Below are 144,179 nucleotides of genomic sequence, written 5' to 3' on the forward strand. Positions count from 1 at the left end.
ATCTTTGCTATTGTACACAGGGCTGCAATGAACATATGTGTGCATGTGTCTTTATAATAGAACGATTTATAATCCTTTGGCTATATACCCAGCAGTGGGATTGCTGGATCAAATAGAATTTCTATTTCTAGATCCTTGAGGAATCCCCACACTGTCTTCCACAATGGTTGAACTAATTTACACTCCCACCAACAGTGTAAAAGTGTTCCTATTTCTCCATACCCTCTCCAGCATCTGTTGTCTCCAGATTTTTTAATGAAGGCCATTCTAACTGGCGTGAGATGGTATCTCAATGTGGTTTTGATTTGCATTTCTCTAATGACTAGTGACAATGAGCATTTTTTCATATGTTTGTTGGCCTCATGTAAGTCTTCTTTTGTAAAGTATCTGTTCATATCCTTTGCCCATTTTTGAATGAGTTTGTTTATTTTTTTTCTTGTAAATCTGTTTTAGTTCTTCATAGACTCTGGATATTAGCCCTTTGTCAGATGTGTAGATTGCAAAAATTGTTTCCCATTATTTTGGTTGCTGGTTCCATCTAATGATTGTTTCTTTTTCTGTGCAGAAGATCTTAAGTTTAATTAGATCCCATTTGTCTATTCTGGCTTTTGTTGCCATTGCTTTTCGTGTTCTAGTCATGAAGTCCTTGCCTATGCCTATGTCCTGAATAGTTTTGCCTAAGTTTTCTTCCGGAGTTTTTATGGTGTTAGATCTTATGTTTAAATCTTTAATCCATCTGGAGTTAATTTTATTGTAAGGTGTCAGGAAAGGGTCCAGTTTCTGCATTCTGCACATGGCTAGCCAGTTTTCCCAACACCATTTATTAAACAGGGAATCCTTTCCCCATTGCTTGTTTTTGTCAAGTTTGTCAAAGATCAGATGGTTGTGGATGTGTGGTGTTGCCTCCGAGGTCTCTGTTCTGTTCCATTGGTCTATATCTCTATTTTGGTACCAGTACAATGCTGTTTTGATTATTGTAGCCTTTGGTATAGTTTGAAGTCAGGCAGTATGATGCCTCCAGCTTTGTTCTTTTTGCTTAGGATTGTCTTGGCTATACAGGCTCTCTTTTGGTTCCATATGAAGTTTAAAGTGGTTTCTTCCAGTTCTGTGAAGAAGGTCAGTGAGAGCTTGATGGGGATAGTGTTGAATGTATAAATTACTTTGGGCAGTATGGCCCTTTTTACAATAGCAATTCTTCCTAACCATGAGCATGGTAAATAATAGATTTCTCTTACATTGAGGGAATAAAACTTAAAAGACATTACCAGACAGCTAGCTTTGAAGTAAGATTCATCTAATTCAAACTCTGTATTATCTCTGACCTGTGAGACCTTAGTTAAGTAATGTAAACTTTGTATGGCTTTTTCTTCTCAACTGAAAATTAAGGATGCTATTAACATCTTTCAGAACTCTTGTGTGGACTTATGTGCTGAATGCAAAGTTCTTATTACAAAAGCAGCCACATAGAAACAAATTCATTAATTTGTTTAACTGTTATTTAATTATTAATTATTAATTTATTAATTCTTTAACTATTACTTTTAATATTTATATAACTGAACTTTATATTCTTAATCAGAGCTTGAGAAATGATGATGAAAGTCAATAAGGGTTAGCTAAGTCAGAATATTTCCCCTTTTATTAAAAGAAACTCTTAACTATAAGAGAAATTATGGCATTTAATTTAAGCCATCAAAACTGCTTCCTTTATTTAGATTTCCCTTAAAATGAGTAATTATTGTCTGTCAAAATTTGCAGATTCCTGGATTTTACAGGGCTTCAAAGTCATCACTCTCATGTTACAACAAGAAAAAAATCTAAACACATTGAAAAGGAACAATTATTCTTAGATTCATCAGAGAATTGGAGTGTCAGTGCAAACTGGTAACCTGAAAAATTGAAAAGAAGCAGAAATAGAGAATCACAGCTTATACCAGGAGCAGAAGCCCCATGGCAGAACCAATACAAGCATGAATACTTAAACCCCAATTGATGAGTTGCTTGAGGCTCACTATGAACTAACTTGGCAGTTAAAAACTACAGAGGGTACAGTTTTAGGTAATTCTCATAGTATATGAGTTTTATTCTCAGAAGCCCCATCAGGTTCTCACTGTAAGTTTCTGAGAAAAATCCGATCATACTTTTTGTAACAAGTTGGGAAAAAGCAACCATTGTAACGTATGCAAAGAAGAAAATTCATCGTTTTTAAATACATCCAAAACATCTGTTCTTTGTATGGTTTTTCTTTCTTTTTTTTTTTTTTAATAAAGGCAACTCTCAAAGAAATGTTTTTTAGAATGCCATATTTAACCTGGAAAATATCAATTAGTGAACTTTTATCTCTCCTGTTTTACACAGGAAAGAAAAATACAAAAAACTAAGAAATTATTTTGAAAGTCACAGCACAAGAACTGTGACTCACCAGCAGTGAATAAATAAACAGCAGAGATCATGGAATGTTTTCCTTGCCTGGTACCTTAACACCAAATCAACAGAGCTTCATATACCACCTAACAGTTAATTACAACTTAGACAGCTGCAAGACACACACTCCATTTAAGAAGAATTTTCTAGGGAAGCCCAGAGTCAATAGCAGAGGCAAGCAAGGACGCTAGAAGAAATGGAGGCCCTTGACACCTACCGCTGAAACACACATTGAACAAGGTCTAAATTCCATTAAAATGCATTTTTAAATAATCCTCACAGTAAAGACCTATGGACTTCAGTTTCCTCTTACCCAAAATGTCATGTCCAGCTTTCAAAAAAGTCATGCTCAAGGCAAGAAAGAAAACACAATCTGAATAAACAAAGTAAGTATAAATAAGACTTGCATATGGCAAAAATATTTGAGTAATCAGATAGAAATTTCAAATAACTATGATTGACTGTACATGGTGGCTCAAGCCTGTAATCCCAGCACTTTGGGAAGCTAAGGTGGGCAGATCATTTTAGGTCAGGAGTTCAAGACCAGCCTGACTGACATGATGAAACCCCTTCTCTACTAAAAGCACACACACACACACACACACACACACACACACACACACAAACTGGCCTGGCATGGTGTCACATGCCTGTAATCCCAGCTATTCAGGAGGCTGAGGCACGAGAATCTCTTGGACCCAGGAAAAGGAGTTTGCAGTGAGCCAAGATCACACTACTGCATTCCAGCCTGGAAGACAGAGTAAGACTCCTTCTCAAAAAAAATTAAAAAATAAAATAAAATAAAATTACTATGATTAATATGCTTAGGTCTGTCATGGAAAAGGTGGACACCAGGCAAGAACACATGGGTAATCAAATGAGTGGAAGAAAAACACTAATAAAGAATCAAAACAAGTTGAAAAAATAGAAATAGTGTATTAAAAACAAAGAATGTTTTTGATCAGCTTACCAGTAGACTGTACATGGATAAGGAAAGAACATTCACAACCTAATAACTGCTTGGTGCATAAGGCCCAACTTTTGGTCTGTCTTGGCTTTCGACATGCCTTCTTCACTAAGCTTAATCATTACTAGTTTTTACTTAAATTGAAAAATATTCAACTGTCTTTCACTTGAACACTTGGAGGCCATTATAGAATTATGAATTGCCTTAATGTCAGTATATTTGTGTCTCAGGGAATATGGAAGCCCAAGGAGGAAGAGAGAGAGACCAGTTAGTGGAGCAATGAGAACACATACAACATTTATCAATTAAATTTATTGTTTTATGTGAATGTGTTTGGTGGTGTTTCAAAACATTTAAAATAGTAACATCAGAGGTCATAGATCACTATAACAGATATAATAATAAAGAAAAAGTCTGAAATATTCTGAGAATTACCATAATGTGACACAGAAATATGATGTGAGTTCATGTCGTTGGATAGATGGTGCTGAAAGACTTGCTGGATACAGGATTGCCACAATACTTCAATTTGTATATAAAACATGGTATCAGCAGAGCACAATAAAGCAAAGCACAAAAAACAGGATATGTCTGTATATACATGAATAAGATATATATGTGCATTTTATTTATTATGTAGATTTTTTCAAATAACTTAAATATTTATGTACTAACACCAGGTAAACTTGGGCACTGAACAAGTTCTCAAATAGTGTAATCAGATTGGACATTCCTACTCTCATTTTCTGTTCCACAGAGATTTTGCATAGTATCTACTTTTATCACAACAACCACTGAAAACCAAGGTTTGCAAAGAAATGACATCATTGAAGGAACCTAGCAACCTAATATTGAAGCTATATTCTTCATCAAGCTCATAGTTTGCACACTGACAGTTGTCCAAAATTGCATAATATCTGTGTCTGCCTAAAAATTGTATAATAACCCACAGGACCCATGTAAATTTTCTGTGACACCGCAGTGTCCTTCAACACACTGTTTGGGAATAGCAGGAGTAAACTTGTCATATATTAAATACTATGAAATATTTCATGGAAATGATGTGTAACAAAAATTGCATACTGTGCTATTGTTCAGTTCAAAGGATAAAAGTGAAATGAATTCCTGTGTGCTCACTACACAGCACAGTAATAGGAAATTACTTGTACTTTGAAGCCCTCTCTATGCTTCTTTCTGAATATATTCTCCTTTCTCTTTCTCACAGAAGAAACTTGTCAAGTATGCTGCAGGAACAAACACCACAATCACAGGCAGTGAATGTTTAAATTAGACACGCAGACGACTAGGATGCATAAGAGTCTTCAGAATTTCACAATCCCAGGGAAATGTAACTGAATGCATAGGTTTTGTTGGCAGAAAGGATTTTTATTCTAGATGTGGAACCCTCTTTGGGCAGGTATATGTGTGGCAATACGATCAGCTTGTTGCTAGATATTTGCATCTGTTTCCATAGTTAGTCAACACATATGGTCATTTCTTAAACAATGCATATCTAGGCAGTCCAGGAGACTGTACACCCATCTGGTCTTTTAACAATAAATCCAGCATTTATATAAATGTAGCTACAGCATCTTCTGTGGCTGTGCTGTGCTTCAACCTATTTTGATGAGCGGTCAATACAGCAGGTTGTCAGTAATTGTCAGTCAGTATGATGATGGCAGTAGTACCTCACTGGGTTTATCTATCTTAAAGTCGGACAATTCCATGCCTTCTTTTCAAGGCCATTAAAACAGGAGATTCATTATATAGGACCTGCAGAAGCTTTATATCTCACATATAAGAATGATTATTTTTATCATGTCTTTTTTTGAGATGAAGTCTCGCTCTGTGGCCAGACTGGAGTGCAGTAGCACAATCCCGGCTCATGGCAACTTCCGTTTTTCAGTTTCAAGCAATTCTCCTGCCTTGGCTTCCCAAGTAGCTGGGACTATAGGCATGCACCACCATGCCTGACTAATTTTTTGTATTTTTAGTAGAGATGGGGTTTCATCATATTGGCCAGGATGGTCTCGATCTCTTGACCTCATGATCCAGCCACCTTGGCTGGATTACAGGGGATTACAGGTGTAAGCCAAAGTACTGGGATTACAGGCATGAGCCACCGCTCCTGGACTTATGTTTACCATTTTAGTGTGTGGTTAACACTTTAACTGCAGGCTGTTGGGCTGCTGGCAGGCTTTAGGAATTTAGGTAGCTTGCAGCAATGTACTTGAACCCACCAGTGTGGAGAACATTTCCAGGGATGAGAGTGAATTAGGTCAACCAACCATACGCATTTTGATGTTTGAGAAAAATAAACCAAAATATTTGGACTAATTAGGAGTCTGAATAATTACTAGCAATTACAGTCTAGCCTTAGAAGTCAAAACCTGAGTGCATTGGCCATCAGTGACCATGCTCTATTAGAACCCAAGTTACAGTCCACTAGGGAGATACCCTCAAGATAAATGGAGGTTTGTGTTCACTTACCTCTCCCGCGAACTGACTTCCAAGCCTTTCCTGATAACTCAGTTATACACATAAAACAAAATTCCATATTTTTATGTTATCTGTAAAAGGGCTGTTTCTCCAGACAATGAGGATGTTACCTTTCTGACAAAGAACTCTTCAAATGAATACTTTCTTTCTAAAATCATGTTCAAATGAATGAATGACCTATATATGCTACATATTGAATGGAAATATTTTGTATCACAGACATATAAAAAATGTGAGAAATTTTAAAAACTTGCTGAAAAAAGCCAATGAATACTAGTAATCACATTTATTTCTCTTTTATTTTAATAACAAAAGAAAGCAATGCCTTTAATGATGATACTTTATCTTACTAATGCAACATTGTATTTGTTTAAATGTTGCTACTAATTAGTACATATCCTAATCTATCTGCCTATATACTAGTAGAAAATGGTTATTGTATTAGTCAGGGTTCTCTTAGAGGGACAGAACTAATAGAAGGATATATATGGGAAGTTTATTAAGTATTAACTTACGTGATCACAAGGTCCCACAGTAGGCTGTCTGTAAGCTGAGGAGCATGGAGAGTCAGTCCGAGTCCCAAAATTGCAGAACTTGGAGTCCAGTGTTTGAAAGCAAGAAGCATCCAGCACGGGAGAAAGATGAAGGCTGGGAGGCTAGGCCTACCTCTCTCCTTTTCAGGTTTTTCTGCCTGCTTTATATTTGTTGAAAGCTGATTAGATTGTGCCAACCAGATTATGAGTGGATCTACCTTTCTCAACCTACTGACTCATCTCTTTTGGCAGCACCCACACAAACACCCAGGATTAATACTTCCTGTCCCTCAATCCAATCAATTTGACACTCAGTATTAAAAATCATGGTTATATATTAAACTATTTTTTTACTTTCTCTTATTAAGCATAACATTTTTTGGTTTTTTTTTTAGCTAGAATATTTATAAAGTAGTTGTATAAGGTATACACAATTATTTATTGTATATACATCTATAAATTATTTTTGACTCATGTCTTTTTGAATACAGTATATTATAATATTAAATTTAGTCCTTTTGCTGTACATTGCATCTCCAGATAGATTCATCCTACATAATTGCAATTTGTACCTCTTGACCTACGACCTTCTCATTTTCTCCTCCTCTCACTGATAACTAGTTTTCTACTCTCTCCACTTCTATGTATTTGTCATTTATTTTTTAGATACCACATATAAATGAAGTCATGCAGTATTTTTTTTCTGTGTTTGGCTTATTTCATTTTGCTTAATGTTCTCCAGGTTCATATATATTGTCATAAATGAAACTATCATCTAATTTTTTAAGTCTAAATAATATTCCTTTGCATCACAATTTCTTTTCTTCTACTTCTTTTTGTTGCTGTTGTTGTTGTTGTTGTTGTTGTTGTTGTTGTTGTTTTGAGATGGAGTTTTGCTCTGTTGCCCAGGCTGGAATGCAATGGCTTGATCTTGGCTCACTACAACCTCCGCCTTCCAGGTTCAAGTGATTCTCCTGTATCAGCCTCCCGAGTAGCTGGGATTGCAGGCACCCACCACCACACCCTGCTAATTTTTGTATTTTTAATAGAGACGAGGTTTCACCATGTTGGCCAGGCTGGCATTGAACTCCTGACCTCAGGTGATCCATCCGCCTTGGCCTCCAAAAGTGCTGGGATTACAGGTGTGAGTCACCCTGCCCAGCCCGCAATTTCTTTTTCATTGTATATATCTAGTATGTATGTGACTACACACACACACACACACACACACACGTATATATGTGTGTATATATATACATATATATATATAATAGAAGTTTTAGGAACCTCAAACTTCTCTGGAAGAGTTGAAGGAATCATTATTCTCTAGTGTTTGATGCTCACCAGTTATTAACTCCATGTATACCCAAGTCACGTGAGTCTGTGTTAAACTCTGTTTAGGTGTTGTAATTGGAGAATAGTGATTTTTTTTTTTTTTTTTGGCCAAAATAATTGCAATTGTACTTTGGAGCATAGGATGTGATTACATACACTATTCTTAAAATCATCACTGGAAAACTTGTTTTCAATCAATTGTGAATCATTTCTTTTTTAATATTTTATTTTGCAAATTCAAATTTTTCATCTTATATTTCCAGTGTTTTTACAAGGGGATAGGAGAGGAAGGAAAAAAAGGAGAAGATTTATCAAGGATATTCTTTAAAACTTGAACAGTTCATTTGAATTGCAACACTGTGCCAACTATGCCCTTAAAATTACATTTCTTTACTCAAGAGTCAGCTTCAATTGTGAAAATAAATCATATTATTTTCCCTTTTGAGGTCAGCTTGTTACAGATGGAACAGCCCGTTGCTATGTTTATGCTGAAATGGGTTTTTGAACTCTGCAGGTGCCTAGGTGGTAATACATTGCATGATTACATTTAATTTATATTTCAATTGTAACTCTCCTGAGTCCTGACTCTACTTTCTCATTTTCTTCTTTTGTGACAGTGGTGCATAGGAAGATGAATATAGATTTTCATTGTAACTCCTGAATCCCTACTCAGGTTGGTGTGCTAAAGCAACCTTTTTTTCTACAATGTTTTTCTTTTGGTTTTGTTTTACACATTTTGGTGATCATTTCTTTCCTTGCTCATCTTACTTTGTTCCAGAAACATAGAATTATCTAAAATTTGGGTTTCCACTACACAAGCTTAACAACTAAAATGATTTAATTCACATAAATTAGATTACGTAAAATCTTATTAACATCCATATCTTCCAGTAAATTACTGTGAAATTCCATTTTATTTTCTCAAAATGGATGAAAAATACTTCTGCATTTGTCACAGTTTTAGAAGAGAAAAAAGCTGAAATCTGAACTGTGTAAAGGCTATCATCATTAACAAACCTAAATATTTAGAAGATTTATTAGACTTACCCTTACATGTCCACCTACCAAGGTTTTCTGTCTTCTTGCATTTTAAACAACATGTGCATTTTTCAAACTACTTCTTCTAAATGTTTAATTATCTTCTCAGATATATATTCTTCTTCAAATGAAATAACTGCATTTTCCCTAAAAATGCATGTGTGCTTACTTATAATTAGGCAATACAACTATAAAGATTGTGGGATTAAAGACATTATTACAGATGATGTAAATAAAATGAAGAGCAACTTGAAAAACTTCATGTGTTGTAATGCAATGGATATCTATAAATGCCAAAATTTACAAAGCACCTTCTAAGCCATAGGGTTCTTTGTTTATGCCATATCAATAGATGTTTGCTGAGTTATGGCTTTATTCCTGAAACTATTCTAGCTGTTCTAATGCATATGGCTTCTCCTTGCCCTTTTCCTTCTACAGGTTAATGTCTCTTCAACCAGCTTTCTTCTGTCTGTTTCTCCTACTACTATCTTGTTCATATCTCCATCCATCATCTCTCACTTTTATACCTGCAGGCCTTCAGGATAATCCACTTGTACATACCTCATTGTGTCTGTCTTTAGTGCAGACCTGCTCATGTCATTCTTCTGTATGAAGTCCCCAGTGTCACTCTATTGTCTTCAGTTTAGCATCCACATTTCTCATGATGATGTGGTATGCATGTCTTGAGTCTGCTGTTCTTTGTCCTTTGCAGCTCCTTTTGCCTACATAGTGCACTTATGCATATTTGTTTGGGAAGAAATTACCTCTCTCATTTCACAGTGTTCTGTTAAGACTGTCACCAACAGTGTTGCTCTAGAGTAGGCATCCCCAAACTACGGCCCGTGGGCCGCATGTAGCCCCCTGAGGCCATTTATCCGGCCCCTCCGCCGCACTTCAGGAAGGGGCACCTCTTTCATTGGTGGTCAGTGAGAGGAGCACAGTATGTAGCGGCCCTCCAACGGTCTGAGGGACAGTGAACTGGCCCCCTGTGTAAAAAGTTTGGGGACGCCTGCTCTAGAGAGTGAGGCCATGAAGCAAACTAGACCAATCGATCTTTTCCAAGAACTGAATACGTAGTAGAGTGCCAAAAAAGACCAAAAGTGGTCAGAACTGAGTCAATGTAATGCAATGGCTGTGCCCTAATAAGATGCCATGAATCTCTGCTGCTCAGATCTCTGGGAACCTCTTTGTTCCCACATTTCTTGTGAACTGACTTCACAGCTTATATTTCAATTATGTGGTTTATCCTGTGTATTAGTCTGTTCCCATGTTGCTAATAAAGATATGCCTGAAATTGGGTAGTTTATAAAGAAAGGAGGTTTAATTGACTCACAGTTCCACATGGCTTGGGAGGCCACACAATCATGGTAGAGGTTGAAGGGGAAGCAAGAAAAGTCTTACACGTCGGCGGGCAATAGAACATGTGCGGGGGAACTTCCCTTTATAAAACCATCAGATCTCATGAGACTTATTCACTATTGCAAGAACAGCATGGGAAAGACCCGCTCTATGACTGAATTACCTCCCACTGGGTCCCTCCCACAACACATGGGAATTATGGGAGTTACAATTCAAGATGAGATTTGGATGGGGACGCTGACAAACTATATCAATCCAAACCTGGCCCCTTTCAAATTTCATGTCCTCACATTTGAAAACCAATTATGCCTTCCCAACAGTCCTTCAAAGTCTTAACTCATTTCAGCATTAACTCAAGAGTCCACAGTCCAAAGTCTCATCTGAGACAAGGCAAGTCCCTTCTGCCTATGTGCCAGTAAAACCAAAGGCAAGTTAGTTACTTTCTAGACACAATTGATGTACTGGCAGTGGGTAAATATACTCATTCCAAATGGAAGAAATTGGCCAAAACAGAGAAGCTACAGGCCCCATGAAAGTCCAAAATCCAGCAGGGCAATCAAATCTTAAAGCTCCAAAATGATCTCATTTAACTCCATGTCTCACATCCAGGTCACACTGATGCAAGATGTGGGTTCCCATGGTCTTCAGCAGCTCTGTCCATGTGGTTTTACAGGGTACAGCCTCTCTCGTGGCTCCTTTCACAGGCTGGTGTTGAGTATCTGTGGCTTTTCCAGGTGCACGGTGCAAGCTGTCAGTGAATCAATACCATTCTAGGGTCTAGAGGATGGTGGCCCTCATCTCACGGCTCCGCTAGGGGGTGCCCCATTAGGGACTTTGTGTGGGGACTCCAACTCCCCATTTCCCTTCTGCACTGCCCTAACAGAGGTTCGCCATGAGGCCCTGCCCCTGCAGCAAACTTCTGCCTAGACATGCAGGCATTTCCATACCTCCTCTGAAATCCAGGTGGAGGTTCCCAAACTTCAGTTCTTGACTTCTGTGCATCTGTAGGCACAACACCATGTGGAAGATGTCATGGATTGGGGCTTGCACCCTCTGGAGCCATGGCCTGTGCCGTACCACTGCTAGAGCAGTTGGAATGCAGGGCACAAGTCCCTAGACTGCACACAACAACGGGGCCCTGGGCCCAGCCCAATGCCAAACCATATCAGCCAGTTTAAATTATTTTTTGTTTTTAAAAGGTTACCCATAGTTGAATTTGCTTGTTTCCAAGAACATTTATTAATAGATCCCCTTATTGTCCTTCAACTTTATCTCTCACCATTTTTCACCTTGCACCTGATAATTACTGAATTCTCCCTCCCTCACTAATTTATCATCTTTCACTTGGCTCTAGACATTTGTTTCTCATGTCCTCTTATCATGGAAACCCCATTGCTTTGATCTGTATTTCTCTAATTCCTACTCATCCCCTAGAACTCAACTTTATTTTTTCCAGGAAGACTTCCTTCACGCCTTAGATACTCCTACTCTGTGGTCCTATGACCCATTAATCACATTTTACAGTTTTTGCCTTTCTGCTGTGAAAAAGGGACTTCAATTGTAGAGTCCATGTCTATCACTTTAAAATTTATTTATACTGCCTAGATGACTGCTTCATCTATAAAAACACATTAGCTTGTATTTCTTGAATAAGGAATGAATAAATGTAAGACAGACTAATTTAATTCTATAAGACATTATATAATCATGCTCCAAACTGAATATAATCAAGGCCCAGGAAGCCAGTTCTCTGTCTACTAAACAAAATGAGAGGCATTAGTATTGGGTTAGATTACTGAAAAGGCTGTAGGAAGGAGGACATGGTGTTTGATTTTGTCCATGACAGGTAGAATTGAAGGCATTGTTAAAAAAAAAAAAAAAAAAAAAAAAAAAAAAAAAAAAAAAAAAGAGGATATTTTGGTCCCAGCACAGCAAACTTTGTATTCAAAATGGTTCTTATGAAATCTAGAGCTTTTTTGTAAAGCTAGCATTTTATCATTCTGCAGATGTCTTGACAAATAAGTTTTACCTCATCTGTCATATCTGATTTCAGTGCCATAATGAGGCCTCATCCAGTCTTGGCATGAATGAGTGTGGTGATTGATTTGCAATGTCTGCCTGGGAAAAGGAGTAAGGAAGTGCGAATAAGAATGATAGGAATTTTTCATTCTATGATGGGATAATGCATTAACTTCTAGTGGCTTGTTGAATTAAATTGTTTCAGAAATTTCCCAGGAATATATTAAAAAGGCCAGCTTGACTGATAAATCTATAGAAAGCTAATATAAAATTATAGAAACATAAAATTTTTAGGATGTCTCAAACATATGTATTCACTTTACAGATTCAGAAGTCAAGAGCTGTAGAGGGTAAAAGAGCTTGCCCAGGATTGCCACCAATCCATCAACATTAAAATTTACATTTTTTTTCTATTTTCTAGGCTAGAGTTTTCAGCTTACATAATACAATTAAGCTTTCCTTGTAAATCGAAGACTGAATCAATAAATGACTTATTATTTATGATGACTTGCTAATTTGCTTTATTCCTTCTCTTTTTAAATTTGTAAAGTATGTAGGTAAATGGATGCCATAGTAACTATACACCTGAAACATAGTGAGAAACTAATAAGTGTTATCTCATATTTCCATTGTGACATCTTAGTTTAAGCATAACGTTTAAGCAACTCAACTTTCAAATCACTTGAAAGAATCTTGTGTCAGTTTTGAGGCCTTGGTAAAATCAGTTATGTTGATGGGAGTAGGGCTGCATGTTATAAAGGGCTACGCCTTGCGTTATGGCTTCTCTAACAAAGCCTTTTTATGAATAAAATCATCAGTGGTAAGTGGGGCTGGCAAATACAGAATCTGTGTTCTAGGCGAGGCTGAAATTGGCCTAGAACACAGATTCTAGGCCAATTGTTTTGTTAAGATTACCTTCTTTAATCACTATTGTAAATCCGTGAGAAAAAATGTCTCCATTTTATGGATAAGGAAGTTGGGGTTTGCACCAGTTAACTTACTTGAAGCTATGAAGGTAACAGCCGTATTTACAAATGCAAAGCCTCCCTGTCTCCAAAGCTAATGCCTTTAATCATTATAACAGTCTGTATGAAGTCACTCACCTTCCTTCATTTTTTCTTGTGGTTTTCAAGCAGAAGGTAAAAACCTTCACCGTCACCACATGAATCAGTCTTGAATAAACGTCAGATCCTTGGGAAACTCTCCAGCCCCTGTACTGGCGAGTGTGCTCTAGGTGCACGATTTGGCTAAGTCACTTTGAACTGTTTGTGAGGCCTTGTACTCTCCCTTCTGCTTGAAAGATCCATTCTGTTTTGTCAACTCTTACTTCCTTGTTATGGAAAACTGATCTGACCTTCTAGTCCTGAATCAGGTATTGCTCCTCAGCATGGCAACTCTTTGGCCTCAGGTGTTACTCACCCCACTGCATCAGGGTGAGGCCTTTTGTTTTTACCTTCACCATATTACATATGATGTGGTATTAAAAACTGTTGTTTGGCCGGGCGCGGTGGCTCAAGCCTGTAATCCCAGCACTTTGGGAGGCCGAGGCGGGTGGATCACGAGGTTAAGAGATCGAGACCATCCTGGTCAACATGGTGAAACCCCGTCTCTACTAAAAACACAAAAAAGTAGCTGGGCATGGTGGCACATGCCTGTAATCCAAGATACTCAGGAGGCTGAGGCAGGAGAATTGCCTGAACCCAGGAGGTGGAGGTTGCGGTGAGCCGAGATTGTGCCATTGCACTCCAGCCTGGGTAACAAGAGCGAAACTCCATCTCAAAAAAAAAAAAAAAAAAAAAAAAAAAACTGTTGGTTAACTTCTCTCTTTCTTCACAGACGATGAGATGAGTCCAGGAACTCAGTGTTATTCATCCTTCTAGTTCTTGTGTCAAGCACAGCAAATATAACCAAATAGATAATTCAAAAATATCAAATGACCAAATAATTAATGGTATAATTATTGAATAATTCTGTGTGCAAGACATTTTATTTATTTTTCCATGCATTGCCTATTCAATTTTCTCTAGAAACTAAACAATAATAGTCCTACTTTAAAAAGTAGGAAAATAAGAGAGGATAGAGGATTTAAACTTTTTCACACAGAGAGCTAATGCCAGTGGACATTTTAAATGTGGTCTCTTTAAAGCAGAATTCATACTCCTAAGTATTGCTGTTTAGTAGATCTTTCTGTGAATGGGAATAATACATACATTAAGGTGTGATTTTAGAACACACTCTTAGCTTCCACAACTGCTCTTCTGTTAGAAGCAAAATGGCTTGAAAAACCATTTCCTCATTATTCTCACAATGAGCTCCAGCAGATTCTAAACTGACACCTTTGTCTTTTTGTTCTTCATCCCAGGATACTCACTACTTCTAGTATGCTTAATTAAACTTTACCTGTCCATTTAGGTTAGACGGAGGAGTACTTCTCCTTGATTTTCAAGCTCATGAGGGTGAATTCACCTCTGAATTCACCAGTGTATTCTCTCTCTTCTATTTATTTCTTTTATTGTGGTTTTAGTAAAATTTTTTGCTATTATGAGTACAGTTCCTGGAGTCGATCAGAGCTAGGTTTATAAGTGACTCAACATCACATTAACTTTGCCTCTAACACGATGTTAATTTTATGTTTGATACATGTCTCTCTGGTGAACCACTTGACCAGTGAGAGTCTTGAGAGTCAGTGACAGATGTAGGGAGGGGCAGGCAGGACTTGAAACTGTGGGTACCATGCAAGGCAAGTGAAGGCCTGGTTGCCATGAAGAGAATAATGGGAACAAGGAAAGATAAATCTTCAATTTAATGGAGGCACTAAGAATTAGAAATCAACCTAAAATGGGAATTCTAGAGTTTGCAGAAGACATTGGGGTGAATGAAGTTTACCCCTAAGGCAGACATTTAGAGGGAGGCCAGTTTTAGTCCAGGGACTTGACCTAGTCCTTGCGGGAGACAATCATCTGAAGTACAATAAGAGGTTAAAATCAGGCCAGGTGTAGTAGCTCATGCCTGTAATCCCAGCGCTTTAGGAAGCCGAGGCGGGCGAATCACAAGGTTAGAAGATCGAGACCATTCTGGCCAACAAGGTGAAACCATGTCTCTACTGAAAAAGTTAAAAATTAGCTGGGCATGGTGGCACGTTCCTGTAGTCCCAGCTACTCAGGAGGCTGAGGCAGGAGAATGGCTTGAACCGAGGAGGTGGAGGTAGAGGCTGCAGTGAGCCGAGACTGTGCCACTGCACTCCAGCCTGGGCGACAGAGCAAGACTCTGTCTCAAATAAATAAAAATAAAAATAGAAATAAAAAAATAAAAAAAGGTTGAAATCATATATTCTCTTTGAAATGCCTTTAGAAATCTTTGTCCTTGTGGCTGTTTCTGCTCTTTTCTGTGTCTGATAAACAGGGTCGTTTTGTGTTGTTGTTTTGTTTTGCTTTTTCTTAGATATGTAATTATTTTATATTCTTATAGATCAACGGAGGATATTTGACCTCTCCTTAAAATCAGGTCCACTTTGCCCCCAAGGACATTTGTATTGAGTGAAGAAGAGCCAAATGGAACAGTTGGGAAGGGAATATTCACTTATTTTTTCTGCATTATTCTAAGGTGCCCGAACTCCAAGCCACCTGGATCATTTAGCAGTCCTGATTAAAGAGCACAGGGCCTAGCAGTCTGTGGAAGTTTGCTCCCTGGTGTTGCCTGGACTGCCTTGGGCTGCTAGCAGCTTTCTGGTCTCCAGACAATCTGTCATTTCTGCTGTGTCCCAATAACCTTTGGCAACAACAAAAGCAAACAGGTACCCAAAGGCTGAGGGATTCCAAGATAGAGAAATTGTCCTTTATTTTAAAGAATTGGAAATGTCATTGATACAGTAAGAAGTTATTGAGAAGTTCATTTAGAATCAAGATTACCTATGGCTTGTTATTTTTACAAACCAAAAAATATGTGGTTGCTGTCTTTGTTATGTTTTTTCTCTGTCTTCATCAGGTTCTGAGAGTAGAAGTGAATATTTAAATATTTAAGGAGATAACTACATAAGTTCATGTGAGTATATGTGTCACTTTCTCACTCTCTCCAGCTGTATATATTGAAAGGAAAAGGCAGAGAGAAATACACATACATGTATATATACATACATATATGTATATACATACATGTGTAGTTATTTCCTCAAGAATAAGAAAGATAGAGTCAAATATCCAGGTATATGAAGAAGGCACTACATAAGAATTCCTAATTGTTTAGTTTCCACTGAGATCTGCTCAATGTCATAGACTCAGGGCCTCCAAATGCCTGCAAGATTCAGAAAGATTATATCAGTGAATGAAGCCAGACCTGGGTGCTGGGTGTTGTGGCCATTGAGGGGTATTGGGGCCCATGAGGGGTGTTGGGAAAAAACCATGAAGAAAAGAGAAATTCATGCCCAATCTGGAAGGGGAAGTAGCCATGATTTTCTTGTAGATTGTAGGTCTAATGTTGCCAGCTTATCTTTTGATTCCAAAGAAGCCCACAAATCAGAGTGTATACAAGTTCTCCTGAGTTAGAAATAGTGATTCTATTTTGTTTTTAACAAAAACACACCAGAAGGCTATGGCTTCATGGCCAAATTATTCAAATGACTCTAACTCTTTTCCATGTCTCTTCTACAGTAAGTATCTCTAAAATTTTAAAACAGTAGTTATTTTTAATATGCCTTCAGTTATTACTTTAGTATAGAGATAGATTAAAACAAGCGTAACATTAAAAGATATGGGTGTTTATATATTTTTGCTCAATTTGAGTCAATACATTTAGAAAATATGTTTTAGAGTGACAATTACTCTCTGTTGAAATAATAATATTTTTATTCAGTTCTGTTTGAAGTGTATATAATAGTGTTCACATATTCATCAACTATGAATCTGGGTTTTCTCTCTTATAATTCCAAAACCTATTTATTGATGTTTAACTATCTTCTTCATCTGTTATAAACAAACTTTCCCTTGTTTTGGGGTTCAGCTAAAGCTCCTTGGTAGAAAAAAATTGGTATGCGAACTCTCTGAAATTCCCTCTACAAAGCTCATTTCATCTTTTAACCAATCTCTGTTTTAGGACACTGGAATTTATAGTTTTCAGCCTATCTTGGGGAGTGAGAGAATCCTGATACTATTTATTTAAACTTAAAAAAAAAGGTTGTCTAATTTTCCCAGCCCAACATCAGCTTTATCTTCCTGATACTATTTATTTAAACTTAAAAAAAACGTTGTCTAATTTTCCCAGCCCAACATCAGCTTTATCTATTTCTCATTCAATTGGCCCTTTCTAATTTTCTGGTTGTAGTTTTTCTTTATATACTGTTTCAAGTTTACAACAAATTGCAAATTTTTATTTGCAATTTTCCAAATTTCCATTTCTCCCCAGTATTAGTCAATCAATAGGAAATGAATAAAACTCACATGTGACTACATACCTAAATAGAAGATACACTGTTTTGTTTCCTGGAAATGAGAGTTTACTTGTTTGAGTCACTAAGCTCATTGTTGGGTTTTCCAACTTCTCCTACCATTTCAGGAAATAGGTTTTATTTTTCTTCTCAAAACTTTCTTGGATGTACAAATATTTTTTCCACAAAGCAATTCTTATCTACTTTAAAATAAATTCTATTTCAGGAAATAGGTTTTATTTTTCTTCTCAAAACTTTCTTGGATGTACAAATATTTTTTTTCCTACAAAGCAATTCTTATCTACTTTTAAATAAATTCTGTTTTTTTTCTGGCTTTCTTTTGAAACATTTATGATGTTACAGTTATTGGCAGAGTTGAAAGAACATGAATTTTTAATTCATATTTTTAAAAAAGCAGAAGGGCAGCCTGGTCACTAGCATTTTATTAACTCTAAGAGCTTCTATTAAAACTTAGCATTAAATCCAGTCTTTCAACTATGGTCTAAAACACCCTCCAGGATAGAGCACCTACATACCTAGCCAGCATCTCCTGCAATTCTCTATCTCAGCCACAACACTTCAGCCATGTTTACTTTATTTCTCTTGTAGAATTTTAACAAATGTATCCCAGCCACAGGTCCTTTGCTTTCACTTTTCACTCTGGCTCACATAGGTTATCAGTTGCTGGCTTCATCTTATCTTATCTCAGAACTTGTGTTGATTTCCCACAGATATCATCCTTGACCATCACAGATGCTATTTATATATAGGTGTATATTCTTCTTTGTACTTATCTTAATGTTTTAACTACATTTCTATCATTTGTTTCAACAACTGGAATGTAAAGTCTATGAGATCAGAAACCTGTATTGCCTTGTTCACTTTGACATTTCCAGTGCTCACGACAGTGTCTGGCACTTAGAAAAAAATATTCTCTCTCTCTCTCTCTCTCCCTCTCTCTCTCTCTCTCTCTCTCATTTAAGATACATGAAGATTGACAAAATAATTCTACCTTGAGTTTCTTTTTCAAAAAATTCCTAACAAGCATAAAATAATACTAAATTCATGAAGTTTTAAGAGTTAGTGAAGTCATGCATGTGAAGTACTTACCAGAGTGTCTGGCAGTGCATTAGGTAAATAAGTCATAGGTGCTGTTGTTATTTTCAAAATCCTGGCAAAGACATGAATAAAAGATCTCCAGAAAATTTCTCATCAATGTCCTTAAAAGCTATAGGAACATATAGCAAATTCTAAGGTAAAAAAAAAACAGTTTCTCTTTCTCAGATTTTGGAGATAGTATTCAGCATTTTTATTTTTCATCTTTTTTTTAGTCCTTTTAGAATTTTGTTTTAGATTCAATGTGGTACATGTGTTTGTTTGTTACATGGGCATTACATGCATAATTGTCGGTGTTGGGCTTCTAGTGTATCCATCACTCAAATGCTAAATGTTATACCTAGTGGGTAATTTTTCACCTCTCACCCCCTTTGCACCCTTTCCCTACAGGGGTCCCTATAGTCTATTTTTGCATTGGGAATAGCTCTAATGTAACATATAATCAAAGTAACTGGTGTCTGTTACCTTATACCACTAGTTCCCAAATATTTTAGTTTCATGACCCTTTTGTACTATAATGAATTATCGAGGACCCCAAAGACCTTTGTATATATTTTTTGTGCCTATCAGTATTTACTGTTTGAAAAATTAAAAGATAAATTTGGAAGTCCAAGGTGGGCAGATCATCTGAGGTCAGGAGTTGGGGAAATCAGCCTGACCAACATAATGAAACCCCATTTCTGCTAAAAATACAAAAATTCGCCAGGTCTGATGGCTCATGCCTTTAATCCCAGCTACTCAGCAAACTGAGGCAGGAGAATCACTTGAACTTGGGCAGCAGAGGTTGCAGTGAGCTGAGATCACACTACTACACTTCGTCCAGCCACAGCAACAGAGTGAGACTCAGTCACAAAAAATAAATAAATTTAAAAATAAAAACAAATTAAAAGATAAGCAATCGTTTTATTTAGACATAAAGTAATTAAACTCTTTAAATATAAAAATAAATAACATTTTCATGAAAATTAATTATACTTACAAAAAATAGTAAGAAGACTGACATTGATTTATATTTTTGCAAATTTTCTTAATGTCTAGCTCAATAGAAGACAGATGGATTTTTACATCTAATTCTCATTCATTCTGCTGCAGTACACTGTTTTGGTTTGAATATATTAAGAAAAGTGTTTTATCAATACTTTCCAATTCATCACACAGAATATCAAGGAGTTGTAGACTTAGTGGTTGAGATTTAATAAAATCAATAGTTTTACTTCTTTATCGAGGATACTGTAAAGTGAAGCTGGCTTTGGTTTTGTTTGTTTGTTTTTTCCTCTGACGGCTGGCTGGTAAACAACAAAATGACTACTATAATTTTGGGTTTGACTGTCTTGATTTATTCTAAAGTTCAGGAAGTCTTACCCACAATGCTATTGTCCCATCAACGCAAATGTCAATTGAGTAAAACAAAGCAAAAGGTCTTAGTATCATTAGGAAAAAATAGTCTTGACCATAGTGATCCCCTAAAAAGATCACAAGGATACAAAAGCTCTACATAGTACATTATATTATTGCCAAACATTTGAACGCATATCCAGACAGACAGCTTAATCCTCAGTTCATTTTTACTCATTCAAACAAAGCTCGATTTTCTGTTGGAACAGATAAAACTACAATATAAAAGAAAAAAGAATAATCATATATGAATTCAGCTTACCTTTCTAATAAAATGTCACTTTGTTAATTCAGTTGGGCCACATTGAAAAAAGTGAACCAAGGAGTTCTTAAACACTATCTACCATATTAACTACATAAAATTTTGAGGTAATAAAGTGTCTTGATTCTAGAATGCTGGATATGAATGTTTAATATTTTATGGGCAAACCTACACTTACGGCTGTACTAAGAGGTATTCATGCCACCCATCTCTGCAAAAGGGAACATTATCTTCTCCATAATTCACATGAAAAACGATGTTTTTGAAACAATTTTTAATAATGTTATAAAACTTCATAATGGTTTCTTGTCTCTATTTCTCATCTTACAATCAAACTAGTGACACAAGACCCTTCAGATAAAGGTAAATGTGAGTCAAGATGGAGTCACTGAATTCGCGTAAGTTACAAAAGAAATCTAGGTCACTTGCTCATTGCAGAAATGTGTGTAAGTTACAAATATAAGTTCTATTGTATGTCAAAATAAATATTCACATATATAAAAAATCATTTAAAAATGATTGAGGTATATATTAATTGGAAAAAGCAGTTTGACACGAAAAAGCAGAGTGCTTGATTTTGAGAATCTAAACTACTTAGACAATAAACTGTCTCCTGAATATTACTATGCAAGTAGCAACACTGGGTACCATTCTCTCAATTGTCTGATTGGATAGGAAGAACCTGCTTCTGTATGAATTTTTTTTTTTTTTTTTTTTTTGCGGGAGTCATTTACACTTAATATATTTTATCTCTGTATTTTCAGCTGTAAACACACCCTGCCCCGATCAAACAAAAGCAAATAATCTTCAATGAATGACTCTAAATTAATGTAAAATCATGAGGGAGACTTGAAGTCTAGAGAATGAGAGACACCTGGAATAGGTTAGGCATAAGAAAAGGGAGTTAAAAGCATTCATCTATGTTAGGCAACATTGCCTTTCTGCCTGATTGCCCCAATAATCTGCTTCTAGACATCTTTTAGAATGCTTTTGGCTTAACACAAAACTTCTATATCAAAATGGCTTAAATAATAAGGGCATATGTTATCTCACACAACAAGAAACCCAGAAGTAGCAGAGCTATGAAGTTTAATTCAGCAGATCATCTATGTTATTAAGTTCTTAGGGTTGTTTCCATCACCCCTTTTTCCATCTGCATTGTCAGTTTTCTCCTGAGTTTAGCTTCCTATCAGGATCCAAAGATAGCTGCTGAAATTTAAGAAAACGCAGTCTTACACAATCATATCCAGAGAGAAAAGAGTCTGCCTTTTTCTCTGTGCCTCTTCAAAGGAATAAGAAATCTTTTTCCATAGTCCAATAGCAAATTTCACCTTCACTTCATGTTCAAAATTATGTCACAAGCTCATGTCTAATGACTCACTGGCAAAGATAATGGGAGAAGAAAATAAGGTAGGTATTAATTACATGAGACTTAACTGTTTGCACAGTCTGTTTCAAATTATTACCAGAAATCATCCTTTTACCCAAACGAATAAAAAAGAAATTTATTCTGCTTTAGTTTTATTAAAGTACAATTGGTATACAAAAACTGTACGTATTTGGCAGGGCACAGTGGCTCAGGCCTGTAATCCCAGCACTTTTGGAGGCCAAAGCAGGCAGATCACTTGAGGTCAGGAGTTCGAGACTAGCCTGGTAAACATGGTGAAACCCTATCTCTACTAAAAATACAAAAGTACATGGTGCATGCCTATAACCCCAGCTAAACGGGAGGCTGAGGCAGGAGAATTGCTTGAACAGGAAGGCAAAGGTTGCAGTGAGCCAAGATTGAGTCATTGCACTCCAACCTGGGAAACAAGATCAAAACTCCATCCCCCAACCGCCTCCCCGCCAAAATTGTACACATTTAACATACACATCTTGATGAATTTGGTCATTTGCATATAATAGTGATACCATCACTACAACCAAGATACTAAATATATTTATCACCTCCAATGTAACAATACTTAACATGAGATCTATCCTTTTCAGATACATTACAATATTGCATACAATATTGTGTTGTTATCTAAAGGTACTATGCTGTACAGTAGGTCTTTAAAATGAATGCATCTTGCAAAACAGGCTTTATATCCATTGAAGAGCAACCCTCCATTTTCATCTACCCTCATCCCAAGACTTGGGCAACCACCATTCTATTCTCGGCTTCTATTGGTTTGACTGTTTTCAATACCACACATAAGTGGAATAAGAAACATCAATTTATTTCTCTTAATTTAGTCTGTCTATCCTAACATCTGCTCTAGTAAATTGACCTTCCATGAGGAAAATAGCCAAATTGTGTCTATGGATGAATTTAATATTTATATTCTAACAAGTGTAGTTTAAGTGTATTTTGGTTAAATGTTAAGGTTATTGTTAGAATTGCAACTTTCACTTTTGTCAGAGTGCATAAAAGAGTTATAAACCTTTGTTTGACTTGAAAAGGCTGTTTGGTTTAAGTAAATAATCTCATAATAGCCTGGCAGGCACTAGAGGACTAGGCTTTTGAATAGAAATCCTTCTAAAAGCTTTCAGTGGGTAGAGGTAGAAATTTAGTAATATCTGAATGACACCTGTTAAAACATATTACTTATTGGAACATCATATTTTTTAAGCCAACAAAATAACCGTTCGTGATCACTAAATCTATGTTGGGTTGATTCTGGATATTAGCCCTTTGTCAGATGGGTAGACTGCAAAAATGTTTTCCCATTCTGTTGGTTGCCGATTCACTCTAATGATGGTTTCTTTTGCTGTACAGAAGCTCTGAATTTTAATTAGATCCCATTTGCCTATCTTGGCTTTTATTGCCATTGCTTTTGGTGTTTTAGTCATGAAGTCCTTGCCTATGCCTATGTCCTGGATGGTTTTGCCTAGGCTTTCTTCTAGTGTTTTTATGGTGTTAGGTTTTATGTTTAAATCTTTGAACCCAAATGCCCATCAATGATAGACTGGTCAAAGAAAATGTGGTACATATACACCATGGAATACTATGTAGCCATAAAAAATGATGAGTTTGTGTCCTTTGTAGGGACTTGGATGAATCTGGAAACCATCATTCTCAGCAAACTGACTCAAGAACAGAAAGCCAAGCACCGTGTGTTCTCACTCATAGGTGTGTGTTGAACAACGAGAGCACATGGACTCAGGGAGAGGAGCATCACACACAGGGGACAGTTGGGAGGTGTAGGGGAGAGACAATGGGGGGTGGGGAAGGAGAGGAGGGTGGGGAGGGATAACATGGGGAGAAATGCCAGATGTAGTATGCACCTAAAGTAAAATAAGTAAATTTAAAAAAAATCTAAGTTGGGTTACTCTTTGTGTGGGAAGTATAATTATATGAAATTTATTGATATTCATGCAATAGAATGACCATCTCTAGCTTCTTCTAATCTAACACCTACAAAAATCCCTTCACTTGTCTTGGTAACATTGATAGCAGTGTACTATTTAGATATAAACATGTGAATAAGGAATCTTGGAAATAGCATTGGCTAGAGAATTGAGATCACATTTCAGATACTACTTTGCCATAAACTGTGCACACTGGGTATTTCACTTCCCTGTGATGTAGTGATCTCATCTATAAAATGAGGTTACTTCCCTGCATGTACTTTTCAAGTTCCATAACCTGAATTTTCAAAACCTAAAATGCAATAAAAAAAAAAAGAAAGAAAATAAATGATTCTGATTCCCAGTATTTAAATATTTACAAATGATCCATTTGAGTTCGTTTACAATCCTTCAGTTTTTTTTTCTTTCAATTAAACAATACTTTTGTATTTTGGTATTCTTATTCAACATCATTCATGACCTAGGATTTTAATAAATTTAGGCTTTTTGGATGATGATTGAATTATGAAGTTGAGGAGAATGATGACAGTGCTAGTTTGTTCTGAAGATTATATTTTACCTCAGTGAGACAAAGTTTTATAAAGAAAATAGTGCTTTTATTTCTGTTGCATCCTTGTTAAATGTTTAAATTTGTGATAAAAAATACTTGCTTATGTTTTCAAACTTATGAGAATTAATTATTTTGCTCCAAATATGGAAGAGGTGTTGAATATCATTAAATAAATTATTAAACCATTATGTATTACAGTGGCAAAGTCTTACAATGCTATGTTTTATAGTCACAGACTAGTACTCCAAGACTAGAGCTTCTTATTTAATAAATAATTAATAAATTTCTTAAATTCAAAGTTGTTTTATTTATTTTATTTTACTTTATTTATTTATTTAAGATGGAGTCTCACTCTGTTGCTCAGGCTGGAGTGCAGTGGCGTGATCTCAGCTCACTGCAATCTCTACCTCCCAGGTTCAAGCAATTCTCATGCCTCTGCCTCCCAAGTAGCTGGGATTACAGGTGCCTGCCACAACACCTGGCTAATTTTTATATTTTAGTAGAGATGGGGTTTCACCCTATTGGCCAGGCTGGTCTCTAACACCTGACCTCAAGTGATTCACTTTCCTTGGCCTCCCAAAGGGTTGGGATTACAGGTGTGAGCCACCATGTCCAACCCAAAGTTTTAACTTAATTGATTATTATAGGAAACTTCCTTGATACAGACATTTAACATAAATATCTGTTGCTATTTCGAATACTGCCACATTAGAGGAAGCTTAATGGCAGATCTTTCTTTAAAATTGTTGCTTAGAACACCTCTTCTTCCAGTGCTAAGAAAATCCATATATGTTCCTATATTTGTTTCTTAGGATGATTGTAACAAATTGTCACAACTCCCTGGCTTAAAACAATAGTAATTTATTTTCTCAAATTTCCAGGGGCCAGTGGTCAAAAGTTAAGGTGTTGTCAGGGCAGCCTACCTCTGAAGGCTCCAGCGGGAGGACCCTTTCTTGTCTCTTCCATTTTTAGTAGCATCAGGAGTCTCCTGTGGCTGCATCACTCCACTCTTCGGGGCCTTCTCCTCCGTGTGTGCTGTCTCCTGTCTGTGTTATATCACTATTCCTTCTTATAATAACTTTTAATTGGCATTTAATTAAGGGCCCGATAATCCAGGATGATTTCATCTCAAAATCCTTAATTACATCTGTAAACATCCTTATTCCAAATAAGGTCACATTCACAGGTTATGGGGTTAGAACATGGACATGTATTTTGAGGGTCTACCATTCAACCCACTGTGGTTCTGTTCATATGTATCCCAAAGAATCTTCTTTAGCCTATTATGCTACCTGTGTTTTCTTAAAGAGAAAGATATTCTGAGAGACAGAGGCCAAATTATAATCATACTTGTATTCCTAGTGTCTAGAACATTTCCTGTCACATAAGCAATTCATAACACGTATGTACTCAATGAATTAATTTCTTACAGTACCCATAGCCTGAAAGTTACAGCTTGCCTGGGTTAAACCTTCTTTTGGTATCACTTCGGTTTAACATCTCTCCCTCTCTCTCTCTGTAAAGTGTAATAGTTAAGAGTTAAGACATCACAGCAAAAATTTAATATAAAAGAATCAGTTCATATTTTTTTTCTTGTTAGAATTTGAGAAATGTGTATTATAATCCTGAATCTACCTTTAGCTGGGGGCTTATCCATTGTGGCTCCTTTTACTTTTTATTTGTAAAATAAAGGAATTAATCTAGATAACCTTTTCAATCCATTTAAGCTCATAAAAAAGTGAGCTAGTTTCAATTCTGTTTCTAAGCCTGGCTTGGCACTTCATATCTACATTACAATGGGCAATTTTTATGACTTTTTAAGCCTCAGTTTTCTCATCCATAAAATGAAGGTTGTCATCCCTGCTTCATAAGGATGTTAGAATTAACTAATATATATAAAATATATAACGTACTTCCCGACACTAAGAAAGCAACACATTATTGTGAGCTTTTAATAGTGATTGTTATCACTGTTATACAATAGTTTATTTTGTGATAGAAAGTTATATTTAGGATCCATGGAGTTCAGAGATATGATTATACATCAATATTTAACTTCTTTCTGGTCATTAGCTAAAATTTGATAAGCAGATAAAGTCCCCTTTTTGGGCCACGTATCAAAGCTTTATTTAAATTAATTTTGAAACATTTAATTGACAAAATAAATATTGTATAGATTTAAGGTGTGCAGTGTGATGATTTAACATACTCTGAGTAATTATGCATATCAAATTAATTACCACATCACTGTCAGTGCTGTTCATTAGATCCCCTGAACTTGTTCATCTTATGCTTAAAGATTGTACCCTTTGACCAGTACCTGCCCATTTTCCTCAACCCACATCTTACCCTTTGATTAGTGCTTCTTCAAGAAAGTAGATTTTGAATCAGCGCATGTTTATGATTCTTTAATGAGTATTTAAGGTTTGGTAAAAGAAAAATTTCAGCTGAATTACATTTAAAGGGGTTTAAATGAGGAATGAATGATCTGTGAATCAAGCAGCCCCCAGAATCATAACGAGATTCACAGAGACTCCAGGTCAGCCATGTGATGGAAGAAGATTTATAGACAAAGAAAAATGAACACAGAAATCAGCAGGGAGGTACAGAAACAGTGGGATTGGTTACAGATTGGGGTTTACCTTATTTAAACACAGTTTGAACACCTAAGAGTCTATGAATGGTTGAAGTATGACCCCTGGATTGCCCACAGCTCAGCTATTGTTACAGGTACCTATTCCTGTATTAAAATAGATTGTTTCAAATAGTCCCAAATAAATCATACTCTTATATTCTTTTCCCTCACTGATTCTGGGCTGGTCTTATGACTGTGTGGGCCAATAGAATACTGCCTTGGCCAGAAGTAACATTGTATAAATTTAACATTGTATAAATGACAAGCTTAAATTCTTTATTTTGTGTGTGTGTGTGTATATATATATATATATATATATATATATATATATATATACTTTTTTTAAAAATTTTACTTTAGGTTCTGGGGTACATGTGCAGATCATGCAGGATTGTTGCATAGGTACATACATGGCAATGTGGTTTGCTGCCTCCATCCCCCCATTACCTATATCTGGCATTTCTCCTCATGAATATCCCACCCCAACCTATAATCAGGTTTTCAATCTTGTCTATTAAGCTAGGTTTCAGTACATCCATTAGGACTCAAATATAGAAGAACAGAATCCTTCTTAAACCATATTTACCTTGTTTTAACAGTTTGAATTGGAAAACAGTTCTGGTATATTATGTTTCATTATTTCTATTTTTGCAGGGCCATAAAGGGAATAGACTGAATTGTTGAGGACAACTGGCCTCCAAATATGTTCAATCAGTTTCCATATGTCAATTTATCAACTTTCACTGGTAGTCTGTGAAGAGATACGGCTACTGAAAAACAGATAATCACCGGTATTAATAAAAGCAATTTTAAGTGTTTACCTTTTAGTACTTGAATAGCTTTATTAAAGAGATGTACTCAAGAATACTACGGAGAGATTCTTATTGTACTCCTTACCTGGAGATAATTATGGCGCAAGAAATTCAAATTTATATTCAACAACATCGTTTTCAACCTTCAATATTACAAACATCTAGGCAGTGTTTATTGTATGCACATTTGCCATTCTCTAAAATAAGACCGTTCTAAGCATAAATTATATTCCATCATTCAAGATTATAAACATTTATAATAATCATAATATTCACGATCATTTCCCTGCTCTCAAATCAGTTAAGAACTAGAGCTAACAGGCAAAGTAGATACAGCTACAAACAGCGGGAGCAAATGTTTCTGGCTGACCTACAAATAGCTGTGCTATAACTTAGAGAGGAAAATACAGTCTCACTTATAGTGTCTGAAATTGAGTTTCCTCTTTAAAGGACAAAATAATTTTCAAAAATATCTGAGTATTATTCTGTGTAAAAAAGGTCTCTGTTTCAACTGGCTGGTTGAACTGTATTTTTTTATTGTGCTTGTATTTACTTTTCCATTTGTGGGTGGAATTTATTATATTTACCAGTTTTATACTGAATGAGACAAAAAAATCTCAGATTTATTTTAATAAAATAAATTTAACAAAACTTTAAATTCCTTGTCATTAATAATAAAATGTATATGCTTTCTCTAATAAATCCATACTTCATTATTTAAATCCTGTTTTCCTTCTTTCCTCAACCACATGGATTGTAAATTTAAATTCTGAAATGAAGCCAGTTAATCCATAAACATGGACTGTGGGTAACGTTGATATTATGTGTAAATTTCTCAGTGTGTGTTTCATGGACCCAGCAGCATCAGTATTAGCTAGGGACTTGCAAGGTGGTGTGCGCCTGTAGTCCCAGCTGCTTGGGAGGCTTCAACAGGAGAATCACTTGAACATGTGATGTGGAAGTAGTGAGCCAAGATGGTGCCACTGCACTCCAGCTTGGGCAACAGAGTGAGAAGCCATCTAAAAAAAATGCAAATTTATAGAAACTATCCCAGACCTATTGAAACAAAAAGTCTGTAGGTACAGGTTAGCAATTTGTCTTTCAACAAGCCCTTCAGGGCAACTCTAAGGGATACCAAGTTTGAGAGCCTGGTCTGTTGCATGCCAGGATACTCAGGTGCTGTATTATCTTATTCCATACAGGGAATATATTTGTTCAAGTGTGGAAGTATGCCCAAAGTGTTTAAGGAGGTGGGTTGAATCTTTCTGCAAATGTTTTAAATAAGTTACCTACCTCATATATGTGAACTAGATTATTTAGATACATGGGTCCATAATGACCCTTAATCCTATCTCCGATTTACAGATGAGAAATCCCTACCCTATTTTATTATGTGTTGTGTTTGGCCCATTGGTAATTTTTTTCTCTCCTTAGACTCAATTTTAACTGTTGCAATCTAAACATAGTGACCTTTTCTTAATAGATAATCTAATTTTGCAAGAGATACTATAGGACAGGAAGTATGCCTGATTCTTTTACAACAATTTGTTATAAGTGATGCCTCAAAACAGTTCTTCGCATAAACTATCATTATGCTTGTAGCTGTAATGCATTATAACTTACAAAGTATAAAAGCCACCTACTTAAAATGTACAACTCAAAACTTTTCAGTAAATTAATAAAGTTGTGAAGCCATGACCACAGTGCAATTTTAACACATTTCCATTGTGCCAAAAAGATCCCTCATGCTCATTTCCAACCAGTTCCCACTCCCACCCCCAGTATCAGACACCACAATCTGCTGTCTCTACATTTCAGGACATTTAGTGTAAACACAATTATATAATATGTGGTCTTTGTGCCTGGGTCCTTTCACTTACTATGTTTTTGAAGTTTATCTATGTAGCTTATATCAAGCTTTTGTTCCTTCTTTTGTGTTAAATAACATTTTGTTTATCCATTAATCAATGTATGGACATTTGGGATATTTCCAATTTTAGGTTCTTATGAATAATGTTTCTATGGATATTTACATACAATTCTGTAAGGATACATAATGTTTCATTTTTTGAATAGTAGAACTGTGGAAATACATGGTAAGATTATGTTTAACTTTATAAGAAACTGCCAAACCATTTTCCAAGTTGACTGTACATTCTCACCAGCAATGTATATATGTTTCAATTTCTTCACACTGTCTTCAACACTTTTTATAGTCTATCATTTGATTACAGCCTTTCTATGGGCATAAAATTATCATGGTGTTTTTAATTTGCATTTTCCTAGTGACTAATGGTAAGAAACTTTTCATAGGCTCATTGGTCATTAGTGTATACCTACTTAAATATATCTCCCATTTTTAGAATGGGTTGTTATCATATTGTATAGTTCTACAAGTTATTTATATGTTCTGGATAAATGTTCATTACCAGATATAATTTTTACAAATATTTTACTCGATTGTGTTATTTTTAATTTTTCATTGTGGTTTATAGAAGTCACAAAAGTTTTTTTAATTTTGATAAAGTCTAATTTACCATGACCATTCCTTTACAGATTTTGATTTTTTTTTTTTTTTATTGCATTTTAGGTTTTGGGGTACATGTGATGAACATGCAAGATTGTTGCATAGGTACACACATGGCAGTGTGCTTTGCTGCCTTCCGTTCCCTCACCTGTATCTGTCATTTCTCCCCATGCTATCTCTTCCCACCTCCCCACCCCCCCGCCCCTCCCCCATTTCCCCCCAACGGACCCCAGTGTGTAGTGCTCCCCTCCCTGTGTCCATGTGTTCTCATTGTTCAACACCCGCCTATGAGCGAGAATATACGGTGTTTGATTTTCTGCTCTTGTGTCAGTTTGCTGAGAATGATGGTTTCCAGGTTCATCCATGTCCCTACAAAGGACGTGAACTCATCGTTTTTGATGGCTGCATAATATTCCATGGTGTATATGTACCACATTTTTCCTATCCAGTCTATCATCGTTGGGCATTTGGGTTGGTTCCAGGTCTTTGCTATTGTAAACAGTGCTGCAATGAACATTCGTGTGCACGTGTCCTTGTAGTAGAATGATTTATAATCCTTTGGATATATACCCAGTAATGGGATTGCTGGGTCAAATGGGATTTCTATTTTTAGGTCCTTGAGGAATCGCCACACTGTCTTCCACAATGGTTGAATTAATTTACATTCCCACCAACAGTGTAAAAGTGTTCCTATTTCTCCACATCCTCTCCAGCATCTGTTGTTTCCCGATTTTTTAATGATCGCCATTCTAACTGGTGTGAGATGGTATCTCAATGTGGTTTTGATTTGCATGTGTCCAAAAACTGTTGACTAACCCCAAATCATGAAGATTTCTCCTCATGTTTTCTTCTGGAAAGTTTATAGTTTGGGTGCTTACATTTGGACTTATTATTTAATTTGACTTATTTTTGTATATGCTGTGAGGTGACAGCCTATTTGCTTTCTGTGTGTCTAATTTTTTTGTATTCTTCTCGTCTTGTTTTATTATTTCTTTTGGGTTAAGTAGAATTTTTCTAGTGTACTACTTTAATTCCTTTGATGTTTTCTTTGTTTCATTTTGTGTTTAATATTTTAAGTTATATTCTTTCAAAAATTATTTTAACAAAAATTTTGCATACTTATCATGTACAGTATGTCATTTTTTGAAATACATATTTATTGTGAATATGTATACAATGGCTAAATTGAGCTAATTAACATATGTGTTACCTCACATGTCACTTTTGTGGTAAGAACATTTAAAACTCCTCTCAGCAGTTTTTCAAGAATACAATATATTGTTAACTGTTGTCACCACATTGTATAATAAATCTCTTGAACTTATTTTTCTATCTAATTGAGACTTTATATTAACTTGGCAACATCCCCCCAACCACACCCACTCCCCTACTCCTGGTAACCATTATTCACCTAGTACTTCAATGAGTTCAAACTTGGTATGTTCCAAATATAAGTGAGATCATGTGTTGTTTGTCTTTCTACACCTGGCTTATTTTATGTAACACAGTGTTCTCCAGGATCATTGATGTTTTCATAAAGGAAAAAATTGCCTTTAAAAAAAAGTAAAACACTATTCTATTTTTGTATTTATGTCACGTTTTCTTTATCAATTAATCCTTTGGTGTACACCTAGGTTGATTAACATTATTTTTGAATAAAAGATCTATCCCTTATTACCAGCTGCCATCTCCATCACCAAAGTGTATGATAAATGTGTAATCATTTTTCAAAACCTAGCTTGAAGCATGGTAAGGCAGACTTTATTCAGCACTATCACAACAGCTGTAGGGATCATTGCCATGGGGTCTTGCAGTGAAGGAGAGAGGCTGAATTCAACTCTAAACATAGCATGAGTCAACTGGGGTTAAGGAGCTGGATGGGTCAGAGGATGGAATCACTAAGAAGAAGTATCAGGGGAAAGTGAAAGTCTGCTAAAACATCAGGACTGGATTCTTGCTTAAGACAGGTCAGGGTGATCAAAATTGGGAGATGGTGGAGGATGAGAAACCTGATCAGATATGTCAAGGGTTGAGGTTCTTTAGACTGACTTAGCAGTGCTCTTCGTTAAACCTAGTTCTTACAAGGTGGTGCACTAATGGGCCTAAGAGAAGGCTCATGAACCTTACGACAATTTAGCCAATCAGAGAATCATTGTCAGCCCTCATACTTGTTCAAGGAAAGAAAATACATTCTTGTTTACTTTGAAAAACATACGTCTGTGTTCTGTTTTTTTGTTTTGTTTTGTTTTGTTTTTAAATAAAGAACCAGTTGTGTTATCTGTTGGAACTTGGTAGTAGAGGATACTTTGATGGAAAAAAATAAAATTTAAATTAAAAAAATTGAAAACTTTATGCCAAAGAAAACAGTACATGTCAGTGACAAATATTCTAAAGTATTACTGAAAATAAGACTGATTTTGGGAAAATTAAGTGAGGTGTTTCAGTTTTTAAAATCTGGATCTGAAATCTATGTTGAAAATGCTGTTTCTGGGTCTAGTTTGAGGCACTATGAAGGATGACATCAATTGTGCTAAAACTGAAGCAAGAACAAACATCAAATTTACGGTGAAGCTTGTGTGGAAGGATGGTGAAACTGCTGACACTTTATAAAAATTTTACCATGTCCAAAAAAATAAGTAGCACTTTACAAATGGATAACTATTTTTAAGAATGGCCAAGGTAATGCCAAAGATGAAGACCACAACAGCAGATCATCTACATCAATATGCAAATATAGAATTATTAATCTTGTTCATGCTCTAACTGAAGATGACTAACAACAGCAGAAAAAACAGCCAACACCATAGACATTTCAACTGGTTCAGCTTACAAAACTTTACCAAAAATTGAAGTTGAGCAAATTTCACTTAATAGGTGTCAAAACTGCTATGCCCAGATCAGTTGCAGACAAGAGCAAACCTTCCAGCAGAAATTTAAATAAATGTAACGAAGATGCTGAAGCATTTCTTCTAAGAATTGTAATGGGAGATGGAATGTGGCTCTACCAGTACAATACTGAAGATATGACTACCAAGGTATCGAAGTGGTCCAGTTAAAGAAAAAGTGGACTGGTCAAGAGCAAAGGTCACAGCAGTTTCTTGGGATACTCAAAGCACTTTGCTTGTTGACCTGGAAGGCCGAAGAATGATAACATCTGCTTATACGGGAGTGTTTGGAAAAAGCCAAAGGTTTAGCAGAACAATGCCCAAGAAAGCTTCACCAGAGAGTCTTTCTTCACCCCAACAATGCTGCTCATGTCTCTCATCAAACTACGGAAATTTTGCAAGAGTTTTGATTAGAGATCATTAGGCATCCATCTTACAGTCTTGATTTAGCTGTTTCTGACATTTGTTGTTTCCTGATCTTAACAATTTTTAAAGAACACTCATTATTTTCTTCACTTTAGGTAAAAAATACTGCATTTACATGGTTATATTCCCAGGACCCTCAGTTCTATAGGGATGTACTGAATGGCTGGTATCATTGCTTACAGAAGTGTCTTGAATTGATGGAATTTGTATTGAGAAATAAAGCTTATATTTCTAAAACAAAACAAAACAGAACCTAGCTTGGCTAATGCTTTCATTTAAAGACTTCCCTCATACCACTCCCCAGGTAAGTCTCCTATTCCTGCACATTTTTTCAGTAATTATAATTACTATAGGAAGTATTCTATTCTAGATTCATTCTGAATCTCTATGAACTTATGAGCTTTCCAAGATTATATTGTCATCTTCATCTCTGCAATCTCAGTATCTACCCCAGGAGCTAAAGGGTTCTTAGAGGTTAGAAATGTTTAGTTTGTAGTTTAATGGCTAACAACTCACAAAACTGGCATTAGATCTGAAGTCCCCTCATTCATAGGCTGGGTCTAGGATAGTTTCAATTTCTCATATACTTCAAGTTTCAACTTGAACATCATGAGTTTCTACAAATCCAATTTTCTAACCTTATGAAGAGTACAAGGCCCTTCTTTTAAGCACTGGTTAACATCCTTTACTTTATCATAATACTTATTTTATTATATTTGTCTGGTTGTTTTCCTTCCCCAGCATAATCATTATTTTTGTAAGAAAAATGGCCATATTTACCTCTATATCACAATCATCAAGTACAGTGTTTAGTACAGGGAAAAGACTCAGCAAATGTTAGTAGAATTTAGTTTAATTAGATCGAATCAACATTTGAAGTTAAACTATTTTGCTGAATTGTGGGTATAATATACTCAACTTAGATGTTTATTATTGTTGGTCATAAGAGCTGGATAGATTTCGGAAAACTCCAACAGAAGGTTATAACTAACTGGTACAATGAATTTCAAACAGATGGTCAGCAACGATGCCAAGCCCTTTCTTATTGTGATTTCTTTGATAATTATGTGTTGAGCCTTGACATGAATTTGGTTTGATAGCCAAAATAGTCATCATTCACTGCATTCTTTTTTATGAGAACCCAGAAATCAACAAATGTGATGGTTCAGCTAGTTTATATTGGCAGTTTTATTTGAATAAATCATTTTATCAAAGAATTTTTAATTGTGAGTTTTTATCAGTTGTCAGTCATTATTAGGGAATATGTAGGTTTTATTTGTTAAGATACAATTTACTTTGTTCTGGCAAGACCATCATCTAAAACAGAAATTTTGTCTCATGTGGTCTGGTGTGTAGAAAACAATTATGGTTTTATGCCTATCATTGAAATGATTTTTCTATTGTTTTTCATGTGATTATAATTTTTTTACCTTGATCTGTTTGGTTATAGAAATCTTAAGGAATTTAAGTTAAAGTGAAAAGTACCAATAATGTAACAACTTTGGCTACATAATGAAAGTCACCAGGATAGCTTATAAAACTACAGTCCTCAGATGCCACCTCAAAACAATTAAATCAGAATCTCATGATAGAAGAGAAAATGAATTTCCTATACTGTCAATAAATATGAACAAATTCCACTACCATTATTTCAGCATGTTCATTCTGTTATGTTTATATTTCATAAATTTCAAAGTACTACTAGTAATACCAGAAACCAGGTTTTAATACATTCTTATAGTATAAATAATTTTTAAATCATAGTTTAGGATCATACTATTGACATTTTAAAATATCTCTCTAATGGCCTAGATTCCTGCTAGCACTTGGTACTTCTTGGTGCTTCTAATGTAAAAATGCATTAAAACAGGGCAATGAAAAGTCCTTTTGAAACCATGAAAAGAGAGTCAAGTATTCCATTTTATTATTGAATAATGTTAGCTTTATTATTGTAGTAGAATACAGTATGACATAAAATTAAGAGCTTTTGCTAAACTCTGTAAAGCAACACATGCACCTGCCATAAACAATCTTGATTCATGTTAGGTTTTATTGCCACTTCACTGCACTAAAGTGCAATAAACATTCAGCGTCATCTTTTTAAAAAAATTCCTGGGAATAAACAGGAACTGTCCCCTATAAGAGTGTATCTTTATTTTCAAGGAAGACTTAACTAGTATTACATGGTTTAGCAAAGCACTGTAGAAAAGCTACATAGAATAATTTGTTTTTGATAAACTTTGCAATCATTTATACAGTAAAGTACTATCCACATATACTAACAAACTAAGAAATGATAGAAATGCAGTCATTGCATAGCAGAAAGCAGACTAATAAGAAATATTCACATCTAATGAGCAAAATACAGACCAAAAGTTAGCCATGAGAAGTCTGGAAGGTAAAATGCTCTCAATAACACATTAGGATAACGCTGAAAAATAACAAGATAAACAGCAACACAGAAGTTAGAGCCATAATTTATTTTATTTTCTATACATAATATCTACACATGATATCGGTGGATGAAATGTCCTTGATTCAGCCTTCATTGGCCTAGCTTGTGAAATTTAGGCAGGACCAAATCAAACAATGAAGCACATTTAAAAAGAAAAGTGTGTTTAGGAAAACACAATGTATTTTCCTACATCATTGGATAGCAGCTTTTTGAGAAAAACATTGCTCAAAACTTGGGTTTGGATCCCAACTGTCTTATTTGGCAATTATGCTAACAAGTTTATGCTGTAGTATTCTAAGTGTGTTTAGACCATGACTTGTGGATTCTGAACACTAAATTTAAATATCTGTTAAACTCTATCAGACAAAAGGAGACTTCAAAAATACCTTCTGCATAAATATCTCTAAAACATCTGGGCAGTAATGAAACAGACTAGAATTTTTATAAGGAATTATTAATGGACCTCTTTTATTTAAAGCCCTTACATAGTATGCCTACAAATATATTGCTACAGTATAAATGAAATGTAATAATATTACTCAATAAAAGCTATTTTCTGTACATTCTTTCATGTATTTTATATTTAATGCTACATATGGTACAACACTTATTGAAATAGTTGGTATTAGCAAATATAGCAATAATATATAGTTCATTTTCTAGCTCCAACTAATGCTTTCCATTTTCTTTCTATAATACAATAGCCTAAAATAGGGAAATGTGTGGCATGACTTGAACAGATAGCAACTGATCACTGTATACTAGACAACAGTTTGGAAATTATAAGTTTTGTCTACATAAGTGGACATCATACCCATATGTTTTAAGTTCCATGTGGTTCCTACTTGCTGTTCTGTTCTTAAATGCGGGGTCTAAATGTATGTCCATAGCATTTAACAACATTCTAACAGCTAAGAGCAGTGATTCTTACACAATATTTTAAGAACACAATTTTAAAAAAGTAAAAAATGTACAATCTCATGCTGGTATATTTACATATATCGTTTATATATTCTATTTTTGTTTGCTAGTCATAAATCTCAATCTAAAGCTTTTAATGTAGTTATATAAAAGAATACATTCAACAATTCCAGAGCTTGCAAAATATTTTTGCCCTTCTGAAAACATCTTCATTATGAGAATTAAGTGAGTATTGGGCTCATGTGCTATCTGAAAATGGGTGAAAAGGGAATATTTTAAAATTATTTTAGTTTAGTTTCTACTGAGTATACCTGTTGGTTAAAATTATTCTTCCTTGAGTCTAGTGGTAAAAGCTCAGATGAAAGTGAAGTAGCCTATTTAAAGCGTTTGTCTTCATTGGACTAAATGTGCCCTGCAATGAGCACCTGCACCTTTGCCTATGAAAGTTCCATGAATTTTAAAATCGCATTTTATGACAAAATAATGCATTGGGCATTTTTTTTTCAAAGAGAAAGAACAGGGATCTTCAGCTTTGGAAACAAAATGTTAAAGCTATACATCAGTTTAAAAAGCAAAACAAAAACATAAGCACACCATAGTTTGTGTAATAAAGACACAGATTATTAAATTTTTCTTCATGAAACATTTATAATTTATCCTTTTAAACACCTTCACAGAAAAATATTTTTGACATATACAGTATCTTTTTAGAATATTTGGAAATATGTATCTACAAATGACTTAGGGGTTATAGTTAAGTGTTAATTTTTTTCTACTTTTCCTGGTATCTTTGAACAATCTTCCCCCCTTTTCTCTCTCATTCTGTCTCCTTCTGACATGACTTTGCTGTTTCACTTGCTCTCTCAGAATCCTGTCTCCAAGCTGCATAGTCTGCTTTGCTCCAGACTGCCAGACAGGGGTCTCTTGTTCTTAAATGAATTATGAAAATAAGGAAACTTTCAAATTCTTTAAGACAGAGGCAATAAAGCAGATGGGAATTACTGCGTTGAGAACATAAAGAAATTCCCAGTGCAGAGGACTGAACAACAGAATGTGAGTAAAAGATCTATTGATGTGGTGTAGGGGCTTTTAGCTGAGGCTCTCTGTTTAAATACGTAGCCCAGTAGACTAAGTTAAAGATTCCAAATAGCAGCGGGAAGGCTATTCTTGACAGTCGGTCAATTTTGCTGACACTGTTAAAGGTTTTCTTGGGTTCTGGTGGTTTTGTTTCGGGCTTGACCTCTTTGGGTTCTATGGTTGCACTTTTAGCAATGGTGGCTAAGCCTGGGTCACCCCTGGCCAAATTAGGGGTGTAGCTGGTTGCTGTTGGAGCATAAGTGTTGTTTTTCTTAATAAGAGGATCCTTTACTTTCTTTGGCTGTAGAAAGAAAGAGTAAAGCATTTTGTTTAGTAAACGGTCAGAAGCAAAATTATAAGTTGCTGAGCAAGGTAGTCCTTATTTTGGAACCTAAATCTGTGCTTTATTTAAAATTTGAAAAACATAATTTATGCCTGTTTTATTACAATACATTTTAAATGCAGACAGTATTTCATAGCCTTTTGCCATCAATAAGTGGAGCACCTTAGATTTTATTAAATATGGTAGATGTTGCCACTACAGAGGATTTTTTAATCTAACGCACTTGTGTTAATTACGGGATAAATACAGTTAAACCAATTTCTTTACTATAGAACTTCTAAGCTTCTTTACTATACTGTGACCAGGAAATACAGTATGCAGCAATATTCAAGTGGGCTTTACCACAGAACTAAATTTTCAGGGAGTATCTTAAAACACTAATATTCTGTAGAATAAAGTTTCAGAAAAGCTGCTGTCAAGTGAGTCCTTCTAGATTAGTTCTAAACATCTTAAAATCTGTCTCTGTCTCTGCTCTTCATCACAGCATTCCAAAGTTCACTTGCATTTTGACATGCATTTTCTTCAAACCCCGTAAATAGAGCGTTCCTCCCAAGCTGTAACATAAAACCCACACTCTGTAATCGTTTCTAATTGAGAGAAGCAGTTATTAACGTAACTTGAACATTTTCTACCATGAGGCATTTCTTGGTAATTTCTGTGTGTTATGATCCCTAAAGCATGTGGTTATTTTGGAAAGAAAAAAATGTGCTTGCTCTTGACTTCACCAAAAACTGGGGATGGTTCATGTTGCAAACTCAATTCAATTGAGGCATTATGGCTATACATTTATGACCAAATACTTAGGCTCAGAAAACAACCAAAAGAATAAGATTTTCAAGTTACAAAATTAAAATGCACTTGGTAAATAAAGAATTTGAGCAATTTTATTTGCTCCTAATATCAGCTTTGTTAAAACTGTTCTCAAATCAATAGAAACCAAAGGAAAGTATATTTGACCAGAAGTGTTCATCTTCCTGTCTCTCCTTATCTCCTCCACTTTGTACATCTATTCACCTAAATGACCTCTCCCTTTAATGATAACAAAATTATCGTGGCACTTAATTGTTTATGACATAAAAAAAAGAATCCTTATTATTCTGCATACTCTATCCAATACCACAGGTCCAAACATCTCATTTTGTAGGTTTAAAGAGACTTAATAGTGATGTACTGCATTTACCTTTTCTGGAACCACACTTTTGCCATCCCATGCATAACCCCTCTTGGTGAAATAGTTTACTGTGGCAAACTCAATCAGAGCTGAGAACACAAAGGCATAGCACACTGCAATAAACCAATCCATAGCTGTTGCATAAGCCACCTTAGGGAGGGAGTTTCTAGCACTGATACTCAACGTTGTCATGGTGAGCACAGTTGTTACTCCTGTAAAGAAAAAAAAATAAGTGATATCAGTTTATACTATGAAATTTCAGCAAGAGAGGACAGCCTACTTGAACAAAAGGAAGTCAACAGTATCGTGACAGGATGTGGTTTCTAAATCATCCTATTTTGGTTTGGAATTGATGAGTCTTAATTTATCTGCAGGGCAGTCTGTGATTCGTGGAATGGCAGTATTGAGGAGGATATCTTGTAGGAATAAATTGCTCTGCTCTTGAGGAGCTGTTAAGAAGACAGTAGCCTCCTTTAAATGGGCAGTTTGAATGCTGACCTGGGTAAGACAGTAAATACATTCCTTACTGTACCTAGTTCTTGATATAGACATCACAGATCTTCACTACCTGTAATCTAAAAGAAACTTCTAGATGCTCAGCTCTGTTTAATATTCTATGCACCCCAAATATATAAACCAGGAAACCAATGACGTTTTGGTAATTGATAGATAATTGAACAATCTGGGGGATAATTGCCACATTATTGGCTCATGCGTTTACACTACTTTTCCTGATTCAAAAATAGCTACTTTTTAAAAAATTCCTAAAACTGACAGAGACATGTATGTGTGTGTGTATATATATATACACACACACACACAGACACAAACACACACACATATATATATATAAATCTACATTTTATTTTACTTGCTAGAGATCACACAGCTAAAAAGTAGCAGTACTAAAACATTTGAACACCAGTTTTTCCCGATTCAAATGTTACATCTTCTTTTTCTTTCTGATAAGCCTGCTTCATCTTTTTTACTCGGCAAATTCATCCTTAGTGATTAAAATGCCCTCTATTCAAAGAAGTTTTCAAGTTGGCCCATTTTAGCTTACTTGTATGATTATATAAGTTAGTATGGGAGAGATGATATCCTCTAATGTTCGTTTACCAAACACTGTCGACCTACTATACATAATGCACTGTACTCAGTACAATAGTATAATACTGTCAGGTTCCCTTTAAACTATTTGAAAATGTTTAAAAAAGAGTTCACAGTAACCCATTCAGGGTGGATCAGGCTACATATTGTAGAAACAATTTTGACCTCTTCTAATGACTAGTCTCAGCCCTACCACTTATTAGCTCTATGACCTCTGCTAAGTAATTTAACTTGTAGGGACCTCTGTCCCCATATCTGTAAAAGGGATGACTTGTCTTTCATTCTCTCCGCTGTCTATACTATTGTTGAAATTCTATGAGAAGGACATTTTTGCCCAGCCACTCACAAAACGACATGAGGATTAAATGCCCAGTCACTCACAAGACTATCATGAGGACATATTTGGCAGCAAAATTCAGTCTCCTGAATTTACATGTCAATATTAACTTGAGCAAATATTAGGGTAATTAAAAGTCCAGGGCAACCTAGTTTCAAATTCCTCTTCTATAACTACTGGATGACCTTGAGAAAATTGCCTTAAAATCCTGAGCTTCTGGGGTTTATAAATTTTTTTTCTTGTAAGTTGATTTAATAAGTTTAACTTAGAGGGTTATTATAAATCTTAAATAAAATAATGCAATGAATTGTTTAGCACTTAGCCTGATAATAAGGGCAAAAACTAATTACAATCGACAACTTCAGTCCTTTTTAATAAATCCCTAATACAATACATTCCAATTTTTTTCAAATTTTGGTTTATGTAGGCAGCCGTCAGAAGTAATTTGGGAATGAGTATTATCAAACCAAATGTGTCCATAAATTAAGAGCAGTTAAGAAGAATAACATAAAGATACAATTTGTGCCATAGGAAAACACAATTCCTGTTACAGGAAAAGAGAAAAGAGCACAGATTTGTTGAACAACTTTGAAGTTCCAAGTACCGAACCTAACGATGTATGTATTTTATTTTATTTGTCTCACTTTTTAAAAAACAGCATTACTTTCCTTTCCCTGTACTCTTATTTTATAGACAACTGAAGCTCCACAAGAGGAAGTAAATTTGCTGATGCCATACAGCTGGTAGGTGGTAAGACTGAATCTCAAACTTGGGTGTATTTGGCAGCAAATTTAAGTGACCACATTGCCTCCAAATGAGAGACAACATGGAAAACCAAGAATATGATCTTTCAAGGCATAACATAAACTTTGACTTTGCTTCATTCTGGATGTCTTTTAATAAATGGTTATGAAGCACAGCTTTTGTTTATTTGTTTTGTTCTTGTTTTTTTTTTAAAAATTTCCACAATCCTCTTAGACATCTCACAGAGCTCAGAAAAATGTGCTGAGTACAAACTAAAAGGCATAGAAACATGTGTACAGCACAAATGTTAAAAGGTTAAAAGTTCAGAAAATTATATTTGTGATTCTAGTGAACTTAAAATATTGGCAACATATAATAACTTGAAACACAAAAATACTTGTCACAGCTAAGTTTATTGAGTTTACAGACATATAGTTCTGTTCACCAACGGCCATGAGTCAGTTGAGATATAAGATTGCTGAAAATGTTAATAGCAATGTTTTTTGATTTATGTATCATTTAAAATGCTGTAAAGAATTTTCAAATCAAAACGGTAGAATTTGTTGGAGTGGGAGGGGGAAAATTACCTTTGAAAGACCCTTTTTCAATATAGTGTACTCATACTAAAAAAATAAAATAAAACGAAACATAAATATGTCCTGTGTTTAATTTTCTTTTAATTTCCTAGTGAGAAAAGGCATACTCTTACAGAGATAAGCATCTTAACAAGAGTTAGCCTTTAGTGACTGCATTGCTAGTTAATATTGACACGTGGCAATGGGAAAGAATGAGTATGTAGTGAACTGCTCTTTTGGTCTGTAGCTGCAATTATTTTGAATATTAATTTAGCTATATGTTTAGGTTATTATCAGAGCAAAGACTAGGTGTTTGCCAATCTAGAAGCATATTGCCAAGCTGGGAAGAAAATACATGTATCTGGTACTCGTTGCAGAGTCTTCCTTTTTTTCTGAGATAACTGAATTTTCATACCCTACATATTATTGAAAGATGATATCATAGGAATATCCTAACATGAATAATCCTCAGTTTAGACTATAAGCTTCTTAAGGCTTTTATCCTTTAGCACAGCCTCTTAAAAACAGCAGGTACCTAGTTGATATTTGTGGAATGAACCTTGATAATTGTACCTTTCACCAATAAATATGTATTTGTGATTTACAAATGATGTTGACCACAATACTCCCATTTCATGTGTTGTCATTGCAGCAGGATAGCTCAGAGATGATGATATGGCATTGTTATTAGGCGAACAAACTCCAGAGCTAAATGCTAGGGTCTTAGTCCTGACTCCATCTAATAGCTTCTAACTATGGGCAGATTACTTAATCTCTTGTTCCTTAGCTTTCACTTTTATAAAATGGAAATAATAACAGCAGATAGAATTTGTTTTATGGTTAAATAATATAGGCTAATTGTATAGAATAGTGCCTAGTATAAAAGAATTTGATGAGTATTATCTATGATTTTATGATTACTCAATTTTAAGCTTCAGAATGCAATTTTCATAAGGAGAGTGGTGGTCTATGCTTAGTTCACTACTGTATTTTGTGTCTAGAAGGTATTGTAGTGGAATCTTTTATTTTTATCATCCTTAAAAATACAGTTGAGATAATATGCTAGGACATAGGCAGAAAATATCTTTTTATATGCACACTCTAAAATAATATATTTGGAAAGAAGTTTTCCTATTAGTAAAAGGTTGTTTACCCTTTGAACAATACTCCATTAGATTTCTTAATTTGAAGCATGTAGATCATTACAAATATTGTAACAGAAAAAAATGAGTGCATGTAACTCTACAGAAGTGCACACATCAGGTAAAGTGAAGTATTCCTATACTGATATGATCATCATTAATTAGGTGTCCCTACTTAAAGAAACCCTGCTTTTTATGAATGTAAATAAGAAGTTCTGCTGATATTTTCTAAGCTTCTCAAGCAATGTTATGTATTCTAAATATATTATTTAAGTATTCAGTTTTTATTCATGTGTTTTTAATATGATGCATTTTGTGCCCGTGTCCCTGATTTTTATCTCAGAATATCAAATCAAATGATCATTAATATCATCTATTAATATATACTAAAACAGCATGCTATTTAAATAAAGTTTTTTTTTTTAAAAAAATACCATAACAAGAGTGGCAATTCCTTGAACTTTTCTGTTGTATGAACTTCATATTTGAGTGTATAATGATTTTTAAATTTCTCTTTGCAATGCAACAGATATGATATCACTTGTCCTCTATAGCCTTCCTTGTATATGTATCTTGACTGGCACTTACCAAAGACAGTTCTTGCTGGTACAGACTCTCTGTTCAGCCAGAATGAGACTTGTGAGAGAATCACTGTCATTATGCATGGCAGATATGTTTGAATAACAAAGTAGCCAATCTTTCTCTTCAAGTGAAAATGAGTGGTCATAACGACATATTCTCCTGAGAAGTAAAATAGACAAGAAAGTTGAGCAATTTGAAATTGGAAAAAAGTTATCTCTGAGATTTACTATGAGTACCAAAGACCTGGGAGTTAGACACATCCTTTCTCCATGTGACATCCAAATCTTGGAGAAAAAAGTTTTTATATAGAAAATAAAATAAACATTCTTAACACACAGTAAGATGACTCTGAGGATGAGACTGAGGTGCCAGTCTTTACACGTATTCTCATCTCTTAATTCAAATACATCACATATTGAAGGAGCTAATCTGAGCTTATATTTAAGGATTAGCTTTTCAGTCCTTAAATTGACCGAGAAGGTATTATGCTAAACCCTGTGACATACACCAATGGGTCAGAAACAGATCAGATCTCCAGTGTGTTCATTACAGAGTAGATCCACAATATCTACTGAAGAAGCTTTAGTGTGTATGTCAGGACAGTTTAATTTTAGCTACAGCACTGCATTAAGTATCTCTTTGACCTCAGATGAGTAATTTAGTGTGGCCTGATCTACAAAACACGGAGAGTGGGCTAGAATCTATTGTTTCTCAAAATTTATTTTCCAGGATCCCCTGGGAAACTTTTGAAGAATACTTTTCTTCAAATCCCACCTAGATTCGCAAACCTTTCTTTGAATTGCCAGGAAAATCTGTGTTTATAACCAGTTTTTGAGTTTGTCCCAATTCCTAGATTGGTCTGGGAAACAGTGGGCTACTTAGGTGTTCTCCATGGTCCTCAAATACTCCAAATTCTGACTTCAGTTAGAGGTATGAAGCAGTAAACACACAATCCAAATTGCAGGGGGGTCTTATTTTTTCTTTTTTCTTTATACTTTCTCAGTTAAAAAATTTAGAATTGTTTAGCCTTATTCACTCTGAATATAGGGTTAACTATCTGTGGGTGGATAGAAGAGCAACAGATGTGTTATGGCTAAGAAAGCATCATTCACTTTAGAACACACCTTTCTCCTTCTTTTCTTCTCCAAATTTCTCTCTACTTGACCTAACATTTTTATCTCAGTCTATGTACCTCAGACCTCAGACCCTATAATGTGACTACCACTGTTCAGAACCTCTTAATCTGGATAACCAAAGCCCTTTTCTCAGTCTTGGAGCTGGAGCTGACTACACACCTTCTTCACAGTTTTAAGTAATGCCTGTCCCTACCTTATTTATAGCAAACTCTTGATTTCTATTTTTATTTTTATCTCATTTTTAATTTATTTTGCTCACTTATTGATTATTTCAATAACTTATTAAATTATTTATATTTTTCACACCACTCTTCATTTTTCTTCAAAGTAAAGGTAGGATTCCTAAAGAAAATAAGGTGTAATTTTGCCCTCAGCTCTCTTTCTTACTTTCTCTTGTCTCTAACAAGGAGTTCTTGTTAGAGAACTATCTCACCCCTGCTTGTAATGTCATCTTTACCTAGATGTCCAGATGGCTGAAAAAGTTACATCTGTAAGTGACCACATCTTCAAAATAACTGTTATGGTGTATTTCCAAATCTATACTAGACAACATCGCATCCCACAGGTACTGATTTTTCACTGATATCACCAATTACATTTGTTCAAAACTCTCATAGCTAACTTTTTCCACAAAGAATGACCAGCACACAGCAATGCTGCTTCTTCACTGGGATCCTTTCTTAATAAATGGCACTATCATCTGTCTGTTCACTTAAGCTAAAAACACAGAATTAATCCTTATTTGTTAGATAGTGCTGCAGAAAGAGAGAGGAAGGAGTCAGTTGATCACCACAATTTCAATTTCACTTGGGCATCATTGCTGCTTCTATCTCTTCTTATCTCATGGTCACTGTATGCATTTCCTTTGTAGATTGTGTCTTGTTTGCCTCCAGTCCTTTGTGCCTTATTTGTTTCTTGTTTGGCTCTACTCACATCCTAACTCCAATTTTTCCTAAATTTTGATGCAGCGTGATTTTTCACCTTTTTTTAAAAATAAGGTGTGATTCTGCCACCTTTTTTTTTTTAACTTAAAACACGTCAAAGGAGTCCAATTAATAACATTAGGCTTTATCAGCCTCAATACTATTGACATTTTTGACCAGATAATCATTTATTGAAGGTGGCCGTCCTACACATTGTAGAATGTTTAGCAGCATTCCTGCAGTCTACTCACTAGATGCCAGTAGCAAACAGTTGCCCCTCCTTTGTGTGACAGTGTAAACTGACTCCAGTTCTACAAAGTAACAAGCAAACTTTCTAATCTGTGTTTAAGACTACATATAGCATAGCTCTAATAGGCACTGAATTCTCTTGTCTCTCCAAACACTTCAACATCTTAGTATCTTGGCCCATGAAACTCTACTTAACATCTTCTGTAGCTGAATATTTTCCTCATCTATAGGTTGTTTCCAGCCCAAATATCAAGTCCTTAGTGGAACAGAAATAATTGTCCTATAGAATAATGTATTAGCTTAGAAAGAAAATGAATTTGATTTCAAAACCCAGATCTCCTATTTTCTTGCTGTGTAGACTTTGGCAACTCACTTGAACTCTCTTATCCTTAGTTTTCTTGTCTACAAAAGAGTCAGAAGTACAATATAGAAACAATAAAGAATTATGGCTCTAATTTAGATGATGCTACTTAATCACGTTAAAATGTTAAATTTTAGTTTGTTTCTCCACTTCTTCATACTTCTTCTCAATAAGAATTCATAGAAATGTTAGTAGAATCACACATCCTGCTTTCTTTAGCAAAAAATTATCTATGCACTTATGCCTGCTTTCATTATTAATTGCTATTGATAATAGTACCTGCCCCTTACTGCACACTTTTGTGTTCAACTTTATAGCTCTTGCTTATATTTATGATAAAATCTCATACCCTGCATTTTAGTTATTTAACTACACATATCCCTCCCACCAAACTGAAAACTAACTAAAGAGAAGAATAGTTATTTGGTTATGCAGCATGACTGGCCATATCCTCAGTATTTAATACCTTCCTATAATGAAAATGGATGCATGAGGCTTATGGTCACTCAATGAAAACAAAGTTAACAAGCATCTTTCTTTTAAAGGACAAATGAAATGCTAACAGATTAATTTCTTATTATTTTCTGTGTATTCCTCTAGTGATATATATTTAAGGTCATTGGAAAAGAAATAAGTGATACAAATTTGAGAAAAAATGTAGAAAAACAATATTCCCAAAACTCTGCTAAAATATAGTCTTGTATGGACATACCCATACTACACTTCGCCATCTCTGGGACATGGATTATTATTTCTAACAATTCATTCCATTGCAGGCTGCAAAATGTCACCAGTTCAAAGAAAAACAATCCAGCTTTATATAATGTCAGAAAAATCAGTATCTGTATACATTCCATTATCTTTTGTTGTTCTCAACATGACATTGTTGCAAAGATCCTGAAAAGAATATAACTTTGGGCAATCTGAAGAGCTATTATTTGACATTATATTTGTTTTACAAACAACTTTTTCCCTAATAGAATATGGAAGAAGTAGAAGAAATTCCAATGTTTTGAAATATTTCCTAAATGAAATACAATTTTAAGAGTGTTGGCACAAAATTTTTAAATAAAGAAGAAAAGGGCAACAATGTCAAAATCATGTTGTAATCGCTTTAAAATGAAAGAAAAACACAACAAAAACAAAAAACCCAGTCACCTAAATTGGATTGAAATAATATGTCTAGACATCAAGTGCTTATGCACAAAGCATGTCAAATTATTTTCCTCTAATTCAACAGTCTAGGAGAACTGTAATTCAAATATTCTTGCACTTTAACCCTGAAGAAAGCTTGTAAATTAGATGTGATAATACTTCTGATATATTGCAATACTAAAGTAAGGAGAGTGGAAGAAAAGAAACTAATACAATTTTCCAAAACAGTGCTAAAGATTTGTTTAGATCTGGATTTCAACCTTTGCTTTCTCAAATATTAGTTACTTGAAGGTAAATACCTTGCTTGGGTTCATTTGGCTTCAGTTTCATGATTTGTCCAATTAATATAACAGTATTTAACTTAACTGTCTCCTAGGATGATGTGAGAATAAAATTAATATGCATGAAAGCACTTTTTAAAAAATTCAAGTTCTATGGAGATTTACAGTGTAAAGATTAAAATCACAGACACGTATTCTCTCTCTAGCTCATAGAATCAATTACTTGGTCATTCAACAAAATTGTATTGAACACTGGTTGCTTGTGAAACTGTCGTTTTCCTTCCAAGTATTCTAAACTTGGTGTTTTCTACAGATACTAATATTGCAAAAGGAATTTTCTATCAAAAATGTTATTGAGGAAGTGGTAGTTATTTGTTTGTTTGTTTGTTTGTTTGTTTGTTTTTGAGAAGGAGTTTCACTCTTGTTACCCAGGCTGGAGTGCAATGACAAGATCTCGGCTCACCGCAACCTCCGCCTCCTGGGTTCAGGCAATTCTCCTGCCTCAGCCTCCTGAGTAGCTGGGATTACAGGCACACGCCACCATGCCCAGCTAATTTTTTGTATTTTTAGTAGAGACGGGGTTTCACCATGTTGACCAGGATGGTCTCGATCTCTTGACCTTGTGATCCACCCACCTCGGCCTCCCAAAGTGCTAGGATTGATTACAGGCTTGAGCCACCGCGCCTGGCCAGGACAGCACTTTCTAAACTTCCAAGGGGATTTGAATAATTATCTCCCCAGGGAGAATTTTAAAATAGAAGAAGCTGCCCTTTATCTCATCCTTCTCAATGTGTGTGTTCTCTTTCACTAGTCTACTGGCAGAAACAGGGAGGTAATGGTACTCAAGGTCATTTATCTTAATGTTTCCAGGGCTCCACAAAGAGATGTAAAATACAGCATTGCAGACCTTACACAAAGGTCTCTCTTTCTTTCTACTGAAATCTATCAATTTGGATTCTTGGTGAGCTAAAGTGGACCCAGAGGAAGTATAATTCAGTGTGTTATTGTGGAGTTGAAACATACATCAAACTGAGCTCCCATTTGAAAATTTGCTCATTATTCTCCTTGCGCCCCAGTATTCACTTTGTGGTGACAGGAAAAAGCTTTTATTTTATGTAGGTGAACTTACTGCTCTAGCACAGAATGATTACTTCTAATGGACCCAATCCATGAGGTGTACCCTCATAGGTGGCGATGGGCCACTGTCTCTCATTTTATTGAAAGATTGCATGGTTTTTTTTTTTTTTTTTTTTTTTAGTATCCAGAATGTAGGTAGGTTGAAACCTTTGGAAACTAAAGGTGAAGAAGGCCTCCATTATTTTGACTAAGCCTCTAATTTTGAACATATGGGATCTTGGACATAAAGAGGGTCATAGTGACATGATTAAGGTTGTTAAAGAAAAACCTAGAGTAGGAACATCCTCTTCTCTAAGCAACCTTTGAGGCTTCATATATATTTGCACTGTGGCCTGCACACTACGGCATTTGAATTGTTTCCTTAATATTCTCCAACTTCCTTTCTAACAAAAAGAGACGGAGACGTCCTTGAGGAAAAATTATGTGTGCAGTATTTGGTACGCCTGAAGCCTAGAACAGTGATTATTTATCCCCCAATATATTCAGACTAATAAAATGAAAACTCAACCTCTGCAACAATCCCTCCTTGATCATCTCAGGCTGGATTCATTTTTTTTATTCATTAATTCAAAATATTTGTTTAATGGCTCCTATGTCTCAGCTACTACAGAAAATAATAGGGGTACAGAAGACACATGTGGTCTCTGCCATCACAAAAATGTTAATCACAGCACATACTACTGATTTTGATAATTATAAATTATGTGTTCAAATTCTCTTAGACTTTAAATTCCATGAGAGCAAAATCTGAGCTTGTCTATCATTTAATCTTTAGTGTCTGCCATTATACCCAGCTTATAATGGCATTCAAGTTTTTTTTTAAAAAGTAAACAAAGCTTATTTTAGTATCTTTTCCAACATATTATGTTGTAAGAAGGAAAAATCTTGAGCGTTTTTCACGTTTTGGAATATTTCAGGACTACAGTAATAGGTATTACTTAACATTTTGAGTATCTACTATATAATACTCTGCAATATTTTATATTATTTCATTTTTAATACAAAAATACAGGATTATCATTCCTTAGGCAAGACTAGAGTTTCCAAATAAACAAAAGACTTGCTCAAAGTCACAAGGCTTCTAAGCAACAGGAGCAGGACTTGCATTCTGTGCCACTCGGATTTGAAATAAGAGAAAAACAGACACAGTCTCCATTTAAAAAAAAAATAAAACACATAAACACAGCAAGCAAAAGACAGATCCTATTAATCAGAACTTATCCAATAATCACAATAAGAGAGGTTGACCTATTATCTGAGTGTGTTATACTTGTGAGGTTCCTATTATAAAGCCTGAAATCTGAGGAAGAAGTTTGTTCTGAGAAAAATAGCACCACTCTTCTTGTTTATTGCTAACTCATGTTTCCTTAGAAATCACAAGTAACAGTGAATAAGATCAACTTAAATTTTGAAAGACATTCATAAAAATAATGTTGATCCTTGTTAAAGCTTTCAGTAATTGAACCTTAGTTAAAGAATATTGGGGTTTGTGGGGCATATGTTTTCTAATTGTTGCAGTCCAACTTTTATCTATAATTATCTAGTTTGATGATTACATTTCAGATAGTACAAAATGGATACTGGAATAATAAAACTTTTATCTTATGGTTTGAAACAACTTTAAAGATGTGGGTCCAGCTTTTTCAGAGTATCTGATCTAGTTCTGAGTATAGGATTAGTAAATCAGTCAGTATACTAAAATGGATGGCATGCTACCTACTTTTAATTCCAACATGGAGTGATCAATAATATGGTTATGTCTCTCTCAGCTTTAGCTGTGGAAAATGCTTGGCTAGAGATAGAAATGAATTTGTAGAAGGAATTGGTTTTTTGATGTCCCACATATAATAATCACTACTACAAATTCAGCAAAATTCATTAACTTATGGTAATAAATGGAGCCTAGAGCATATAAATAGTTATTTATGAAAAGGTTTTAATATGTCAGGAATCATGATAATTACTCTTTATGAATTTGATGTATTCCTTCCAATCACCCTTCAGGGGAACTACAAACAACAGATGAGGTCTGGGAGTAAGGATTTAACTCAGATGTTCATCTCTAAGAGTTCACATTGCTACCTGCTGCGCTACAGTGATCACATAGAACCAGTTTCTCAATTTGCAAACAAAAAACAAAAACAGAGGCCAAGAGGCATTAAATGACATGTCCAAGGTCACAGGTCTACTGAGTTCACATTAGTTCCCAGCTCAACTGATGCCCAGATTAGTAAAACGTTCTCTTAGACTTGTATTACTGAAGGACTCATGGAGTTCTCAAAAAATACTTTTCTGTTTCTTCCTCCATGTTTGAAGTAACAAAATGGCACTTACCTGTGCTTGACTGGACAATTCCAGAGTCTACTGTTTGTCCAAGAAGATCATACTGGTTTAGACGTGATCCATCTTCTGCTACAACTACTGAGCGTGCTGGCTCTCTGGTCCATTCATAAACAACTTCGGCTCTTGTATAAGCATCTAAAAGGAAACAGTAGAAAATTATCCATATATTTTACCACTTTACTTCCCTTATTTAGTCAATACCTTCTATCAGCTTGATATGCTCTGTATCATCGTCCCAGAGGGCAGGCTAAGAAAGCAGAGTGCACATCCCTTAATTTAGGAATTTAGGAAAATTAAAACACATTTTCTATTTTTTTAAGTCATTTATTCACTCTTCCAGCAAATGTTTATAAGCACCTACAAAGGACAAAATACTGTGCTGGGGATATTAGCAAGTCTGAGTTTACTCTCCTCTGTTATTGATTATCCTTCTTATGGATATTTTCCATGATGATGAGCTATATTCTATAGCTCTTTGTCTCAATCATTTTAATTTGCCATGTAACTTTGAACTTGGCCGTCTCCTAATGAAAGATTAAGTCATAATTCTTATAGATAATTTCCACAGGTTGGAGGAGGAGAGTGTGTAGCGTTAGAGAGAAAGAGGAGAAGGAACTTGGTCGCTTTTATGATTTATAGTCCTGTAACACCCACTTCACATAGGTTGAAATAACAGTATGTACTCTCCTCTGTTTAGAGGCAGAATGAGTTTAAAAATTTAAGAAAATATCACAATAGAAAAAGCAAGCTGTTTCCAGTGTTTTTGAGGGGAAAGCATCATAGCAAAAGTTGGCCTATGATAAGAGCTTGACTCATTGGCCAACAGCCAACTTCTCCATTAGGCACATTTGTTGCAGGGCCAAAGGCCCTCAATGCTTTTAGGAGGCTACAAAAATATTGTAAGGTTGTTTGAAATCAAAAGATAAAGTGAATATAATCTGGATTATATTCATCTTTGTAGTAGCGACATAGTCATAAAATAATTTTAATTTTCTTCTTGGAGTAATGGCCTCCAAAGGCAAAAATGTTTAAGGCCCATAAAAGTCATAATGCATCTCTGTTTGACCCAATCCTCACTCAAATGACCAGGAGTTTGTGTTGTGTCCAATACACATTTGCCCCAGATAAAATATTATGAGGTGTAAAACTATGATTGCTTTTTTACATGAAAATGAGGCTGCCTGAAAAAAGATGTGAGCCATGACTCTCAGTCCCTAAAACAAAGCTTCTAAAGTGATTACGTTTCATGGAGGTGAGTGATGCAGAAAAATGTAGCCAATGTTTCCTCATTTTACAAGGGTAGCCTGCCAGTTTCAATATCATTTCTGCATCAGTTTATAATCAGATGGTTTTAAAAAAACAAAATTTTCCATAAGTTTAAGAGTATGAGCTAAAACTTAATTTAGTGGTTCATGAGACATGTAAAAGCAAAAAATCAGTAATTTTGAATTTATCTTTGTTTTTCCTTTTTAATTGTGATTATCCTCATAGTCTTAAAAAATAAAAGCATTTCAGCAATGTGTATATTAGGAGTATCGTGTCTATTAGGAGGGCTGTAAAATGTAATTTAAAAATCTCTTAGAATGGCCGGGTGTGGTGGCTCACACCTGTAATCCTAGCACTTTGGGTGCTGAGGCGGGAGGATCACGAGGTCAGGAGTTCAAGACCAGCCTGGTCAATATGGTGATACCCCGTCTCTACTAAAAATACAAAAATTAGTCAGGCATGGTGGTACGCACCTGTAGTCCCAGCTACTCAGGAGGTTGAGGCAGGAGAATCACTTGAACCAGGGAGGTGGACACTGCAGTGAGCTGAGATCGTGCCACTGCACTGCAGCCTGGGCAACAGAGCAAGCAAGACTCCATCTCAAAAAAATAAAACCTCTTAGAAGAAGACAGAGCACAGTAGTTTGAGAAGTACCCTATCATTTACAATTTGTAGAGAACCACATTCAGTAATTTTTTAAAATATGATAAAATATTATTTTTTAATTGAAGTGTCTTACCTAAGAAGACATAATGAGTTTATGGTAACACGGAATGGTTGAATGATCAGTTTGCAAATGCCTCAAAAGTCATAGAGTTTAATTGCATTTTACAGATAGTAAACTGAGGCAAAAAAATAAAATGACTTGTTTAAGGACACATCACTAATTTCTGAGAAAACCGAGATAAAATCTTAGGATGCTATTCATTCGACTTTACTGTGGTTTATGAGCATTTTTCTAGGCAAAACTGTAAATTAGATTCTCATAAGCTAAGCAAAAATATGTGGTGGTCATGCAATTAGTGATAAAACCAGGTCTAGACCTTCTGTCATTTCACAACAAACTAAAACTTTTGCTTGCATATTGCACTGCTGTTAGCAACAGTGTCTGCACCCTGTCTCTATATCCTTTGTCACGTGTTGTTACTGGACTGCTAATAGAGTTGTAGAGGGGGGAAAATATGTTACCACTGACTTTCCATTTTATGTAATTTTGGTGTCCCATTTCTTGCAGTTTCATAGATGCACCATTGCATATGAAAATGTATAGACCATCTACTACAAACATGACATCATTGTGAAGGTGCAGATGGCTCATTATCCATCCCTCTCTGTGGAAATCTTCCAAAATGAAGGGTAGATTCACATGATGCCAGTTGGAATTTTAAGATGGAGAATACAGAGGTACTTAAGGTCTTAGCAAAGATGATATATCCTACTGTTTCCTTAAATTTTAGTAACCAGAAAGTAGTTCCTATGAAAACATATTTGATTGGAGACATTAGCATAAGAAAAGTGAGGTTAAAAAGATTCTTCAGCTAATTAGTCAAAAAATTTAAGTTATAATTTCAAATAAATTATATTGCCCCAGAAAAGTTTTAAAAATAGGACAAGAAGATGGCCAGACACGGTGGCCCATTTCTGTCGTCACAGCACTTTGTAAGGCTGACACGGGCAGATTTATGGAGCCCAGGAGTTCAAGACCAGTGTGGGAAAAATGGCAAAACTCTGTCTCTACAAAAATTTCTTCAAAAATTAGCCTCATGTGGTGGCATGCGCCTGTAACCCCAGGTACTCAGGAGGCTGAAGTGTGAGGATTACTTGAGCCCAAGAGTTCAAGCCAGCCATAAGCCATGATTATGCCACTGCACTCCAGCCTGGGCAACAGAGCCAGACCATGTCTCGAAAAAAATTAATTAATAAAATTTAAAAAGACAACAAGGTTTTGGTTGGTGTTATGAAATAACTTTGTGGCGGTAAACATGGGGAACGGATATTATTTAGTATCAGAGAGCTGCTGATTGACACTATCATTTCACTTTTCTGAATCTCTGTGTTTCCATTTGTATGAGCCACATGAACTAAATGATTTCTAAAGTTGTGTATTGTTCAGAATTCATTCAAATTTTGACCTATTCCTCTCTCTGTGTTTACAATGCTTTGTTTTTGATAATTAGTCAAGAAACAATCCTATATTAAGGCCTTGCTAGATTCAGCTTTTGTCTAGGTCTTTATGTCAGAATCCATAACTCAAATCTCCTTTTTCTGGACTCAAAGCCTTATTTGGTGTATTTCTTCAAAGCAGTGAAACGATGACAGCTATATTATGCACATTGTCCTCAGGTTAGCTGGCCTTATAAAGAGACCTTTATTCATAACCAGCAAAAAGTTTAAGTTAGCCTTTAAAAGCAGAATCTAATACAGAATGGAAAGGAAAACTGCTTCTCAACTTTAGATTTTATCACCATATGAATCAGGTTGGTTCAGAATATTCATAAACATTTATTACACACTGCTCCACTAAATTATTGAAAACTCCTCTTGCCTATTCTTTTTTTCTGATATTTTGGCAAGATGTTTACTTCAAAAAATGAGTCAAAATATTTTTAGCCCACTCTTGCCTCAGTTTCTTGACCTTTGAAATATGTTAATCAGACCAGGTCAGAGAAATGACTTGACCACAAGTGGATTGCCCCTGCCTCTTCTCATGCCAGTGTCAGTCACTGGTAACAAGCCATGCTGTTTTCCTCCACTAAGCATGACCATCAGAGCCTGAAATCCAATGTCTAGTCTGTTCTGTTTCATTTCCGGAAGGTCTTAAACTCCCTTTTCTGAAGCTTATATAGCGAAGAGGCATTTAAAGCCTGAGTCTTGTAACCTATATCCATTCAATAAATATTTATTAAGAACCTACATTGTATTAGCCTTCGTGCTAGAAAATGCTGGACAAAATATGTCCTTCTCTCATGAGGTTACAGTCTCTAGACAATAAAAAAGTTCACCAATAAATAAAATGAATCATTATTGCTGTGATAAATGGTATAAAATAAATGTGCATTGTGATCAACAAGACTGGTGGGAAGTGTAAGCAAATTTCGATAAGATCGTCAGGGAAGGCCCTGGGAAGTGATATTTACGTTGGCATGTGCAGAGATAGAAGCCAGCCATGCTAAGAACCAAGGGAAGGGTAATCCAGGCAGAGAAAAGAGCATATGGCTCTGAGGTGGAAAACAGCTTGCTTATTTTTCTTTAGCTTCAATTTTCTTATATGAGACACTGTTTTCTACTCACTATACATTTACCTCTTCTTAAAATACCTCCAGTATTCTTCAGGTTGACAATGTGTCCAGTTAAAAATATTTACTTCCAGCTTTCTTTGCAAATATCATTGGCAGTGTGAGACATGTTTGATTAATGAGATGTGTGAGTAGATTTCTATTAGGATTTTAGGGAAAGCTTTTATGTTTATTACATACTACTCCTTTCTTTTACTATTGCCTTTTATTGTGATTGGAGGTGCAATGGTTGGAGTTAGAGCAGCCATCTTGTGATAAGAAAGAAAATCTAAAGACATCTTAAGACATTTTAAAATACTGAACTAATCAGAAATCTATCAGTATTTTCACACATCTTACATAAAATGATAAACTTTCCTTTTTCAGCTATTTTCACTGCTGAAAGCATTCCTGACTAATTTTTAAAAATATGTCATTCATTTTTCAAATTAGGACATTTTTAAGATAAAAGGGGGTGGTTTTTAGTATTTATACCAGGTCAGGCACTGTAGCTTATGCCTATAATCCCAGCAATTAGGGAGGCCAAGGTGGACAGTTTGCTTGAGACCAGGTGTATGAGACAGAGTGGACAACATAGCTGGACCCTGTCTCTACAACAACCATACAAAAAGTTACAAATCAGCCAGGCATGGTGGTACATGTATGTAGTACTAGGGACTCAGGAGCCTAAAGCAGACAGATTTCTTGAGCCCAGGAGGTCAAGCCTGCAGTGAGCCACAACTGTGCTACTGCACTCCAGCCATAGCAACAGAGCAAGACCTTGTCTCTTAACAACAACAACAACAACAACAAAAATTATAAGAGGCTGGGCACGATGGCTTACACCTGTAATCCCAGCACTTTGGGAGGCCAAGGCAGGTGGATCATCTGAGGTCAGGAGTTTGAGACCAGCCTGACCAACATAGAGAAATCCTATCTCTACTAAAAGTACAAAATATGCCAGGTATGGTGGCACATGCCTATAATCCCAGCTACTCAGGAGACTGAGACAGGAGAATTACTTGAATCCAGGAGGCAGAGGTTGTGGTGAGCCAAGATCATGCCATTGCACTCCAGCCTGGGCAAAAAAGAGGGAAACTCCATCTCAAAAATAATAATAATAATAATTATACCAATATATTAGGCATAAACCAGTACTATCCCAGGCAAACTATGATTTGATGTATAATCTTCCTATTTGTAAGGTTATATTGTGGTTTAGATGAACTTATCAATGTGCAAATATTTAATATACTGTCTGACGTGCAAGTAACAAATAATGCATATATCATTATTAAAAATGGATGTGTTTTTCAGGAGGAAACATAATAGTTCATGTTAAAGAATGTATATTAAATTGAGGAAAAAGCAGGGAGAAGGGAGTTATCACCAAATGCCAGTTAAGGCTATAGTTTTTGAAACAGTTTATCTTTGAGTTTCAGTACAAAATGGGATTTATAAATAAAATTTTCTCTCCAGGACTGATGCTGCTAGGAGCCCGAAGGCCCTTTGCTATTTTCTTTACTTTCTGTCTTCCTACACTACCACTGTTATTCTTCTATGAATCATATCTTCACCAAAATAGTCATTTAGACTGCCTGTCTAGTGAGAACAGAAAATCAGTTAGGTAGTCCAGGAGTTGACTCAGTCCTTGTACATAACTCTCCTGCAGAAAACCAAGAATACATTATTCCCACTCACTACATGCATGTAAACCAGTTGAAAGCAGAAGGGTAAAGAAAAGATCTGAGAACCCGACTCTCACAGCCATTTTCTCTTGGCTCCTCCAAGGTGTTTCTGAATATTTGCGAACAGCTGAAACCCGGAAAGTTATTATAAAGGGCATTTATCTTGGATAATTTCAAGAGCACTAATGCATATATACATGAATGTCATGAGGCATACAGATATAACAGGTAGTTTTTTAAGACTATAATTGGGGTATTTGTGTTTTTTGCAACATCAGGTAGGTGTAGACTTCATTATTAAGAAATATTTATTGTCCTTTGCCACCTACCAACATTTTAATTTGGTAAATAAACTTGCAATGATTTTTAAGATCAAACAAGTGTCAGTAAAGATATAAAATTGACACAATAATCTCCATTAATTGAGAGGAAAATATAATCATGAAGTAGAAGCATCCATACTTCACTTCTTTTTCTATAAACACAACTGCACCATAAATAGAATTATTTCACTAACTAGTTTAATCCGTGCTTTCTAGTTCAGCAGACAGAGAATAACCTGTCTCCTGAAGCCACATTAAAAAGTAAAGTCAAGGAACACTACTTATGGAAAGCCCATGAAGTATATTACTCTTTAGATTTTCTTGATTCTCTTATATGTGTGTTTTTCTCAAAGATATAACTAGTTAGAGATCTCTTGATTAACGACTTACAATGAAGAAAAATTAATATAAATTTACTCACAGCTTCCAAATTTTAGTGGGCAAGCATGGGCATCCATAGGAAAGTCCTCCAAATGCATTGGACATTCAGCTCTCACTGTCAGCCTTACGGGAATACATAGAATACAAACAAGAGCCATATAGATTAGATACTTCTTGATAATTACAAGTGGAATGTTATTAGCAGAAGCAAATATATTAACAAAGCAGGTGTAAATTGCAGAGTTATGCTGAGCTGTTAATAATCAAATGATCTAAAAATACATATTTACAATAATGAGTGAATTCTATTCTTTTGTTTGTTTGCTTTTAAGAAGATAGGCAACTCCTGGTATTGTACAGTGGGCAAGCCTTGTTAATATTTTCCAAAACAACTGTTAACTAATCCATCCAGCTACAGCAAATTTTTTGACATAAAACTAGATGTAAGCAAATAAACACTTGCATAAATACTAATTTATCCTTGGTTGAAAGGAAGACACGGATAGCATGGAGGAGAAGATAATTTCTCCTGCTGTAGTGCATCTCTCTCTGCTTTCTTCCAAAAATAGCCCCAAATGCATAAAAGAAGGAAGGAAAAAGTCAAGGGGAATGTGTCCTCAGGCTTTGAGAAATTACGATTAATATAACATCTCCATCTAGGATCTCACTACTTGTCACCCAGTTGGTTTTAGTTACAAACTCATCATCTAATGAAGCTAGGACTAGGCTGTTCTTCTCTCTAGTCCCCAGGATGTTCTGCGGGTGTGAAATCTATTCTTGTTTTTTTTTTGATTGCTAAGAAAAAAGTTCACTGAAATATATTTGCTTGCAGTTTGTAGAAGTATAAGGAAATTTATATTCATGTCCTTCATATGATTTTTAGCAAGTATATTTACTCATATTATTAATAAGCTCAAGAAATGTGGTAAAAATTGATTTATAGCCAATAAATCACTAAGTGACTAGAATACCAACTAAAGCAAATAAACAAAGTATAAATTAATGATTAAATTGCATTCTTAAATGATTTAAGAAAGCAAAAACACATTAGCAAAGGAAAATTTTAGGAGATGAAAGATACAGGCTAGATAATGATGAAGAACATTGCATACATGAGAAACCATTAATCAATAAACGACTTAGGATATGCAAATCTGTCCTCAGAAAATTGCCTTCTATGAGGAATGAATACTGGATTTAGGCTCAAAGCCAAGTGTATGGTGTTTCTTCAGGGGAGAATATTTCAAATTTCAAATACAAATAGGTCCTGTTTAGATAATCTAGAAACTTCTCAACACATGTGTTCATTGGTTCTCTATTTCTATCTTTTAGAATTTTTTTAAGTAAGTCCTATGACATTTTGATTAGCTGCCTCAATATCTAAAGTGTCTTTTGAAGCATTTTTTCTTTTGGATGTTTGTGTTTGAAAAGCTGGGCATTCTGGCAGCTTTCTTCAAAGGCAAAATATTACTGTATTTGTATACAATCCACTAAATTGAGGATTTTTGCCTTTATTACCTTTTTGTACTGAAGAAATAAGTGAAAAAAAAATCTGAATTACAAAGTGTTGATCAAATATAAAAAACATATCTAACAAGTCATCTGGGAATAAATTACTGCTGCTCTCAAGAATGAGTTTGGAACAATTCTTAATTTCTCATAAATTAAGGAGGAATATTTTAAACATCTCTTTTTTCTTAATAAAATTCAAAAACCTGATTTGTTTCATGTTTCTTTCATTCTGTCATAAGGTATTGAGCACCTAACAAATGTTAAGCTCTGTAGCAATCTTAAAGATGGGGAAATGTTTATAAAACAGAAATGTATGCATAGTCTTTAGTTTGAGCAAAATTAAGAGTATTTATTTTCTCATTCTAACCATCAGTGCCATTGTGAATTCAAATACTTCTTCAAATACCTATGTCTACATGAATCTGTGATTTATCTATTTCATAGCTGTCCATATTTTCTGTCTTTTATTATTTCATTTTTAGTAGAAATATTGCAGATATACATCTTAGACAGCTTCTAGAAATTTAATCTAGTTCTTACTGGGATGCAGGAATATAAGAGTTTTATAGTATGGAGAGGAAGTTCCTTATATTGAATCCACCTGGCTACAGAAAATTATTTAAGAATAAAACTAGATGTAAGTACATAAAGACTTGCATAAATACTAATTCATCCTTGATTGAGGGAATTAGAATGGGTTGGAGAGATTTTTAAGATTATTAAGGTTGAAAAACAAGGAAGCAAATTTTCCACCATGACTCATCAGCCTGATGACTGCCTACAAGTGAAAGGGAATGAAGTACAGAAACATTCATGAATGGCAGTGCAGCCATCCTTACCTCATGGTGTACAGCAAGGTGCCATCCTCTGTGATCCGCAGGAGTTTATTGGGCATGGTCATGTTGTGGGCCACTGACTTCTTTCCATTGTGAAAAAACGTGTCCGGAGTCCAGATTTTACTTGCCATTAGGTTATTTAACCGGAGGACTGTCATGGGTCCTTTAAATTTTAACCTTTCATCCTTCCAGCTTTGACGGAAAAATACATCTATTGTATATTCCTAGGTAATTTTGGAAAATGACGAAGAGTTCACTGTGTGGTATTTTGCAATGCAAATATCTAACACAGACAGTGCATAATTTTTGCAATTTTGGAAGTATCATGTTAGCTAGGTGATGTTTTTAGAAGTAAACGTGTGATAGCATATACATGTTGATGTCGTGAATCACTGGTTGGTGAAATTATTTTTTAAAAAATACCTAAAATGCCTGACATAATTTTTGGTCAGAAAAAATTTTCCAATTATCTGCTCAGATATGTAAAAGGAAAGTAACACCCCACCTCCACCCTATCACAGCAGCACTAGAAGAAATAGAATATATCACAATTTTAAAACAAACTCGTGTTAGAAGTTATTATGCCCAGAAAGAAATGTCTAAATTAGACAATTCCAGCCACAAAGATAAAGCATAATGTTTTGGGGGCCCTCTCATAGTCTCTGAAAACCTCATGCCCACACCCAAGTAAATTATGATTCCAATATGGGTGTAAAAATTTCATCTTCTGTTTTTGCTAAATAAATTTTTTTTCACAGATAATGTATATAGACTTTCAATTCTCCTACACATTAAAGAAGATTATGAACACAAAGACTCTGCTTCTACTGGTAATTCGGATCTTTTTTCAAAAAGAAAAAGAACAAAAAAGAATGCAGAGTGTGCTGGTCTGTGTGTGTGTATGTGTTTGTGACTGTACATGTGTATAAGCCACATGAGAAATGTTTGAAGCTCATCATCATTCACAGTCAAGGAATCTATTTATTTGAATAAGCACAGCATTCCTTATGGCAATCCCAGAGACAAACATCTGCTAATCTGAAAACAAGCAATGTGCCTTACCAGCTCCTAAAATTGAAAAGGGTAATATCCGTCTTTCGTGCAGTACTTGCCACACTGGCACTAAATTTGGAGTTCAATGGTTTGAAATAGAGATTACCACATTCTCCATTAACCTTAGCACACTACAAACCAGAAGGAAGACTAACTTGAAAACATCATGCTATATTTTCCTAATCCACCAAGCAGTCGTTTTTTAAATCTTATACATATTATCTTTAGGACCTACAAAATAAACAATGTTTGTGTTTGGGAATTTTGAGTGTGAACTTAACTACATGTCTCCTTCTAAGAGTTTAAGCAGTAGTGGGTAAAGACTGAGTGAAGGTGTGTTCTCTGACACTTGTTTGGCATTATTGAGCCCTTACTGATCAAGTAATTAACAATTATTATTAAATGTATTATAATGCACCAGATATAGTACTAATTGCTGATTGAGATAGAAACAAGGAAGTGTACTATGATGCCAGACTGTCTTTGTAGGGAAGACATGTTACCTTGTTTGTTGGTTAGGATTTGCATCTGGAAGTGTCAGATGAAAGGTGCTGTGCTAAATACAAGAAAGGAATTTTCTCACCAACAAACATTTCTTAAGGACTTGGTAAATTCAGCAAAGGAGAACTGTCTAGGTTTGGGCACTGTAAGAAAAACTCATGAAAGAGTAGGATGGGCATAGAATAGTATTTTCTATGAGGAGGGAAATGGGAAGGGAGACTGGATTATATCAGCAAGTGATATAATGTGGCAATGCCTACTAGGGAAACTGGGTGGATAGATCCACTTCAGGGTGTGCACGTTTTCCTCTCTGGATGACAGACAAGCTTGTGAGGTAGGGATATAATACATGATGAATTTTTCTGTTACTCAGGACTTAGCCATATAAACTCTAGTTTCTATCCAACTGAATGACTTTACATTGGTCAACAGTAGAGAGAATGAATGGCACCTGCAAATCAAATTTCCAAGATGCCTAACGTGACCACGTTCCCATCAATCCAGAAAATTTGGTTCGTTTGCTTGCTCCAAGGATGTTTTTTTGAAAATAAATGGTAAATATAAACTTAAATTAGATTTATTACCAAATCTTTGACAAAACATCCCAAAGGCAATGATTTCAAAAAATTATGTCAAAACTTGCCAAAATCCTGTTTATCATGTTTGACACCAGCTTTATTATTTATCTGTGCTAATTACAGACAACAGAATCCCCAAATTCCTTTAGGACATTTTCCTTCAAATATCAGACCAGTCATGTGCACACACACTAACACACACACACACCCAGCAACACTCACTGAGTAATCTTTATTTCCATTTTCTTCACTGCTAGAAGTTGAAATACAAAGTGAAATAAAAGCAGTTGATGAAAATTAGCTTCTGCCTAACCAAGAGTGTAAATATTTGGTCTCCCATTTCTGACAACTCTCCCTCCATGATTGCTGTGATAGCAGCAGGTAGTTCCCCAAATCTAGTTCTATAAGATGACTTTGCCCCCGTGGGTACAGGTCATTAGACCAAGAATGGGTATCTGGATGAAGATTGGCCAAAGCTCCCTCTTTTTTTTTTTTGTTTTCTGTTTTGAGATGGAGTTTCACTCTTTGTTGCCCAGGCCGGAGTGCAATGGCGCAATCTCGGCTCACTGTAATCTCCGCCTCCTGGGTTCAAGAGATTCTTCTGCCCCAGCCTCCTGAGTAGCTCAGATTACAGGCACGCGCCACCACGCCAGGTTAATTTTGTATTTTTAGTAGAGACAAGGTTTTACCATGTTGGTCAGGCTAGTCTCAAACTCCTGACCTCAGGTGATCCGCCAGCCTCAGGCTCCCAAATTGCTGGGATTACAGGCGTGAGCCGCCTCCCCCGGCCAAAGCCCCCTCTTAAGGAAGCTGGAATGAGAGGGAGGAGAGCAGCAGAACTATAGCACAATTTTTATGAATGTAAGTTCTGAACTTGCCTGCTTAATGGCCTTAGGTAATTATTTCATCCTTGCTAAGGCCCCAGTTTCTTAACCTATAAAGTGGGATCATGCACTCTGTGGTTTTGAGAAGTGAGTTGATACTTGTGAAAAAAAAATCTCTTAAGAGTGCCTAGAGCATAGGAAGCTCTTAGTAAAAGTTAAAAATTCTTATTTGTCTCCCATTTTATTATTTTATCAACATAAATTTATATTGGGTTTTTATGTAGCCAGTCATGAAAATGTGCTATTTCCATAGAAGGATTGTAGAGAAGAAAATCTGAGAAAAGTAAGGTGGTCAAAAGCTAAGTTTCCAAGTTTTTACTTACTAAGTTCAGTAAAAATAGAATGCAAAAGAGGGGACTTCATGGAAGAGAGACTAGACCAAGAAGAAGCTCTACTAAATAATTTGCTCAAGTTTCCAGGCTCCAGCCCCCACCACTCAAGTGAAAAATCTGAGTTACTCTGTTCAATAGAGTAGGTCCCTGGAGAATGTGAGTCTTAGTCTGAAGATCTGGGACAAAACATCCTCTATGTTCCTAAATAAATATTGTATTGAAGTGTTCCTGCCTGTGCCATTTATTACCATCTGTGTGTACTTTGACTTAATACATTTTAAGCACTATGGAAAACAAGGCTCTATGTTTGTACTGCCTGGATATTTCTGTCAGAACCTAGTGCCCTGGGAATGTTCTGTTTGATTGCCAATTAATGGTTTTTAAAATAAAATTAGAGAGTTGTCCTAATTTTGTTTTCTATTCCAGATGAAGTCAGATGCCTTGGGAGCTACGGAGTCTCTAGGGCTAAATAGCCTGGGTTCAAGTTGCTACACTTAGCTAAGCAGGTCACTTTCTTTCTCTGGGACATGTAGATAAGAACAACACTTAGCTAAAAGGTTTGGTGTGAGGATTAGATGAAATATTATCTAGAAAGCATATGTTGCCTAATGTGTTGTAAGCATTCAATCTTGTTATGTTATCAGTATAGATTAATTTATTAGTTCTCACTTTAAAAACTACAAAACATTTCCCATTTTGAAAAACAGCTTTGTCTTTTCGGCCTTCTAATTTTGATTGTCTCTAAATCACACTGCTTCTTGTTGTACATAAAGTTTCCCATAATAGAATTTAAATAATTAATCTTCCAAAGCAAGGTGGTCATGTACATTTCTACCAGGTTACTAGCAAACCAGTGGCAGATCTATGGCCAATTTGATGCTTCAACAGAGCAAGTGAAACATTGTCTTGTTGAGAGGTTTTAGGCAATAGAAAATATTGTTGGTTGAACACTCCGTTCATTATTCCTATCTGATATTTGACCAAATGTAATATATAAAATGTAGATCATGATAATCACAGGGATAAAGGTATATCAAAAAGCCTATTCTAAGATTTAAAAACTCTAGAATTGGATTATTAGATAACAATTAATCTGAACCAATAAGTCAAAGGTATGACACTTATTTTTTTTAAGAAGACGGAAAAGCTTTTGTTCGCCTGTGGCTTAATTTGGGCATTGTCCTTTAACAACTCCTATTGGACATTGACTCTGTTAGGCACCATGCCAGGTGCCAGAGACTGAGATAGAATGGCTATTAAAAGTTTTACATTATTATAAGAAGTAAAATGAGTATTTCCATCAGCGTGTAATGTTCTGAATGTTTCACGCCCTCTCTGATGCTTTCATCAATGAGAAAAGAGCTTTGCTAGTGTAAAACTTCTGCATGCTTCCTATTCCTTCACACTCTTCTACTGGAGAAAAGAAAGGAAAAAGGGAATTTGATAGGTGAATTTGGAAAAAGAAATAAATTTTACCTATTTCGTCCTTTTCTCTTCCATTTGGATGCTGGCTGCCTTTAAGAGTGAAAAAGTCTGCTGTGCTCTTCCATGCTGGAAGTTTTACAAGCATAATCTACACCCCAGCAAAGGAAAGCCAAGACTGTCTATGACTGGGTGGACTATTCTGGTTGATTCTTGTGCCTACTCTCTGCAAACCCATTTGTCTACAGATATATAAGTTACATTCTATAATATCATCATTATTAGTAATACATATGATACTTTCATTCCCCATGCCTCCTACTCTATTGTCTTATATCTCATAGTTTCAGAACAGAGATAGGAAAGAGCATATAATTTATTAGGTCCCACAAGAATTCCTTTTTTAAAAATATTATAGACCCCTAAACCTATCATAAAGAAAATGCCTATTTAAAATTAACTCTAAAATAACAATGAACTAATACTGTCAGAGATGTGAAACACATCTGTATTTACATTTTTGGCAACAATTTAAGAAAATAAGATATTTATTTATAAATAAGAGAAATAACTTTACAAAGCAGTACTGGATATGTGGCCAAAAGCTAAAATATATTTTATAGTCAATACATGTGATTAGAATACAAAATGGAAAGTCAAATTGTTATTGGGCTAATCAAAATAATTTCATCAAGCATTTGGATCTTGATTTGGGCCTCTGAGCAAGTATAGGATTTAGATGGGTAGAGAGAAGAAGAAATTTCCATTAGGTCTGCATGGGACGATAAGGAGCTCAGAGGTAAAAATAATGATAGCTATTATTTTTTGAGCACTATCAATAGACACTTTATTTACACATCTCATTTAAAATGTATAAAAATGTTGCAGGAATAGGCAACTATAATAATATAAGCTTAAGCAATTTGTTCAAGGTCATGCTGCTGCTGATGGTGAGATTTGAATTCATCCAGTTTGAATCCCCGAGCCAGCCCTGCTAGCCCCCACACTGCCTCACAGAAAGCAGAACTAAAACAAATAATGTTGTGAATGAGTGACAAAGAGTGGCAAAATCATTTATGGATTGTATGGAATATAGGCGGAAGAGTTTGTATTTGACCTTAAACGTGACTGGGATCTAATAAATGTTCTTAATTATGAAAGTACCATGATAGAATAGTGTGGAAGACTGAGTTCCAACATGGGAGAGTTACAATGAGTCCTCAGAGAGTGGTCAATTTTGTAAAATACATTGCATCAGCCGGGCGCGGTGGCTCAAGCCTGTAATCCCAGCACTTTGGGAGGCCGAGGCGGGTGGATCACGAGGTCGAGAGATCGAGACCAACCTGGTCAACATGGTGAAACCCCGTCTCTACTAAAAATACAAAAAATTAGCTGGGCATGGTGGCGCATGCCTGTAATCCCAGCTACTCAGGAGGCTGAGGCAGGAGAATTGCCTGAACCCAGGAGGCGGAGGTTGCGGTGAGCCGAGATCGCGCCATTGCACTCCAGCCTGGGTAACAAGAGCGAAACTCCGTCTCAAAAAAAAAAAAAAAAAAAAAAAAAAAAAAAAAAAAATACATTGCATCGCATGATATTTCAATAATGTGGTCTACAGACTGAATATAATTACCAAATGAATTGTCAGATGCATAAATTCACAAGTGTGATTGACTTTTATATATTTCTTGCATATTAGTAATGGCTAAAATTTGTTGAATGGTATTATTAATTCCACTTTATACATGAAGAAACTGATCTAGAGAGCTATTAAGTAACTTCCCCAAGGATATACCCTTCTGTGTGAAGTAGCTGGAATTATAAACCCAGGCAATCTGATTTTGAAATCTGCATTCTTAGTTACTACTCTGTTACTTTTCATATACTCCACCTATTTTTCTTTGTCCATTTGGTATATTTCAAAGCTTGTCTTAAAATCGAAAATATCTAATTATCCTCTGGGCCAGAATTTCCCAATGTTCACTTCACAGAATATTAATTCTACAGAATGTAAACAGGGGTAAAATGACAAAAAAGGCCTTGGACAAATCCAATTGCACAAACACCAGATTAAATACAGTCAAGCAGGGTTTTTTTTTTTTTTTCCTTAGAACTTGTCAGAGCTTTTACTCTGCCATTCATATTGTAAGTTTTATTCCAAATCTCTCTGAGCTATTTTGAAATCAAAATACTTTTACAGTAAGCTGGTGCTAACATGAGGCATTTCAAAAATAGTATTCAATTAGTATGTCTTTGAAATATTTATAATGGTTGTCTTCATGGCGACTTTATGATGTTTTGCTTATATAGAATCTTGGCTGTTATTAGTTCAGAAATATTTTATAATTTCTGTAGAGCTCTTTTAACTCCCATTAGATAGAAGAGAAATTCATGTTAATTTATTTGGACAGGAAAAAAAGCAGGTATAGATTCATTATATTTCCGTTATCGGTAATAATTTAATGAATGCTTTTTGCAGTGAAGCAGAGTGTTTCTTAGTGGTATTTTAACTATTTTAATCTAATTCTGGCCAACTTTTACACTCATTTCCTTTTAATAGCCAAAAATAATTTAGAAATCATAATGTTTACAGTCATTCTATAATAGTTCTGGTTACCTGAAAACTGCATCCTTGAATCAACATGGCCTACTCACTAAAATGAAAGGTAACTCATACTATATGGCTTGCAGGATATTAACCAAGGCAAAGCAATCATTTTAGATACTAAAAAAAAAAAACCCATGTCTGTACTGGTTGAAAACCATGGAAATAGGTCTGATCTGGGAAGCAAATAAATATTTTTCTATCGTATAAATATTATATTGCATATTATACATTACATACAGAAAGACACAAAGGTATAGCCAAGACTTTTCAGGTTGCCCCCTATAAACTTAATTTATATTTTTCTTTAACAAGTTAAATTTTAAAAATTCTCCAAGAAGTCCAAAGATACAGTGTCCACTTACCATATCATGGTCTGAAACGGGTCCAAAACTGGTAACGAAGATATCAGTCTTCACTTCAGTTACACGCTCTGATGAAGCAGGAAATTGGGCAAGTTAAGTGTCTATAACTGTCCTTATTAGATCTCACCACCACATACACACACCCAAATTGGAAATTTATTGGCTTTGATTAGCTATTTATAAAATTGGTCCACTGTGTAGTCCTGATAATTTACTGCTTACACATAAAATTTCACAGTTACTATTTTCTATGGAGAATGAAGCCTAAAGATGCCAATTTGGGAGGCAGACTTTATGGAAAACTCAGCTGCTACCTAATGAATTCTTCAAGAATGTCAAGCCTGTAATCCCAGCACTTTGGGAGGCCGAGGCGGGTGGATCACAAGGTCGAGAGATCGAGACCATCCTGGTCAACATGGTGAAACCTCGTCTCTACTAAAAATACAAAAAAATTAGCTGGGCATGGTGACTTGTGCCTGTAATCCCAGATACTCAGGAGGCTGAGGCAGAAGAATTGCCTGAACCCAGGAGGTGGAGGTTGCGGTGAGCCGAGATCGCGCCATTGTACTCCAGCCTGGGTAACAAGAGCGAAACTCCGTCTCAAAAAAAAAAAAAAAAAGAAGGGACATACTTGCCTAAATAATACTAAACTGCTTCACATTGTGATGAAAACACATTAGCATATTTGTATGGCTTAAACTTAAATATTTTTACATGGCAAGACAGATACTCCAGGTATTTAAGCTATTCTTAGGAAGTATATAGTGTAGTTTAGCACGCCTTATTAACTATTTAAGGACTCGAGAGTATGTTTTATAAATGTTTGCTTTCTTGCACAAAATCATAACTGAGTTATCCAAATTACTCCCTGGGAAACATATGACAACCTATGTGAGTATCTTCAATTTCCAGGATGAGAAGAACACATGATGGCACAGAAAAAGTTCACTTAATAGATTCCTTTTTGTATTCCATGTGATTTTATTGTATTGTCCTCTAATGGCACATGTATCAACCAATAAAGCATATTTATTATAGTGCTGTGACAACATAGTCATTTTCCGGAGAAACACTGCCATTCCCCAAGAGATAGGAAAACAGTGCTTTCAGAAAAGAAAACAATTTGTTGAGGGTTGAGAATGAAAAATATGAGTTTATAATTTTCACCTTTAGTGCTAAAAAATGCAGTCCAGTATCTTAAACAGTCCATTTATCAGTGTATTGGTATCTCTAAAAAGGTGATTCACCTTTTATAAATTCCTTTGAATTTATAAAATGATAATTTCCTTTAGAAATCAGGAGCTGGCCTTTTTCCCTTAGCAATTTACTTGTGAAGAGTTAAGACTTTCAGTATAAATTCATCTCAAGAAGGTCATGTTATACTCTACATATAATGTGTAACTCAGTTAAAAACATAATTTGGAATCAGGGATGTTCCCTTCAATAATCAATACAATGTTTTCTGCAAAAAAAAAAAATTAATTGGCTTCAAAATGCTTAAATGAGCCTCTTGATGTAGAAATTATCTGCAATTTACCCTTTTAAAAGTTCAAAATGAGAACATAGCTTATGACAATGAAAATAAAGAGTTGTGGTTTTAGAAATCACTTCCAACTGTAGCTTTAGCACACTGCAGCAACTTTGTGTAGCATGAGAGGCACAATTGTCAGTGCTGTTTCAGCTGCTTCAACCATACTCCTCTTCTGATGCCCCCATTCTCATTGTTCTAGCACCATTTCTCTGGTATATGTCCTTCTCTATTACACACATTCTTTCCCCATATATTTTTGCTAGATTACTTCTTTTTCTTAGTTAAAACATCTGTTATTTCTTAAGATTCCATCAAGAGCTCATTCTTTATTAGAAGTCAGGACTGCCTTTCAAACAAAAACAATAATAAGCAAAATTTATGTTATATGTTCACAAAAGCAAAAATTTTTCATAGTAAATGAGCTCACATTTTTCTCTGTTGTTTTTTTTTCAATATTTCCCTTTCTGGATCAAATAAAGGTACCATCAGTTGGATTTTCTTTGCTATCATAAAATACACCTTTATTATCATGAAGAAAGTACAAGAGACAAGATGACAGACCTTGAGCGTATTTTCACCCTAAATTATTTGTGTACTTTATTTATTGTATTAATTTTATTTCTTATTACTCACAGATAAACTTATTGCAATTAGGTGTTTTCCAGGCTGGGTGATTGAGAGAATCAAAATCTAAGTTATCTTTATACATAAATCTTGATATGGTCAGATATTCCTGTTACACTGTCTTTTTTCTAATTTATTGACGCAACTTCTCTTTGTTTCCAAGATTCAACTTTGGTTCTGCTTATATAACAAAGTTTAAGAATTACAATGAATATTTTATAATATTTAGTAGTATATGAAATCAAACTGTTAATTTTTATTAATATATACTTTTATTTTTGAGATGCATGTTCATTTAGGGAATATCTGTCAATCCTTGTCTGTACACTTGCACGTACTCAGCAGCCAAGGTCAGCTCTCCGGGAGTCCTTTATCACTATTATGTAATTATTAAGTATGGGAAGAGCATAATATCTACACTTTAAGGTAACTCCACAAAGTCCCTAGCTTTACAAAACTGGTTTACCAAAGGTGTTGGGAGCCACCAAACTGTATTATTTAGCATGATAAAAAAGCCCTGAGGGAGAAAGGTGAGCACTTGGCAAATCTATGGGCCTTTCTCTCTGTTATTTTAAGATTGCTAGTAGATTACCATGCTGGATAATAAACTAATTAAAAGGCTTAAAAGTGTGTTTATAAAGATTATTGTGCCAATAACATGCAGTACAAGACATAGTTCAATTTACATCCATATATAGCCATGTATAATTGTTAGTGTGCCATTTAAAGATAAGGCAAAAATAGAAATAAATTCACATACATGACTAAAACCACATGCTGAGAGTCTATTTCTTTAATATTTCATTTATCATTTCTGCTAAACTTATTTACCATACCAGTTCACCATCTTGAGTTATTTTATCTTATTTTCTACTAGACACTTGCCTCTGAGACTCCCAATAATCACCATTCCAACATCACTAGACAAGTGTCTTGACTGGGTGTCCCCACATGAGTCTCTTGAAAGACCTCACCATGAACGCTAACCCTACATGTAACCTTCAGGAGTTCCTGACTTTTGCTCTCTATTTATTATTTTTCTCCTCCAAGCACACTCTCAATCCCTAGGCTTTATGTTGCAAGATTTGTGGCATTCCAGGGAATTTTCCTTGTTTTCATATCTTTCTGAGTTTTCTAAACTTATATTTTGACGGTTTTTTTTTCTAACAACATAATATATTATATTATTATAGACACCGCAAGCATACCTCAATACTGAAATTTGCCTGTGGGAGACTGTGGTGACCAACTACTAAATGGAAGAGGGGAGTGAAGAAATAAGAAAAGGAAGAAGCAGAGAGTAATGATATTCTGCATACTAACTAGAACTTGGGGCAAAAGAATAATTTAAAATGGGGAACAACCACTTTTCATACATTCCCCCTCTAATATATCTCCTTTGCCACATACCCAAGAAATTCTCTTTAATTTGACTTGTCATCAGCTTTTAGCAAGTGTCCAGTGGGAAAAAAAGTTTATGTGGCTGGAAAACTCTGCTTAATTATCAAATGCTGTTGAAAACATTAACATCCTAATGTCTCTGAGAAATCATGTCTTAAATAAATGTGGTCAAACTTGTTTACCCTGTTTCCTCAAATTATTTGAGACTTCTACTCTAAGATATTACAAAAGCTTTAGGGTGTGCTTGAGGCTATATAACAATTTAATATATTATGTTCTCAGGAAAAAAAAACCTTCAAAATGTAAGTTTAGAAAACTTAGAAAGATATGAAAACAAGGGAAATTCCCTGGAATGCCAGCATTTACATAAATCCACTGAGACATGGTTTGGATATGTGTCCCTCCCAGATCTCATGGTGACCTGTAATCCCAAATTTTGGAGGTGGGGGATGGTGAAAGGTGTTTAGATTTTGGGGGTGGATCCCCATGAATGGCTTTGGCCATCTTCTTGGTGATAAGTGAGCTCTCTCTCTCTCTGAGTTTACATGAGATCTGGTCATTTTAAAGTGTGTGGCATCCCTTCAACACACCACCCCCAACCCGCCACAACTCTCACTCTCTCTCTCTCTCTCTCTCTCTCTCTCTCTCTCTCTCTCTCTCTTCTCTTACTCCAGCTTTTGCTATGTGATACATCTGTTCCCTTTCACCTTCTGCCGTGATTGGAACTTCCTGAAGCTCTCATCAAAAGCCAAGCCAAGCAGACGCAGTGCCATGCTTGAACAGCCTGCAGAATTGTGAGCCAGTAAAATCTGTTTTCTTTATAAATTACCCCAGTCCCAGTTATTTCTCCACAGCAATTCAAGAATGGCCTAACACATACACTTTCTATTCAAATATATACTTAATGCTTTTCCTGAAACCACATCGTCACTTAGTCCAATATATTTTCAATGACAAGGGATAGTTTTCCTAAACTAAAACTATATATTTCACAATAGTTCACCAGGAATTCTCCAAGTGGTTTATGAAGTCATTCTTCTTCAGGATAGAAGGTTTATAATCCCAAGTACAAAGGCTTAAGATAGGGCCTAGTTGTGAATCAAGCTCAGCCAAATTAAAAACAGAGACATAGTTAACTCTCTTTGTCCAAGAAAAGGTGGGTTGAAATTATGACCTCTTTAGCTCCATGACCAGGCTCAAATGAAAAATGTGTGTGTGTGTGTGTGTGTGTGTGTGTGTGTGTGTGTGTGTGTGTTTTGACTGAGATCTGGGGGAATTCTTCAGGAACCATCTTTTTCTCCAAGTGCTGAAAAAATTTAATCATTTTAGCCCCTCTTCCCAATGAGATCCCAAAGAGTATAAGTATTTATTATTTAAGGAACATTAGAATCTAAATCATGTGCTTTAATACCAGAATTTATTGACTAAGCACCATATTCTAAAATGCTGTTAGAAATAACTGGAAAGTACCTAAGGACTTTCTGCAGATCACATGAAGAAAAGTCAACAAATTTTTTAAGCTTAAATTATATTCTAAGAGCATACAACACAAGTCAGAAACTCCTAAGAAAGTCTATCAAAAATTATTATACACCTAGTCAAAGCTAAAAATGAGTGAGCTATCAATATAACTAGGAAATTGTCTGAAAATGAAAATCAATTAAAATAATATGGTTGGAAGAAATGTTCAAAGAGATAATTAATCAAAGAGTTTTAAGAATATTTTATTCACAATAGTTCTTCCATGTCGTATGTAAAAAAGAAAGTCCAAACATTCTGGTTTTTGAGAGAGGGTCTTGTTCTGTTTCCCGGGCTATAGTGCAGTGACTTCCGGCTCACTGCAGCCTCAGCCTCCTGGGCTCAAGTGATCCTTTCACCTCATCTTCCTGAGTAGCTGGGACTAAAGGCATGTACCACCATGCCTAGCTACTTTTTAAAAATAGAGACAAGTCTCCTTATGCTGCCCAGGCTGGTCTTGAACTCCTGGGCTCAAATTATCCTTTAAGCTCAGCTTCCAAGGGTGCTGGGATTACAGACATAAACCTCTGCACCCAACCCAAAATATTCTTTAAGGATAAATATATACACCTGTGCAAGTTTTCTAGGGAAAATCATTGAATGAAGTTATTAAAAAAGAATCATGATGATGATGGTTGTTACTGCATTTAGAGATATCTCAAAATAATACATCAACATAAGTGAAGAATTTGGTGATAAATCTATTAAACCCAATCTTTAAACAAGCTCACCCTTCAATGTGTAAGACACATAGATTTGTGTTTATACATATGTATGTACACACTATACATGTATAAACATATATATAAATACTGTATTACATTTCCTAACTCCAAGACAACAGTTAAACTGTTTTTTCCTGGGAATTTTCTACAATGTTGATATCCTGCTGGTAAGTTTTGAAATAGCATACATTTTGAATCGGTATTTCAAAAATACAAGATTAGTACTGGAGGCAAAAATGAGAAAACCAGAGTGGTAAAATAAGCAGTAAGCACATTAGATTAAGCATCTAAACACTCAGGTTTAAACTCTGATTTTTCTCAAGAACAAGCTGTGTGATTTTAGATACAATCCTGTAATCTCTCTGAGTCTCTATTCCTACATTTTGAATGAAAAAATAATACCTGCTCAAATGACTACATAGCATTGGAGTGAAGTTCAAATAACATTGTGGTGCCAAAAACACTTTGAGAGGCATCTGTTGGGTACATTAATTTAGTCAATAAATATTAAACATTTTCTATGTGTCACTTAGGCACTATTCTAGGTAACAGTAATACAATGATGAGTGAAAGTGAAAATTCTTCTGTTCCTCTGTAGCAAATCTCACACTGATTTTAGGAAAAACATATTTTAGATAGAATAGGAGATAGATAGAGATGTAAGTGCCTATATAATTATGCACAAACACATATACACACATTCTGCTAATTAAATTCTGATTATAAATACTCTGAAAAAAAAATGTCTTTGGAAGAGATAAAACTTGAACTGAGACTTTAAAGATGGGAAAAACTTAGTAACATCCACATCCAGGGAAATACATTAAGGAGAGGGGGAGAAAAAAAGAAGCAGGCAAAGGATCTAAGGTGAAAATAAATGTATTATGTTTAAGAAACAGAAAGTCCAGTATATCTGGAGCCTGGTGATGCTGATGATCTTGGTACAAGATGACAATCTAGAGGTAAATGGGACCATATCTGAACAGCCCTTTGCATTTCAGCTAGCAGTTGATCTTTATTTTAATGCAGTAGGAAGCCTTTGGGTAATGAAATGAAAGGATGTTACTTGCCATCTAAGAAGATAGCTGATGTTGTGTGAATAGTGAATTGCAAAAGTGACTGTAATAAAAAAACGGAGGAGGGAATGAATAATGAAGAATTATAGGCCGGGCGCGGTGGCTCAAGCCTGTAATCCCAGCACTTTGGATGGCCGAGGCGGGTGGATCACGAGGTCGAGAGATCGAGACCATCTTGGTCAACATAGTGAAACCCCGTCTCTACTAAAAATACAAAAAACTAGCTGGGCGTGGTGGCGCGTGCCTGTAATCCCAGCTACTTAGGAGGCTGAGGCAGGAGAATTGCCTGAGCCCAGGAGGCGGAGGTTGCGGTGAGCTGAGATCGCGCCATTGCACTCCAGCCTGGGTAACGAGAGCGAAACTCCATCTCAAAAAAAAAAAAAGAATTATAGGTGGTATTTTATTAGTAATGCTATCATAACCGTTTATTTAATATGGCATTGGCCATATTTTTCCCGGAAATGCTTTCTACTGAGGAACTCAGAGCAATATTCACTAGACCCAGTTCTATGGGTTTATACTGATGAAGGAGGCCTATTACCTTACTTAAGCTGTTTTGTGTCTATTGATTCACAGAGGTAGGCACTACGTGGAGACTAAATGGACTGATATTAGTCATTATAATAAAATGTATCTCAAAACCCTACTTTAAAATGGTCCTGTTTGGAAATTGAAAATATCCTGGGCTCCTACATAAACATCAATGTATACTCCTAGATAAGGCAATATTCCAGCTCCCTGCTGACTTGCGTGATTTGAGCACCATTTTTCTCCCCTGTCCTTCATCTCCATTCAATGAACGCCTCCGAAAAACTGGGAACTTTCCCCCTAGTTGTTATGTAGAGCTACTTAACTTTGGCTGTTTTCAGCTGCTGAATCTGGATATAGGGGTAGACACTCAGATTTCAACGTGTTTGACTGATCCTTGATTTTTGGTGTTTTGTGATTCCAAGAACTCAGATGATACAAACATTTCCTAGGAAGAAAGGTCAATATTGTTGCAGGACCTATTTATCTTATTTCCACTGATAAATTCCCTCCTTATACTGTAATATGAGCAGTTTCTATTTAGAGAGAGCTAACCTTTAGAGAATGTGCATTTTGCTGTTGGAGAAATGGGTTTCTTCTGGTTAGTGGAAGTCTTTTTTAAATTTTTATAATTTTTAATTGTTTTGAGTGCGTAATAGGTGTATGCATTTGCAGAGTACACGAGATGTTTGGACACAAGCATGCAATGTGTAATCAGTATAAGTCTTGATAAAAATTGTGCAAAATGCAATAGCTGTTAGTCATCCTATTTCCCACTCTCAGAGTAGCATTTTAGTTATACCAGAATAATACTATTAACAATCTTACAGACATATGCCATTTCTTAGGGACTTGCTTTCTCTTAGGTTTTCCAAAAATGGACATGGGCGACATATAGCAAACAAGATTCTCATCTCAGTAACACTACATTATTTTTTAAATTTAGAATTCTGATTCTGCCAGAAAAAAAAGCAATGATCTATAGACAACACTTTTTAAAATCCCACATTGGTACTAGAATCAACATGGGAAATGGAAACTATAAAAGGGTCAAGAGTAGCTACACTACAAAAATAAACCATAGCTGTTTACTAATACTGTGCCCTTTATTATTTGAACACAGTTGCGGTGGTTGACTTTTTAAACATGTTTTCATTTTTCATATTTGTGGATACATAGTGGGTGTATATATTTATGTGGTGCATGAGATGTTTTGATACAGGCATGCAATGCAGAATAATCACATCCATCCCCTCAGCATTTATTCTTTGTGTTAAAACAATTTAATTATACTCTTTTAGTTATTTTTAAATGTCCAGTTATGTTATTATTGACCATAGTTACCGTGTTGTGCTATTAAATTCTTCCTATTTTTTGTTCCTATTACCCATCCCCACTTCCCTCCCCCCATCACCCTACAGGGTCTGATAACCATCCATTTACTCCTTTTACTCTCTGTCTCCATGAGTTTAATTGCTTTCATTTTAGATCTCATAAATAAGAGAACTTGTAACATGGGTACAACTGGAAGTGATTGTGCTAAGTGAAATAAGGCAGGCACAGAAAGACAAACATTGCAGTGGTTTCATTTTATCTCAGGAAAATATTGGCACTGATCAGGTAGATGGTTTACATGCAACAGAAAAGACGAGAGTATGAAGTTTTCTAAACATGCTAGGACATTCTTTCGGGTATTTAGGTTAGATTCAATAGACAAGCTGGCTCCATGAGCTGACGGTGGATCTCAGCCAGTAAATGTTAAAAGGTATTCTCTGTACATTTTAATAATTCCTCTTGGGATTTTGGTAACTATATTTTCTCTGAAATTTAGCTGAATTATGAACTGTTAAGATATAGCATTTCTGTGGAAATGGACTGCATTTTGCCAAAGTCTGAGCATCTGCTCCACACCTTGCATTAAAAGCAACAGAGAAAATGACAGCAAATTCAAAAGGAAGGATTCCAGAGTCGAATTTCAAAACATAATACTAAAGTCTATTCTCTGGTAAAGTAAATACAACAACAGCAAGGGATTAGATAAACCTAAACTTCTTTTAATTTTTTTTTCTGGAAATTGTCAGTAATTTAGACTTTTTATTCTATCTAATGCTATCATATTGTGACAAACTATTTTGTCACATTTTTTGATTTTTTAATATAAATACAAAATAGGTATTTTAACATTAGTTGAACATAAACAAAATGATTCTCTCTAATCTCAATGTTACATGGCATACCAAAAATATAAAAGATCACATGAATATCAGACATCTTATCTTGAGATAGATTGAAGTTGAATTTTAAACGAATTAAACTATGCTGCTTTCCCTATCCTTGGGTCTTCTAAGCTTTACAAAGTGGCACAGAAAATAATTTGCTCTTTTTAGAGCACTCTTAATTTGCCACTTTTTCTTATTTTTATATATAGAAATGGAACCCAAGACCCAAGCCAATTCCCTAAGAAGCCAAACATCTTGCCAACTATAGGGAATTTCCCACCCAGTTGTCTTGCATTAGGAGTTGGGAATTGTTACATCTTAAAGGTGAGATCTCTTGAAATAATTAGGCTAAAGGTTTTCTATTGGCATACATAATTCAAGATTAGAAAAAATATGATAATAAAAAGAAAGTCTGCTTTGAGGCATAAATAATTTTTTAAATAATATGTTGGTGTTTAAATACATTCAGACATAGCTCCAGTAACAAATGCTTTGTTACTTGATACTGTCAAAGAAAATCTAAAAATGAAAACAAAACAAAACCCACAAAACCAAAAAATCCAAACCTACAACATTTACAGAAAAAAAAAGAATATGTTAACTAAATTTCTATTAAAAGTATAGTAGGAATAAAGATAGTCTATTCTCTAGCTACAATTTTACTTCTCTATCATCCACCTCTCCTCTCTTCTCTCAGCGTTTGTCGTTTTAGGAATGCACATCCATTTCTATTTCCTTTGCTGTCTTTACCTATGTGGTTTGGTGACAAAACCTTTGAGAGGCATTTATCATCCCTGATATCATACATGGATGTTAAGTTTAAGACTGATGTAGATCATTATAACAATATTTCCAGGAACCACCTAATGGTAGTTAGGGAGAGAGAGGGTGAAAAGTTCTTTCTTCTGAAATTCTTTCATTTAAGACCTCATTTCTTCAGCTGTATCATGTTTGTGTTCTAGTTAAAGAAGTATCTGCCCTAATTTGTTTTCCAAGAAGTGAAGTAAATGTGTTCATAGAATAAAATGTCTTTCGTAAGTTAGATGGGTGAAAATGAGTATGTGCACAGGAGAAGGAGAAACCCTTAGCTTGGTTGCATGGCCTCTTGGTGTGCATCAGTGGGGCTCACCTGGGATTTTGGCTTATCATAAATGAAGTGTAGCCTCTATATATGGTGGGGCAAAAGGGAAGAGAAACATATCACTTGAAGAGTATTAAATATCCATAAAAGCCTGATTATCTTCCTTCAAAATTCAGCTTCATATATCTGTTTATGGATTATTTTTGTCCCACACCCAAAGTGCAGGGGAAGCCAACATGAAAGTGACCGAAATTTCAAGCAGATGGGTACAGTTCAGCAGAAGCAGTATTTAATTTTTTAGGAAGCTGGAGAACATCCAGGATTCCTTCATTTATTGTAATACAGGCAAAGAGGAAAAAACTTGGGAAAATGAATTTCCTAGAAAAATTTTGCTTTCATCCTGATTTAAAACCAAAAGAGCCATATAAATTGATCAAGGGACACTTGAGTCTTCCCAGGCTCATGAGATCAATTCCTCTCCTTTATCATTTCCTCTTTGTTGCTGTCTTTCGCTTTCTCAATTCCTCTCACTCCTTTCTGTTCTCTCTTTATTTTCTATCCTCTTTTGCTTTCCTTTAGTTTTTGTAACTTTTTCTTTCTTCTTTTCCCATTTTTCTGACTTTTTTCCCTTTTCCCTTATTTTATTATTCTACATTGACCATGCTTTAGGTAAGAGTTCTTTCAAAAAGATTACTCAGCTTCTAGTTGCAAGAAAGAAGCAGCCCCCCACATCTTGCCACCAAAGAGATTATAGACAAGAATGAATTTAGCAATTACTAATAATTTTTATTTGTATTTTCTGGATATTGATTATTTTAACTCAAGTCTATTTAAATGTTTTTTCACTGACATTGTACATAAATTATGAACATAGCTAACTAATTTTTCTCTTTACATCCCAAATAGACTCTATTAAATTTTTAGAATTCCACATATTCTAATCCTCTGTAGCTTTCCTACCTTTAAAAATACCTTCCTAGAGATTTCTCTTTATTAGTAATCTTTTTATTTGCAGTTTCTCATGATTAATCTTATCCCTGAAAAGGCAGCCTTTTAAAATAGTTTTACAATATTTGCAAACTGTTTCCTGTCATCTAGATTAATCAAGTTATAGTTTTCATTTCTAGTTATTGAACCCAAGATATATATCTACTAAGAGCAGTACTACACCTTCTGATGCAGTGTGTGTTTCTTAAAAAAACAGGTCATGATGAATTTGCAAAAGAAGAGTTTCTTGTATTAGTCTCAAGTCTTAGCTTATCACATTTTTCTATTTTCTGATGACATTCAGAAGCAAAATCCCTGCCTTTTGCATAACGTTGTTACTATTATAAAACAAGACTTTTGTCATAAGAAAGAAGCCAGTGGCACCTTTATATATATGCAAGAGGAAATTAGCTTAGCTATGATCATAAAATTACTAAAACTTTTACTCTCTTGTAAGATAATGATAATCTCACATATTTCCTTTACATAGTCTTTTCATCTGAAGGCAAATGGCTCCTGTAGAAAATAAATAAAAGGAGAGGGCCTGTTTTGCAATGGAGATCTACTGGAATGCACATCATATTGAAAGTGGCAAAAATTTATGGTAAAGGAATGAATTAAATACTTTGAATATGCAAAAATTTAAAAAATTCACAATAATGTCAACTTAATAGCATCCAGCATTCATGGTATTATCATGTTTCTCTGAGTCTACAGCTGGTTATATTTCTCAAGATGTCTTAAAACTATGCTTAGTATTTTAAACTATAGTTCTCTAATTTCAGATACCTTCTCTAAATGCACTTTAAAATATTGATGATTCTGTAGATATACGTAATAAACACATGCCATTTTATTCCTTAAGGATTAAAAAAAATTCAAAAAAGAATATAAAAAATAAGTTTAGTCAGTATCAAAGTTTTTTCATAAATCTCAAATTCATCACATTTAAGTGTACCACATTCCAACAGGATGTTTAGAATAAAAATGGATAAAATATTTGAGCTACTTTTTTGTTTGCTTTAATTTCTATCATAATCTGAAAACTTATTGTTACCAGAAATCAGAAATATCAGAAAAAATAATCTTACTAAAGATTAAAGCACATCCACTGTGAATTTTCTCAAGTCCTGAGATTATTATAGCATATTGTTCATTTCACTAAAAGGAAGATGGCATGTCTATACTTGGAAAACTACTATTTCTGCTCTTTAAATACATATCTATTTTTTGTTATTTTCTGGGATTAAATAGATGATAAAAGTAGATTCTACAAAAATAGCAATGTGGCAATATGAATTAACATAGTTATTCTTATAAGCAAATCACCAGTATTGAAAATAAGCTTTTCAATATACTCTTAGTCTAATCTATATCTTTTCAGGGTCTATGGCTCTCCAGAGTCTAGGAGTGCATGTAAAAATTAGTTAAAGTGATTTCTGCTAAAATGATATTTGATGAAAGGGTTAATGTGTACATTTATTAAGGAGTTATTATATATAATTAGTTTGAAATGAACACTCACAGCTTGTTACTTGTTCTCTGAACAATAATATATCCACATGTGTAGATTTTAAAAGTTTGTATGTAAAATTATTTAATAAATTGAAGACTATGCACAAATCTGTCAGATAATATTCATATTTACATGTCGACATATTAAATAGAATTTTCTAAACTAGAATGAAGAGAAAGTATTAAAATATGTTGTCAAATTCTGCTGATTTTTTAGGGAATGATATCAAAGGGCAGGAAGTAGATTTAGTAAAGTGATCAGATCATTCCAATCAATATTTTCAAAAGTGTTTCTACGTAAAATTTATAAAACTAGCCTGCTATTTCTTCTTTTTATATGTTCCTCATCTAGCTAGTTTTGTAATTTATTGCAAATTTTATAAATAAAAAAATCTTGTGAAACCAATTGAGATGTTTAAAAGTACACAAGCAATATATTGCCATATCATATATACAATTAGGCTCCCTTTTTGTGACCACTCTATTTAGACTTAAATAATTTTTTTCTAAAAACTTAAATGAATACTTGCTGAAGTCTAAACCTGAGGAAATTTGTATAGTATGGCCTAAAATGAATGTTTGAAATTGATTATAAAGGACACATGGTAAGACATTTGACATATATTTGGGTTGTGTCTTTCACAAGACAATTCCCCTTAAATTTCTGAGACACTAATGACATTTGGCAGCTTCAAAATAGACCCATAATGCACATTCATGTCATTACACTATGCAAAATATTTCTTAGAAAGTGGCTGTAAATCCATGCAACCATATAGTCATAAAATAATTGCTTGAATTTGGAAGCTTTTTATGCTTTGCTTATCTGTGCTGCCTAGAGGAAGAAAAGGTGGCCTTAATATTCCCATTTAATTACTATTTAAATATTGCTATTAAATAGTTTCTACAAATGCTTTAGGAAAGGTTCACTGTCAGCTATAGTTGAGAATCATGGATTTTAACCTTGGTTCTCTGTGTGACTGAACAAAAATTTATTTCCTTGCTTCACTTGTTTTACTCTGAAATCAATATTTTGATTTGGCTCCATTAGTCTTTGTTTAACAAATAAGATACTTTGATTATCTTATTCAAGTGTTATTCAAATGTGTGCCATTCCTATAACTATTTACTCTTATTGTTATACATATTGTGTTATTAAGTGTTGCATTATTCCTAAGAAGAAATGTATCAATATAACCGAGTAATGGATAAACCAAGAAAAATAAAATTGTACTGCAGAAAATTAGGATATAAGTTCAAATGCACAGTTAAACTACAACACGATCATCTATCTCCTTCCCCTAGAGGTGGTGGCAACTTAACACATAATAGTGGATCAATATGTAATATTCCAAAATAAATGTTTGAACCAATAGAATCAAAGATACCCCTGTTGGAATTCAATGCAGGCATAGCAGTACCAGGTGAGATAGCTGCAGTCTTTGTGCTGGAAGAGATAATATTATCCCAGTTTTTACCTACATAATAAAATCATTACACAGAAAGTACTGTGCTTATCACGTAAATATAGCATCTCTTTCATGGTATTATGAGAAGTTTGTGTCTGCCTTTTACTACATATGGATATGAAACTACATAGTAACTTGAATTAACATTGAGTGATCGATTAAAAATAGATTCGTCATTAACTTACATGTTACCATCCTTATTATTTGACTATTAGAGGTAAAGTAAGGCTGTAGTTGTAAAGATTTCATGCTATTCTCTAAAACAAAAATACAACAAATGCAACCTACCTCCCAATCCTGGTCTCAGGCGATTATCATAACCATCTAGGAGTCTGTCCAAAATCCTAGTGAAGACAGTGGTATTGTCTTTAAGTTCATCTTGCAATGACTGCTGTCCATAGCTGAAAAACCATAAAGAGAAGCAATAGCTAAATTATACATTTCTACTAAAGCCTCTTTCCAAATGAAACCTTTCTCAGTTTTTCTACCTTGCTTTCTACTGAATCTTAACTTGAAAATTATTTTTCACAAGGTAAAAAAAGAATGTTATTTTTAAACTCTGGGCATTTAGTTATATTTGTCTTCATGGTTTATAAGTATTTTAAGTTTTTATTCATTAAATGTGAATGGAAAATTATAAGAAATGACTTCTGTCCATTTACTTTTTGAATTCTCAACATGTATATTACGTTGAAATGCATGTCTTCTCTGAGCAAGTAAGAATGCTAATGCACATTTTTTAAAAGTCTGGAAAACTTCTTTCCAAATTAAAAAAAGTTACCAAAATAATTTGTGTGTGTGTGTGTGTGTGTGTGTGTGTGTGTATGTGTTTTATTTAACATGTAGCAAAAGCCTAAGTTTTTACCTACCAACATCCATCCCTTCTTTCATCCACTTCTTATAGATCTGTGTTTTGGCAGGGTGTCTTTTTTTTAATTTTTCTTTTCTTTTTTGATGTTCTTGTAAGAGATTTAGATGAGAAGCATAGATCAAACGTATTTCTTAGATAATTCTATTTTTACATCAGTGTGCAAATTTCCATTCCTCTTAAGATTCATGACCCAATTATTAAAATTTGTCCATTCACAGAACTAATTAATTTTTATTATTTCTAGTCTAAGACGTAAAAAGAACCTCTAGAAAGATCAAGTTCAATAATCTTAATTTGTGGTTTACTAAGCTGTCATACAGTTTTAGAGTTTTGTTTAAGAAGGCACACCTATTTGTGAGCAAAACTTGACCTAGAATCTAGCTTTCTTCGAATTTTAGTCAGAAACTTTATTTCCTTTCTTCTGTATTTGAATAATTATTTATATTTAAATGTTACTAGTTGAAGATGCAGTTTGTATCCCTTACCATTATTAGTCTTTGTGTTTCAACCACATAGTGATCTCAGTTCAAAAATCGTGTATTTCCTACATCAATCACATTGCTATCTATGCTCCTTGAATCATATTTGATGTGATGATTAGCATGACAACTCCAAAATCCTTTGAGAGAAGTGTTTTCTATCTTAGGATGGATCACATTTACTGATATATTTCAATTATAGTTCTGACCTTGAATACAAAAGAAAAACGAATATAGGGTGTAAACTAAGAAACTGCCACAAATCTATCACTTCCATACTTTCTACTTAATACGCTTTGGGCTGCACTTCTGTGTGCTGATGCTATTGATAAATATAAGAAAAATAGTAACATTTGAAACCAGAATTCACTTACTTGACAGCAGCAAGAAATATGATCAAAATATCATTTCAAAAACAAACACTGTTTTGCAGGTAATTAATTTTCTATCGGCAAAATGCAATGGCTATTTTTCTGATGAAGTTTTAATTTGATAAAGTTACTAAAACTAAAGGCTATCCGTAATATTGGATATATGTAATATGCCTCTATGAAACAAACTTTCATTCCCCTAATTTCAACATTCATGCCATGCAGATTGAGGGCTTACTCTCTTTTGGCAAAATTAAGCATCTTGCTGGTTTTTAAATCAAATTTCCAACAAGCTAAGTGTCTTCCAGTATGTCTCATTGTGGCAGATAACAGCAGTACGTCAACAATAGTTTTATAAATGTAATTATTTATTTTAAAAAAACCTCATTGTCACAAAATCAATTGTCATGCATGCATTTTTCAAGGATACTGGAAGGTCATCTTGATAAAAATGGAAAAGAAATGTTAGAACACCCTAAGTTATAAGGAAGGCCTGATCGGGAACTCTAAGGAAGAAGCAATACAATTGGAAGAAGGAAAACACGAGATGGGGTAACATGACGAAGTAAAATTAAATTGTTAAAACAATCCTTAGAATATGGAATGTTTATTACCTTTACCTAAACCCTGTAAGTTTTTACAGCTTATATAAAATTCAGAAAACGCTTTTCTCCCTGGTTTTATCTTAAAAATGTTTCACCAATTGTTTGCATGGGAATACAAATGCTCAAAGAGACCACTGCCTTTTCCCCAAAACCAGTTCTGTTTTCCCAACTGAAGTGGAAATATTTCTTTTACGTAATTTTTTAGTGATTCTCCATCTTTACTTCTAACTTACTATGTCAAGTTGTAATTGCAAGAGAAAAACCCTAGGAATTAGATGGTTATCCATTTGGTATTAAACTCTCCTGCCAATGTAGTGTTTCCTAAACTGAATATATATTTTGAAGAGAAATGCCAGTTTCAGTACCTGATTTTGATTCCATATGAACCACTATATAATAAAACACTGTGCACTAACTCCATCTACAGGTCATTGCAATAGTAACACTTCATATAATTTTTCAAAAGCAGTAAAGACATTTAACTTCTTACATTAAGGGTATTTGATAATAATGCATGTCTGTCAGTGTTTATCATATACAATAACAAGAAAACAACAACAGACAACTTCTGAATTAAAATAAATCTTTCTAAATTCACATGTCTTTCTAGACTATTACATCTCCCTATTTTAACTCTTTAGAGTTCACTTGCCATTGCATTTTGAAGAAACTCATGTTTTTATATTATGTCTGACTTTCTTATGGGCCACAGGAACAGGCTACACACAAAAAATACAAAATCAGATAAAGAAAAATCTGAAATGCTAAGTCATTTAGTTTCTGCTATATTAATTTCCCATGCTTGATTGATTCATTAGAAAATATTTTGACGATGGTTAAACTTAATAAACAATTGGTAATTGTTTTTCAAAATTTGTTTTCATAGTAAGTACATTTAAATGGGGAAATTCGATGTTACCAAAGTTCTTAAATATTTATCTCGTGTAGCCCACCTTTACTGGTTATAAAGATAACAATTTCAAAACATGATTAAGCACATGCATTTATAGAGACATGATTTTCAAATTGCAGATACTATTTAAAACTTTCCATTTCTATATATACAAAAATTACTCTGTGATCTTTGCAACTGGCTAGAAATTTTCTTGCTGCATAATCAGCTTACACGGTATGCAACCACTAATTGGGTAACTTTTTTTATGAATTAGGAAATCACATGTTTTGTTCAGTTCCAGCTGAACAGTGAAAAGTTCAATGTAAGACTTAAATGTTGAATTAATAAGTGTCTTAACAATTGTTAGGTGTATTCTAACTAACATGCAAATACATTTTTTTTCATACTGTTCCTCTTTATTCTTAGCTGGAAATTATTGCAGTTAAGTTTTCTGAATTCCCTTAGTCATAAATGCATCTGAGGGCAATTTTCTTCCCCCTGATAAAATAAATGAAAAGTTACAGAAATTTTCATGCAATTAAAAAAAAAAATGTCCCCACCTTCTTCCAGTCAATGTGCTCAGAAGGAGTATCCAGGCCCAGAGATAGTCAGACAGACCTGGACTTTTCCTCATTGCGGGCTGGAGCAGCTGAAAAGTAGAATAAGTGGAGATCAATGTCTCTAGCAAGAAACATCAGGTTATAACCACTGGGACTGACTGAGGCAGTTTAGATGAATGCTTTGAAGTCAGGAAATGACCTCACTGGGATATGACACCTCATTGGAAGCAATGGAAACCTGGACCATCCATTCTCCACTCTCCCTTCCATTTCTCCATTCAGAAATATATCAGTGTCCTTATTCTCCTGTAAAAGAATACAAGTTGAAATGCTTTCAGGTGACAGTGTTGCTCAACATAAAAACTGTGAGTTGTTTATCTCTGGGTTTTATATTTAGAATATAGTTTAGTTTATTCTCTTCTTGATATTTATCATATGAAAATTTGAACCTTTATGATTCAAGTTTCCACAGTGAACTGTACAATAAAATTTTTAAGCTGATGTCTCTAACAGGAAGAATTTATTTAGGGATAGGATGGGATAGGTTAACATATTGTGATGGCTGAATTCCTCTTTGAATTCTGCAGGTACCTTGATTTCAGAAGCAACTGTATTAATCTCTATTTAAAAACATAGGAAACACACTGTTGAATGCCGGAGTCGTGCTTGTATTCTGTGCCTGTGACTGCTCTGCTAAATATGCTTCCTAATGTTTCTGTGAGGCTAAAGGACACACTTTATAGTCAAGCCATGTGCTGATCTCTCTCACATACGAACCACACACACACAAATCCACACAAACATGCCCACACATATCTTTCAAGCCCTCTCAAATTCTGCCAGGTTGCTGCTAGAAAATGTTTCATCTCAAACAGATGGAAGCTCGAGTGCTTCGCTTTGCATGAATAAGGGGTTCTTTTTTACCTCTTAGGTAAAGTGCAATCAATCACCATCTGATTGTTGAATTTAGACTTGGTAGTGGAATGTTGGAGAACTGGAGGAGTACAGAAAGCTTAGAGAATTAAAATTGTATATAATCTATGTGTTGAGTCCGTTTTCAAAATTCAATGTACTACCTGGATAAGGAACATATATGGTAATATTTTAATGTGCTGTAATTAATTCCAATCATAATATGAGAAATGTTAAAAGTATTTAATCTATACTCCTTAGTAGGGTAAGTGATTAATAGATTGCAAGGCTTTTAAAGCTTTTTTTTTTTTCATTAAACACTCTATAGCTTAACATGGTATGCTTTTAAATACATCTATAAAATGCTTTGTACACTCTCGGGAATCATTTAAATCACTAAAAACCATTACAAGCAGGCATGTAAGCAATGAAACATAATACATTCAGAGAAAAATGGTCTAGAGATAAGAATTGTGAGCCTCATCATAGCTTTTACTCAATTTAGTAATTTAGTGGCTGGTTTTGAAAAAGATAAGTTGACTATGACAAGAAATCTTGGATAAATATGTTAAAATACGACATCTTAATTGCAAAATTTTAATTTACCCTTTTACTAATATTTAACATTTGTTATGAGGGAAAAGCAGCTTCTCTTAGTCCTATTAAATTTTGTTGATCTTTTTAAAAACACTGAATATCCGAAGGGGTAAACAAAATACAGCAAAACCCTGAGACAAGGCACCATAGCTTTTGCCCTCCTCCGACATTTTTAAAAGAGAAAAACGTACCTATCATGGCACTTGAGTTGTTGAGTAAGAAAGTTTCTTGCAAATACAAACATAATAGTTTAAAAGAAAGGCTAAGCTGCAGTCTTAACACTTTCTACTTTCATCCCCCCCACCCCCCCGCCCCAGACACACACTCCAAACATCACCATCCCATGCCACCCATATCAAAGAATAAGTTGTGTTTTCGTGTTCTGAATGAGAGAGACCCCCTACACCAGAGGGCATTTCACCGGCGGCCACTGGAAAGGAGAAAAGAGATTTTGCAGCCAGGACCAGAGAGTGCCTTCCCTGGGATAGAACAGCGAGACAGGTTTCCTGTCTCAGCATCTTAACTTTAGATGATGGCCCCCAATGCCCCTCCCCAACTCACCCCAGCTCCCCCTTGCAGGAAAAAAAAAAAAAAAAAAAAAAGACCAAAACAACATGCCACCACCCACCCTGCGGAATACAGTCAAATACGCCTAAGAAAGCGGGGAAGAAAAGAAGAAAGACAGCAGAAAAAATAATGCTCTTATGTTGCAGCTGTTTCACCCTGAAAGAAAAACATTTCGTTGTTTCTACCTGCTGTGGGATCAGGCTCCTGTCCTGCTCGCTCCGTCGCTCGCTCGATCGATCGCTCTCCCTCTTCTCTCTCTCCCTCTCTCTCTGTCTCTCTCTCCCCACATCTCCATCCCCCCCACCCGCCGCCCCGCAACTGTAACATTCCTGTCTCTCCAGCTAGGAAAAGCCACGTTCCAAAGCTCTGTCTGTGTATCGTGGTCCAAAGAGGCACTTACCTCTGGCCCCCTCTGGACACAAGATCTCTCAAGACCGGGGAAAAGTCTGGGAGAGAAAATCGTGGAGAGACCGGAGCCGGCGCGAGTCTGCGAGTCCGGGCGCGCCGGATCCGAGGGGCGTCCTCGCTCAGCCTCTCACTCCCTCGGTCTGAGCCATCATGGACTCTGCGTGCTCCTCTGCTGAAGATTTCACACCCAAATTGGCTTCCCAATATCCAATCTGCAGCTATACAACAAAAGATTTCTCTTTACCAAGACAGTAGTAATACGTCCCAGGGCAAACCGGATGTGAAATAGGCGGTGACTTCATGCCAGAGAGATTTTATTTTAGAAAGGAAGGTGGTACCAGCCTCTGGATCTGGAGACCAATCCGCCCATTTTTTATATGCAGCACAATTTAACTTGCACCGCTCTGGCCCTAATCCCCTTCTCTCTAGCTGCAGGCTCAAATCCTTCTACAATCTGCTGCAAGCTTTCCCTTCTTGAGGGGGAGCGGCCATGGGGGAGGGAAGGGTAGAAAGGGTGAGAGACACACGGACTGCACTTAGAGTCTTTTCACACTTGCCATTTACGAACACCCGATTTTAAGGTGAGCCCATTAAAAATACAACTGTTCCGTGCAACTATTCTACCTTTGATCAGATACGAAACCACCGCCTGCATATGAATGAACTCAAGCTCGGAAACGGGGAGATGCGGGGTTACACGTGTGGGGAGAGCACTCGTCTCGCCTCTCTCCCTCACACACACACTCCCACACGTATGTCTAAGTCCCCGTGTCTTGCAGAGTCACGAATGGTGACGGATGGTAGGAGAGAGTTCTGGCAGGTAGGAAATTGGGACTGGGTTTAGAGAGTCTTTCGCGCTTTCTCAGGATGGGAGCGCTTTCCAGCCCACCTTCTTCTGTAGCTTAGAGGACAGCAAGAACAGCCCCTGAAACCCGGGTGTTGTTGTTTTTCAGTCTTTGGAGACAACTGTTTGTCTGTGTTATCATGGAGAAAACGCAGGCGCTGTTACCTCTGAATTGTGCGGGGTGCCTGGACGAGGAATATTTCACTAATAAATCACCCTGATCATTTCTAGGTTTGAGAGTCCCATCTCCATTTTCGGAATCATTTCTTTGCCTCGAGCTCCATGATTCTCGGATTAGGAAAATGGGAGAGGGAGAGGAGGAATTTTTAGAAGTCAGGACAAGATCCGCGTCTACTTTTTTTTTTTTTCTCCCCTCTGTGGCCTCTTCTATTGCCCTCACTGGTAGCTCTCCACCCAGAAATAATTATACGCTAGGAAAGGGTGGGGGGAGTGTTTCAACATCAGTCTAACTAAATTTCCAAGGAATCAGCGATGTCTGTGGTTTCCTCCTCCGATTTTGTGAATGGCTGTTTGTAGCAGAGAGCCGATGGGTGCTGTCTTTCTGGGAGCGCTTGCTGAGACCTAAAACACCGGGAGCTGTCCCTTCAGCACTTTCGTCCAGTTACGGCAGGAGGTGCTGAAAAGGTGAGGTGTCCCATGCAAGGTTTCTGGTGGATAAGGTCTGAGCTTTGCACTGGTCATTTTCTCCTAGTGAGCTCCTAGCAGAGAAGACGTTTCAGATGGGGCGGAGCTTAAGCAAGTGAAGAAAAAACCTGAATAGCCAGTCCATAACCACTTTGGGGTTTCTGATTCTACAAGTGCTTCTTGACCTTGTGCAGCAATGCAATCAGCTTAATGATTAAAACTTAAATAAGGTGATTGCAATAATAGGGGATATAAAATTGAAAACCACATTCGCGTTAGGCTTTGCTACCTTCTGAGTTTTGCGATTAAGAGTCAACTAGGAAATGATTTTAGAGATAAACTTTTGGGAGAGATATTTAAAGATTATCTTAAGATACCTGTGTTCCTGGGCAGTAGTTAATTGTCTATTATGTTCAGATATAATAAATGCCAATGTATGCTTAACGATATTCGCTGAAAAATCATGACAGCTTCCCAATATGACATTATCCAATTTGTATTTATTTGCTTATCCATTAATTAATTTATTGAGTGGTTTTGAGAATAAAACTGAATTTAATGAGATTTATAATTAACAATGAAATCCTAAGTTAACAATTAGAAAACATTATTATATTACTTCATATACAATACAATTCCACAGTTTTATCTTGTTTTAACGAAAATCAATAGTCATAAACATCTGAATTTTTAGTGTTCTCCTGGCTAAACTGTTGCAGGTCCTTTTATGATCTTCTACAAATTGAAAATAACTTTATATCCTTTATTAATGAAACATAACGAAATCACTCTACTGATTTTGGTTTTGCAAACAAAGTCACTGAAGCTTAATAATGTGAACAACAGTCTCAGAGCAATGCCAATTATATTATGGTTCAGATTAAAATTTTTATGTGTCTGTGAAACAGGATACAATTGCACAACATTTTCATACATTTAAAAAATAAATATTAAATAATTTGGGGGCTACAGTGTGTATATGGAAATGGACAAGCCTATACTATTATTCTCTTTTGACAATATGATACTCACAAGGTAGATTTTACTAGGTAATTTGCTATGAATATCAGCTTGTAATATATATATGAATGTATGTATACATGCACACATGCATATAATTTGCTTTGAGACATATGTTATTAATTGTATTTAAAAATATTCATATTTTAGTTCTCCAAAACAACTGACACTCTGTGAGTTTGTTTACCATTTTCCATCATGATGTCATCAATATATGCACATACCACTATACAATAAAATTAACTAATGACAAGAAAATATTTTATATTGTATTTAAATATTAAATATTATATATATTTTTTGATATTGTGTGTTTTGCTTTAGCCAGAATGAAGCACTTCAAACTATGTGTACATTTAATGATGTCAGTTTTCTAAACGATAATTACCATGGTGTTTAATATTCTTAGAGTGTTTACTTGGTGCCAATTAATGTGCAAACTAATTTTCATAATAATTCAATTTAATTTTCAAAATGAGTCCCTTTGAGAGATAGTATTAATATTTCTGTTTTACAGATCATTCTATAAACTATAGACTAGAGAGAGCAAAAGACTTGGCTAAGGTCACACAACTAGTGAGTATCCACACTAAAATGCAAACCCATATGCTCTGACTTCAAAGCCTGTTCTCTTCAACCACACTTCTACATTAGTTTGTTTCCTTAGTAAAATCTTTTTCATTCACTTTATGTCTATGCTTGACCATCTTTCTATCAGTCACAAAAAAACTTATCTTTGAATATTTCTTATTAATTATTTATGGCAAGACTTTTATTTTGATGATCCAGTGCATCCAACCGCAACAAAAAATCAGGCTTACTTTAGTATTTCAGAGATTTAAGCTATTTTTCTTTTGTCTCACGAGGCCAATGGCCAAGACCCTTCTAATAGTTACAAGTTTTTGGCAGAAAGAATTTGACGTCAAATTTAGAACCAGGGATCCTCGGGATGCCTAATAACTCTATCTCCAATACTGCAGTCTGGTACATTTTGCTTTTCCTGTCAATTTTAAATGGCAGGAAGCCGTGACCTAATTGATGAAGTGGTGCCGATTCTATTCAACAGAAAAATGTTTGTACTTCCTTCAACTAAATGTGAACCAAATGAGAAAAAAATAGCAAGAGTGTTCTCCTTTATTCAGTGTGTCTTTTTATCATTTACAAAATAATGTAGGGTGAAAGAGAATAAATAAATAAAAATAATAAAATATCAAATGAACTTTCGTTGAAACTCAGAACAAATTGATCTTTTAAAATATATTTCAATGGCTCAGACATATACACTGAAAGTGTGTTTTAACATTATACTGTGAAACATGGTTACCAATCTGCAGCAATATTTATACAGGTTGCATTTGAACATGAGTTCACCCACATTTATTTATATATAAATGAATATTTATATGGAATATTTTGTTACGCTTATTTAAGTAGTCCTACTTTTCTAATTCATCTGTTCATAATACAGACCACCACCTTTAATTGACTATACTAGCATATCCAGAGGCATATCTCTTCTATAAATGATATTGAAACAGTAGTTCAATAGGGGAAAAAGAAAAAAAAACGTGATTTAAGGAATAGAGTATTTTTTGTACCTTTATCTGGACATCTTTGTCATCTGGGTTATTTAGACAAATTATTTTTCTTAGTCTGGAAGGCTGGTTTGGTATCTCAGCATACTGAGAAACATGATGAATATAGCAAAGAGAAAATTTATTTATATTTGCATCATAAGTGTTTTGCACTCTAGTGGAACTTAAAAATTGTTTGCTCCAACCACTTTGACAGATCACAAAGCTTATGTAATTTTTCCCATGATCTTTACAGAAGTAGAACCCAGGTTAGCATGCCACAGTAAATGATTATGCAAGAATCTATACTTGAAGTCACAGATGTTTCATTGCTGTAAGACCCTGGTCACATTGCTGAACTTTTCTGAAGTTTTCAAAAGAAGTAATGATACCTTATAAGCTGGCGGTGGCATTACATGGGAAAGCAAATGTGAATCAGACAGCCCTCTTGTGTAACACCTAATATATATCTAATGAATGCCCATTTTCATCTCTCTTTTTTTCTCACCATAAAAGTATTCTTTTCTTGGCGTTTTAGCGCATTATTTACAGCAAGTTTAAATAACTAATAATACACATAATATTGTTCACATTTTGCATACTACTGAAACAAAATAACCACTTAGACAGGTAGTAGAACAAGCTAGCCCCTGTGCCATCTTAATCCTAGGTCCATTAAGGTGTTTAGTGAAGGACATTTTCACTACATGGGCCTTGAGCATAGAGTATTTTACATACGTTAAACCAGAACATTTGAAGAGACTATGACTCAGGATATAACCAATCACAGCAAATGCTCAAACCACAGCTACGACAATCAACCATAGGCTCCCCAAAAGACACATTTATATTATTATTCTGTAAGATGCAGCAAATACTCATCAGGAATAAAAATATGTATGTGAGAATCAGGGTCTATTTAACAGTTATGTAAGTAGGGCACTATCCAATTTTCCTCTGTTGGCAGTTTTCTGTTTATCAGCAACTCACATGTAACCCAGATTCACTCATTTTCTTTCAAGGACTTTTCTTTTCACAGATGTCTAACACATCAACCCAAGAAGACATATGCAAATTTATTCAGAGTTAGGAAAAATGATATGCTGATGATTACAAACAATTATTTATTTTAAAAGTTCAAATGATATATAAATTATTTTTGAAAGTCTTGAAGAAGAATTTTTTGACCCTGCAAATTCAGTTGGTAACTTGAAGACTAATGTAAGTCAGGAAGAAGATAAGAAAATAAATATTATTTATTGAAATGTTGTCACAACTTTCTAGATTAAATACTTTAAAATGTTGTATCCCATTTAACTTGATTGAGGAAACATGCATTTTAAAAAAATTATAGCAAAATCCAGGCATTTAAGATGTTTATGTGTTTCCTTTGGTAAAATTAAAGTGTGTAAATATATGCACACATGTAGTCTTTGTGTAAACTCTTTTTAAACCACAAGAATGTATATTTACTTATGTTTTTCTTTGTTAAATAGAATTAATACATATTCAATCAGTAAAAAAGATTAAGTTCTATTTTGCAGAAAGAAACATTGATCTAAGTTAGAGAATCAACTTAGAGATATTATATATCAAAAATAATAAAAACCATTAGGCATGTTGATAGCAAGAAATTGCATTCAGCTTATTCAGGACCTGCTGATATGTTAGGATATGTCTAATTTAAATATTTGAAGAGTTTAATGTGGTCTTATTATCCAGTTGGACAGCTGCATTTACATATTTGTTTGAAATCATAAAACATAAAACAATGACATCAACATTAAAGCAGCATTTTATAAAATAATTCATCATGCCCTGAGTGGCCATGGGATTTGTGGAAAGGATATGAAACGGAAGGATTTACTAGAATAAAGATCAAGAATTAAGACACTAATACACCATCTGTTCAATAGCTCCCCATTCTTGATGTTTACAATAATTGTGTTGTGTGGAATGAAAGGAAAACAAATTTGTGGATATAGATGCATTTTTTTCATGGCTGTACATAAATATCTCCAAACATAACTATTGCCCTTGTGTTAAATGTATAAAATGGATGTAATTATATTTTTACTATAATTTACAACTACACAAAAGAATCTCTCTTAACCTAACCCATTTCCAATTTTGCTCATAATAACATTCACCAGGATTTCTCTGTAAAGAAAATGTCATAGCCTATCCCTTCTCTCTTTCTATGTATACATAGGGAGAGATATAGATACATAAATACGGATATAAATACCTATGTGTCTATAGCTATAAAAACACTCTACCAGTTATCTATATTTATATCTCTATGTCAATAATATTGATATCTATACCTCTAAATTATACTGATATCTTTACTTCTCTCCTATCTCTCTCTCTCTCTCTCGACCTAAATAAACAGAGAGAGAGACAGAGACAGAGACAGAGACAGAGAGAGAGAGAGAGAGAGAGAGAGATTCTCCACTTGGGAAGGGGGAAATCAAGAGTTTTAAAAATAAGTGATATTCACTTTTGAGTAATTATATATCAAACAATGATAAGCTCATACAAATCTCAGAAACATAGACTGACCCCTATGAAAACTTGGGATTTGGCCCAGAAAGCATGCTCCAGATGAATACATACATGTGCAAGACCAGCCTGGCCAACATGGTGAAACCCTGCCTCTACTAAAAATATAAAAATTAGCTGAGCATGGTGGCATGTGCCTGTAATCTCAGCTACTCAGGAGGCTGAGCCAGGAGAATCACTTAAACCTGGGAGGCAGAGGTTGCATTGAGGCAAGATCGTGCCATTGAACTGCAGTGTGGGCAACAAGAGTGAAACTCTGTCTCAAAATAATAGTAATAATAATAATAAATATTTAGTTTAGAAAAGCAGTCTAATGTATTTTTTTTTTTTTGAGACAGAGTCTTGCTGTGTTGCCAGGAGCCAGGCTGGAGTGCAGTGGCGTGATCTCAGCTCACAGCAACCTCCGCCTCCCAGGTTCAAGTAATTCTTCTGCCTTCAGCCTCCCAAGTAGCTGGGACTACAGGTGTATGCCACCATGCCCAGCTAATTTTTGTATTTTTTAGTAGAGATGGGGTTTCACCATATTGGCCAGGATGGTCTTGACCTCCTGACCTCGTGATCTGCCTGCCTCAGCCTCCCAAAGTAATGTAATATGAGGCGGGTGGATCACGAGGTCAAGAGATCGAGACCATTCTGGTCAACATGGTGAAACCCCATCTCTACTAAAGATACAGAAAAAAAAAAATTAGCTGGGCATGGTGGCACATGCCTGTAATCCCAGCTACTCAGGAGGCTGAGACAGGAGAATTGCCTGAACCCAGGAGGCGGAGGTTGCGGTGAGCCGAGATCGCGCCATTGCACTCCAGCCTGGGTAACAAGAGCGAAACTCCGCCTCAAAAAAAAAAAAAAAAAAAAAAAAAAAAGGAAAGGAATTTGGCACCAAAACTGTTCTTCTTTTTTCTAGGTTGATTATTTACAGAAGTTAAGTTTGGCCACTTCTTTGAATTTTAGTATGTTCATTTGTAATAGAGTTTTAATGATTTCATTTTACATGGAATATTCATGAAATAATACCTGTAGAGTAGTTAACAAAATATTCTCCACAGTTGGTAGGTATGGACTGTTAACACAGGCACTACAGTGTAAAAGTCCATGATAACAATTAACTTTTCCTAAATTCTTTGCTTTCTGAATAATGAAATTAAGATTTTGCACATTGCAACCAATTCATTTGAGCCTTTGCAGTTGAACCACCACACTCAAACTCAGCCAAAATTTATCATTTGGGTTTTTTTCATCATACAGTTGTGGTCTGAAGAAAGGAAGCATTGGCATTTGCAAGGAAAGTGAATTCATTATTTTAGAGAAACTCAACTCAGCAGATGGCAAGACCAAAGACAGCAAATGCTTAAGGCACAAGCTATTGGAAACTCAATCTTAACACCGCAACAGGAGGAAACATCTTTCTCTGTCCAACTTCTGTTCAAGTCTTTTCACTAATAAGACAACAACATTTAGATAAAGAAAAGAAAGAAAGAGAAAGAAAGAAAAAAAAAGAAAGAAAGAAAGAAGGAAAGAAAGAAAGAGGGAGGGAGGAAGGTAAGGAAGGAGGAAGGAAGGAAGGGTTTAAAATTCAAATCAAATAAAATGGAATGCAAAACAAATTGGATGAAAAACAATAAATGAGAAACTAAAGGAAACTAACATATGCTTGCCATTTTTTACATGTTTATTAACAACTGGAGTAGATATTGCTGAAGCAAGAAACAATTCACAAAACATCAGAAAGGAATGCCAAAAAAGAAGCCATGTAGTTTGGATTCAGCAAATTCAGAAATTAAAAGGAAGTTTTACTAGAAAAACAAAACAAAACAAAAAGGCACGCTATCATAGAGGTTCAGTTTGCTATCACAGTTTTTGTTTTATTTATTTTTGTAGAATATTCTAGCAGGCAAGTTCACTCTATTATGAATCAAGTGAATCTTATCAATGTTCTTAAATTCAAAGTAAACACAAAAATCAACTATGATTGCATTGAAAACAATGCAATTGTTTTATAATTTCTATACAGACCAATTTGAATTAAAAGTTTGTTTGTACTTTTTCTAAACTATCAATGTGGAATAAAGTCAAAACTTAGAAACAGTGACTGAAAACTACGAACTATACTAATGTTCTCTTCTTATCCTTCATTATTAGCTCTGTGAACTATGCTAAAAAAAAAAACTGTAGTTACTCTTCTGATGACCTTGGGAGACTTGATACCTCTAGGAAAACTAACTATTTCACAGATTGAACTGTGCTAAGTTAGTCTGACAGCCATATGTTTAAATTATGATTTCAGTGCCTGGAGAAATTTTTGTCAGGCTCTCAAACAAGTCAGCAAATTCAGTAGAATTGCCCTGTGGCTTTGCAGGAACATGGTTGGCGAAGGTTAGTCAAGGTTCAGAAAGCCTTTGTCAAAGTCTTAAAGAGGGCTCAAATACAAGCTCTGTTTTCAGATAGAAGGGCATCTGCTTCCCATATATATGCTCATGGAAGTCCCTTTTAATTCCAAAAGCAAACAAACATTGCAAGATGGAGTCACTTCTTATATTTCCTAAAATCAATGTGTGTAATTTACTCTGAGAAATAAAAACAAAATTAAAAACAAAAAAAGATGAACTAATATCTCCTTTGATAAGAGCTTGTGAAGTACCAGAAAAATGTAGAAAGAAAAAAAAAAGAACATTTTAGAATAAGATTTTTATAAACTTCAGTGTAACTCCTCTACTACAACAATGTATGAGTACAGGTAGAGAATGTGTTTGTAAAATTTGAAATTGTAGTCACAAATATTGTTCTCATTCTTTTGAAATATAATTGTTACTCTAAAGTTTCCATACTAAAGCATATCAATGCAGACATTAAAATAAATATAGTTCTCAGAGTTCAGCATGGAAAACTAAAATTTTACATAACAGTTTAATAAACATGACTCCCGGAAACTATAAATATTTATTTCTTAATCACATTTTTATTTGAAGAAGTCTCAGTAACTGTCGTTTGTGCTCATCATTGTTTTTATCTAGTTTTTAAATCTAAATCCAAATTTGAGATTTCCTCATTTAGTGGCACACCATATTAAAAGGATATGCCTGTTCAGGCCAACTTTCTCCTTCCCATTTGAAGAATTTATACTTAAACATGTGTTTCCTGCCTTGGAGTTTCCAAAATGTATTTCATACATCTTTAAAAGTGCACCAAATAATCTAATCAGATTACTTTTATAACTAATTGAATCAATCCAGAAGTTCTCTGAAGGAGTTAATGTGAGCAAAACCATCAAATCAAGGCATAGAGATTCTACCAGATAGAAACTATACGTGAAGCTATAGTAAATAAAACTCAATAATTCTGGCACAGAAAGACTTGTACAGCTATAATCACAATGAAGAATCCAGAAAAGACCCATGCATATTCCAGCAATTGTATATGAAAAGGAAGTTTTCCAAAGCAGTGTAATTTATTATTCAATACATGGAACAGGATTACAGACATTACTATAAAACAAAACAAAACAAAAAAAAAACAAATGAACAAAAATATTAAAATTAAATTCATACCCCCAAATAGAAATAAAAATGATTTACTGGTGAAAGAAGAAACCTACAAATATCCTATGCATTAATGAAATTAATTTAAAAAATCAGGCAATGCACATAAAAATGAGAGCACAGGACAAAATAATAAATCAATAAGGAAATTTCACCAGTGGACAATTAACATGGGTGGAGATATTCAATTGCATTTGTGATCATACAAACACAAACTGAAACAACTTGATGTCACAGTTATCAGACTAACGAAAACCTTTTAAAAAATGATACTCTTCAGTATTTATTTGAGTTTTGTTAGCAAAAATGGCAAACTGTTAGTAGCTATCAAATGATAAATATACTGTATGCAAATTTTAAATTAGTAACCTAGTTTTAAAAACCCATTCTACAGATATTTGAATGCTAGTATAGAAGGGTATAAGTATATAGAAGTTTGATGGAAAATTAATGCAAATGCCTTTAAAATTAGAGCTATATTAAATATCTGAAAATAGAAAAATAGTTGAATACATTTTGGGATGTTTACATCATGAAATTATATGAGCATTTAAAAAAATGAGGTATATCTTTATCCATTGACACAAAAAGATATTTTCACTGTATAGCTTATTCAAAGAGCAAAGATTGAAATATATTATTCCTATTTTACAAAATATATGTAATATAAAATATAAAGTATAGGTCTAAAATCATATGCATTTAATATACATAAAACTATTGACATGAATTATTTTTTTTTATTTTATGCTTTTCATATAGCATGATTTTTGGGGGGTATATCTTTCGTAAACATTTTTTACAAAATAATAACAAAAGAAAAAGAAAATGAGATTTAGATTTTTAGATATAGAAGACATAAATCAGTGCCACCCAGAGTTCACTTAAAATCTCAAAGTCTGAGCTCTAGGTTTACAAAAGACAGGTTTGTTATAATTATCACCCAAGAATAGTTGGGTTCTCAAAATCACTGCGATTTCATTCACTTCTAGAAGTTGAGAAGGAAGTGGCAGAATAGTGCTAGAAGCTCATATTCACTTTCTTTGTCTTCCTAATTATATAGCCATCCAAGAGTAACACTTCCCTTCAGAAATAAGATAATTCAGAATCTTAAGCATTTTTCCAAATAACATGCTTAAAAGTCTACTGTAAATTCAACAATAAATGATTGGAAATAGAGACTGTCAATCAACTGAAGAGATATGTTTGAGTAAGAAAAACATATGTGCACATTATAAATACCAAATCATTTTGCAATGTTACCTGTATGGAGACTTACAGACTCTTCTGCCTCTGCCTCTGCCTCTGCATCTTCTTTTTCTTCTGTTTCTTCTGCTTCTTTTGTTGTTGTTGCTGTTGTTTCAGGGAGAAATCATTTTCTATTTGCTACATACTCTAGGGAACACATGTTTAAGTATGTTAACAACATATTTATAGGAGCCAGATTACTTAGTCTACTTCACCGTCTATACACTTTGAAACTCTTCCCTAATGTAATTCTCATAGCCTTATTGTTAAATGAACCCCTCTTATTCCCTGTGTTGAAGGACATTTACATTTGGCTGTATATTTTTGCACAGCAGTTATGTAAGTAAACAGCTCCAAAATTCCATCAAGGATGCTCTTTCTCTCATTTGCAAATATTTGGTCCCACATAGCCTCAGCAAGGAGAGCAACTTTTAAAATGGAGAATAATTTTAAATGTCTGAAGTTCCTTTGTGTTCACCCCTACATAATGTACCACATCCATTAAGTGTTTCTGGGCCGGGCGCGGTGGCTCAAGCCTGTAATCCCAGCACTTTGGGAGGCCGAGGCGGGTGGATCACGAGGTCAAGAGATCGAGACCATCCTGGTCAACATGGTGAAACCCCGTCGCTACTAAAAATACAAAAAATTAGCTGGGCATGGTGGCGCGTGCCTGTAATCCCAGCTACTCAGGAGGCTGAGGCAGGAGAATTGCCTGAACCCAGGAGGCGGAGGTTGCGGTGAGCTGAGATTGCACCATTGCACTCCAGCCTGGGTAACAAGAGCGAAACTCCGTCTCAAAAAAAAAAAAAAAAAGTGTTTCTGGAGACATAAATGGTTAACTTCATGGTCAAGAAAAAATATCTCTTTTTTACATCATTCTAAAAAGAAAGACAACAATTTTTCCATATATGAATATATATTTTGGACATACACAGATAAGTTTTGTGAGTTGAGAGCATAGGTTTCTGTCTAACAGATAAAAAAAAATCAGGTTAAGTCATCAATAATATTTCTCTAAGATTTTACTGAAACACTTCTAAGGTTAGAACTTCGATCATTACATTTTACGATTGAGTCCCGGTGGATAAAGATAGTGTATCTTGTTTATCACTCAGATTACACAGGTTTGCATTTCAGAAGAGTAGGTAGTGAAGATTAACTTGAGAGTCCTGCAGTATGCTACAGTAAAGTGGACAATTTTTCTACATCTCTTGGGATCAAACGAGGGTAGAGGATGGAGACAGGTGCTAAGTTTCTGGGCTAGGGTGAGCATAAAGATAACAGGGATTTTCATTCAACACAAACACAATGAAAGAAATGTCTGATGGAGTTACAATCGGTCAGTTTCAGGCAAACATGGCTCAGCTAATTATAGAGCCAAGACAAGCTACTTAACCATCTAACTTCTGCTATTTCACCTGAAAATCAAGTGTAATAGCCATCTCAAATGTTTTCTTATGAAGCCTAAATTATGTAACTTAGCTAAAGTAATTAGCACTGTTTCTGGCACAGATAAATATTCAATAAATACGTTTTAGACCTTAACTGATAATGTGTATTCTAATGAAATTATAATTAAAAACCTGAGACTCAGTTTCTAAATTTATAGATTGAAGTTAGTACTTTTTATTTATCATAAGGTTAGAAATTAGTAATTCAAGGAAAGCGTCACTGTAGGTACCATTACTGGAAACACTAACATAATGTTTTCCTTTAAGGAATGCATTATGCCACCATCACTTGAGAATTTACAAAATTGTCATGGAAATGCCACATATCAAGAAGCATCTGTCTCACTTTACAACTTAGGGTTAAACAAATGAATTAACAATGATCTTCTAGGAGAAATGACGCCAATGTATGTTAGGATGAGCAGTCAGTATCGGTTTTAGATAACTCTATCTTAAAGACCATACTCTACAGTCATAAAGGCTTAAAAAGATCCAGGTAATAGGAACATCAATATTATAACAGTTAAAATGCATGATTACTCCTAGGCTACATGAATCTCTGTTTAGGTAAAAATAATATGCTAATGTTATGAATGTTTGTGAATTCTGTGTAACTATTTTTTTCTTCCAATGCTAATGAGTAGGTCTATTACTGTGGAAATTAAGCAAGAACATCGTTTCCCCTATATATATCAGTTTATACATTCATTATGGATAAAATAAAAAGTTTTTAGTGAATAATTTCAAATACTTGATAGTTCAAGTACTGGTGCTTAGGTATATAGTGAACTAAAAATATTTCTTCTTCAGTCCTGACTCTAAATATAAACTGTGACTGCTTTCCAGACTAAGAGAAGCACATTTCTAGTTCCAAAGTACTGAAGCCATGCTGATTAGAAGCCATGCTGATTGGTATTTCTTTACAAATACCAATAATTATTCACGTGAGAAGATTTTTCTGATGGCAATCATGCATTAATTTTCCTGCTGGGTTTAATATTTGTAAATGCTTCAAAGGTTAACCAGTCTTCAAGTTTCATTGGGAAATATGACTTGGTTACCTCCTGTCTGCATTACTTAGGAGATTGGTCTGAGAAATAGTGGCAGCACTTAATCTACTTATGAGGCTGTGATCACTAGGATGAGTTGGGGCTGGGAATACATTTTTGGAGATGGGGAATCTGGGTTTCTTACTTAGTAATACAAGACCATTAGTTCCATGAGGACCAGGAGAATTCAGAGAAAACAAATGGTTTTTAAAAGTCATACATAAGATTGAATCTTGAAGTGCAAAATAGATTCTGTGCTGAAGCAACAGAATTAGAGGGACTTATTGACAGACAATTCTCTGTGTATCTAGCATTTCTGCACATTCTCTGAACAAACACATTGACTGCCTTTATTCCAGATTATCTTTTTAAGGATATCTCTGTAGTAAACAGCTTTGGAAGACAGAGGTAATGTTTCTGCTTCTGAAGAAAGTGCAGATTTCCTTGTAACCATGGAAGATAGAGTTACTATAAGAAGTAAGCATATCTGCCCCTTGCTCTCTACAGATAGAGAAACCTACCTTTTATGGTAGAAGAGGTAGGTTTCCTAAATTGAGGATTTACTTCTTAAAGTAAAAGAGGTAGGTTTCCTAAATTGAGGATTTATCTCCTGTAATGCACCAAATTTCATCTGTAGATGTCATCTGGCCCTCTTCATGTTACCCTATGGATATTGGGGTAAAGGGCACTGATGCAAACATGATGTCATGCTTTTTTGCTGTCTTATGAATAATAAAGCCCTTTGTCTCTGACCCAGAAGTCTTTTTGTTTGTTTTACTTTAGGTGCATACTATATCTGGCATTTCTTCCCATGTTATCCCTCCCCACCCCCATTGTCTCTCCCCTACCACCCCAACCGTCCCTTGTGTGTGATGCTCCTCTCCCTGAGTCCACGTGTTCTGGTTGTTCAATACCCACCTACGAGTGAGAACATACGGTGCTTGGATTTCTGTTCTTGGGTCAGTTTGCTGAGAATGATGGTTTCCAGATTCATCCAAGTCCCTGCAAAGGACACAAACTCATCGATTTTTATGGCCGTATAGTATTCCATGGTGTATATGTACCACATTTTCTTTGTCCAGTCTATCATTGATGGGCATTTGGGTTGGTTTCAGGTCTTTGCTATTGTACACAGGGCTGCAATGAACATACTGTGCATGTGGTTTTATAGAAGAATGATTTATAAATCCCAATAGTGGGATTGCTGAGTCAAATGGAATTTCTATTTCTAGATCCTTGAGAAATCACCACACTGTCTTCCACAATGGTTGAACTAATTTACACTCCCACCAACTGCGTAAGAGTGTTCCTATTTCTCCATATCCTCTCCAGCATCTGTTGTCTCCCAATTTTTCAATGATTGCCATTCTAACTGGTGTGAGATGATATCTCAGTGTGGTTTTGATTTGCATTTCTTTAATGACCAGTGATGATGAGCATTTTTTTCATATGTTTGTTGGTTTCATATATGTCCTCTTTTGAAAAGGGTCTGTTCATATCCTTCACCCAAAAATTCAACAGCCCTTCATGCTAAAAACTCTCAATAAACTAGGTATTGATGGAATGTATCATAAAATGATAAAAGCTATATATGACAAACCTATAGCCAATATCATACTAAATGGGCAAAGGCTGGAAGAATTCCCTTTGAAATCAGGCACTAGACAAGGATGCCCTCTCTCACCACTCCTATTCAACACAGTATTGGAAGAAAAAAAAATAAAACATATTTGATTAGGAAACGAGGAAGTCAAACTGTCTCTATTTGCAAATGACATGATTGTATATCTAGAATACCTGATTATCTCAGCCCAAAATCTTCTCAAACTGATGAGCAACTTCAGCAGAGTCTCAGGATACAAAATCAATGTGCAAAAATCACAAGCATTCCTATACACCAATAACAGACAAAGAGAGAGCCAAATCAAGAGCAAACACCCATTCACAGTTGCTACAAAGAGAATAAAATACCAAGGAATACAACTAACAAAGAAGGTAAAGGACCTCTTCAAGGAGAACTACAAACCACTGCTCAACAAAATAAAAGAGGACACAAACAGATGGAGAAACACTCCATGCTCATGGTTAGGAAGAATCAATATAGTGAAAATGGCCATACTACCCAAAGTAATCTACAGATTTAATGCTATCCCCATCAAGCTACCCAGGACCTTCTTCACAGAACTGGAAGAAACCACTTTAAACTTCATATGGAATCACAAGAGACCCTGCATAGCTAAGACACACCTAAGGAAAAAGAACAAATCTGGAGGCACCACACTGCCAGACTTCAAACTATACTACAAGATTACAGTGATCAAAACAGCATGCTACTGGTACCAAAGCAGAGACATAGACCAATGGAACAGAACAGAGACCTCAGAAGAAACACCACACATCTACAACCATCTGATCTTTGACAAACCCAGCAAAAACAAGCAATGGAGAAAAAACTCCATGTTTAATAAATGGTGTTGGGAAAACTGGCTAGCAATGTGCAGAAAGCAGAAACTGGACCCTTACCTGTCACCTTACACTAAAATTAACTCCAGGTGGATCAAAGATTTAAACATAAGACCTAACACCATAAAAACACCAGAAGTCATATCTTCTTCCAGCAGTCATGAAACTGCAGCAAGACAAAGTGTTAGCTTGCAAGTAAGATAAAGTGTTAGACATTGCATAGTTTTTGATAACAATGTAGAGAGATAAAATGATAAGAAAGATAAAATAACTCAATAAGGGAAAAGTAAAAAATTGCCTGAGATTTCCTTTCTACATGTTTAATAAAGACACACTTAGCATTAACACTTTTATTCATATAGTGAGCACCCTCTATGTGACGGATGTTATTCTCAGTACCAGGAATATAGTACTGACTATGACAGAAAATTTCCTTCCTCTTTTGGTACTGGGCAGAGACAGGAACAAATACACGAATATGTGTGTTTATGTGTGTTTGTATGTGTGTAAATTCCAGATGCTTACATATAGTATGAGGCTAAACGAGAAGCATAGTGCAACAAGCTAACACTTTTTTCATTAAAATAGTCAAAGAAGTCTTTATGAAGTGATAACATTTGGTCTTCAATGTAGAATTTGGGGAAAAGAACATGTCAGATGACAAGGAAAAGGAGAGGGAGGGAAAAGCAGTGAGGGGAGTGGAAAAGAAGAAAGAATGGGGAGAGAAAATGAAAGACTTTTTTTCTCTAGCAAAAGACAAAACAGCAATAGAAGAGATTCTAGGATTAAATAACTTTTCTTTTCCAGAAAGAGAAAGAAAAGCAGTATGGCTAGGATATAATGGGTGAGAAAAAGGGATACTTAATGAATTTACCTATTTGTGTTGGCACAAAATCATACTGGAAATGATAGAGCACAGTAAGGTAATCAAACGGAGAAGATGCTTTCTCTTTAACTTTATGAATTGGTTCACTTTCCTCACTATTTTTAGAAGTCATAAAGTTTATTGATACCATGAGTATTCTGAAAGCAAGGAATACATTTGCACTGAAAAGTGCAGGTATTTGAATTTCTAAAACAAAATCAGAAAGAAATATCTTTACTTAAAAATTTCTGAAATAGAACTAAATATTATTACAACTCATCACACTGTTCTTGTTACTACTAAAACATAGATACTTCTGATACTACAAAAATAAAATATAAATATGAGGAAAAAGAGGAGGAAGAAGACAAGAAGAAAAACGAACAAATGAAGCAACAACTTATTGAGAGACTCATCTAAGAACTAAGCAAAATGCTTTATACATTTTTTCTAAACTTCAAAAGCACTCAATAAAATGCTATGGTGCTCTTTTCAGACAGAGAAATGCATGCTCACAGGAGTGAAGTCCTTTGCCGGGGATTTCCCAGCTAGCCAGTTCCTGGGCCGGGAATTGAACCTTGGAACTACCCAGCTCCTGAGCCAGGAGCCAGGATATCTGTGAAATATGCAGCCCATATTGTAATGAAGCATCTTTATGCTGTAGATGTTCCTTCACTTATGAAGCAGACGGCTTTGTCAGCAGTTGATGGAGAATTTTAGCATTTCAAAGATTGTTAGTTTCAGTCCTGGAACAAAATGATTGGCGGTTTTTATCTGCATTATTTGAAAAGTGTCGCTCTATACATTGGCTAAAACATAGCACATAACATTTCTTTTTTCTTTTTTTTTTTTTAAGTGGGTGTCATCAGACAACAAATGTATCATGTCTACACAATAAGATGAAAGAAGTGCCTAAATCAGTCATGTAGCATGAGTATATAGCTGACCCATGCTTTATTCCTCGTGCTTCTCGACTTTGGTCTTTTGGAAGGAAAAGGATGAGTGTCTGGAAAATATCTCTAAAGAAAAAAGGGTATTATTATTCCAAAGGAAATGTTTCATAAATGCGCAAAATCAAAGGGAACATGTAAAATTATCTGAAAAGGGAGACTTTGATCTAGTAGAATACCAAATATACAGAAATCTAAAATTTACTTCTTGGGTAATTGGAAACCAATTTGTTGTTGGTTTGCCAACCAACATGTTGACATGTTGTTGCACTGGGAAAATATACCTAAAAGAGATCGACTAAACTGATGTTTTCATAACTGTGTTACAAAGAATGCATGTTTCTAGACATAGTAACATTTTATGAAAATAAGCTCTCATAGTTTGAAAAACATGTAGCAAAATTTATTTATACATATCAGTCCTTTCTTAGTAACAGAACTCCATTTAGTTAGTTGAGGAAGCATTATAATCTTCCAGTATGTGTCTGTATTTTTCAGCCTATATTTCATTGAGGAAGACAACGAAATGCAGGGCTAATTTTGAATTGTACTATAAGAAAAGTCCTATAATGGTTCTAAACGAGCTTGGAGGGGCATCCATTTTGCCACTTCCATGTTTTATTTTTCTGCTTGGAAATTGTTTGTAATGATGAAACTCTAGCAACCCAGAGTTTTGTGACATTGGGTGGTTTTCAAGATAAAATCCACAAATTAGCATAAAAAACTTGTAAATGAAGCTTCATTTTACTTTGTGGTACTACTATATGAGCCCTGGTGTACTGACATCTTAATTAGATGTTTGGTAGGGAAATAAAACGGTAATGATTTAAGCCATTGTAGCCAGGTCTCTGCTACTTAACAGTAATTGGACATAATTCCAGATATATTTGCATATTCCACATTCTTCTTGAAGGTTTTGCATGTACATTTGATGATTAAAAATCCTGAAAAGTGGTGTCATAAATTATACCTACAGAAATAAAACAACTATTAAGAAGTTGCCATGTGCTAGAGATTGCCTTAGATGCTGATGACGTGGAAAGATAGAGGAGTGATTGATTCTGACTATGTCATGGAAGGCTTTTCAGAAGACTCTCATTTGAGTTTTGAGGGGTGAATAGAAGTTTTTTAAATAGAGGGAAAAAATGGAAATATAATACAGGTACAAAGTGTAATAAAGTGAAATAGATATAAATATCATGTTTCCCAAGAACTTCAGCATGCTTGATATAGCTGGAGAACAGAAATGAATTTGTCTTGTGGGTGGATATATTGTCCTGGGACAGAACATTTAGAGAGACAAATGGCAAATTGTGAAAGAATTTTTACAGCCATCTAAGCTAAGGAACACAGGCATTGTATGCTAGGCAACATGGAATTATTAAGTAGTTGTAGACAAAGAGAAACAGGACTACTTTCGTGTTTTTGAATGACCTTCCTAGCATCAATATGGAGGATAAATAAGGGAGGTAGTTTGTGGGATTCAATAAACAAATATAAGAAAGCCCAAACTACTAGAGCAGTAACTCCTTTGACTGATTAATAAAAAGCCACTGGTGTTTATTCATGTGACAATGTCCATTCCATGAACATAACTAACGTCAAAGGAAATTAAGAACACTCACTGTTACACCAAAAGAAAGCCCATATTTGAGAAAATTATTTCTATGAATTAAAAATTTTTAAATACCTTCCCATTTTCCAATTTTAAGAACAATCCTTTTATAAGTGCATAAAGATGCAGACTCTTCTTTGATTTAATTGGATCTTCCCACTAACAGCAGCTTCCATGCTGAAGACAGTTTTTGTTTCTCTGCCACTTTGCAGACTTCTTAGTACCTCAGGATAAGAGCATAGTCTATTCTACGTATTTGTAGTCAAAGAAGTTTTTATTTTCCCAGGGCCCACCCTTCCTAGCATTTAGGAACTGGTTAGAGACAGCATACGGTGGTGACATTTATCATTATGCCCGCTTGGGCATTGTGACTGAAGCCAAGATCGTTTTCATCAAAGTAGTGCCATTTACCACTAAAATGCCAGTGGTTATGCATCAATGAAATTCTGCATAGCCCTGATTTCAGAGGAATTAATTCTTTCTTGGGAAACAATATGAGCCTTAGGACCCTTTAGCACGTCTAATTTTTTTAAATAGTCTGTATCCCTCTTCATTAGCTCCTGGCCCAACTTACTACCACACTAAATTCTGAGGAGATTCTGAGATTTTGAACAATCCCGCATCTGCACTGTGGAAATGTTTACTTTGCAACCTGTTAAGAAAGGCAGTAAAATACTTCTGAGTGTAGTTCCAAGCTGAGAATTAGATTTTATCAGCGTCTTCCTGTTGGGATGGTTGGAGGTGAACTTTCTTTTTCATTGTAATGGAGTTTGTTTCTGTCATTTATAGCCTAGCCACAATTTCTCATCATCTCTATTCTGCCAAGTACATTTCTGAGAGAAATCAGTCCGTGTAGAAAGAATTAGTATTCAAGTGTACCCATGTGGTTTCAACCACCATCTATATATTTTTTTTTACAAAGACTCTTGTCTCTGAAGTTATTACACTAAGAATATTGTTTTCTTTCAAGCACATGAATTGCATCACTTCGTGCTAAACAATATATCCAAGAACCACTACTAACAAGAATTTTTGGCAGAAAGTATCACTGTCTTCATCTGACCATGGCAGACACTAAGTAAACAGACTGGAGGAAAAAATTGTGTGATGATTTTGCTTACCTGGTGAGCTTAATAAATATATTTTTAATTAAAAAATAGCAAATGGATATTTTAGAAATATATTACTGTACTCTAAAATAGGTTGCTTATAGAAAGATATATTTTTTCTTATTTTTATTTGAACTTCAACTTGTTTTCAAAGAGAATTTGTAGTGGCTAGTGGTGCATACTACTGATATTATTCTACTAAAAATTTTGTTGGTCACTTAGCAAATTCAACAGGAAAGGATGTTATTTAATATAAATTTAATTTTACTCCAATTAAATTCAACTTGTTATTTTTATAAGAACAATAGGATCAGTAAGAAAAAGAGGCAGGAATAGATAGCTTGTTTATTAGGCATATGGGTCAGAGAGTTCAGTCTTTGCCTTTCACATATGGAGAAAAAGACACTGGAATAAAAATCACGGAAGTGAACCATTAAAACAGTACAAAACAAAACATTTTGAGAATTAGAGGCATTTTCTCATATCTAGGAAGTATACTACCAGTTTATAAAAGTAATGCAAATTTTAAAAATCCCACAGATCCTGAAATAAATCATTGTATGGAATAATGATTCTCAGAGAGTATTTAATTTAATGCTTGCACTTCGCAGTTGAGGAAATAAAAATACCAGATAAGTTAAGTAACTTCTTCAGCGTCACACAGTATTGAAGGCTAAATAGGGCTTTCTGAACTCTACTTCAAAATTTAAGCACTCTAAGGAAACTTATTCTAGGAGAAACCCGCCTTTTAGGATTCCATTTTTCTCCCTTCTGCAAAGTCAGGAGGTGACCATGTGAACCAGTACACATTTACTTTCTTTCTTTCTTTTTTTTTTTTTTTTTGTAGAAAGTAAAATCGTGATTTTTAAAACATTTGTTGGGGTTTTTTTCCCCCCATAGGTTCTGGGGAAACATGTGGTGTTTGGTTACATGAATAAGTTCTTTAGTGGTGATTTCTGAGATTTTGGTGCACCCATCACCCCAGCGGTGTATACAGTACCCAATGTGTAGTCTTTTATCTGTGGCCATGATTTTTAAAAGAGTTCTAACAAAAAAATGGCAAAAGAAACATTTGAACCAGTGTCCAAGATCAAAGTCCAAAAAGCCCTCTGCTTAGTAACTAAATGTAACATAATTCAAATCAGAATTTTAAAACCAGATAGAGCACTTTATGTAGTTACTTTTCTTAAGGAAGAGAGACATGAAAATACGTTTTTTTCAAGTAGTAAGAAAGGCCTTTATCACATTCTGCTAAGGCTTTACTGGTTAAAAGATTAAAGAATCTTCTTTGGGTTTCTAGAAATACTTAGTAACCCAGTTTCATAAGATCCCATTATATCACAGCAGGGTATGTGTTTCAGAACTCTTGGATATAAAAGTTTAGCTTAGAGAAAAAGAAGAGCAAACCAACTGGAGGAAAAGTATTGACTTTTAAGAAAAAGAAGTTTCACCTTTAGTGATTAAATTAATCACATGGATATTTTTCATTTTCCTTCCATAAAACACATTTTTAGAGACCATTCAAACATAAGTTGCTCTCAGAATCATACTAATTGGCTCTCTGGTAATTCAAGAGATGACTTCTTGATGAAGGAGATAATGATAAGCTCACAAGGGAATATGAGACGCAGCAGTCCTACTCACATTTTGAAAAGATATAAATAAGAAGCAGCACTTTATAACAGAAGCTTGAGAAAGGTTCCTTAAAGAGATAGTAATGCTAATATAGATAGTCACTTGTCTTCAGGGTAAAAATGAGGGAAACATCTAGAATTAAACCCTTATAAATGGCATAAGAATCTTAAATTATCAGACCCTAGGATGAAGCTGCATGTCCCATCTTGCTCCCTAGTTATGGTTTGCCCAAAATACAAGGTTTCTGTAATTGCTCATATTCCATTAATCTATGTGGAAAAGAAAGGCCGTTTTCTGCTGCTGTGCTGTAAAAGAAATATTTAAAATTTATAGAGCAGAGAAGTAGCAACATATCTGGAATCCATGAGCCTGAAAGTTTCAACTGGTTGTCTCGTCTGCATACTTTTTTTGCCATAGGGCCTCGATTTATTTGAATATTGACTCTCAAATGGCTCAGAAAAGAAAATGGAGGGGGACAATGGTGATCAGTCTCATACTCCTTGGTACCTGGGGATTAGGAATGAATGTATGACCCAGTACTGAACAGAGACATGCAGGAAAATCTATCTATGTGGCTTTAACGACGAGAAATATGCAATAGTAGGAACACCCTTCTTTTTCACTTACAGTGGCCGTATGCCAATATGGTACCAAGAAACTGCTGAACACATCTTGCAACTGTAAGTAACAACTGCCAATATGCTAAGGAGAAGAGAGGACTAAAGTATTGAGCATCTAGGCCTATGATAATATTGCTGATTTGCTATATGAACTCCGAAATCAAGCTGAAGCTTGCATCCAATTTTCTGTAGGTATCTTGAATATCTTTAAATCTTACAGGCAAATGCACTTACTGCTTTTGCTTCTAATCATTTTTTTTTTCAAGGATTTTTGTATAGGGAAAGAGTTTGAAAGATACAAATTTAGTGTCTCATTCTGGAAAAAACGGCTGCTTTGTTTACTGTTCACTGTGGTAAAGATAATATTGGGGCTGGGCGTGGTGGCTCAAGCCTGTAACCCCAGCACTTTGGGAGGCCGAGGCGGGTGGATCACGAGGTCAAGAGATCGAGACCATCCTGGTCAACATGGTGAAACCCCGTCGCTACTAAAAATACAAAAAATTAGCTGGGCTGGTGGCGCGTGCCTGTAATCCCAGCTACTCAGGAGGCTAAGGCAGGAGAATTGCCTGAACCCAGGAGGCGGAGGTTGCGGTGAGCCGAGATGGCGCCATTGCACTCCAGCCTGGGTAACAAGAGCGAAACTCCGTCTCAAGAAAAAAAAAAAAAAAAAAAAAAAGATAATGTCTATCTCCAAAAAACAGTTTAGACAAGCTTACTGTCCATTGTAGAAGACTTGTTCTCTAAGCTTGAAGTTTCTCTCCTATAATGCAACCAACTTCATGTAAGGGCATCGTCTGGCCCTTAAAATCAACACAAAAGCCGATCTAGCAGAGTAACATCTTAGAGCCTTTACAGTTTCTGACACTGGGCTTCCTGTTGTCCGAGGTAATAAATTTCCTCAGATCCCCTTTTAATGGCACACTTTATTATTTATGGCTAAAAACATTGTATCTAGATATCATCACAATACTGTATATTTTTGGAATAAAAGAGAAGATAATCTCTAGATATTCGTTTTATGTTAGAGTAAGCAGCATTATAAAATGAAATTATAAAAGCTGGACACTTTTGAGACTTTAACTATTTGATACATTTGTCTCAATGTTCTCTTGTTGATGTTTTAACAGGGCGGTAAATCTCCCGTGAGTAAAGACTGTACCTTGCGTATAATACATATGGTCACTTCGTATTTTATTTTTAAAAAATCATGAAATTTTGTATGAATATTCTCAAAAAGGTAGCTTAAAAGTCTTTATATAACTAATATTTACATCATAACATTCTAACTCAAATATCAGGTGTTACAATGGATAGATTTCTTTAATTCTACAATGAATACTTTTTTTTTTTCTTTTGAGACAGAGTTTCGCTCTTGTTACCCAGGCTGGAGTGCAATGGTGCGGTCTTGGCTCACTGCAATCTCTGCCTCCTGGGTTCAGGCAATTCTCCTGCCTCAGCCTCCTGAGTAGCTGGGATTACAGGCACGTGCCACCATGCCCAGCTAATGTTTTGTATTTTTAGTAGAGACGAGGTTTCACCATGTTGACCAGGATGGTCTCCATCTCTTGACCTCATGATCCACCCGCCTCGGCCTCCCAAAGTGCTGGGATTACAGGCATGAGTCATGGCACCCGGCCTACAGTGAATACTTTTAAAATTTAATTTGGTATTCTGAGGCTAGAACTGCAAAGAGATAAAGTCTTACGCAAAACTAGAATTGCTTCTTTAGATGACTCAGATTAAATAATCTGACCCAAAAATAAAAAAGAAAGCGCTAGAATTTTCCCTTCTTCTTGTTTTCTTTTTTTGTTGGTGTTCTAAGAAGGGACAGTATGGACTATCTTTAATAAATCTTTTGTGAGGTAGTCATCAATGAACAAAAATGCTATTAAAACATGTTTATGAGTTTTTATCTTTCCCATGTGGAGGAAAACACATGGAACCTAGAATGTGAAGTGGTGGGAGAGAGGAAGATGGAAGAGCTACATGGGGTTTGGGCTGGCAGGACTGATGATAACCAGGGATGCAGAGCATTTAGGGAGGGCATTTAGGGAGGGCTTATCTATATGGATAGATAAGCTGGCCTGAGGCTTGGTGACCCACAATGGCAGTGCTGGGAGGAGACTGGCAAAGACAGAAGGGAGGTCTTCACAGCTACAGTTTGGTTATACAGGTATTGATCAAGTAAGTAACTGCATTGAGAATAAAATGGAATCCCTCAAAACAAAAGAACTGATTAATAGACAAATAAAATACAATAATGAAAATAAGCAAAAGGTGTTGGATTGAAATTGGAGGTTTCACTATGGACTCATTATACATATTCAACAAGTATTTATAGTTGTATATGCATTCATATACATATATTTCCAAGCTCTGTCCATTGAAAGGCCCTAGAAGCAATGACATTCCTATAACAAGCATGGCAAGGGCTGTAATCTTAGTTTCTAAATGCTGTCCTTACTAAAAAGAACCAGAACCAGAACTTCTTGTAGAAATGACTGATTCCAAGGCAAGGGCAGGGAAAATATGATTTCACGTTCTATTGCACCTGACATTAAGGCAATGTTCAATGAATGTTGGGGACATGTCAAAAGTATATATAGAAGCTAGTTTGAATTGAATGATTTTGGCATTAAAGGGGTGGGGAAGTGGGAAGAGGTAGCATGGGGAGAAATGACAGATACAGGTGAGGGGAAGGAAGGCAGCAAACCACACTGCCATGTGTGTACCTATGCAACAATCTTGCATGTTCTTCACATGTACCCCCAAACCTAAAATGCAATAAAAAATAATAATGGCAACAATGTATTGCAACCCTAATGAATAAGAGAGGATTTTATACTGACATAATAAATGAATTAATTACTAGAACCATTGTATATTATATTTAGTCTATTATACATATAAATAAATAAATCTGGAGATACAATTATAATTTGCAGGTTCTTTTCAATCTTAAAACCTCAGTTGTTGTCATCCTCCTCAGAAAGCCATTCCTGGCATTTCCTTAATTGGAGGCAGACATATTTTTTAAAGAAAGTTCTATACTTTGAATGCATGGATATAACCATTTATTATTTATTAAATTATTATTTATTTATAACTAGAGTTGAGGGACTAAATTTCATTTGTTTTATGTTTCATGGGTGCAGTAGTATTGGACTCAAGATGGTTTAGGCATTCAACAAATATGTTCCAGGTTAAATTATACTTTTCATATATACAGATATTCCAATTAATTAACATGCATGCATATATAAAGTGGATCATGCATAAAGAGTGGAACCAATATAACTATTATTAGTTCTTTGTCAATTTCCAGTTACAAAAAATGTATTGCAACTTCACAAAACAAAAGACAATATAAATCCTCAGGGGAAGTGAAAATGTTCTTAGAAGTTCTAATATTTTTCTTTGTGGTTTTGGTAGTCTATATATCCGACATGTATATTATAAGGTAAAAGATAAAATGAAGCTAATCAAAAAGCTTTATTATTTTTAAAAATAAAACTTGTATAGAGTGTGTTAATGTATTGTGGATACCACCCTCTTTATGGTTTTGATGTAAGCACTTTAAAAATGGTGTTTTCACTGGGCGCCACCACCACTATTTATAATGGTTTTGGTCTTTATTCACTTATTCAATATGCTGCTGAACTTTAACATTTAAGAAACTGTGAGATGGAACAAAACAATACAGTATTTATTATTTGAGAAAGCAGTCATATAGTTACTTCTGAGGAAGATGACAACGACTGACAGCAACTGGACAGTATAGAGAATAAAATGCTTTTGGATAATAGGAAATTTATAAGTTGTTGTTATACACTGACTATTTTGCACACAAAATTATATTTGGTTTATAGTTGCTATCCATAGAGTAAGAGGCTACTTTGTTTGAAGTTATTTTTGCTCATTCAGAGGGCAGGCAGCTGGACAGTGATGGAGGGAGACAATATCTTCTACGGTTCACAGATGTGGGATGCTATCATCTGGTTACAAACTTCACTGTCACTGTGTTTCCAGTGTTTCCAGACCTGTGCAAAATAATCTCTTCCCCCATTTGACACATTCCTCAAAAGCAGCATAGAGGGTATGAAGGTGTATGTGTGTAGTATATTTATTTACTGCACTTCTATTTTGTTCATTCCTAATTCATTCTCTGCATAGCAGCCAAAGTGACTTTGCAGAAACTCAAATCAGATTATATTGTTCTTCTACTTAAAACCTCTAGTAAATCTCTATTGCATGTAGAATAAAATTTGAATTTATTTGCCTGAGCTACAGGGCTCTGTACAATCTAAACATTGCCTACTTCTCCATTCTCATTTCAAACCTTCCCCTTGTCACTTGCTAATTTCCAAACATGTTGGTCTTTTGTCAGTTTCTAAAATAACCTGTGCTGTCCCCTGACATATGGACCTTTGAACTTACTGATTCTCTTATAATAAAATATCCTTGCCATTAGCAGGGTAGCTTTTTTATATACTTCACACAATAGACATACTGTCACTGAATTCAGAAAAGCATTGCATATGGTTTAACCGAACACCACATTGTGCTGCTCTCCATGGCCAGAGTGATACTAACTGTTGAAGCAACATGGAAACAGTTGGCACAATGGGATACCCACAGGGTTTGGGCTCAAATCTGTAGTGCAAATTCTAGTTGTACAACACACAAGCTGTGAATGCTTGGATACATTTATTTAAGATCTCTTGGCCTCATTCATTCTATTTTACATTCCCAGATGAATTCATTCATTCAGGCACTCTCCTAGACACTGGGGATTAAGCAGTGAACAAGACAGACAATCCCCTGCATTTACAGCACTTCGATTAATGTTGATGGATGCAGATTATCAATGTACATTACAATTTCAGGGAGTAATGAGTGATATGCCTAGAATGAAGCTTCTTTTCCGTAGTTTGATCAAGAGAGATCTTAGGAAATGGGACATTAACTAAGTGAAAAATGGTATTTTCCACTTTATGTTATGTGCTAACTGGAATGAGTGACAGAGAGAACATCAAATAGTATCGGTCTAGGAATAATATTGCCATGATCAAAGATTACCGTTTGTAGACACTGAGACATATTTTACATGGTTGCTGTCCTGGGAAATAAGTGAGGTGTATGGTGTGGTGCAGCATAGTGCAAGAAACCTAATCAGTACTTGATAAATGTTTCCTTCCTTACTGTTCTCATCTCCTGTCCTACTCTGGGACATTAATGAGAACCAGGATATACATAAAATCATGCTTATGGTGACCGGTATTGTTACTTTTTACAATCTCATATTCTCTCACATTCCATCTCTGTGCATATAAATGTGGCAAGTTAGATGTCTCACCAAAATATAACATGTTAGGAAAAAGTTATTTCTTTACAAATTTTTGATCACATTTTTCAGTAGGATTATTGTAGGTATTTATAACAATTAGCATTTCCCAGTAGTTAATGTAAAGCAAAACAGTACAAGGGGGGTTTAAGTTAGTCCAATCTTAGTGAGAGTCTCTGATTTCATCATTTGATTTGATAGCTGGGTTTCTTTTCTTTAAATCACCTCATCTTTTGTGACTTGGTTTCCTCACTTGTAAGACAGAAAAAGAGTTTAAATCATAAGGTTAACAATTAGAGTATGCTTACGATCTCCCAGTTATTGTGTTAAGCCTGTTGCATGTACTAATATATTTATTCCTCACAGCTACCCTTTGTATATTGGCACTATTATTATTCTCATTGTACAGATGTGAACCCTGATGTGCAGAAACTTAAGTCAATTGTCCAAGGTTACATTGCTGGTAAATGTCAGAAACAAATATTTGAAACCATTCTACATAAGGTATGAGTGAAAATTAAATGTTTGTTGTTGTAAGCTGTTGATATTTTGGAGCTATTTGTTACCAAGACATACTGTGTGTGTGTGTGTGTGTGTGTGTGTGTGTGTGTGTGTGTGTGTGTGTTTACTGGAGCTTTTAATGTACTTATGCATTAGAACATTAAAGAAGAAGCTACAATATGAACATTTCTCCAGTGTGTTTTATTTAACATATTTAATATAACAATTGCTATGCATAGGCAGTATTTTAGAAACTTTACACATAGTGACTTTAATTCTTATATCATCACTATGAGGTAATAAGTACTATTAATGTTTCCACATAACAGTCAAGGAAACAGAGACAGTGGATAAGCAACTTGCCCAAGACCACATCGTTGTTATGTGACAGAACCAGGTTTTTAAACGAGGAGACTTGAGTATGTGCTCTTGACCACCATGTTATAATGCCTTCCAGTACTTGAAAACATATTCCACAAGTTGTAGACCAATTACTTCTGGAATTCATGTGGCAATCTCTGAATGTTAGAAATATGGATCTCTTCAGTTGAGAAGGATCTCAGACAAAGTCAGTCTCTGCAACACTTTCATGAGCTATGTTGATACCCTTTAGACTCTATTCATTCTTTCCTTGAGTAAAGAGGATAGAGTATGTCTTTTATTCTTCAAAATAAATCTTGACTGTGACTTCCAATGTGTCCAATGTATTGGGTGTTGTGTAGTCAAAACATTTAGCCAACTAAAATTTTCAGTGGAGGCTATTGATATATTGTTGAAACACAAGTGCAGCTTTTAACTTCTGTTTCTGAAATTATTCCGTTAACATTCAGTATATTTGTATGGCATTAAGATACAGAAATCAAATTTACTATTCCTAAGCTTTCTTACTTAGAAAGTTCAGTGTTATTGGTTTGTTTTTAGAACAAACTATTGGCAAATTATGTGTATTAGCAGTTTTACTATGACACACTGTGAATGGGAAAACTTTACATTTTTTTGCGATTCTGACCAAATAATTCAAAACTTTATGGAATTTACAAAAGGTAAAGGAAAGGGCTATGTATTACTGTGCATTAGCAAGACAAGACGAGTATTTTAAAAGCCTTAATTCTGATTTTTATCCCACAGGGTCGCTCTATAGTTTTCATATACTTGAAGGGAAAGTGAGTTAGTATCATAGGATTGATGATTTTAAAAAAAGCATTATTGGTATTTCATCCCATATTGCTCTCTACACCAAAACAAATATATAAAAAAGAGGAAATGCTTGCCCTCCATGAAATACCTTTCAACATCATTCCATATGGCTCTTCCTTACTGGGTATTTGTCAAATATCTTAGGAGAAAAAAGACTAAGTGTGACTCTGAAAGTGTGAACATATTTTTTAAAGTTTTAAACCACAAGGAACAATAGTTTCTCCAACAGTGGTACTTACTGACTTTGCAGAAAGGACAATGAAAGTGGTATGGAAAACTCTAGAATTCAGGGTTACTTACAGACTCAACCATATCAGTTCTTTACTGAGAATTATATGAGCTTGCTCATCCCATTCTACCACCACACTGCAAATACAGTTGCTACCCATTATGATATTATGATAAAAAGTTTCTCCAGGTATCTAAGTGCTATTTCTATACTGAGGTATGAAACCAACACCCTTAGATTGGGTTTGATTCTAGACCTAAGGACATGAGTGCCACCTGCTGAATTATTGCTTATGCTTTTTAATCTCTCCTAGATTAAAATTTAGGAACTTTGAACTCTGGAACATTATCATAGGGTACTTTAGTGTTCCATAAAACTCAAAGATATGACAAATCACTGAGATCCTTTCAGTGGTACCCTTAAGCTATTAAATGTCTTGTGTAACACTTCTTTCATTAAATTTTGAATTTTGTTATGCTATTTTTTACACAGTATTCTCAAGACTCTTTCAAGGTAACACTAAGTTATATATAAGTTGACAGTATGTGAAGGAATCTTACAAGAAATCACTTGTTTTGATTTTGTTGTTGTTTTGCCTGTTTTTAAGTCATGCTTGCTTTCAAATGATAGGCATAACATATACTCAAAACTTAAAATAGTGAAAAGTTTAGAATACTAAAATATGGGGAGGAAATGTGCAACCATGCCTGACATTAATATTTTCTGACTGTCTTTAATTTTGCTATCAATAGAAAAATCAATAATTATGCACACAAACACTCCCTTTTCCTTTCCATAAATGCTTTAAAATAATGAGCTCTTTTGGAAGTGCAGAACTGGGTTAGTAAACAAGGTGTTGATCTGGCTCTAAAGTTAATCCAATACCTCATAAACTAAATGAAATTATATTTGGGGTTTGTAACAATTTGACAATATATGTTATTTAATTAATGTTTTTATAATGTCTCAATTTTTTGCACACTATCAGAACTGCAGTCTTTCAAAAATTTTAGTTGCTATCATTTGAATGACAGATTCATAATTTTTCAAGCATATAAATTTATTTGATTAAAAAGTGTTTCCATTTAATTTTTGTTTCAAATGGTATTTTAGATTCAGTTTGATAGATAAAGTCCAACTGCATGCCAAGGTAGATACACATTATTGGGTATAAATTATCATCTTCTTTTCCGTAAGCCTGTAATATTGTAGAAGAGGCAAGATATATGTAGACAAAGCAGTAAAATAAATGTTATCTCATGCTATTTCTGCTATGGCTAAATTATTTTTTAAGCATGAGAAGAAAAAAATACAAAATCATAATGTTAAGTTCATATAGTTAACAAAAATTGCATAAAAATTTCTTTGTAATAATTTTCCCCTGAAGCAGATTTTTAAATATTATTTTATATGAAGGTTTTCCATACTACATACACTTCACCTTGCAATTTCCTTATTTTTGGCCAAGGCCATGTTAGTAATCAAGAAATTATTTTTTAAAAGATGAGTTTTGTTGAAAAGAAGGAAAGCTAAATTCTGAATTGAAAATAATATCTAATAGTAAATAGTTGCTAATAAGTGACATCAGGATTCTGTACTGCGATTACCTATTCCTATAACTTAGGACATGGCACTTCCTCCCTCTGAGCTTCAGTCTCCTGATCAATAATTTTATTGACCTAGAAATGATCCATAAAATATTTTCTATCTTTTATCCAATAGCCCTAACACTTCACTTAAACCAAATAACCTTACTGACTAAATCGCATTACACCAATTTTAGTTCTTGCCACTTTTTCCACCCTCCTAACTTTAGGTCAGAATTAATTACTCCCGCAGCACATTGATGATACCTCTCTAATAGCGCTTATGGTCTCCTGCCTTATTTAGCAAGTTGTTTGCATCACGGCTGCTACTTATGACCACAGAGACTGTGAAATGTACACACAGTTTAACTAATTACCATGGAGAGAGCAACACTATGAAAGATGCCCATGGGGAGCTGGCTGAGTACAGTCACACACAGCCTGGATTTTCAAGTGGTTCTCTACTTTAGAGTGTAAGTTGCTGGACGATACAGACTCTTCTATTTATCTTGAAGATAACATAAACACTAGCAAAATGTTTTCTGCATAGTGGGCTTTCACTCAATATGTACATACATTCATAATGAATAAAGAAATGAGTGATAAGTGAAATGCATAATCTTTTATTTGGAAATTAATTCCTATTCAGATTGAAAGTGGCTAACAAACTCATGCATCAGGTTGGATTGCTGAAATAGATAATGTGCCTTTGAAAACAAGTGTTGTGAATCTGTGCCCTCTGCCAGTAAATGCATGTGGGAGGAGGGTGAGAAAGAAAGAAGGAAAGAAAAGAAAGAAAGAGAGAGAGAGAGAAAGAAAGGAAGGAGAAAGGGAAGGAAAGAAGGAAGGAAGGAAGGTAGGAAGGAAGGAAAGAAGGGAAGAAGGGGAGGGAGGGAAGGAGAGGGAGAGAAGAAAGAAAGAAGGAGAAAGAAAGGAAGGAGAAAGGGAAGGAAAAAAGGAAGGAAGGAAGAAAAGAAGGAAGGGAAGAAGGGGAGGGAGGGAAGGAGAGAGAGAGAGAGAAAGAGAAAAAGAAAGAAAGGAAGAAAGAGAGAGAAAGAAAGAAAGGGAGAAAGAGTCATGAAATCTGAGGCAGCAGTGCTGTTGTTTTCCTCAGGATGACATTTTTTGTTTGTTTGATTTTCCCTTTCCTGTTTTAGATGTTTTTGGTGAAAGACTGATTAAAACTAGATAATCCGCTATTATAATTTTCTTTGTATTCTTTTAAAGTGTAAAAAAATATTCTTTTTGTTACTGGGAAATATTTGAAATGAACAATATCTTTAAGCTAATACACATCTTTCAAAAATGAAATTTTGAGACTTTGGGAACTGATGCCCAAATCAATGATAAATTATTCAGTTTAAAATTAATGCAGCCAATTTAATTTTAAAAGAATTGCCTGAATCTGGAATTAGAATATTATAAGTATTCAGACAGGTATTCTGGGTTGTTGCTGCTATTAGAGACCTTGATCATGGTAGTTTTCTAAAATAAATCTAAGGTGTACACAGCTGTATTTATCTATTGATTAAAAAAAACCATCTTGCACTAATAGCATTGACTCAACAGATGTGTATATATTCCTACTATGTGTAAGGCAGTGCTCTACGTGCTAGTTAGTAGCAGTGAAAAATCAGCCCCAAATCTCTGCCTTCATGGAGCATTCATCCTGGTGGAAGACAATCACACAAATGATATGAAAATTATATTCCACGTTGTAAAGTGTTAAGTACTAGAAAGAAAAATAAAGCCAGATGGGGGCGATAGAAAGTGCTGATCATAAGGTGATGCTTTAAATAAAGTGACAACATCTAAGTCCTTCCTGAGAAGATGACATCTGAGCAACATCTTGAGGAAAGTGAGGAAGAAAGTCCTGCGCGGGGCTCAGCACAGTGGCTCACGCCTGCAGCAGTTTGGGAGGCAAAAGGAGGCAGGTAAGTTGAGGTCTGGAGTTCAAGACCAACCCGACCAACATGGTGAAACTCAGTCTGTACCAAAAATAGAAAAATTAACTGGGAATGGTGGCGTGTGCCTGTAATCCCAGCTATTCAGGAGGCTGAGGCACTAGAATCGCTTGAACCTGGGAGGCAGAGGTTGCAGTGAGCCAAGACCACGCCAGTGCACACCTCTCCAGCCTGGGCGACAGAGCAAGACTCTGTCTCCAAAAACAAAAAAAGAAAACAACAAAAAAAAAGTTCAGTGGTTTCAGGGGTATTCCCGGTAGAAGGAACAGCATGGGCAAAGTTCTAACACACACTGAGGAATGAGAGACTGAGATTATTTTCAAATAAGGAAGAAAAAAAAATATTTCTCAAGATTCTCATACATTGCATAAATACTAATGAGGTATATGTTCTTCTATCTCCAAATTTTTTATTGGAATGCCACCGGAACAGAAAACATTTACTTTCAAATTACACCCATCAATTAAGAAACAAAGCTGTAATTAAGCCCACAGAACCTAGGTTAGAGACAAAGCATGGTGAATTTGAATAGGACCAACAAGTTTTTCATTTTAAAACTCACTCCATTCATATGCATAAAATGAAACGTCATGGTATTTGACCTACATAGAAACCAACCACAGACATCAAATTTGATTCCATATTTTTTTCTTGACACTGTTCCAAAGGTAGAATCTCTGCTTGAAAAATAAAGCAGACTATCGTGATGTTATCCCTATAATATAAGCAAACAAAAAACCCATTAAGTCTGAGTTGTCAGGATAACTTAGCCAAGTCCTTGTCTTGGCAGTTGCGATGCTCTCTATAAAATGAACAAACCTAGATTTTTGTTCACTCCTTCTGTCTCTTCTTGTTACAACATCTCATAAAGAATGAACTATATATATCTAATCCAAGTAAATATCCATAAAGAGGCTCCAGGTTCCCAGATCACCCTATTCTGTAGGAAAAAAATTTAGAGCCTTCTTGCAACCTCTCAGGGAAACCCCCTTTCTTGGTAATTTAGGACTGCATCCCCCTCTCACTTTTTCCTTAGTCCCTTCAGGCTCTGATTCTTCAGGTAAGCATTAAAACCTACCCCTTGAAAAGTCATTCACAATGAAATGCCGAAGAAGTGCTTCAAATAGTATCTCTTCTAAGGATTTATATTTTTTAAAGAGGTCAAAGCTCAAAGTAAAAAATAGAATTTCTTGGGTATTAGGGAACAGTTTCAGTAGAAGTTTGTAGGATAGAGGCTTTGTTCTAGCCAGCTATGAGGCAAGCTGGCTTCACCATCTCGCTATTGTATTTTCTCCCCTAGACTCTTAACAAAAGCCAATTCTCTGGACAAAAACATCAGAAATTCTCATATTTACAGTTGGACAGGAACAAGTTCAAGAAATCAATCGTATGGCATGGTGACTATAGTTCATACCAATATATTGTATTTTTGAAAAATTCTGGGAGAATCGACGTTAAGTGTTCTCACCACAAAAGTGATTACCTGTGTGGCTTAATACATGTGCCAATTAGCTAGATTTTATCATTCCATAATGTATATATACTTCAAAACATCATGTTGTTCATGTAAATACAATTTCATATGTCAATTTAAAAAATAAACAAATTTGAGGGGAAAAAAAGCAACACAATTTATTTCCCAATCCCATGCTGTTTTTTATGCCTTATATCACAGACACCTAAATAAAGGAATGAAGACACCAGAATTTCCTAGGAAAGACATAGATAAACATATTTGGGCCTACCATATGCTATGTTATAAAATATTTAAAATCGAACTTTATAATAACTTGTGTTAACAAGAGAAAACGTCCAATGTATAAGGAGAAGTAAAGAACCATGATATAATGTGGCATGTCTTTATAAATACTTATGTATCTGCATATGAACACATACACAGGAATGTACAAACAGATGCATAAAGGAAATAAAACAAAATGTTATCTCCAGCAATGGAATTAGGATTAAGTTTTTGGGGTAATTCTTTATACTCTTCTTGGTTTTCCAAACTTACATAGTTTACAAATTTGATTTTCCAATTAAAGACAAAGGTCTTTTGAAATGACATGTTGTGTTATCCACATCATTGCTTTGCTTTAGCCCTCAAGAGAGTACAAAATTTGTGGGTTAAATAGGAGCCTCTCTTAAATGCACAAATACCTCAAAGGGGAACAGGAAAATTTTACTATTACATAGTTTCTTTCCAGCCTCTATGACATCAACCAGAGAGATACACAAGGAGTTGAGGTCAAGAAACATGTGCCACTGTGCATAGACTCATCGCCAAGGGCATAATTCAAAGGCCACTCAGCCTGGTGAACATGGCACACAGATGTCCTGTTTTTTTAGACTGTTTGCAACATTTAAATGCACTTGGCAGTCTAAGCACACAGCTTCTTTCTGAAGGAGGTTTTCTGCTGAAGGTTATGTCGTGCTTTCCACTAAAACATAAATCCGTTGGCTGTTTGTTAAGCCTCCTGTACAATGAAATCAAAGCAATCATCAATGTATATGGTTCACTGGAAAATGTAAACTGGCTTCCCCACCCCAAGAGAAACAGACTAAGCAATGCCAGAGGTTTTGCACGTGCTCTCTACAGACAACATCTCACTTTGTAGAGAAAAATTTTACTGCAATGCTTCCCATTGCACCTGCCAACTCCCTCTCTGATCCTGAAAACACAAATTCCCATTAAACATAGAAGAATGAGTAATGCCTCTAAGGTGCCCAGAATAATTGATATTTCACCCTCCAGTGCCAGGGCTGCACGGATGGAGTGCTTTATGTTGATAGCTCAGGAATGTGCTTTTGTCCCTTTGGTATTCTGCCCAGACTAAGCATGCCCACAATCAGCACAGCCTAATTCAATCCAAACACTTAAGAGGAGGCATCCTACAAAACACAGGAGTGCCAGAGGCTTGCATAATGTATCCAAGATATCAAAGTTTTCTTTGGAGAGATAAAAACATGAAACAGCAAACACCTAGGCAGGGGGAGAAAAAAAACCCTTGGTTTCTCTAAGGAAGACAGGTCTGTATTCATAGGGGTTGCCTGACATGGAATTTAGACTCTAAAGCTTATCACATAACTTCCTTTGTTTAAATCAATTACTGATATTTATTATTATAAACTGCTTCTGCCTTTTACCCAGGCTATCTTCCTGACTGTATTTTGAAACAGAAATAGATTTAATTACTAATTTTTTAAACAAAATATTTCCATATACAGCCTTCCCATTATCTTTGGCAAAACAATTGTAAATTAGATACATTTTCATTTAAGTAGTTTTACTATGATTAATCATAACGCCTTGGTGATAAAGAGAATGAAGAAAAGATATGAAAATTAAAATGAAAGAATGACTTTTAAATAAAATGAAGTCTATTATGTTAAAAAATCAAGTGTCGGCCAGGAGCAGTGGCTCATGTCTATGATCTCAGCACTTTGGGAGCCCGAGGCAGGTGGATCATGAGGTCAGGAGGTTGAGACCATCCTGGCCAACATCGTAAAACCACATCTCTACCAAAAATACAAAAGTTAGCCAGGTGTGGTGACGTGTGCCTGTAGTCCCAACTACTCAGGAAGCTGAGGTAGGAGAATCACTTGAACCCAGGAGGTGGAGGTTGCAGTGAGCTGAGATCACGCCATTGCTCTCCAGCCTCTGAGACAGAGCAGGACTCTGTCTCAAAAAAAAAAAAAAAAAAAAAAAAAAAAGTGTCTTTCAAATACTGGGAGTTTATTAGGAAGGAATATTTTTATAATCACATGACTTTTTCCTATTATTTTTTGAATCTAACTTTATTATTGTGAATATTTTTTACTTAGTGATTTGACCTTCTCTTAAATATTCTTAACTTCAGAATGTAAATTATATGCATATAAGAATAGAAACTAATATCTACTTTTGGGTAACTATAAAAATGCACACTTGGTGACCAATTTTATTGTAATTTACTGATTAATTGTTTGAAAAATGGCTAGTATTTTTCTGCTACCTATGCTTTCTTATCTTACCTATTTCTTCCCACATTCACACTAGAATCATTTTGCCAAATCAGGGAAAGAATAACCAATGGAAGCCATACTCTAAAATAGCATGAATTTAAAATCAAAGTGCCTATTTTTCATCCTTTATAGGTATCTCCAATTGTTATGCTTGGAAAGTTAAAAAGCATTCAACTGACACAAGATGCAAACAAAAACAAGATCAAGAATGAACATGACTTAATCAAAACCATAATGAAATATCATCTTACCCCAGTCAGAATGCCTCTTAAAACAAAAACAAAAACAAAAATAGATGCTGGCAAGGACGCAGAGAATGGGGAAATCTTACACATTGTTGGTTGGAATGTAAATTAGTACAACATCTATGGAAAACAGCATGATTTCTCAAAGTACTGAAAATAGAACTGTCCTTTGATCTAACAATCCTACTAATGGATATGCACCCAAAGGAAAATAAATCATTGTATCAAAAAAGTACCTTCACACATATGTGTATTTCAGCACTATTCACAATAGAAAAGTACAGGAATTAACCTAAGTTTCCATTAACAAGAGACTGAATAAAGAAAATATGGTATACATATATATGCAATGAAATACTGTTCAGCCATAAAACAATAAAATTATACCTTCTACAGCAACGTGGATGGAACTGGAAGCCATTATATTAAGTGAAACAAATCATACAAAGAAAGAGAAATGCTGCAAATTCTCACACAGGTGGGAACTAAATGTTGTGTACACATGAACATAGAGAGTGGAATGACAGGCAATGGAGACTTGAAAGGATGACAGGGTGGGAGAGAGGTGAATGATGAGAAATTACTTTATTTGTACAATGCATGTTATTTGAGTGATGAATATCCTAAAGGTCATGAGCTTATTTATCACTATGTATCTATGCATGTAACAAAATTACATCTGTCCCTCATAAATTTGCACAAACTTTTTAAAAAGAAAAAAATAGATATGATTTGTTATGTTTTGTTGTCATTGTTGTTGTTTTGGTTTCTTTTAAGACAAGTTTTGCTTTGTTGCCCAAGCTGGAGTGCAATGGCATGATCTCGGCTCACTGCAACCTCAGCCTCCCAGATTTAAGCAATTCTCCTGCCTCAGCCTCCTAAGTAGCTGGAATTACGGGCACCTGCCACCATGCCCAGCTAATATTTTTAGTAGAAACAGGGTTTCACCACGTTAGTCAGGCTGGTCTCAAAATCCTGACCTTAGGTGATTCGCCTGCCTCGGTCTCCCAAAAGTGCTGCCATTACAGGCGTGAGCCACTGCACCCAGCCATTGTGAGTTTATTACAGTTCTTTCTCCCATGATGAAACGTGGTATATTTTATTTCCACCACCAAGACTCTTTTTTTTTTTTTTTTTTTATTGCATTTTAGGTTTTGGGGTACATGTGATGAACATGCAAGATTGTTGCATAGGTACACACATGGCAGTGTGCTTTGCTGCCTTCCGTCCCCTCACCTGTATCTGTCATTTCTCCCCATGCTATCTCTTCCCACCTCCCCACCCCCCGCCCCTCCCCCATTTCCCCCCAACGGACCCCAGTGTGTAGTGCTCCCCTCCCTGTGTCCATGTGTTCTCATTGTTCAACACCCGCCTATGAGCGAGAATATACGGTGTTTGATTTTCTGCTCTTGTGTCAGTTTGCTGAGAATGATGGTTTCCAGGTTCATCCATGTCCCTACAAAGGACGTGAACTCATCGTTTTTGATGGCTGCATAATATTCCATGGTGTATATGTACCACATTTTTCCTATCCAGTCTATCATCGTTGGGCATTTGGGTTGGTTCCAGGTCTTTGCTATTGTAAACAGTGCTGCAAGACTCTTCCTAGCTTTCTAATTTAAAGAAATTGCCGCCGGGCGCGGTGGCTCAAGCCTGTAATCCCAGCACTTTGGGAGGCCGAGGCGGGTGGATCACGAGGTCGAGAGATCAAGACCATCCTGGTCAACATGGTGAAACCCCGTCTCTACTAAAAATACAAAAAACTAGCTGGGCATGGTGGTGCGTGCCTGTAATCCCAGCTACTCGGGAGGCTGAGGCAGGAGAATTGCTTGAGCCCAGGAGGCGGAGGTTGCGGTGAGCCGAGATGGCGCCATTGCACTCCAGCCTGGGTAACAAGAGCGAAACTCCGTCTCAAAAAAAAAAAAAAAAAAAGAAAAAGAAATTGCCTTTTCACAAGTACCAGTGTTTTCAAATAGTGCCATGTAGAAGTAAAACAATTTGAGAATGTGAGTGATTTATCTGAAACATAGTTCAAAACATTTTCTTGTGTTCTACTTCAAGTTTAACCCTACCCAGGTTCTAGTATTAATGCTGTCTCTGGTGAATGTTAGTATAGTATATCCCATATGTTACTCAACCCCAAGATGTCTCTGCTGCCAGCTCTAGTCTCACTGAATGCTCATCCCATTCTCAGTGAGTCTTCCCAGGTTACTGGTTTATGCTTGAGTACATACTTAACTAATTTACCAATCCAGACATGTATGCCACGCTATGTGATCTAATTCTTGAATTTCTAGCCTCTGAGAGAGGGCATTGCATAGTATACAATGCTAAACTGGGAAGCACAACAGCTAGAAAAATAGAGACATGTTATCAAAGATAGGACAGGCATTAATTTGTAATCATAGAAGATGATTTGAACCACTATGGCTTATATTTTATACCAAAAAAAAGTCCCTAAGAGAGGCTGAGTATTGCAATGGGAGAATTTGACAACAACTATTATATCATATTAGGATTGGTTTTATCCAGCATGAATTGCAATAATTAGATGTTTAATTATTAATATTTTCAAAACCACTGAGAGATACCATCATAGTTAAAATGGCTATGATTAAAAAGTCAAAGAACAGCAGATGCTGGTGAGGCTATGGAGAAAAAGGGCACAGTGTTGGTAGGAATGTAAATTAGTTTAGCTACTGTGGGAAGCAATTTGGAGATTTCTCAAAGAACTAAGAACAGAGCTACCATTTCACCCAACAATCCCATTACTGGGTAAATCCTCAAAGCAAAATAGATTATTATATCAAAGAGACATATGCATTCATTTGTTCATTGCCATGCTATTCACAATAGCAGAGACAACCTAGGGGCCCGTCAGTGGTGGATCGGATAAAGAAAATGTGATACATATACTCCACGGAATACTATGCTACCAGAAAAAGAGAAAGAAATCATGTCCTTTGCAGCAACATGGATGGAGCAGGAGGCCATAATCCTACGAGAATTAACAAGGGAACAGAAGAACAAATACTGCATGTTCTCACTTACAGTAGCACAATATTGAGCATGCATAGACATAAACATGAGAACAATAGACCCTGTGGTCTATTAGAGGCAGGAGAGGAGAGAGGCAAGGGTAAAAAATGACCAACTGGGTACTATGCTCACTACCTGAGTGCAATATACCCATATAAAAAACCTGTATCCCCTTTACCTAAAATAAAAGTTGAGAGTAAAAAGATTTTGGGAAGGACATAAAATGTCTCAACAAATAATCACCTTTTTGCATTTTGCACAACTGACCCTTATGAAACTGCAATGCTATTGACACTAGGTCAGCAGTGCAAACCACTATAGGAACTTGCATCCTGTAGATTTCAACCAGAATTCTGGTTTTTCTTTGGGTCTATATTGCATAACATTTGAGGAACAAGGCTAGTATTACCTGAAATGTTATTCCTCCTATAAGTATTTAAAATCCTAATAGTATTTATTTTTAATTACTCTATCATAACTGATGATAACTTTGGGATTTTATCATCATTTATTTACTCTTTCATTCATTTCATTTGTACACTGTACAAACTGGTTAAACTCACATGTGTCAGATTTTTCCTAGTTGCTGGTTACATAAAGGTGACAAAGTAAGTGACGTTTCTAGTCTCAGAATCCTACCAGTCTAGTGGCAGAAGCAGACATTAATCAAATAATCATAGAAAATACATTGTTGAAAATTTTGTTGAGTTGTATGAATACTAATAATTAGCATTTGCTAAGGATTTATTCTGTGCTTGAAACTGGTATAACTACTTTAACAGTATTAACTCATTTAACCCTTACCATCACCCTATGAGAGCATTCTATATTATTATTCCAGTCTTACAGGTAAAGTGATTGAGGCTGGTGGAGATTAAATAATGTGGTCTAAGAATGTGAAGTACCAAGTGGTAGAATTGACATTGACCATAGGAAGTTGACCTTTAGAGCCTATGTAATAGTACCATGTCATCCTTCCTCTCATGTTAAATAAAAAGCATGCTATGATACTGCATTAGTCAGCTTTTATTACAATATGCTGAATCAGCAAACATTCTCAATATCTTAGTGGCTTATAATAATAAAGTCTTGTTTATTTATTGCTCATGTTAATGTCCTGTGTGGTTCCAGCTGCAATTCTGCTCCATATCCTTTTCTTCCTGGATCCAGGCTAAAAGAGCATCTCCTACCTTACTATCCCACCCTTAAAGCTTCATATATATGACACCATCACTTCCACTAGCATTTTATTGTACAAAGCAGGGCTCAAGATAAAATCGGGCAACAATGAGTAAGGAATATATTCCACCCATAGGAAAAGACACCAGAGAGGTATCCTTCCTGAATGACCCCAAAAAGCTGGTCATATTTTACGCAAATAAAACAGTATGCTTCAGAATAGACATATGAAAGAGGTCCCTAACCTGGCCTGAAAGTCAAGAGAAGCCTGAGGTAGCACTGTCTCAGTAGGGTTTTCAGGGATGATATTTAGTTAACTAAAAACTGTGGTCCACAGAAAACACACCATATAGTAGGTACAGCAGGTACAAATGTTATGTGATACAAGTGAGCATGGTCTTGGAAAATTTAAAGAAATCACCAAAATAAAGGCAGAGAAAGCTAGACTATCCTAACACAAATCTACAGAAGTCAGCAGAGGCATGATTATTCAGATCCCTGTAGGCCTTTTAAAGAATTTGTAGATTTATCCTAATGGTGAACCACTAAATTATTTTAAGTAAAGGAAGTGCGATAATCACACCTTGGTAATTTTGGCTTTTACCAAAAAAAAAAAAATTATTGTAAGTAAGCTTCTCTAACTTATATATCTTCTCAACTCCCCAGACCTTCTTAATGGTATTGTTTTAACTGTTTTAGAGGAGAAAATATAGCTATATTTTCTATTGAGTTACCACTAGCAGAGTTCACTATCAGAACCACCCAAATACAGTGATTCAGAGCAGAGGCACCAACTTCCTCCCTCTCTCTCACAAGGAACACTTTCTACCCTATCTTTAGCTCAGGTTTAGATTCTACCTAGTCACAGCAGTCCTGTACTCCTCTCTCATCTTCGTGATGGGATGAAAAGAGAGCCAACAGTGACATGGTGAGTCTGTGCTGAGACCCTTTTCCCTAAACAGTAAAGAATGGAGCTCAGCAAGGTAAGGAATTGTAGTAAACAATTGTGGCAATTTGGGATTGGGAATATGGGAAAATTACTCTAAGTGGAGCATTCCATTTGGAAAAGATGTAGCATGCACTTCGGATATTATCAGCAGAAATAAATGCCACCACCTTTTTCGTCATAGCTCTGGGTGGTCCTAGCTCTTGTTGTTTAAAATGAACTTCAATTCATTCATTCAAATTATTCTCTTCTACCTGTTTCAAAATATATGATAGATTATCATAAACTATAGTCATCCTACTCATCTGTCAAACATTAGGTGTTATTTCTTCTCACATTGACTCTGAAATTCTTTTCATCAGTTTCAACTTTCCCACGAGACTTCTGAATTTATACACATACTATATCTTTTGATCACAGAAATCTTAATAAAGTTTAAACTGCCCCCAACTGGCTCTGTATTATGTTCATAGATTCACCATCTACTAATAAACCCAGTGAAAAAGACTCAGCTCTCCATCCTCTAGCATTCACATCTAATTGGTTGATAAGCATCATTGATTTTATCTCCTGAATATCGCCAAGTCTCTTCACTGCTTTCCAGGGACTCAGCATTATCAGCATCTCTTCATCTTTCCCTGGATAGTTCCAACAACCTCTAATTTGCCTCTGCCTTCAGTGTCTTGTTCTTGCTTTCACAATAAATTCCAAGCTATTTGACACAGAGACACTTTACTATCTGGCCAAATCTATCTCTTCTTTCTCTTCTCCAGCCACAGACTTATTCAGTTACTGTTTGCTTTCTAATAAGAGTTTCTGTATTAATACTTAGAGTAAGGTCATTTTCTCTAGGAGATGCTCTTGCTTGTCTCTCACAGCAGTTACTCATTTCTTCCTTTCAACACCCGTAGCTCTTTGTGTATTCTTCTTTTATGTCACTTTTTGCAATGCAATAGGTTGTTTTCCTGTCTATTTCCTACATTGTAATTTAGAGTTGTGGAAAAATATTGCGTTTGTATTTGCATCCCCAGTACCTTAGCACAGCTTAGGGTTAGAGTGCTTACGTAATATTTGACATTGAAAAATATAAACAGGTAAATCAATTAATTAAAAATATTAGGGTCGTATTGATGATCTGGGGTCTAATATTCCAGGATGCAAATTTTAAAACAATTTTGATTATGTAGTTAACCTATATAAGTTACAAATTATAAAAGTAAATTTGAAAGTAACTTCAAAATAAGAAATATATTCTCAAAGAAGTCTAGATTTCAGTATTCCAAGCACTATCAATGCCTTCTTTTATTATTTAGAAATTTCTTCTTTGTATTTTATAGAAATGGTCTAGTTACCAGAGAGGGTCGTTAGCCTCATGTTAGGGATGATCTTGAAGATGAAATAATAGCATCTTACACTTTTACCAAAAGGAAGTACAAACTTTTATAAAAGCAATTTGACAATATATTTTGATAGTCTTTAAAAATTTCATGGCAGTTTATTCAGAAATTTATTCTAGGAATCTATCCTAAGAATCTAATGAGAGTGCATAGAAATATTCAGGTAAAATGATATTTAGCACTGTGTTATCATGTCTACAGGTTTGATGGTAGGAGATTGGCAGGTAAGTAAATAAAGATGTGATGCATTCATAAAAGAGACTATTATACAGTCATTTAAATTGATGTTTCCTAAGGGAGTAAGTAATATAAATTAGCAACCAGAAAAAGTGAGAACTATAAGAATAAGCAAAGTGTGAACCTATATCTCTTTTAAAAAACTTTACATGCTGTTGGAATTATATGAATAAAATTAGACTGGAAGAAAATATTCAAGAACATATAATGAAATATAAAGACAAACATATAGTCATTTTATAATTTGAAAAAATAGCCAATAAAGAAATGTTTGTACTGTGTCTATTTTATGCCTGTTCACTCTCTTGCGAACTCTTCAGAAAACCTGTCAGTTTACAACCATGCTGAAAGGTCAGTATGCTACGTGACCCTGAGCTATAAATTGTCCTAGATGCAGCCTACAGAGGGCTGGCTACTTAATGCTTGAACAGAAAATAGAAACTTAGTAAAGAAGATACTTTAGTTTGCATTTTAAAAATAGGATATTGAAGGTGTTAATCAGTGAGACTTTAGAACAAAGTACTATTACTGCATTTACAAACAAGGGAGTTGGGTGCAATGGCTCATGCCTTTAATCCTACAACTTTGGGAGGCTGAAGCAGGTGGATCGCTTGAGCTCAGGAGCTCAAGACCACCTTGAGTAACGTGGCAAAAACCCATCCAGTGAAGGGAAGTCAATTCCAGGCACTGACATTAGATAAGGGCTAAATTAAATGTTGTTCACTTAGTTGGGAAAGTTAGATATTTGAATAGTTCAGCTTTGGTTTCATAATATTTTATCTGAAATGAATTCCTAGGAAGAAATTTTGTCTCAGTTGGATCTTTTTCTTCTTTCTGAGAGGCCAGGTCTCACTTTGCTGCTCTGGCTGGACTGGCCTCAAGGGATCCTCCTACTCAGCCTCCTACCTCAGTCTCCCAAATAGCTAGGACTACAGGTATGCCCCGCTATGACTGGCTTCAACTGGAAGTGTTTGTATGAACGAAGTATTTCACAACACTCATTTTCCTTTTTTTCACTGCTAATAAATTTTCATTTTTCTGTGCATGAGAACCAGAGAAATATAGTGTCTGAAACTTTATCAACTACTGTTTAGAGGATGCATGTTAAGCTCACAGGACCAGGAACACATTGCTGTCCCCTGCAGTAGTTTCGTGTCAATGTTTATCAGATGTAGATAACCTAGGATTGTATTTTTAATTTGGTTTTAGCATTGCAATGGGGGGTCATTTAAAAAACTTTCACTCAAGCATCCTTCAATTTTTGAAAAGTTTTTAACTCAAGCATCCTTCAAATTTAAGACACGGGCTTGATACATATATAAAGTGATTCATGTCTCTAGGAGATTGTTTAAATACTGTGGTATATTTGAATTATAACCTACTATAAAGCAATTTAAAATAATAAGGTAGAGCTGTATGCAGTGGCACAAAAGATGTTCAATATATCTTATTATGTTCATATAGAGACAGAGACACAGTAAGAAACACCTGTTTGTATGTGTGTAGTGAATATTTTAAATTATCTACTTATCATCCATACATTTCTTTTCCCTTCTCGATCATCCAAATCATCTTGAGAAATTCACACTTCTTCAAGTATCACCTGTCTCCATAGAAAGTAGTCTCACCCAAAACTCTCTGAACCCATCTTCTTTGACAGTGATTGGTTCAGGAAAATGCCCCAATATAGGCCTATGTGTTATAAAAAGAAGTTTCTTGGGGACATTCTAGGAAAGTTCTTTTCCTTTTGGGATAGGTTCTTAAAGCAGCCCTCTCTTTCTCAGGATGTGACTATATGGAAATGTAAGACACAGAACTGCTGAAGCCATCCTGCTAATAGCTCAATTCACAGGAAAGGGAGAGCTTAACACAAAATCACAAGCAGATGTAGCCCACGGCACTGAATTAGTTTATCCTCGGAGCCTACTTTTATCTAAACTTTTAGATGAAGTGAGCTGATGAGTTTTCTTAGTGCACAAGTTGGCTTCTTTAATATATTTAGCTTGTTGCAATCAAAGTCTTTCTGAGGATTTGTATGTGGATACATATATATGAGCACATCAATTCATTAAAAGAAGATTGGAAGACTACACCTGAATTAAGAAAGAAAACATGGAAAAACTGGGATTGGGGAAAATAAGAAAGTTCTTTACTTTTTATTCTATATACTTCTTTCTGAACATGTAGTAGATATGTATTGATTTGTGTTTGAATGTAAAAAAAAATAGAAGTATTAAGAAAAAGTGTTTTCAATAGTATACTCTGGCTATTTCCTCAGAAAATATGTTGTATTTTTTTATATACTTTTAAGTTCTGGGATACATGTGCAGAACATGCAGGTTTGTTACATAGGTATACACGTGCCATGATGGTTTACTGCACCCATCACCCCATCATCAGCATTAGGAATTTCTCCTAATGCTGTTTCTCCCCTAGCTCCCCAGCCCGCAACAGGCCCCAGTGTGTGATGGCCCCTCCCTGTGGCCATGTGTTTTCATTGTTCAACTCCCACTTATGTGTGAGAACATGCAGTGTTTGGTTTTCTGTTCTTGTGTTAGTTTGCCGAGAATGATGGTTTCCAGCTTCATCCTTTTCCCTGCAAAGGACATGAATGCATCCTTTTTTATGGCTGCATAGTATTCCATGGTGTATATGTGCCACATTTTTTTTGCAAAATCACTGATGAACCCACCAGAGAGTTCAAAAGTTGTCAACATAGTATATTGTAAAAGAAACAGCCAATGTCAGCAGACTTGCCTCAGGTAAAGCATAGAACAGTTCTGGACCTCATTCCCATTATCTGTAGAGATATAAGAATGAATCCATTTAATATACTGAAATCCCAGCCTTCTCTAAATTTTGTGACTCCACCCTATATAAAAGACTTCAAGTTGAACACCAATTGAAAGCAAGGGAAAAGACTAGATGAATTGGTAATGTTTATGAACTGCTATATCTTGCAGCAACTAAAAAATAACTACGTAAAGCACATTTATCTGATCACCTTTGCTTCACTAATTCATTTCTTCTCAGGTTATGTTTTGTAGTTGCCATTAAAATAGACTGTTCAAAAGGAACTGAATGGATTGGCCATTAATTTATTTTTCTAATGTTTTGTAGTTTTGCATTTTCAGCTCTACAACATTTTTTTTTTCCATCAGATCAAACGCATGTTAACTTTATTCCTAAGGCTTTGCCCATATTTTTCTCTATTTTATTCCAAGATGTTGAATAAATGAAAGAGTCATGGAATTGACAAAATTAACCCTGTGGTATTCGATAAAGTTACGTTCTTATCATGTTTTTTCTCAGGGTAAGTTCAGTTAAAAATATTGATAAACAAATCAACATATTCCAATTATATTTTATCCTCCTATGTCATTTTGTCATACACAAATAAATGCACTTACAGTTGGTTAATTATCAAATAATTTCAGACAATAATGTAATTAACTTCTTTCTTAGCCATTTGTTCTTAATTTATATACAAATAATTGTTGCTAGTGATTTCTTACATGATCGTATTTTATAATTGTCAAATATGTATTTGACATACTTTTTCTTAGAAATTAAAAATTCTCTAAAAATGGTTTCAGAGAAATATAGTCTCCAATGTACAGATGATGAACTGAGTGTCTTAAGATGTTAATTATTTTTCCTAATTAGTTACCTAATTATATAGCAAGTCAGCCCCAGATTCTAAAATAAAACAAGATTCACTCAGTACTCTGGTTTATTTTGCCTCACTTGGGCCTTATAATTCCTAAAGCACTATTCAATTTATTTCTTGGCAGAAAAAATATGAAGTTAAAATATGTCCAGACATTTCCAAGTATTATTAAAATGTGCTTCAGGTGAGAAAATATAACTCTTCCAGTTTTGAATATTTCTGAATCCACAATTACCACTTGTCTTTCATGTCAGTGGTGTTGCCAAGGCAGTAAAATGATAGGAACAGAATATAATATCTGGATTCCACCAAAGTTTCCAGATAATACACATTTATCACATTCAATGGTGAGAGTGATTGATAGAATGATACCATAGATATGGAGACATAATCAGATATTTTTTCATGTCGGTCAGATAACAACCTGGCTCAAGAAAAGCACACATAGATCATGGGAGTGCTGCACCTCTAACTGCAGGGAAAACTGCTCAGATCCTCAAGGGTCCCATGTGGTTTCCACCAGCCAAAGATAACACAAGATTTGTGTAAAGATTCTGTTTTCCTCAAGAAGCTTGATGATGTCATTATCATATCGATTGGCATCAGATAAAGGGGGATTATGCTCCTGGATCTTCCCAGTGTCTTTTTAAACACTTAAATGCTCATTGGGGAAAATTATGGAGAACCTCTAGTATAATTATGAATAATGAATTTCTGGGCGAATCATGAATTTCTAAAGCATTTCATCCTCAGTATGTTGAGGTCTTCCCTCTGCATATTAAACAGGTTTATATCTCTTGTCTGTCACTACTGCTAGAAGCAAATAACAATGCAGTTATGACTTTCAAAGTAGGGATGAAATTTAAGGACTGTACTCTGTACTACTCTATTTCCTAAGTCAGTAAAAATAGCCATCTGTCTTTTTACTAAGTCAGTAAAAATAGCCACCTGACAGGCAACTAAAGAAATCATTTGTGCTAGTCTCTCTCTTAAATAAAAATTTCATTTAACCAGCTTCTAATTTGCAGTGTTGGGCAAGGTATTTGTGTCTATGTCTACACCAATCTATGTTCACCTACAAAAACTCCTCAAAATACAGTTTCTCAATCTCTGTTTGCTCTCTTGGTTTTGATGGGTGTCAGTAGGAGTAGACTTTTAAACACAATGTTCTATGTGGAGGAAATTCCTAAATAGTAATGCTGTGTGCAATGCTAATTCCTTTGAAAGGTTAAAAAAAAAAACCTCAATGTGCCTTATATAACATGATCTATTTATACTCTGTCACTAAGGAGAGTCAGCTGCATTTATGTTCAGAGCAACAGAACAATTCATTTGCACCTTATCATCCAATTGATGACTACCGGTTTACCCAACCGACTGACAGAAAAGGGTTAGGCAATGAAAATTTATCAGATGCATTAAAATGTTTAGAATGGAAACTTGCAAAAATATTTAACATAAGAAATCAGTGAGCACAGAAGTTTTAGCCCCAGAATGTCTGAGTCTTCCTCTAACACCAATTACAATATAAAGTTTCACCAGGGGATATTACAGAGTTACTAAGAAACCCTCTTCAGTATTTCTAGCACCTGGTAGTGACTAGTAACACCCATGTGAGTTTTTTAACCAATAAGATGTTCTTTAATAACAAGGCACATTTTTAAATTAAGAGCATAATATAAACCTTGAGGTGGAGCTGGGGGTTGAGAGATAGATTCTGGATTACATACCTTCTGAAAACAAAATCTGACTTCAAAAGACTATTAAATACGGTTCCTTTCGTTATGTGTTGAAACTACCAAAATATATCAAACGCTACTATGTTTAAGGTCCCCACTTCTCCTGACTTCTATTTAATCGCGGTATCTATTTACTACTTCTTTTGTGTTTAGCATAAAATTTCTTCTGTTTCAATGTTCCTTATAATAGACAGCTTATTGTATGCCTGCACTGTGTAATGCACTTTACATGCTGTACTTAAAATCTTCACAATCACTTTAAGCAGTAGACTATTGTTGTACCCACTCACAGATGTGAAAACTGAGGTTTGGAAAGTTAAGTAATTTTCTAAGGTGAGGTATAGCAAGTAAGTGGTGGAGACAGGATTTGAATCTTGACTGACTTCAGCATTCAATTCTTAGGATCCTTCCTCCTTTCCCTGTTTTTCCTTCCTTCTCTACCTTTCTCATCTGATAGAGGAACCCTGAGAATTGGAGACCAGAGCAAGGGGAAGCTACTATCTACATAATGAAAGGGTCATTGACAGAAATAAAAATAAATTATTTTAGACTTAGACTTTATTTCAATGCATCCCAATTTCCCTTTTCTGAGTTCAAATAGATACAAGGAAACCACTACTCCATATGTGTAAAACACGGTTCTCCCACTTAACTGCAGCAGAAATCCTGGGATGCTGAAGGGCATTTTGAGGAAGGTTTCCTCCTTAGTCAAACATTTATTATACAAAAGGACACTCTTTGAAGATTTGCTATTAAATCCTTTGAGTCCCTTTTGCGTTGTTTCGTATCTCACTAATGGGCTTCAGTTTAATTCTGTTTTATTTATTCTTTGCTTATTTTATTACAGTAAAAAGATGTCATTTATAACCTCACAAATTACATCCCTTTATATTCATGATGTGTAGGAGTTTTTCTTTTCTTTTTTTTTTAAGTCTAACAAAGCAAGGTGTAATGCAAAATGGCTTGCAATTCAAGAAACAAATACAAAGAGAAAAGTGCTCTGAAGAATGGAAACATAAATAAATGCAGAATAAATCAGTGAAATGCACTCCATACCCATATGTTTTTATCATAATAAATTATACGTAATTTTAAGTTCTTTAAATCAGTAGATGGCCAATGGTTTCAAATTCGCTGTGCTTTTCCAGAATGGAATGATGCTCAGGTTTATGCTTTTCTTAGTTTCCCTTGGTATTTTTTCTCTAAACATGATAGTATTGCTATATTTTTGTAATACATAGTTTGATCTCCACTAATCAAAGAAATAAAATTAATTAGACAAGAATTAATCACTACCAAATTCTTTAAGTCAGACTTAACTTAAATATGACCCAGAAATTATATCAGATTAAAATAATGGATTTGCTAAAATAAATATAATAATCACATTTTTAAACAATCTGAAAAATTACAGGCTTGTAAAGCTGCCAAGACAAAAATCTGGCTCTAAATATTCTCATCATTCCATAGCTCATGCAGTTGTAAGTCATTCTCTATAGTATAAACATTGTTTTAACTGCAATGAGCCCAATACAGAAATTATATGAAAAGGGGTGTGAAGAGTCAGGATATAAAGTATTTACATAGATTTGCATCACTTACACATCCAAAAAAATTGTACTCACCAGCCAAAATTAGTTTAACCGACTATTGCTTTTGGATTCAGCTTCAGTTTCTAACTGCAGCATTTGCTTAGGAGACTCCTGTAGCATTTACTCTCATAAGTACTTTTGTTTCTTTTACTGCATGCATAGCACAATCAAATGCCCTAATTTGGTGGAAATTATTTGTTTAATGTCTATTTTCTTCCACTAAACGAGGAAGTTCCACAAGGGCAACATCACTGTCAGCTTTTCCCCTGTACTTTCCAGTGCTCCTGTTCAGTACAGAGCATATAGTAGGTGTTCAATAAATATTTTTAAATGAATGAATGAATACGTGAGACATGCCATCAGCTTTCTCAAAAGAAGCAAAAAGCAGATCATCCAAGTGCTTAATTTAAGTCCTTTTATTTCAATGAGTTGCTGGTTCCTTGATGAGTCTGGCTCATTTTCATGACTGGAAATAACACAGCTCAGAGTAATCTGAACTGAGCAAGGGAATTAGAGCTACTGACTCATTGGAAATGATTTTGGTTCAGAATAGATTCGAAATGGTTTAGATCATGGTTAGGTTTGGCAAATTATTATTGGATTAGCATTTTTAATTGTTCTGTACAAATGTCTTGAGCTGCGATATAGTTTGGGATTCAGTAAATGATGAGCATTTAAGTGGTTCAGTTTTTAATTAACAGTTTTCAGATCATGTTTTCTAATGATACGCTATATTTCAACATGCTTCTTTGAGCAAACTTAGATGTGTATTATAAGAAAAACATATATATATACATCATATTTTATATATTAATATTTGTTTAAATGCACCATTCTGGGGCTTAATGTCTATCTTTTTGGATTACAGTATTGTCAAAATAATGTAGGAGGCAGAAGTGGGAGAACTCTGTATACATCAAGTTATTTCTGACTAGTCCCTTCATATATTACATGAAGAAAAAGATGGTTTACTTAATAAGATGTCATTTCCTTTATGCTTTAAAATTCTGGGGAAAGTAATATGTTTGGCCTATATTCATATTTGTGAAAATACATATTTCATTAAAATATGCCAAGCAATGATACCTACATATTTGAGACGATAAACCTATGTCAATTTGCAGATATAAACAATATATAGCAAATCCTGCATTACTAGATTTATTCCATCTCGCTCCATTCCTTACTTCTTTCAAGCGGTTTTGTTATCCAAATTAATTCCTGACTTGTAGATTCAGAAAACTATCTCTGTATGAATTTCTAATGCCTAATTTTACTTAAAATCCTTGAGCCAAAACTTAGAATTGCCTCACTGGGAAATTTGTATTTTCTTCCCTAACCCTCAGCCCCATCTAAATGGAAACCTATTTGTGCTTCTCTTCCTTTAGAAGTGGGCAAAGATGATGAACTCTGATTGAGTAATGTGCTCAACTAATTAATATACATGTTTTAGTCCCATTCCATTTGTTTTAATGTTTTCCTTCAAAGCCATCTTCTTGAAGCTCTGCAGAGTGGCCAATTTCCTAGCTTCTTCCTTTTTTTTTTCTTACCAGTAAATGTCTTTTCTAATTCAAAAATGCAAATGTGTACGTATACTTGCTTGCTTTTTAGCATTCTGCCATTTTTCAAACTGTGCCTGAACTTAGCCATAAATATATGCTTTAGCATATATGAATCTCAGAAACCTCATCCCCATCCCAGGTCACAATCAGCCCACTGTGATCTCACTGCTTCTGAACTCACAGTATCACACTCAATAATTAATCATTCCTGACTTGTCACATTTCCTATAGTGTATATTTAACATTTCATAGTTTTATAATTTGCCAGTGTATGCATGCCCTAGCCACCTCATTTAAATTGGAAGTGTTGTGAGACAGATTCCACGTCAGTCCTGCGGAATGAATTGTAAACAAAGAAAATGTGTGCTGATTCATTATTTGATTGATTGACTGTATCCATGTAGATTGAAAGAATTCAAACAGTAGGTACAATAAAAAGTTAAAAATGTCTTCCCCAGATCAGGTTTTCTTGAGTATGTCAGTGTTTTAGAATTAATTGTGGGAGTTCTCAACAAGATGTTCACAGATGTTTTTGCCATTGTCTACAAAATCAATAACAAGAATAAAGTGTACAATGACATGTGATTGACAGTGTTCTTTATTTCTTTAACTGACTTGTTATATTTCCAGTCCCAATTTTTCTACATATAAGTAGACGCATTTCCTAAAAGTGTCCAGTGAACTTAATAGTGTAAATTCAATAATGGGACCAAGGGTCAAATAAATTTGAGAAAACCTAGTGTAAACAACATTAAATAGGTTTCTTTTCTGTAAGAATCCACTGAGCTTTTAATATCTTTCTGTCTATTGGGACGTCCAAAGAGATGGGACAAAAAATATGCTATATTGCTTATCCCAAGTTTGTGTAATCCTAGGGTTTTGAGTTTTATTTTATTATATTTTTTTATTGTACTTTAAGTTCTGGGGTACATGTGCAGATTTGCAGGATTACTGCATAGGTACACACATGTCATGATGGTTTGCTGTCTCCATCCCCCATC

The 144,179-nt window shown here is 35.2% G+C and overlaps 1 protein-coding gene across 2 annotated transcripts; it reads right to left on the reverse strand.

Annotated features, from left to right (window-relative positions):
- Window positions 1–35,477: 35,477 nt before the first annotated feature.
- GABRA1 (gamma-aminobutyric acid type A receptor subunit alpha1) lies at window positions 35,478–89,996 on the reverse strand. Of its 2 annotated transcripts, none has more exons than XM_003934741.4 (10): window positions 89,550–89,996; window positions 87,074–87,162; window positions 83,581–83,693; window positions 68,619–68,686; window positions 60,885–61,105; window positions 58,574–58,656; window positions 51,592–51,735; window positions 44,022–44,174; window positions 39,535–39,737; window positions 35,478–38,312 (listed from the first exon to the last, which is right to left on the reverse strand). In XM_003934741.4, exons 2-10 carry the CDS (start codon window positions 87,145–87,147, stop codon window positions 38,001–38,003), a joined length of 1,371 nt encoding a protein of 456 aa, XP_003934790.1. In that variant the 5' UTR covers window positions 87,148–87,162; window positions 89,550–89,996; the 3' UTR covers window positions 35,478–38,000. The 2 variants fall into 2 exon arrangements, with proteins under 2 accessions (XP_003934790.1, XP_003934792.1); XM_003934743.4 differs by lacking the exon at window positions 89,550–89,996 and adding an exon at window positions 89,335–89,431.
- Between the last annotated feature and the right edge of the window lie 54,183 nt (window positions 89,997–144,179).

Source organism: Saimiri boliviensis, chromosome 20 (genome assembly GCF_048565385.1).
Source record: "Saimiri boliviensis isolate mSaiBol1 chromosome 20, mSaiBol1.pri, whole genome shotgun sequence".
Classification (NCBI taxonomy): domain Eukaryota; kingdom Metazoa; phylum Chordata; class Mammalia; order Primates; family Cebidae; genus Saimiri; species Saimiri boliviensis.

Excerpts from the sequence above, each read along its gene's own strand:
- GABRA1 (XM_003934741.4), bottom strand. The coding sequence starts at position 87,147 with ATGAGGAAAAGTCCAGGTCTGTCTGACTATCTCTGGGCCTGGATACTC. Across the intron at positions 68,687-83,580 it reads CCTGAGACCAGGATTGGGAG|AGCGTGTAACTGAAGTGAAG; the intron begins GTAGGTTGCATT and ends CTGCTTCATCAG. Across the intron at positions 38,313-39,534 it reads AAAGTGTGGTTCCAGAAAAG|CCAAAGAAAGTAAAGGATCC; the intron begins GTAAATGCAGTA and ends TTCTTTCTACAG.